The sequence below is a fragment of the Pyrgilauda ruficollis genome, unplaced genomic scaffold (assembly GCF_017590135.1).
Source record: "Pyrgilauda ruficollis isolate IOZ18807 unplaced genomic scaffold, ASM1759013v1 scaffold104, whole genome shotgun sequence".
NCBI classification, from domain to species: Eukaryota; Metazoa; Chordata; class Aves; order Passeriformes; family Passeridae; genus Pyrgilauda; species Pyrgilauda ruficollis.
The window spans coordinates 1,508,351-1,652,529 of NW_024508545.1; positions in this window are offsets into that span (position 1 = coordinate 1,508,351).

Here is a 144,179-nt window from a genome sequence, read left to right on the forward strand (position 1 = left end):
CGTGCAGTTCTTTGGCTAAACAGCAGGATTTTTTCCTGAATAATAATTGGTCACGGCCTTTTCTGCTATGAGTCAAAATTAATAAACTTCTAGATTTGAAATTAACCATCGACAGGACATAATCTGAGCACCATTCTTCATGGCTGTGGTCCTTGGAGAGAGGAAAGTTTGCAAGGAGCACTGCTCCCGTCTCAGGAAAACTGTGGATTTTATTTTATTGCCATTATAACCTCTCCAAACCCATATATAAAATGACAGGCTATGTCTGTGTGTGCATAGAACATGTTATTGGGCTGTAAATGAAATGTGAATTTTAACTATTGAATCATTTGTGGGAAATAAAGCTTACCTCTAACTTTTTTTTTTTTTTTTTTTAAGGAACTTCTAAAGTCAAAGCCACATTCTAATCCTTCACACCCAACTTTAGTGATATTTTTAGGGGAAATTTGCAGGCTGAACACCTGGCCCTTCAGTAGACAAGTTTAAAGGCTTTCTTATGCATTTGAACTCCTCCCTATACACCAACGTTTTAAAGAAAATACAAGAATTTAACTACGTTTCTAATTTATAATTTCAGAGGGTAAGATTATGTGTGAGGGATTAGTGAGCTGTGTAAATTACTATAGCAATTTTTATACAATAGTATAAAAATTACATCATTGGCAAACTCCAGCTCATGCATACAAGTAGATGTAGCTATAATTTTTGTTATTGTTTTTCCAGAAAAAATAATATCTTAAGCTGTATGTATAGAAATTTTAGAAATCTTCCATCTCCAGTGCAGCCCTCATACCTAATGCTACCATAGGGCTTTTTAAACCACATTGTCTTAAATGTCCAAATCAGTAAAAAGCTTTGGAAGCAAGTTTACAAAATAACAACAGCAGAGCAAGAAAATATCAGCAATATTCTCTCTCTTTCTTTCTTTCTTTCTTTCTTTCTTTCTTTCTTTCTTTCTTTCTTTCTTTCTTTCTTTCTTTCTTTCTCTTTCTTTCTTTCTTTCTTTCTTTCTTTCTTTCTTTCTTTCTTTCTTTCTTTCTTTCTTTCTTTTTCTTAAGAGGTAGGATTAGTTGAAATAATGTATGGTCTTGCCCATAGATGTGTTTTTAAATTGTCTTCCATTGTACTACAGGTTCTCATAACCACCCCACCCAAATCAAAACTTGCTTGACTGGTTGGGAAGATTGCTGTGGATTTGAAATGGGCACCATAGTCAGGAAATAGGCACCATGTCTTCAACCCGTGTTAATTGTTTGTTGCAGAACAGGTTGCACTTTTTCCCTTAAATTTCTACTTTTATCCCTAATTTACAAACTGAGATGGAGACATACACATTGCAGATGGCAGTATTGAGTCAGATGTATTTTTGCTGGATGACTTCAAATCCAGATCAAGTGCTTTGTGGGAAGTTATTTGGCCAAGCACAATGGTTTTTCCTTAAACTAGACATCACAAGGCAGCATTTTCTGCCTTTAAGAGGTGCAAAATATCAGATTAGGTAATTTAATCTTACAGATTAAGTCACATAAACCCCTCTTTATATTCCTACATCTCTTGAGATGTAGGTTTCTGGATACAATTTATGAGCACTAATTGATAACTTTGTGATTGTGATCCTTCCTTGTGATCTTTCCTTGTGATCACAAGGAAGAGTGCCTTCCTCTTCACCGATATTCTCAAACTATTGGCTGAAAAAATAGGTTAGATTTCATGCACAAATCCATGGATCTTTTGGATTAATTTTATTATTTTGTGACAGCCTACATGAGGCCTTGCTAAATTCTCTGTTTAATATTTGCAGAGAGCCTCAGGGAATTAGATACACAGCTCACTGAGACGATCTACCTTCATACATTCCTTCCCTTGCAATACTCAAAAGTTTCTTTATTCATAACAAGGTATGGAGGAAAACAAACACCAGCTTATATATCCAAAGGTTGATTCCATTTATTGGGCAAATCAATATGTGTAGAGAAAAAAATTATGGGATTATTTGATTTTATAAGGCAGCTGATTTCTGCGTTCTCACACTGTTGCATGTGCAGTAGTCCTAAATATACATCTGATGTACATAATCAAGGCTGAAGATGAATCCTCCTGGGGTCAGCTGTGCATCAAACACTTTTGTTGTACTTCTTCAGCTTCTCAAGAGATGAGTCACCTGCTGTAGCTTCTCACTTGTTCTTCACCCTTTTCGTCACCCCTTGTTCTAGAAGGCAAAGGAGCTGTTCGAACAAGGAGTCACTTGTAGGAGGCACACTGGAATTAACTTCTTGATCTGTGGAGGGTGTTCACTGGAGCTGGTGAAGGGCTGTTTCAAGTGCAGCAGTCATTGCTCATGCACTCTGATTCTTCAGAAGCTCTGCCCAAGAGCTCTGTGAGCTACCTGTGAGTTACACAGAAACTCAGCTGGGAATGAGGTCTTCTGCTGTGTGAAAAGAATTCAAGAGATGTCTGTGGTTTAACTAAAAATGTTCCTATGAAATGTCAGGCTGTATCATATAGGAGCAATACACATTATTTTTAATCTGCCTGTCTAGCTTTTCCCACAGTAGCTATTCCAATTCCAAAATCATTGTCATACTTTTTTTTTAATTAAAGATTTTTTTTTTTCTTTAACAGAATTCCTACTTGTCTCCCCTGATCAAGGAGATCTCAGAAACAATCAAGTGAAGTGTATTAGAGTTGTGAGGCCCTGGCACAGGTTTCCCAAAGCAGCTGTGGCTGCCCCATCCTTGGCAGTGTCTCAGGCCAGGCTGGACAGAACTTGAAGCAATCTGGGATAGTGAAAGGTGTCCCTGCCTATGGCCAGGGGTTAGAATGTGATGAGCTTTAAGGTCCCTTTCAACCCAACCCATTCTGTAATTCTATAATTCTGTGTGTCTATGGTTCTATGAGTGTGCTTATTTCATGCACAAATGGCAAGGCAAAACCACCAGCAGAAGATTTTTCCCTAAGGCCTTTTTTGTTGAGAATAGCAATTAGGCTAATTCCAGTCATATTTTTTCTGGTTGTGATGAGTAGCATCTGGACACTAAATGTTGCCTTTTTCCCAACCTTGAAAGAAAACCTGGGATACTTTTAGTAAGGAGGTAATATAAAAGAGGATCTTTAATGAAGGCCTCCAGGGGCAGTTATGGCTTCAAAAAAAGATCACATTTCTGTTCCCAGGACAAATGGAAAAAATGTCATCAGGAAGCTGAATGGATTCCCACTATTATCAGATAAAAACTCCCAAAATGCAATTTAAATATCAATACCACCAAATCCAGACCCTTGTCTAAGTTTAGGAACCAATTCTGAAGGAAGGTTGAGCAACTCAATACTTTGCTTCTATTACTGAGTTGATTTTCATACAGTCAAATGATTCTTGGGTTAACTACAGAATCATAAACTTTTTATGGTTGCTTGATGGGTGTCAAGTACATGTTGTTCCATGGCACTTTCACAAAAACTTTGAAACTTGCTGAGCATCGTGTGCCAAAGTCAGGCTCTGCCACAGAGGTCAAGCTGTGGGAAAACAGTGTTCCCACCTCTGGCTACCACGACCCATCACCAGCCCACAGAGCTAACAAGAAGCTAGCAGCCTTCAGAGTGTTGAGCAGATATTTGAAGCTGAAAAACTCACAGAATTTTTGAGGTTTTCTACAATTCTCACTGCAAAGCTTATTAAGAGATGACATTATATATATTTTCTACAGTAATGGGGAGAGCACTGCTACTTTTCTGGGAAAATTTATGCTGAAATTCTTAGCCATGCTAAAAACTTAATGAATTTTTACAGTGTCACTGTTTTCATGATTGCTATAGCATTCATATATCATATCATCACATCCTTCTTGAAAAACAGTTGTTTCCATGGGTGAAGCTCTAAAAAAACTGTATGAAAGTTCTCTGGAAGTCTCTCTATGAAAATGGGCTTGAATAGATGTTCTGACTTGAAGAAAAACTAAAAATGCATAATTAAAACTTGCAAAAGGCTAAAAATCAAGAAATATGAGTAGAATGTACCAGGAGAAATTCTTCAGTGGTATTTTCAGTGCTTAGATAGTGATCAAATTTTAAGGAAAAAATTTATACTGAGAAAGCAAACTGAGATTTAGGAGCAAAAAGTATTTATTTGAAGGAATTCTTCTGGCCTAAAGCAATTCATCCTATACCTTATTTTCCAGAGTTCTGATTTATAACAATATTATCAAAGGCTACAATTTTTGGCTTTGTTTGCCAAACTGAATGAAAATTCTATTAAAAAATATGTTTTCCAGTCTCAGATAATATGGACCTTTATGCCTTCTGAAATTATCCCAAATCCTAGGAAGTCATAGCCATTTTCTAGTTTATTGCTGGACTTGAAAGATTCTTTCTCCATCTAGTCTTGTGAAGGCTTAGCTCAGTTAGGACCTGTTTCCAGATGGGAAGGGTGACACATGGAGTTAAATTGAGATTATTTTGGAATAAATCTGTTGTTATCTTAATGATCCCCAGAGAACATCAGCAGCAAAAACTAGAGAAGAAGCTGACCCTTTCATGACTTGGTGAGAGTGAATTTAAGAAAATCACCTAGAATGTACGCAGATGAGACTAACAGAAAAAACACATCTGGGGAAAGATGGATAGGGAGCAAAAGATGCTGAGCCTGACATGGTAACTTTATATTTGGAGTTCCATTGCTTGATGGAAAACTGATTTTATAGGAGGTCACACTGCACTTATTGTTAATTTAAAGGTGTAAAAGAACCATTGGTTCTTCTTTCAAAATTATCGAAGAATCTGTGTAAAGAATTGGAATTCCCCTTGTTTTAGCACAAGATATGGTTTTCAAGAAAAGGGACAAGGCTGGAAGCAAAAGCCTCTGGAAATGTACCAGAGTCTAAACTGACAAAACATCCATCTGCAAAGCCATCAGCAAGGTCAAAGCACTGCTGATGGGGAAATAAGTGATGTATTGCTGCTCATGTGGTGAGCAGTAGCAGATGTGAGGGCCTTGCAGGTCGTCCTCCTGGGCACTGACAATGCTTGCTGCATGGATACATCATGCTGGGCAATCTCAGTTGTTTGCTTTCTGTCCAGCAGTATAGCTGGAGTATAGACATGGACATGCAGAACACACCCATCCTCTCTCTAAAGGTCTTCAATCCAAACTGCAAGGTTTATTTCTAAATTGTCTCAAAACCAACTGTCATTAGGCAGAAAACAAACTCTTTTGCTTCTGTTCCCTTAAAACACTGTATAATAATACTAAAACCAAATCAGTTTTTCAGTCCAAACTCTGACTCTGCAATGAAAGATATTGTAGGACTAGCTAGGAACATTAATGGTTAAGTCAACTCATGTTCTAGCATTTGCCACACCCCATGGCCTCAAGGTGCAAAATTTGTTGTTGCAGTCTGTAAAAATGATTTATTTTTTCTTTTTTAATTTTATTATCCAAGAATATAATTGTATTCCCCACAATGTACAATAGATATGTTAATGGACACATATAGGTAATAGCCCTTTTCTTCTCCTAATGACTTCAGTTTTCTCTCTTATGTTCCGACTCTCACCAATGAATCAGCTCCCCAGATTTCTCTCATAAACCAGAAAGAATAATCCTGTCCATGAGTATCTCAATGACCAGGCAATATTTCAAAAATATTAATAAAAATTAGGGTCTCTCTTCCAACGAATTTCAGTAGCAATCCATCTCTTCACAATCCTTTTCGCTTTTGAGGAATGCCATAATAATTTTGGGGACCCACTTTTTAATTTTGATCATTGACTACATTATTGGAACGATCTGTTTTGTCCTGTACCAGTGTGAAGACACAACACAGCAGGAGAAGGAACTGATTTTGGGATGGTGATTATGAACAATAAGAGGCTGATGGATGTGTCCACTCTGTGGCTCACTTCCTTGCTAATTTCCATGCATCCCTTATGGAGGCTTCCAGGATGAAGGTTGCCATTGAGTTTTTACTGCTGGCAGCTGCAGCTGAGTTGCAAATTACGTAGCTGAAGTTGGGGCTGTTTTTTCAAGACCTTGGCCACAGAGCAAGGCAGGCCGAGCAAGAGAAAGTCCAAAAATTGATTAAAGGATCTCGGATCTCTTTCTCTGTTCAACCTCTCCCATAGCACCATGAGAAACTTCCCACCACCTTTCCCAGCTTGGGCAGGTGTTTCCTACGGGGAGGTTTTGATGTCAGCAGATGGAAGAACAGCTGAAAGGCAAGAATGGGTGTCCAGAGATATCTCAGTGGAAGAGGAAATGCCCTAAAAGAAAGCAAGTTGTCATCACACTGTGGCTTTTGCCAACTCTTATTAGAACCAGCTGAAAATTTGTCATGCAACCGATTTATTTCTTATTGAAAACACCGATTTATCAAGACTGAATTGTGTGGGCTGGAAGGATGGTTTCATTGGGTGCTTAAGGGTAGAGGCAGAAGATAATATTATCTAATTTTTGACACTGTCTTGACAAGGGAAGACTTTCTCAGGCAAGTTGTAGCAGAGAAATGTTAAAAGGGGATGAAATTAGTGGCGGAGGGGGACACAAATAACAGTGTTACCATAAAGCTGCAAATATAGGTTTGTTTCTCTCCTGGACAGGGAAACCTACTCTCATTTCAGGATGGTTTAAATTGAGCAAAGTGTGAGAACCACTGTATCTTAGAGCCAGAGGAGACCTCCAGAGTCCACAGCTTTGTTCAGTTGTAGTTTTGTGGCTGTGAGTTACTCAATTCATGATAATTACCTGTCTTATGAAAATCAAGTGTGGTTTCATTTGCTCTCAGTTGCCCAGCGGGTAGCAAGAACATGCCACAGCTTTTTGTAAGACCTCAAGGTAATTAACTCTCATAAACACAGGGGAAAGGAAACTGCCTCCACCAAGTACAGTAAAAAGCAGACTTTTGGGTAGTGACTCATTTAGCCACACAAGCCCCAAAAGGTTTTGCCTGTTGGTTTTGTGGCACATTGACTCTGTCCCTTCTGGACAGGAGTTCAACTCACTGCAGGAGGTGAAAACCACGGCAAATACATAGGTCTCAGAGACAAAAGTTTGCAAAGTTGCCTAGGGAAAAAAAAAAAAAAAAAAAGCCTGCATATTGGTTTAGAGACCAAACTACTTAAAACAAATATCCTAATCCAATGGAAATTATATGGTCCAGTCTGAAAAAAACAGATTGTTTCCACTGTGGTTTAAAGAAAGGTCCTTCTTAAGCCTTCTCTTCATGAAAAATGAACTTTTAAAGTGTATTTCATCTTCTAAAGCAAAAACCACAGCCTTCCTTTCACCATTGTTTTTTTTTCATTTGTCTTCTTCTCATCTAACATTGAAATTGAACACAAATGCAGCACGCAGGTTGGTTCTGATCCAAATAGCTTCCCTTTTGGTAGTAGAGAATCTACTTTTTAATCTGTATCACCTTTGGAAATTCTGTACATTTCTGTTTATAGACTCTTTAATTTTGTTAAAACACAGTATTGCATTTAATTCAATGTTTTTGAAGGTCCAAAGAATTTCAGTAGGTGCAGAAGCAGCTTATGACACTTGTCTGTTAGTGCAGACCTTTCAGACTTTTTGTTACTGCAGTGAGAGTCACTGGTCCCACAAAAATTGTTTGCAAGATCTTCTTAAGGCTCCATACATTTTCTGTGTTTCGCTTCTTCTGAAGCAATACTAAAAAAGGAATATTTTCAGTGAGCTGCCTGGGAGGGGCAGAAACACCTGCAGATTTTCCTTAGACCCCACGGATCTCGCATGGAAAAACCTACAAAGTACTGAGCTCTCTGAAATTAGTATAGATTTGTTGGTGGGTTGACTAGATATTGCAGAAAGTATTCCTTGGTGTAGGGAATAATGATAAATCCACAACTTCTTTCGTGCCTCACTCTAATATTACATGAATGGCAGCAGACCTCTCCAGCTGTGGATGATGTGAGCAATTCCTCAAGCAAGCACAGGTTTACATTTCTAAGTGTAAGTCCCTCTGTCCTGATCTCAGTGACTTGCTGTGCCCTGCAGGGTTCTGATGAAGAATGTGAACATCTCCCTCACGAATGGTTGTGCATTGATTTTTATTTTTTTTTAATTTTGCTTTTTCTCAGTTCTGTATAGTTACAGCCATGATGCAGAGCTCATACACAAGCCCCGAATTTCTTCCTTGCACCATTGATGATCTGGCAGCAGTGTACATTTCAGGTTTTTTATTCTCTCTATGACCAAGTGAGGATTTTCTCAAAGGTTTTTTGTCAGTCAGGTGACTAACACCCTCATGGACAAGCTGGTATGGAAGATAGCAGTGTTGCCATGAGACTCTTTAAAAGACTTCTTTAAAACAAACAAAATCAGACTTGCCAACACTTCTTTTGTCCCTTCAGAGGAGATGGATCTTTGATCCCAGAAAATAGCAAAGGAACAGAGATGGTTTCCCATTCTTTTGCTCCTGAAAGTGAAATTCTGAGGTCAGGTCAGAGGGCTGATAATGTCTGAAAAACCTATGAACATTGACTACTCAGGACAGAACTAGCAAGCCCAGAGCAATGCAAAAGGGTTTATTTCTTAAAGCCTTTTAAATGTTATAGTTCATTTATGTTCCAATAGAATTAAATATGTGATAATGTAGTGTTCTTAATTGCAGTCTTCAGAGTAATTCCTGCCCTTTCTAAAGAAGTATCCCTTTGATACAGAAATGATTAATGAAGAATTATAATTTAGAAGAGATAGTCATAGCCTTCAATCCGATGCGCATAACACCAGACCACAAAACCTTGTAACTATATCTGCACCAGGAACTTAATTGAGTTTAAATAATAGTTTAGCTCATTTTCAAGTGACAGAAAGTCTTCTGTACTCTCAGTTAAACTGTTTCAATGGTTAATTATCTTCACAGTTAAAAATGTACTCTGCATTCCTACTCTGAGTTCACAATAGCTTTGTTCAAGACTACCAAATCTCATTAGGCTTTTCTCTCCATAATTAAAAGATTGTCTGTTTTCTAAAATCTCCTCTTAACACAGATATTTGTAGACCATAACCAATTCACGTCTTAGTATACTCCTGGATATAGCGGATAGATTGGACTTCTTAAATTTCTGGTGGTGAGACAGGTTTTCCCTGCTCTGAAGCATGCTTGTAATATTTCTCTGATTGCTTTTGGACTCACACACAGCTTCTTTTAAAGTGTAGAAACCAGCACTAAGATACCATCTTCCTTACCAAGGAACATTTCTTCCCTTCTTTATTTGACAATTACTCTGCTTAGATGTTCAGGACTGTGTTTGCCCTCTTAATGACATCGTTGGGTACTTGGGAACCTACATGCCCACAATCTTTTTTAGCAGGTCAGCTGCTTCTTTTGTGGTGTCCATATAATCTTCTGCTCCAGTCATCTTAGCAAAACATCTCTCATATCTAATATTGACAGAGGGCAGCGTTAGGTTAGATATTGGGAAGGAATTAGTGGCTGTCAGGGTGGGCAGGCCCTGGCACAGGGTGCCCAGAGAAGCTGTGGCTACCCCTGGATCCCTGGAAGTGTCCAAGGCCAGGTTGGATGGGGCTTGGAGTACCCTGGGATAGTGGAAAATGTCCCTACCCTCGGCAGGGGGGTGAAATGAGCTTTAAGGTCCCTTTCAAACAACCCATTCCATTATTTTTTGATGCTCTATTCCTGAGTGCCCATCTTATGCCATTTTATGTGTTCTGAAGAGACTTACAATCAAATATTGCCCGTAGAATTATTGCTCCTTTATGTCAAGGGCTGTGTACCGGAGAAGCCAGTAATTACCTCAGACTTACTGTCCTGAATCAATTCTCAGGCAGCAGCTCCAGCATCTCAGACAGGCACTTGGACACACTTGAGATTCTTCACAGGTGATACTCTGGCATCCCCTGAGGTCTCCTCTCATTCCAGCACTTCCACAAGGAGTGTGCCCACAGAGCCCTCTGAGTGCTGTCATGCCCCACCTGGCTTTCAAAAACTTCCAGTCCACTGCAGACACCCATTGTGAGAAAGCAGCAGGAGGCAAGATCAGTAACATAAGTCACCCTCTGACTTCCTCTTTCACTCCCTGAAGAGATCATTCTTGCCAAGAAAAGTACTTTGTGGGAGCTGGGTGTTTACTGCTCTTTCAAGATCCAATTCTACTTCAGCTGACCCCGTTTACATGCTCCTTCTCATACCCACTTATCTGGCAAATTTCCCAAATTCTGTTGCAGGAGAATAAAGTCATCAGTTCCACTTGACTGTGCAATTGCTGGAAATCTGCAAAAATGCACGCAGCAGTGGACAAAAGAAGGGGTGAGAAGAGAATTGAGGTTCAGAACATTTTATGAAAGGCTTCCCCCACTTAGTGTCACTACTAACTCTACAACCTGAGGCAATTTATTAAGAGTTTGGAAAAGTGGCTCAGAGAGCTGGATGTGGAGATTTCCATTAGAAATAGATGACTACTTTAAAGGTTGCAATTGGATTCTAAAGAACAGGCTAGATGAAAATTGTGAGAGGTGAATAGCTACTGAATAATGTGGGCTGGGGGAGGGGAAGAAAATTGCCACCTACTTGAAATAAATGGCTCTTCTAAAATAATGGGGTTTAAACTTTAAAATTGTTTTGTTCCGTGACATGCAGAAAGATGTATTTATAGTTATTTTCAACTTCTCCAAACAGGCAGCGTTTGCCTGGAAAATAATTTTCCATATAAAAATATGACAATGTAATTATCCTCTCTGGTATTTTCTACCTTTTGATGCTTTATTTATAATAATCTTTCATATTTTTCAGCAGTTTTAGCTATCTATATGAATTCCATCTGTGCTACAAGACAAAGAGGACGTTAATAGGAACTGACTCACTCCTCCCTCTTTCCACTAACTTCTCCTTTAAATTGATGAAATGAATGCTTGCCAGGAATAAAAGAGGGTATGATTGGCTAATATTACTAATGGTAATTCTGTTGATACTGACTTACCTCAAAAGCCGGATTTTCAAGAGTCGTATGTGGAGATGATGGACTGTTTTTTTTCTCTTGCAGGCCATTTTACAGTAGAGATTTAATCCTTTGTGGTACAGGGAACATTTTTTTCTGTACACCCACACTTACCCCATGTACCTGGGTCTCACAGATTTTGGTTGCTTGCAGTGTCAGTAATTTAGGAATTCTCTGAAGCCTGCATTTCTTCTTCAGCCCCACTGGATGCAGGTCAAAATGTCCAGTGACATCAAACATCCTGAAGGCACATTGGTGACCTTGAATCAACACCTTCCAGTCTTGAAATCATAAACCCATGAAATAATTAAGGTTGAAAAATCTTTCTAATGTTGAGTCCAACCGTTAATCTAACACTGCCAGTCCCACCACTAAACCATGTCCCCATGTGCCACATCTACACATTTGTGAACACTTCCAGTGACAATTCCTCTGGACAATACTTGACCAGCTTAAGTACACAGCTTGTCTTCCTGTTTCATGTCCTCCCCCCTCAGGGCTGGTAGAAAATATTGAGATTACTGATTATTTCCAAATATCCTCCCTTGATAAGTAGCATAAATCCTATCTGTTCAGAAGAGGTGTCTCAACAGTAAAATATCCTAATATCCTCATCACTGAGAATATGCAGGTCTGTGTCAAAAGGGCTGAACATGAAATTTTGGGTTGTGGAATGGAAAGACAGGAACGAGTCTCCTGCCTGGTTGGCAGATAATTGCTCAGAAAAGATAAAGGATGGGCTAATGGGACACTATTCAATACCTTTTTTTTTTTCTTTTTTCCACAAATCTAATCAAATTCTTAGTCTTAAAGAAAATTTGTAGTCAGCTTGAAGGCTGAGGACAGGCTGGTGTAATTAGCCATGTCTCACCTATTTGAGTTCCTTGTGATAATGATGCTCAACAGGATCATTTAGTATGTCCCTGTTACACCTCATTTTCAGCACATTTAAGTAATTCCTGATCCTGCTAGTACAGCTGCAGGACCTGTGTTCATTTGAGCACAAATGGAAGAAAGGACATATAAGAGGACATAATCTGGGATGCCTTCCAGACAGCCATAGCCACTAAACCAAAGTGCCAAAATTAGGGGTGCAGCCACCATGGGCTCCTGTTAGTCAATGGTGACAAGGAGCCAGCAGGTGCTTCTGCTCTGATGGTGATTCAGAGATTGGATGGGTTGCTTTCCCTCTTTTTGCCTCTTCAACTCAAAAAAGCAAATTCTGGATAAATATTTTCACATTCCTGTTACTCAAAATAGAAAAGCACCAGAGAGGACAGCTGTTGGCATGAACTTGGAAGAATATACTCATGAAAAATAGGGTTTCTGACTTCCCTCTAGTCCCAGCCTCAACAATTCCTCCAAACAAGTTTATTCCACATATTTTTGTTTTCACCTTTCCTTTCTTTTCATCACTCTAGACTTATCCATCAAACATGAGCCAAAATTTCAGTACAAAAACAAATAAAAATATAATTGGAACCCAGACTTTCTGGTGGATTCGCTATTAAATTAGCTAAATCGATAGGCAGAGAGGGCAAAAATAAGCAAGATTACTCAGAATGATACATCCTGTTGAAGATGGAGAGGGGCAATGAAGACATCATAGCAAGCCAAAATATCACTGATTGGTGACAAAAGAGTCTCATACCTCTGTAAAGCATTCTTGTTTTCCTGAGTTTTATTTTCCTGGAAGGTTTTGCAAGATATAATCCTTCACCCAAAGCATATGAATGTTGCCGTGCAATCATTGTTGCCTTTCTTTTTCCACTCACTTCTTTTACTGAAATAGACAGAACCTGATGAGTGGAAAGCACATTTTTAAAAATTTCTTTTTTTTTTTTTTTTTTCACCCACACTCAGCAGTAAAAGGATGCTGGGGAGGTAATCTGTGTGTCTGAAGTTATAAAAAGCTGAAATATCATTTATAGCAGTACTTGCATCATCTGGAGATTGCAGGAGGAAAAGAATAAAGGTATAGGGCTGCATTGGGTAAAAAAAAAAGAAAAAAATCCTAACTCTACTACCACATGCCCTTCACAACATGCACAGATTTTCTGTGTCTGAGCCAAATAGTCAATCCTCACTTTTCCCACTCACACCCTTAGTCATGATTTTTCATCAAACCCTCTTCTTCTAGCTGATGATACAAGGAGATTGATTGCTGGATGAAATACGAAAGGCACAAATGATGCCAGTAGCCACAATTTTGCAGTTTGCTGTCTGGAAACCCAAACACTTGGCCTGTGTTGCAACTCTTCCTCTGGAGAGAAGTGAGTGAGAATCTTGTTTGGTGCACCAGGCTTAGCTCCCACTGGCCCTGGAAACATGACTCTGTAGTGAAAAGTGGCTGGGAATTTTGTGACTTCAAAAGAAAATTCTAGTTTCTAAAACTGAGTCTGTACATTTTCAAAATTTCTTCAGCCCCCAAATGGATTTTTTGTTGTGAAAGGAAAAACCTGATCAAGACCCTTATACAGGAATTATGTGATCAGCTGGAAGAAAACACTGGTTTCTGGAATATCTCTAATATCTGGAATTCATTTTTGGTTTAAGAATAAAATATTTACTTTAAAGGGAAGGAAGGAAAGCAAAAAAAAAATGGGGCAACTAGGCAGTTTGAAAACTAGGAGTAAACACTGCATCTCTCCAGCTATGAAAGCAGCTGACCTTGATGGGCCTGTTCCCAATCTTTCCTGATCATTTTCCAGAATGAAAAGGTCTGTGGGAAAGCGCTCTCTCCACTGAAAGCAGGGTAACTGGAAAGGAAAGGGATGCTACACCCATCTCCTATCTCCACACAGAACTGCAAAACAGAGATAGATATACCTTCATTTACTGCAGGCACTGCAGAAAACCTCTTGACATTGGTCTTAGCTTTTGGTTGTCTTCTTTAAAAACCTTGGAATGTCCCCATGTGAAAACAGAAAAAAAGGAATTATCGGATTTCTAATGAAGAGGACGTGTTTTTTTCAGTTTGGTCTGTTTGAAAACTGGTGATGCCCCACAAGGTGTTACTGAGCACATCTGAATTTAACCCAAAGTAGAAGTTTCATATCCCCAGAAGCTACATAAGCTCAGAGGGAAAAGTGAGAGGCTGCCTCAGAAGAGATTTCAGACGAGAAGTGGATAATTAGATGGGTAAAAAAGTCTATAATTAGAACAGATAAATGTCCATTAGAAATGTATTCTCTTTAAGGCCCAGAAACCATGAGGAAAAGGGAGGAGGAAAGAAGTGGGTAGGTGTCAAGTTCTGGTTTTGCCATGAAGATTTAACACTAGCAATGAGATATCACTGAGAAACATATCTAAACAGCACTTTACATCAAGGAAGGAACAGAATTGAAAAGACCAGAGGATGAGGATTAATCCAGGGAGTTCAACTCTCCATGGTGATTGAGGATCTTAGATCAAAAAGGGTAATATGTCAGGTCAAGGGAAAGAAAGGCGAGGTAAGTGTGAAAAGTCAACAAGCAGGAAAATAAATTCTGCTGATTTCTGTAGTATGCAATTCACATCCTGATATAAACACATGCTAACAACCTCTGTCCCTTGGAGAATGTTAAGCAGACTCTAAAGAAAAAAATGTATGGTCAGCAGTACTTCAAAGTCCTTACTCAGAAGAACACACTAAATCTGTAGAAGAACAAGAATTTGAATCCACAGCCTTGAACAAAAGTGTGTCAACGTTGTGTAGCACCTCAAAGAAGCACATCTCAGTCAGGCTCGAAGTCAAGCATGAGCTTTTATCAGCATTCAAGGCCAGCTATTAAAAAAATTGTACTTATTGCAGAGCTGCAATGAAAAGGAAAAAAATAAAAAGAAAAAAAAAAAAAAAGAAAAAGGAAAAAAAGCCAGTTAGCTATTACAATTTGGTAACTCCAGAAACTGGTTTGTTGAGAAAAGGATCATTATTCTTAAAATCAATCTTCTCAAAATCATAAATCTTAAAATCATTTGTGGCTCTTGAATATAAATAAAAGTTTACCTGGCTGTGTAAACACCAAACAGTTTTATTCAGAAAAGAATTATTTACTACAAATTCCAGCACAAAGCTGTTGTAGTCAGCCACATAATCTCCCATCCAAGTGCTAAACCAACACCACTCCAGACCCAGTCCTTTCATTTTAAATAGTAAAACCACTGTTGTAGAAAAGAAATCCACTGTTGGGCAATTTGTTCTCTTGCCACATGCATTTCAGCTACAAAATAGCGGCACTCAGACATTAGAAAGACTCCAGAGAAAGTTAATACAGATGATTAGCCCTAAAGGGGCCATAAGATGATGAGAAGCTGAGTGAATTAAATTTATTTCCCTTAGTGTGAATTGGTGAAGTTATGTTGAGGTTTACAACATTTGTGCTCAGAGATCTCACTGCATCTGTGTAATGGGAGGGATGTGGGGGGATTAGTTTGGACAGACAGCAAATTGCAGGAGGGAGGGAGAAGAGGATATATGAGGTCCTTTTATTCCATTTTTCTTTTTCACTGCTAGCTGATTAAGGAAAGCAAGGGCATCTAGGATTCTACATTTGAAAGGCTGCTAGATGACTGCAAGAAACATTAGGCTGCTTGAAAATGTCAGCACTTTACACTTTATGTAGGACTGAGCTGATTGCTATGGTGAAGAGAACATAAGTGATTCAAAGGTGAACCAGAGGTCTCCGTGTTAGAGATCTGAATATCTAGCAGGATGGGGGAAGGGAGCCTGGATCCATAAAATGCTGATTTTTTTCTTATCTCTGAGCAGGGTCTAGAGTGATTTGATATATATTTTAATTTTTGTATGAATTAAGGAGTAACTTGGAAACGAAAACGCCTTTAATTTGGAATCAGATCTGGAAAGGGAGATAACAGAGGCCTGCAGCTTCTTTGGGCAACATTTTTATTTGAGAAAAAAATCTGACTGAAGAGCAAAATGGGTCTTGCTTCCTGAGCAGCAAAGGGAGCTGCAACAAAGCTAACTCAGGGCAACTAACACAGGGTCAAATGCTGATGTAGGACAAGCTATTTTCTTGTCCTGGGCATTAACAGGTTAATAACCATCTTGATGCTTTCCTGTGATTTGTCCTGATATGCTGGAGCACAATAAGCTGTAAATTTTAAGGTTTTTCTCTTGGGTTTAGGTGGGCAGGCTTCATCCTGCTTAAATGCAGTAGTTTCAGACTCTTGACTCAGATTTACTGGGGTTCCATGACAGAGCTTGGCCACTGCAGTGGGAGCCATCCTGCCTGTCTCAGATAAACACCTCAGGACACATTGTGGTGCCTTTTGAAGGTGCTTTTCTTTAATGACCACAAAAAAATAAACAACAAAATTTTAACTCTTGGCATTTGGTGGGGAAAAAAAAATCTCATCTGACCTTTTGGTTAACCTATGGGTAAGAGTACATGCTTTCCTCATGTAGATTTACTAAATGCATATCATCTTTAAAATAATGAGCTCCCAGCTGGGATGCATTATGTGAATTAGTTTTTCAGAAATCATATTATGGTATGTTTTGGGAGGAACTTTAAAGATCATTCTTATTTCCAAACACCTGTAAGAGGAAAGAGAATCTGTATTTGGCTTGTAGTGGGGAGTAGAAAAATAAAAGACAAGGTACACACTCTTTTCACCTGGGATATAGTTAAAAGAAGCCTATGGTCAATTTTTGGCTTCCATTTTGTCTTTCTGGAGTCTATTTTGTTTAACTTCTTAAAAAAAAAATTAAATAAAGCAGGATGTGGAGAATATGCATTAAAAATTTCACTGTGGTTGAGACTATAGACTTGTAGGGCAAGTAACATTATCATAATTTAAGAGTTATAATTATTCTTTTTTTTTTTTTATCAATAGCTGTCTGGACAAAAAACTAAAGGTCTTTGAGGACCTATATGGTGCCTAGATTTCCATCACTCAGAGGGGCAGACAGCTTAATGAAAACTCTAGCATCAGGCAGTGTAAGGGATGGGGAATGTCTGTGTGTTTATCCCAAGGATGGATTGAGCTCCGTGGCCCTCATTGATCACGGTGTGGCTGGGGGGTGTCACCTGCTCTGTTTATGTGCCCAGATGAAAAATAATCCTTGATCAGGACACTGCACTGTGAAATGGCATCCCTGAAAGGAAAACATCTCAGAGGGGAGGAGAGGTCAGGGTTTCCCTGCAAAACAGGATCCTAGACTACGCACATATCCGAGATCCCAGCAGTCAGGTCTCGGAAGGATTCATGGATGAAGGCCTGACGGATGAAGGCCTGGAGAATCCAGCTGGCACAGTCAGCTCCTGGCCAGATGTGCTCATTGAAGCCACTCAGGCTGACTTTCAGGATTGATTTCAGGGAACACGGTGAATCAGTGGCACTGACAGCTCAGCCTGCACCAGACTGTCAGCTCAGCTCCAGCTGACTGTATCCACAGGATGCGTCTTCCCAGTCAGGAGCTGCTCAGCTTCACAGCTCTGAACCAGGCCCTACAGACTCACTACCCTGGGTCATTTTTCCTTCAGGCATTCCTGTGAATTTTTGCCTTAGGGATTTAAGAGGTAACAGAAGATTAAAAGAATAAGAAGAAAAGCCGCTCTGGTTTCTCTCAATGAATATCACTGAGCCTTCCCTCCACAGCAAGTTCCTCCTCATTGGGACATCTAGGCTAGGGCAGGTACATGATAGTGTTGGAAACTCCTCATGTAGGTACTGAGAGTTGCTCAAGACAGGGAAAAAATCTATTGTTTGGGGAATTGAGCCCTGCCAAAGTGCATGGCTAACTCCCAGAGTCTCTGCTGTGTAGCAGGCAAGGGCAGCAGCAAGCACAGGGTAGCACAGCACTCTCATCAAAGAGAGAGATTTTAAAAAGTCTGTTTGAGACAAATTTACTACTCAGATCTCCAGGGCATTAATTGGTTCCACTTTTACTGTTTCCCATCAACTAACCATCTGCAGGCAACACCTTTTAACAACTTGCTGTAATACATTTACTGGACATTTTGTCATTGTAGTATATTTGAGATCTCAGAAAACAGCTGGTAGAAGGCCATAAACAAAGACTTTATTACATATTGTTTATCATCACTTTGGTTTTGGAAGGCTAACCTAGAACATTAATGCACAGCAACATCAAGATGCATCTTTATTGTTGCCAGGAAGGCTAAAGGTTACCTCACTAATAATATGCAAATGGAGCCTTTTACTGCACATAATGAATAATCACTTTAGATTAAAGACAGAAATTTCCTTTAGTAGTGCTTGCAATAAAACCTTTTTGCATGAATTTAATTATTAATTTAAAGAATTATCACTTCACTGAGCCTGAATACATTATTTATTAAATGTAATTGAAGTATTTATTAGGCGAGTAATAAATGATGGACAGCAGCAATGGGTGGTTTCACTGTTTGTAAAATAGCCTCAGCCTGTGATTACAAGCAGGGATGGTAGCCTTCCTGTATTGTTATAACACATAAATTATCTGCAGGAAAACAGATATAATTGCTTGCATTACTTACTGGATTTTCCTTGCTATTTAGTTCTCCTTGGATATAAGAAGAGGGGAGTCAGAATTTTGTTACCATAGACTACATTACGTTGACAGCCTGCACTCTATTTATGCATGATCTTTTTTTTCTAACTCTGGACTCAGTAAAATTTAGGTTGCTAGTGTGCCTGTCCAGCTTTTGACAGTCCCAGCCTACACATAAAGTCAGAGCACTGGTAGCAAGTAATTTACACATCAGAGCCTTCAGATGAGAGCAGCATTGCCTTACACTGACAGCAACAACAGCAGAGCTCCTGAGCAGTTTCAGCTTAAGATGAATTCATTAGAATATAATGAATTTAATAGCAGGAGGATAAACGGGGAGATCAGCAATACCAGCTGTCCTTTCATGTTTCTGGAAGAGCTTAAAATGGTACTGCTGGATAAACTGCTCAAAAACAGTGAGGATGAAGTTGGTCTAAAAGTCTCTAAGCAGCATAATGGGGCTTAGGAAGGCAGGGAAATCTCTCTGTTGGTAACTGCTCCATTGACTCTAAGCCACTCGGACTAGAAGGTCAGGCTGGCAATTTTGATATTAATTGTTATTAAACATATACATTTAAAAAGACAGTTTATTTTCCATCTCATCCAATAACCTACAACCAACTTGTAGAATAAAAAATCGCATAAATTATTTATATATTATTGCATATATATATATATAAAAATATATATAATTGCATAAATATACTTGCATAAATAATAGAACTTATTTTAAGAGGTACTTTTTGCAAAAAAAAAAAAAATATTTTCCTTTCATCCACGCTACCCAAGAAGTTTAAGTTTAATGTGGAAAGGTTTTTCACTGTAATAAAAGACCCAATTTCCATTCTAGTGTTGATGGAAAAACTTTGACTCTGTAATATAGCTATAAAGGGCAGTGTTTGCCATGTGAAAACCACAGTGTGTGTGGTTTGCTCTGCATGTACTCCACCTCCTTGTCCCAAAACATATTTCCAGATCCAGAAACAGATTAAAAGGAGATCTCAGCTGAAATGTAGTTTCTAGATGCACTCCTCTTGCTCTCTCCAGTCTAGGAACAAAACCCTGATCTTGAAGAACTGGGAAGATCACATAAATACTTAAAAACTGGTGGGGTCAACTTGGACCCACGAGTTCTGTCAAGAAATGCCAAGGTTTACTACGAAGAAGTATTTTCCAAATGCATTAAATATTTGAGGTTTTTCCTATATCAAAAAAATTACAGAACAGCAAAAGAGATGGAAAAAGTGTTGCTTTGATGACAAAAGGCCTCCATCCATCTAAGGCACAGACCATTTTCTTATACTCAAAAATACATGAGTTTAAAACAGCACACTTACTCATATTTTAACATATTTTCTTTAACAAATATGAAGTTAAAAATAGGCTGGTATAACACACTACCTAACCAGAGTTTAAGCAATACTTTGAATCACTCCTACATCAATTTGTCTTAGATTAAGTGAAAGCCACATTATGTCTCTATAAAACTTCCCCGAAGTTTTATATCCTGCCCACCTGAATTTTAAGTAAAAATTATAGAATATCCTCAGCTGGAAGTGACCCACAAGGGGTCCAGAAGCTGTCCTGGATAACCTGCAAATAAATATAACCTACAAACTTTGAATTGTACATCAGAGAACAATAGAATTGTTAAGGTTGGAAAAGACCCGTGAGATGATGGAGCCCAGCTGCTAACCCAGCCTTGCCATATTCAATGCCAAACCATGTCCCCAAGTGCCACACCCCATGCTTTTTTGGATACTTCCAGGGGTGGGGATTCTATCACTTCCCTATTCCAATGCTTGACCACCCTTTCAGTGAGGAAGTCTTTCCTAAAATCCATTCCACTGCGGGGATTTAGGAACACCGTCCTCTCCTCTTAACACTGGTAAAGTTTTTCAATAACTTTATAGGAAATGACACACAGAAAACCTGTGTGGGAAGCCATCCAGTCTTGTGAATATGTACATGCCAAGAAGAGAACCACCCTTGGTGGTTCTGTGGTAAGACTGGACGTTTTCCTATCAGTCATCTCCATATTTGCATTCCTGAGGGATTTCCATGGTGTCTGAATTGCTGCCTCCAAGCAAAAAATTGTGGCATCTGTATGGAAACCTGCAGAAAGTCTAAGTAACTGTTTCTGGTGTTGCAGCCTCTGATGTTGCTGTTATTTCTTCTGATGATTCTCAAGTAATAATTAGGGTAATTGTGAATAATTAGAAATGGGGACTGATTTTCACTCCACTGGAGTGGGAGAAAAGGTGAATGAAGATGCAGCAATGGATAGCAACCTTTCTGATTGTCCTTAGACATCAGGTCTTTTTACCTGTTTTCTGATACCCCTGTGAGTAATCCCTACAGTCACTTCTCTGAAACACTCAGCTTTTTTCCTGCTGGAATTTTTCCATGTCACTTTTTTGTTTTTGTTTTAATCTACTAGATTCAGACATCTCATAACAAAAGCTGCTCCAGAGTTAAGTGCCTTTATCTACAAAATCTTGTAAGATATTCTGTGTGAAGATGTTGATCTTCCTTCCCAAGTCCTCTGGAAGTCTGACCAAGTCAGGGGAGTGTGCTGGGTAAACTTTCCCCTCAGTTTTCACTGCAAAACCTCTCAACCTGCTTAATTGATTCTCCCACTTGACTGTGCACTACAAGAGTTTGATGTGTTAAGTTTATACATGTCTATAAAAGTGACAGAGTGGTATACAGGAGACACTTGTGACTTGTGGCCCATTATCATGATTATTAACTTCTCTGAAGCCCTGTAATGAACAATCTGTCATTTACAAGCTTGTACTACATCATGGCTTAATGTGCTGGATACTTCTGCATTGCTAAAAAAGCTAAGTAACAATCCATTAGGCTGCCTGTCCCACCATAAGAGATCTGTACTGCTCCTGGAGGGAGGGATGACAACAATCTCTGAGTTTTCAGGATCTGTTTCTTGTAATAAAGTGTCCTCACACGCTGGAAGTCTTAGCACAGCAGCTGAGGTCCAGTTCACTTTTGTATTTATGTGTGGCAGATGCCTGTCTATCTACGGTCATCCTGTGGCCCACTGTTGTAATTTATTGCCTGGAAAATTCATTTCTGCTTACACACTTGTGTTTTCAGCTGTATGTCCAAGAATTACTTCTGAGAGTTTCTTCAGATGGCTTTGAATGGTATCTTGGACTTTTCCAGTGAGTTGTGGAAAAGTTTAGTACCTGAGCCTAATTACCATTAAATTCTTCCTGTCTTACACTGGCTATCTGTAAGTACTCTTGAAAACATTCATGCTGCATGAAACATCCTACCAAGCCTGGTTTTTACCATTCTGTCTCTATTTTCAGAAGTTTAGCTCATCTGATCATATTGGTGGCTACAAAGTTATTTTTGCTGATTTAAGTTTGTAATTCTTGGCTGGATTTCAGAGACTTTTCATTAGTAGACAAAAATTGCTCAGTGAACACGTTGGGCACTTTAATTATCAGAAGGAAAATCATATGAACAAAAGCATTTTTTAAGGGCACGTCCACAAATAATTTACCAAGGGCTAGAAAATTATTTACAGTCAATAATCTAATTGTTACCAACTTAAACAAATAAATGGATGGTATAATGTAGGTAACATCTTTTATTGATATTTTTATCTCCATCTTTATCAGATGTCACTTTCTGTCAGCAGTAAGCTTAAAATATCTACTTATCATTTCTGAATCTTTTAGCACTGTTTTATATTAACACCTTTCAAAAAATATTGACCTATTCATAATCTTCACTTTTTATAGTCCAATAAATGCTTCTAAAATCATCTGCACTTGCTTTTTCTGGGATATTTATAGGGAAACTTGCACCAATATGTCAAACTCCCTGACAGACTTTTCCTTAAAGCAGACATAACAATGTGGCTTTGTCATTTAAACACATACTCAGTAAATAAGAATTTTGGTTATAAATTTTAACATCAGGCTGCTGTTAATTCTTTAATGCACACTCTAAGTGATTAAACTGCATCAATAATCCCAACCTAAAAAAGGTGTTTCTTTTGTCTTCTGGTTTCATGTCTGGAAAAATAATGATCAGTTGCTTTGGTTAATAAGATAATTTTCTCTTTTGAGGGGATTTTCAAGGACATTTTATGCTATATGCATGCAAATATTTAAACAACGTCCAAATTTTGGGACCACAGGGTGGTCCTAAGGATATATGACACATATTATTAATTTCCAGTATCTACATGTGTGTGTGTAGCTGTGTCTAAATAGCCCAAAAAGAAAATACATTCAAAGGCTACTCAGTAGTTACGAATAAGGCTTTAAAAGTCACAGTTCTTAAATTAAAATGCTAGGCCATGATGCAGAGTCAACAGTAACAGAGGTGAGCAAAAATATCCCCTCACAAAGTACAGTGTCAACAAAATGATTAGCAACCTCCAGTCTCAAAATAAAAAATAATAACAACCTTGATTCATAAAACAAACAGGCCTCCTTTGGCTCCAAAATAAATACCAGCTTGTCAGACTGTTTGACTATATGAAGCACCTGGCACGCTCTTGATACTCTCCAGGTTGTAAATTATAATGAGAAAATTTCACAGACCTGAGCTCAGTGACCCATGTGGTTCTCTTCATCTCTGTGTTCCTGTGATTAACTATTCAAACAAGATCCACAGAACCTGGCCTAACTGATCTGCTTATCTTCAGATGCTCAGGAATACCTCTCCATCTGTTTTCAATGTATCCATCCCTGTGGCACCTGGGGTAATTAAGCATTAAAAGCGCAGGCAGGACTTCTGTTAGCCCGCTTGAGCTATTGCAACCTGAGCCTCACTTCAGAGCCCAGCCTTCAGATCTGCTTAGGGGTGGGCTCCTGCCTTTAATAAAGCTCATGGCTTAGCCCTGTTTTCAAATGCTGAAGCACTTTAAGGTTCTGAAGTTCAGGGGGGATGCTCTCCATCCAGGCAGATCCAAGGAGTCGGGCAGGTCACCAGCGATGCCTGGGGAGGGTCTCTGTGTCAGGAATCTGTGATTTAGGTACCAGTTAGGTGTCCAGACATTCTGTATCCTAAAAGAAATTGAAAGACAGATGTACAAACACCATCAAAATCCCGTGTGTCTAAATTCGTACGAAGATCATTACTTTTATTATTGCAGAAGGCATCTCCAAATTCCAGCTCTCTTTTACAGACTCAACTCTATGCAAAGCAGGTACATGCAGAACCCCTGTACCAAAAGGCTAGGCAGTGCAGGAGGCTGCCACAAGGGAAGCTGTCACTTAAAAAGACCTTTGCACTCTTTTTTTTTTTTTTCCTTTTTTCTTGCTTATAATTCAGAAGAGAGAATTTGTTGGAGAATATTTCTTGTCTATTGAATATAGAGTAATTTTCACCAGCTTTATTAAAGGGGACTTTCCTATTCTACCACCTTATGTTCACATTCCACTGCTTGCCTTCACTTACCACTTTGTCACTGGGACATTTGAAAAGATAAAAAGAAAAGAAAAGAAAAAACAAGAGAGAGTGAGAGGTCCATACAGCTTTCAGGAAGAAAGGACTTAAACAGGCTGAGAATTAGTTTATACATTGATTTGTCTTTTATGTTGTTTAGAAACCCTGAACTGTGAGACAGGATTTTTTTGTCATACATCGTGCACACTCTCACACTGAAGCAGCCTTTATTTGACCTCTTAATCAATCTGTGCCAGTGAAGGAAAAAAGAAGGAGATACAAGATAGCTTATATAAACGCCAAGTTGGCTGTGTTCCTCTGAACCATCTGCACTTCTAGCCATGGTCAGACTAAACGTCTGCTAATGGCCTCCTTCTTCTACGATCCATTTATATGTCCCCCTTTCTCTTTTTTCTTTTTCCTTTTTTTTTTTTTTTAAGTGAAAAACAAATGGCATTATTGGACTTGCTCCGCTTCAATGCAGCTGTGAATTTCAGGCCTAGAAAGGCAGCCAAGGAGAAGTCAGACTGCAAAGCCTTTCTGCTTAGAGAAGCAAGGCCAAAACTGCTGATTTGGCTTCATTATGATACATGATATAATTTTTTTTAATCTATAAATTTTAATATGGTCATTGGAGGACAAATTTCAAGCTGATGCTTTTTCCATTTCTTTTCTTCTTCTACCACCCTTTAGAAGCAAAGAGGTTTGCTGGAAATATTCTGGGTTGTAATTGCTGGATCTTGTAACTTGTTAATCTATCTGCAGATGGGATGAAACCTTAAAACTAAACACATTAGATGTGGCCAGTAAGATGGTGGCCAGGATTGGCTTTTTATTGGAGGAATAGGTTTTGGCCACAATAGAATGTATTCTCAGTAGTGCTTTGGTAATAGGGAAAGGTGTATTTTGTGAGAAACACTAGAGAGGAAGTGGAGACCAGCCAGAAAAACAAGACCCTGAGTCCAGCTGAGTATTGCTATAATATAAATAACAACTAATCATTGTTCCTTAAAGCTGCATGTGAATCTTTAGTGCTTCCTCTTAGAGCCTGGATTTTGTGATGTTAATCTTCCTGTGGCCAAAAGACTTAAATAGTCAAGTGTTGACTCCCTGTCAACAGCAGTGACACACACATCTGTGAGGATACTACCCAGGCTTGCTTTTCCCAGGCTGTGTGAGCGAGGCCCTGCTCTGATCTGGAAATCCCAGAGCTGTCAGTGCAGCACTGGGCCAAGGTCAGCATCTGCAAGAGCCTCCTGAGCCCTTGCCTCCTGAAGGGCTTCTCCTCCTGCACACAACCCACCCCTCTTCTCCCCGTTCTCTATTGCTTTGTCAGGAAAAGGAGGGAACTCAGGGGAAGCAAGTTTAAATTAAACCAGTGCACTGACGTGTCCCATTTCAAATGAAAAATGTACCAAGTAAAAAGGGGATGCTAAGTTCCATCAAAAAGACAGTATGGAAAGGTAAGTTTTCAGAGTTTCTCTGTGTCTCTAGAAACGAATATGTACATGTGGACCACCTCTCCTAAAATTTGCTTAGGACCTGTGACTGATTTAATATGTTAATATACTCACACCTCCATAAATTTCCCTGGTAAAGTTCAGGACTCAGATTTTCAAGGGTACCAACGTTTCACTGAAAACCTGTAATAACTGGGTTTCTATATATTTTGAATAATCTTGACTGTGAGTCTTGAATCAGAGCCCCCAAATCTGTATTTCACAACCTACACAGAGACTCTAATTTTCAAAGGTGTCTAGTACCTAATACCCTTTACTGATATCAGCAGAGGGTGTGATGTGTCCAGAGCACACCACAAGATGTTCTGAACCCTGGCTGCCACTTGTTATGTCAAGGTGACAAAAATCAGCTCTCCTATGTGTTGTACTCCTCCTGATGCCTGATAATTTGAGTGCAAAATCCATTCTCCTCCAACCAAATCTTGAACAGAGGCAATCAGCACAAAGGGCTGTCCTCAGATGAAGTTCGCCCTAAAGTCAATTAACCTTTCAGAAAAGACCTTTTTTTTACCCATCTCCTTTTGCCATGAGACACCTCTGTAAGTTTGTGTGTGTGTGTGTGTGTGTGTGTGCATGACCTTTTGGAGGGTCTGATTTTCTGGGCAAAAAGCCAAATGCTGCACATCCTTCCCAGCCATGGGGTGTTTCAAGCCTGGGTGACGACAGCAGATTAGATCCATCCTTTGTGTCGTGGCAGACCCCAACAGCTTTGGTGGGAGGAGCTTGTGTTTGGAGTTTCTAAAAATCGAAAGTAAAAGCACTGAGGAATGAAGGCGCTGGGTGGAGGCCGCTTTCACCTCTCCACATGCCAAGCCCTGATTAGAGGTGGGCACGAAGGGGTTCCCAGACACCATGGGAATGGGGCTGGTCGGGCCAGAGCTAGCTGTGCCTTTCTGGGGCAGGTGCGCATTCCCCAGCAGACCCCAGCCTGACGTCTATTCATGAGCTGCTCGCCCCACAATCTCACCTCTGAGGCCCCCAAGGCCAGGTCTCAAAACAGCATCCTTCAATTTAAGCCCGAGTTCAACAAAACTAAAACAGTTAAATCTCAGCGGTGTAGGGGCTAAAGTAAATCGCCAATACAGCTTGGAAGTTTGAGATGAGCTGTGCCTCCTCTTCCTCTGTTCTTCTGAAACTGCAGGCACTGATTTATATGTACAGGCAGATTCTACTTGTGAGCAAAATTGAGCGAGCTCACATTGCCAGGAATAACAGCATAACTTTTAATGGAAAGAAGCCATTCGTGACCCAAAGCTCTGAAACAGTTCCACACAATGTGTTGAATACATAAAGTCTCAGGTTTCCTTTGAAAGAAAAATGTTGGGGGTTTTGTTCCAGTCCTACAGGAAAAAAGAAAAAGAAAAAGGGAGAGAGAATTATTTTGCTATGCTTTCTCCTCCCTGTGAAAATCTTCATTGTGGAAGCAGCAGGTATTGGTTAGAAAAAAACACTATGAATAACACAGGAAAGTTAATTCTTGTCAAAAAACAAAATTACAGTTCATAAATAAGTAGTGTCAGTGCAAAAATAATCAAGATCCTCAGCCAATCACTGGCTTCAATCTTTGAAATTGTTAAGTAAAATGGATTATCTATTTTATTTGAAATAATTTATCCAGCAGCCCAGGTTATAGGTCATGCACTCACAGGAAAGCTAACAGCTAAAACCATGAATCTGCTCTTTCATAAAGAAATGTTTGACCAGTTCTCTTACAAAAACATGAGTCTAGGGCTAAAATGATGAGCCCTGTCTGTATGCACTAGATACACTCTGGCCCTGATCATACACTACTGAATTTTAAATAAATATGGCTCAGCCACTTTTTGGAAGAGGTCCTGGGCTGGGCTTTATGTATTTCCTTTCACTTTCTAATATTCTTCTCCAGTGCTTTATCCTATGATATTTGTTATTGCAACAAAGAGGATTAATTTAATATCAATTTTGCATCTGTGTCAATACACGTCTCTCAAAATATAAGAAAAACCCGCTACTTGGACCAAATCCTGAGGAACATATAAATCAGTGTGGGCAGCTCAGAGAATATTGGAGGTGCTACAATATGAAATGTAATGAAGATTAATAAAGGGACAAATGCAGAAAAGAATGCATAAAAAATAAGTGTGTACCATGGCACAAACTGAAGGGAGAATTTGCTGATTTGAAATTGCTTCTTTTTGCCCCCTACAGTGTAATTCATACAGTCTTATAATTACAAACCCCCCACATGAATAAATAAACAGGTGCCATCACTTGAGTGACTTTTGAATCTGTGGGTTTGTAGACAGCTCCTCCATAATGGTTTTTTTTTGAGAAACTTCCCCTAAATACCATCTAAAGCCATAAACGGGCCTCGAATTAGGGTGGTATTTCATGTCAAAACACAAGAAACAAGACAAATATTTTCTCATCTGACCACAGTGAATACTCATGGCACCACAGTGAGGATATAATTCAAACACAGGTATCTGTACAGAGCTTCATGTAAATACACAAAATAGTTGTTCTTTCTTTCACAAATCACTGATCCCATAGTTTAGAATAAAATAAAAGTTATAGGTGTGTAGCCATCTTCTAAAATCATATTCCTTTTTGGTGAAGGGTATAAAAACAACACATTTCAAAGCTTCTGAGCATCTATTTCTATAAACTAGATTGTTTGCTGCTGAATATTATATTAATACTATACTAGTAGTCAAAACTCAAGATAAAAAAATATCAACTTTTCTCTATCGGTAGTTTTTTGGTTTGTTGGATTTTTTACCAAATTTATTTTATTTTCTGAGGAGCAATGTCTTCTTTATAGATTGAAAGCAGGTGAATGGGGAAACAAAAAAAACCAAGGCAATTTAGCACTTCCTCAACCCCAAACTGATGTGTTTTCATCAGTCACCCCCAACTTCTCCAGGTTAGGAATCATGGAATAAATTGTTCCTTGTTTTGCAGCAGCTCCCAGAGACCCAGCTGTACTGACTGTGCTCAGTGCACACTGGAACGTGTTCTTTCCCTCCTGAGCCAAGCTGAGAAGATAATGAGTATGGGGAGAAAATTCTCCATAGGTCATTTATTTAAGAAATTAAACATGAATCTTCCAGACCAGGGTGGACTGGACCCATTAGCCCTGTTTTCACCCCTGTGCTGGAGATGTTTTGAGACCTTACAGAGATGTTTGTGTACTCAGCTTATTACTGAGATCACTAACAAATTTGGCAGAGTCTATTAAGTGTTCAGGTACTATGTTAATTAGCTCAGTCTCAAATCCTCACCAGATGAAAAAGTGCAGCAGAATGACCTTTAAATCCCTTTGCCTTCATTTCAGCATCTTATCAGCATTTCACAGTTCCTTCTTAGTGTGTGACAGTGTAGAGAATTTCATAATTCATTTCGGCTATTGAATCCAAATGTGAAATTACTGGGGGAAGTCTCACAGACACTTCACATGGAGAACTTTCGTATTTCAAGGCTTGAAATGGGTTCGTCCATGGAAACCATTTCTAATGACTCAGATGGTGTCAAACTCACAATGAGAAGAGTGGCTCTGTCCCAGCAGAATATAGTACACAGCGTGGCTAAACCATTCTTGACATTACTCTCTGTAATTTAAGATGAGTCATAGACAGGCTCTTCTTCTGTCAAAATCAGTGTCTGAATCCTTTTCAAATAGTCTTTATGTTCTTTGGAGTGACTCCTCTCCTCCCACAGGGTTTGCTGGCAACTTGGTCAGAGTTTGAAGCGCTTTGAGTAAGGACCCCAGCAGTGCTGTTGCTCACAGGTGTTGGGCAGGGATAGGGTCTATCCTCAGGAGCACTTTTCCGGGAGCAGAGGGGTCAGCAGGAGACACGTCAAGGTTGTGGGAGTAGAACAAGGCAGCGGTGGTAGCTCCTCTTTGGAGTTTTGATCTCTACTTCTCCGTGTAGAGAACAGCTTCATGTTGTCAGCTCTGAAGAGAGTCAAGAGTAGAGCTGTTTCACCAGCACTGCTGCATTTGAGACCTTAACTTGGATTTAAATTTGTAAATGTTGAGCTTTTGATTATATGTCAATGTTTGTAGAGTGTTTGTAGAGTTTGTAGAAGAAAGAGAAGACAAACTTGCTCTTTAAGAGAATTTCTTTAGCTTTCCACTGTGTATTTTTTTTCACATAAGACAAGGCCCATCAACCATTTTAGGTGAATAGTTATCAGTCCAAGAAAAGAGATGTTTAGGAATAGCTGTGAGCAGCAGCAACCTGGAATTTTGCTGATGAAACCTAAAAAAACTTGGTCTGCAGGAGTAGAGTCACCTGGTCTACCCCTCTCTTTGGCGAAATCCCCTGACTTCAACACCTTCCCCCTGATGAAAAGCCCATCCTAATGTAGCACCAAAAAATATCTGAAAGAATAAGGATGTCTAAAACCTCGGGTTACCTGAAAGTCTCGAGTTTTAGATGCCTCACCCTCCTGAATATAATCACTGTCTAGTAGAGCTGAGGGGGAAGATTCAACACTGTTTAGTGTTTCTAGTATAGGGTCAGCCTCAATCAGACAGAGAGAGATGTGGACATTGAAGGGTGCCTTAAAAAGCAAAATACAAGTGGCTTTTTTCAGTTCTGAACAAATTCTTGTGTGGTGCAATATTGCCATTGCAATTAAACTTTGGGGCCTGAAACCTCAGAGTATAAATGCTGTGTATTTCACCTGCTTGTAAATAGTGTTTTCCTTTTCCTGGAACCTGGTTATAGCAATGATAGATAGAGAGAGATACTCCTGTAATTTATATCATAGCTGCCAGCACGATATTTGATCTCTTGTGGTGGGAGACATGGATGCCAGTAATCTAAGAGTTACTTAGATTCCAAATCCTGTAATGTGTCGGCAGAAATCTTATGACTCCATTAAGCTGTTTTAACTGTATGGAAAATAGACATATCAATCATCTTCAGTCAAATATTTAGAACTCACGTGATATTTAAAAGAACAATGATCTTTTAGATATAAAAATAGTATACTCAATCTATTCTGCATTCTCACGGACTTAGAGTTACATGGCAAGCAAAATTGTCCCAGTGATTTAAATCCACAGCAGGGAGCACTAAAATTAACACAGCTCTGGAGGTTAGGTGAAAGTAATCTGCGTGCACAGTGGAGCTGTGGTCTATCCCAGAGCTTTGTGCAGCCTACCAGAAACAAAGATGAAATGAGGGAGTGGTGGGTGATGCAGCAGGAAGAGGAATGATGCTGTGGGTTCTTGTCACTCTCTCCAAGACGGCAGAATTCCATGAGGTTTGAAACCTGTGAGCCGGGCTTCCTTTGCAGTCAGGGAAATCAATGCAATTAGGCAAGAGAATGGGGATAGTCTGCATGGGTGTGCATAGATGATGGTTGTAAATGCATTATTTTGGAACGTATTGGCTGCACTGCTGCCAGAATGGCTGGAACAGAGGAGGAAAACAGCAATGGCCACGTGTCCTGGGGAATTCTAGCTCCAGGGACATCATGGTGCAGGATGGTTCTGCCTTCTGTATGCCTCCACCATTCTGTGCATAAAATCAGGTGTTCAGGGGCAAGGAGAACAGCTAACTGTTTTTCTCTAGTTATGTTTTAGCACTGGTAAAAAAGGAAAAAAAAAAAAAAAAAAAAAAAAAAAAAAAAAAAAAAAAAAAAAACACCCAAAAAAACACAAAAAAAAAAACAGACCACGACCAAGAGCCATAGCAAAGCAATAAGTGCCAGAATGGATCAGACACATGGACTTGTTAGGGAGCATCCAGTCTCCAGCAACAATCTGGGTCAGATGCCTCTAAGGAATGTGAATTAAGTCTGTAGAAGGCAGATGTTGGGTAATTTGTTCTCAGTGAGAATTTCATCCTAAATCATAACAGATACAGATTGGTCTTAACTCTGAAATGTGAAGTCTTGCATTCCTTGATCATTCTGGATATCCTGTTGCTTGAGCAGACCTCACTAATTTCTTGGCCCCAATGACATCTTGTGGTGAGGAGTTGCACAACCTGATGCCAGAATTTCAGCCTTTCCTCGGTTTTGAATTTTTGCTTTTCAATTTATCCGAGGCTTTATGTTTCTAGGGTTGTTGGGGTTTTTTTTTTGTATAAATGTACATAGTTCCTGGTTTATTCTTGGTTTTCATCTTCGTGTGTGTCCCAGAACTAGATACTGAACCTCTTTAATATTGAAAGATTTCACAGGATGGACTAAATGTCTCTACCCATCCGACAAGTAGGATGTGAGGGGCATGAGTTTGACAGAATTCTTTTGCAAGAAACAAAAATTTTGCTTTTCATAGAGTAACTTGTGTTGGAAGGGACTCTCAAGGATCATTGACACTCAACTCCTATGTCATTTATCTGGACTGTGTCATATCTCTAGAGGTGGACAGAGTTTGCTTGTACAGTGATCCCAGACTCTCCTGTTTCATTTTCCATGAAATAACAAAGAATTCAGATGGTTCAAAAGAGGAAATTTATGTTGGGTGTTTCAACATAATGCCCAAAAGCATTTTAAAACTGGGGGTGGGTGGAATGACACAAAACCAAACCCAAAACCAAAATGAAGTGGCATAGCTCGGGAACCCAACTTTCTCCCCCTCTTCCTGGAGACATTTTATTTTGCATGCAAACAGAAATGTAAGGCCAGTCCAAAGACTCAAGTGGAATCTATTTACAGTCTTTGATGACAAAAGAGGTTTTTTGGTATGAGAGATCCAGGCTCTCCTCAGAGGGCACCAGATGCAGCAATGGAAATATCCACTGGATATGAGAAAATCTTTTTCATTCTGTGCATGGAAATACACGGAAGCAGTTGTGCAGTTCTTCCTCAGAGATTTTCAGGACCAGACCCTAATGTGCTGGATCTAACTTTGACACAAAACTTGCTCTGATCAAGAGACTGGATAGGTGACCTTCAGAGGTTCCACTCCAACCTGAACTATTTGTGACATTTATGACACTTACCTGGGATTAAACTATGTGAAATTCATCCAAGGTACAAAATGTAGTTTAGGACTCAGCTATTTAGAGCTCCAGTTTAGGCAATTAACTTCAAAAAACAAACTTCTCAGGGGAAAAATTGTATCAGACAAAAAAAACCCCACTATTTTTATATTCCACAAAAAAAAAAAAAAAAAAAAAAAAAAAAAAAAAAAGCATCCCACAAATACTGTCCAATGTTAATTAAATTCTGTGTTTGAGCTTCAGTCACTGCTCAGTGATGAACCTGCTGCCATGATGCCATGATAGCCTGACAGTTATTTCGATTTATGACTGCAAAGGAATCTAAAGCTGAGGAGAGATCAAATCTCAAAGCTAAGGAGAAGAAAGGAAAAAAAAAAAAAAAAAGAAAACAAACCCACCAACATTGTGTTTTGACTGCAAATTCAAACAGCCAGAATAAGAGTTTTTAGGAGTTTGGTTATTACAGCAATGCTGATCTGAAGCAGTAAAGTAATTCCACAATTATATCTCCTCTACTTTTCATCAGAAAAAGGTGTGATCAAAAACTTCTTCCTGATAAGTATGGGAGAGAAAATGTGGGGGACACAGATTTTCTGCATAAAACCAGTTTGGGAGTCCTGTGAGTTGCCTGATACTGGAAAACATAACATTTTCAAAGACCTTAGATTTGGTACTTGGTGAAGTTGGTACCCATAAAATGCAACCCAGAGTTGCTGTGGGATGTTAGATTTACATACAAAGAACATGTCCACAGGGCAGGGCTGCTTCAAGCCCTCTCAGCAGGCACTGTGGTTCAGTTTATTGGGGCAGACTTGGGCAAGGGTATTCCCAGCATCTCCTTTCTATGCAGCTTTGTATTCTCTGACCATTCCCCTCAGTTTTAGGGTGGTCACTGTTTGGCAAAACATGATGGAATGGGGACCTCTAATCCTGTTGTTCACTGGAAAAACAAGCTCAGGTCACTCTGTCCCTTGGAGATCTGGTGCAGGGCATTGCAGAGAGAAACACTGGTAATGAATGGATAGAGTGATGGCGCAATTACATCTGACACATGTGGTCATAAATCAAACCTGACAGAAGTCCCAGAATTATTTTACAAAGCTCCGTGCAGACTGGAATGTCCAAATCTTTGAGGGAAAACATAAAACCAAAGTCCTGTCACTTCTTGTCTTTAATGAACCTATGATCATATTTTAAATAACTGAGCCATGAGGACTGATGGCAAAGCATTTCCAGATCAAGGGCAGCAAGATATACATTAAAAAGAATGGGTAGACTGAACGGGTTTTTTTCTCTTTTAAAGCTGCAATGTACAGCTATGATCACTGGCAGTATAATGCTGGCACCTGGACTTGTGTCTGTGGTGCCAGCAACAAGAGAAGAGGATGATGATCAGATCTTTCAAATAATATATATATATACATATAAAAGGAAAAAATACTTTCATCTCAGAAAGATGAAAATTATGTTGCTGGTTCTCCATGGAAGGTGTTCAGATTCTGTACTGAACACTGGGAGAATAAAAGTCATAGACAGGAAGGCTGCCTTGAAGTCATATCATAGAACCACAGAATCATTCATGTTGGAAAAAATCTCTAAAAACATTGAGTCCAACCATTCCCCCCCACACCAAGTGCCACATCCACATGGCTTTGAAATCCCTCCAGGGATGGGCACTCCACCACTGCCCTGGGCAGCTGTGCCAGGGCTTGACAGATCTTTTGGTGAAGAATTTTTCCCTAACATCCAATCCAAGCCTCACCTGGGATAACTTGAGGCTTTATGCTGTCCCTGTTCCCTGGGAGCAGAGCCCGACCCCGCCGGCTGTCCCCTCCTGTCAGGAGCTGTGCAGAGCCACAAGGTCCCCCCTGAGCCTCCTTTTCTCCAGGCTCAGCCCCTTCCCAGCTCCCTCAGCCTCTCCTGGGGCTCCAGCCCCTTCCCAGCCCCGTTCCCTGCCCTGGACACGCTCCAGCCCCTCAGTGTCTCTCTTGTCCTGAGGGCCCAGAGCTGTCCCAGCCCTGGAGGTGCCTCAGCAGGGCCAGCACAGGGATGGGCCCTGCCCTGGGCCAGCTGGACACAAAAGGGCTGGGACAGGCCAGGATGCTTTTGGTCCATCCAAGCCATCCAATAAAAGATGGAGATTCTCCTTTACCCTCCTTCTGATATATCTGCAAATATTTTTCTTGTCCTTTATGACAGTGGCCAGAATAAATTGTAGTTGGGCTTTGGTCATTTTAATTTTCTTCCTGTACAACCCAACAACATTTTTGTAGCTCTCCTGAATTGTTTGTCCCTTCTTCCTAAGGTCATTAACTCCCCATTTATTCAGTGATTTCCAGCCAACGCTCTCTGTTCAGCAAGGACAATGTTTTTTCCCCTGCAGGCTCATTTTTTGGCATGTGGGGACAGCCTGTGCCCAATACCCTTAGGATTTTGGGTAGGTTTGCCCTGGCTGCCACGCTGTATCTTGCTTATCCTGCACAGCTGGCAGTGCTCCTGGTCCCCAGTGCTCCCTGAGGGTCCTTTTGTAGGGGAGGGAAGTTTGGACTTTACTGCTCCTGGCTTGGGACCCATCAGCTCCTGTCTCATGAGCTGTGGGCTCCTGGCAGCTCCAGCCCTGAGGATCCCCCACTTTGGGAAGCTCCTCTGTGCATGGCACTGGAGCCTTTCACTGACAATTGTGTGTGCACCAGAGCTGCTCCCTGACTGATCAGGACCTGCTTCCTGGCCTGGCTTCCCCACGGTTTTGGCTGGAAATAGAATAGCCCAGTATGTCCTGTTCTGAGGGCAGGGCTGGGTTAGGTGACCTCCAGAGGTCCCTTCCATGAAATTACTGCAAGATTCCACGATTTCCTCCTAAAGTGTTGTGTAATAGCAAGAAATAGTCATCATACTTGGCCATAATCCAGTTCATGGGGTTTTTTCCTACCGAAGATTGAACTAAAAAAAATGATACAATTTTGCAATTAAAATAAGAATCTTTAATTAAATTGTGTTCTCTTGTTTCTCCTGAGACTACACAACCTTTGAGTTTCCACTGATGGTATTTCACACTGACACACCACAGGGGTTTATTCCTAGAATATTTTTGTTATTCTAGTTCTAAATGTTCCATGAGAAGAAAGGAGTGGCTTTAAAAAGAAATTTTCTGTTTCCTGAAGTTTTAATCTACTAAGATTTCCAAACACTTAGAATAAGAATTGGAAACAGGAGTGTCTAATGGCAAAATTTATAAAATCAATCCAGCATTGAAAAGGGGAATATTAGTAGTCCATAAATTAAAATTATTTCATTGCAATGTATATGCCCTCCCTTCAGCCATTTCACCCATTTTCCGTAGATGACCAGAAAAACTTAATCATCTTCTTGGTTTTAATAACATTTTTGTTGACACAGCAAGGCAGAAGTTTACAAATTTTATCTCTCTGCAGATAAGATATGCAGACCCACCCTGTCACCTTCCTCCAATGAACTGGTCACCTTGCACAGCTGGCAAGAGCTGAATATTTTCACCAGGCTTGCATGTGTAACTGCCTTACAAACTACTCAGGATTTGGTATCAGTCAAAACAAGACTATGCAAAAATTTACCATTTTAGCAGATGGAGTCAGAACAGCTCACTTGCATACAGTAAAAGCCTTAATATTTCCACAGCTGGCAAGTTTCCTGTGGTCTAAATGATTGGAGCTTTTGGGTTTTTGGGAGAGAAGACCTAAATCAGGCTTTAACTCATAAAACATTTTGTGTTTCAAATATCAAGGTGCCTTACAGATTTTTTCCCACTGAAAAGAAGTAGAAGGTTTAAGTAATTTGGAGAGGGAAAATATATCTTTCTTCTGTCCCACATCCTGAAGCAAAAGCAGTGATATGGTAAAAGCTCAGTTTTGGCTTCTGTGACATTTTTTACAATCAGGCTTCTCTTGATTGCTGCTCTACAGCCAGAGATCTCACCTCCAGTCTCCTCTGACCAATATAATTGTGTCAACAGGAGTCTGCAGTACAGAGGAGATCAACTTAGGAATTTTATTGCGCTGCTTCTGTGAAGTCCAGTGTAACAGGAGAGTGTGTTATGAAACCAGGCAATAATATTACACGGCTGTGAGTCACTTAATATATGCTGGTTTTGTCAAGAGCAACAGCCCTTTATCGGAAACAATGCCTGTTGGAAACTTAACTATTTCTGATAGCAGGTTCTCAGACTGGAGGAAGCCAAAATCCTATCATAATGCTATGTAAACTGAAGCCTTATTAGTTCACACACTTCTTGACTGCCAGAAGATTTGGACCAAAAGAGACTTTGTCAGAGCTAAAAGCTGTTCTAGGTTTGCACTGATACCAGAGGATGTCTCAAAGGAAGGGCTGATGTTTCTCCCACTCTGCACGGCTTGGGGTAGGAACTGACATGAAGTTTGTAACAGTGACTTTTGATCACTTGCCCTGGCATTGAAGCAGATAAGGGATGGACAAATCCTGTTCCGAATTAGAAAGAATAAAGCCCTGAAAATTTTCCCCACACCTGTGTTTTAGCCTATCCTTAAACTATAATATTCAGCTTTACTTCAGAATGTGAATTTTGCTACCTCCATGCTAATGTTTTCTTCCCAATGGGATCTTCTTTTGAAGTAGACATACACCAAAAGCTGCCTTGAAATGGATCTGTCACTATCCAAGCCCCTCTATTTTAGTGTGACCTGCTCTTTAGCACAGGGTGGACTGGAAATCTTGGGCTTTGGTACCAACAGTCACCACAATGACGGGGTTATTTTGCCTGCTACAAAGAAAGTCAATGCATGTTTCCCCACCTTCTATGAGTGGTAGAGCAAAGTGCTGTTCAGAGGGCATTTTGTCACTTCTAGCTGTATGCTTAATTATCCAAAAGCAACATCTCAGAGCAAAATTTATTTGTGTTGTCCTTCCATTTCCTGTTTTTTGAAGGCTGCTGCTGTACTGTTGTTATGCTCTGCAAAACTCTCTGCTCATACTGCTCTGCAGAAAAGGTTTATTCCACTGATTCTATGTTCAAGTTTTAAGATTGTTGAAGGCTGGCCATATTCAGGCAAATAAAAGACAGGCTTACACAGATGCTACACTCACAATTTAGGTACAGTAGTTAAGCCTTCTTAAGCGTAGTAACCAGAGAAAAACCCACAGCGATATTTCTGCTTGCTTTATAAAGTCCTGAAGTGTTTAGGCTGATGCAGCAGGTGCTTTACAAGACCTCTGAAAATGGGCAGTCTGGGGGCTTTGTATGGAGAGCAGCTCATGAAAGCTTTGGAAGCATCAGCCACTCCTCTCCATAGCAGTTCATCTGGCTCGATTGCTGGGACTCATATGTGAGGATACAAAATTCCCCATGGACCCAAATCTTGTTTCTTTACTATCCTGGCCATCAGAATCATGGTGATTACTACACAGGGAAGATGGCGCCTTTCATCCCAAATTGCATGGTTGCAAATGGAATGAGCATCCAGATCTGCTGTGTCACATCTGCTTCATGATCAGTAGTCATACTACTTATTTTTCTTTTTTTTTTTTTACCCACTCTTTTCCATCTAACTGGGGAGCATTGAAAGCAAAACCACAAAAATCCAATTGATTTTAAAATTTTTCTTAGCAAAAGGATTCTGAAATAAATAATGAAAAAAAAAAAAAAAAAAAAAGATGAGCTGAATCCTTACCGAGTGTAGTCCCTGCTGAACCAGGACCACCTGCCTTCATCCTAAATTCACTCTGGCCACTCCTGCTTTCACACCACTTCTTGCAAATTAGATATCAGACACCTTCCTGAATTTCCACAGATCTCCTGTTACTTTTTGTTAAAGGAAAAGCCCATTGATGCAGACAGCAGTCCTCCCTTCTGTCTAGATAAAACAGGACAGAATGGTGACCCTTCACACAGCACAGCCCCAGCCTTGACAGGGAGCTGGTGCCCTGTACAATATTTTAACAGACTAACATGGAAGGAAAAAAAAAAAAAGGACAGTTACCCTGTGAAATGAAAGCTCAATGATTTAAAAAGCAGGAGTGTGTGCGTGAGGGAAGGAAGGGGGCTGGGGGAAGGGACGGACAATTTCACTTGTCAGGTCAGGGGTAACAAAAAATTATCCTGATCCAATAGACCATGTGAAAGGATATTGCTGGGGTATGAAAAAATTCTTTTGGGGGGACAAAATGTATTTTTTCTGCCCTTTCTCTAAAGCCCTGTTATTTTTCTGTTCTTTGCTTGCATCTGTTAAATGCTGGAATGTCTGCAGGGACGTTTTTAAAAGCTGCACAATGTCAATTAAATTTGCCGAGCAGTATATCTTTTTGGAGTACGTGTGACCTTTTCTGTTTGTCATTTCCTGGGCATCACACCAAGTGATCCTCTTAGGATGCTGGATTTGTGGAGCAGGCTCACAGCAGCAGGACTGCAGGAACTGCAGGTTTCTGGGACCGCTGCCAACCTCCGGATAATTGCCATCAGCAGGAAAGAGCTAGAAAAGCTTGGCTGAGTCCATCTTTTACAGATAGATTGACCCCTTTCTGCCACTGCAGAATCACAGTCAGAGAGAAACACATATCCAAAAAGAGAGAAAAGGGAGGGGAAGGAGGGGGAGAGAGGAATGATTACAGCAGGAAGGCTACATCTGATCAGAACAAGAGAGATTTGGAGGTTAAGCTCGCTGCTTTGCCTTTGCCAATATTTATAATATCTTCTGTTTTAAGGCAGAAAAATCTGAGAATGAGGCTTAAATGCTGAGCTCTGTTACAATAAAACTGGTGCTTTTGTGAGACCAGAGTCAGAGCACTGAGAGATGGGAGGGAAGGGAAGGGTGGGAATTCAGTACCTTCATGTGATATGTCTGCTGGGAAATAACAATTTGAACATATAAGCAGCAACCAAAAGGCAGACAATGAATGCATGCTGAAAGCCAGTGCAGGTGCTTGGTAAGGGGATGGAGGACAGCAAAAGGAAAGAGGAAGGAGGCTGTGTGCCCACAGCTCAGTAGCTAAGCTGAGGTGTTTCAAAAAACAGCAAGAATGACAATTTCACTTTATGAGGGCTGGGAAAGCAGTACCTTTAATATCCCCACATCCAGCAAGTGGCTGAGTGCAGTAAATGGTGGTGACATGGCCAGGAGATGATTTCAGCAACCAAGTTTTAAGATACACCACCTCCTCCATGTGCTTGTGTCCTTCAGTTTCCTGCAGGGTTCAGATTCCGTGCTGCTGGTAAAGTGACTGCAGCACAGGAGCCCAAAATCTCCATGCGGGAATTTCCAGGTAGATGCTGGGATCCCCACCCTGAGCCAGAGCTGCATCCCCCTGGCATCTCTCAGTTAAGGTGGGATGGGTGATGGTCAATGTCTAGATGAAATACCAAACCTGCCCCAGGCAATCCCAAACTGTGAGATGCAAGTTCTCTTTCCACTTGGGAATGGAAAGAGGTGAGTGGGTTACAGGGGTAAGCAGTTGTCCCTTCCATGCAGTTGTGTGACCTTCTAGATATGAGCACCACAATTCTGTTGCCTCTCTCCTCTCCTGGAGGAAAATCCTTCCATCACTCATGGAACTGCAGCTGTCATGCAGCAAAGAGCAATTCTGAGCCACAAAAAATGTGTAAAAATATGCATGACCTCTGGAAATCAAGATCTTTATGGAAAATAAAGCTTCTGAGACAGAATCTCTCCACCGTGTTTAGGTCAGTGCAGTCTCATATTAGTATTAAGGTGTTTGATGCTAAAGACATAACACCCAAATCCATTCACTAGCATTTCTTCTTTTTTTCTTTCTTCATGATATATCTCTTAGTTGTCAACATAAATAATACTCAGGTTACAGTAATGTCCTGTGGCTCCAAACCGGGGGAACTTCAGTGCACAAGGTGCTGAGCAAACATGTATGGAGGCATAATCCTGTCAAATATTATCCAGGTCATATGATCTGTAGCTATATTCCTCCCTGCAGAGAACACTCAGCTTGGCAAATGCTTGGCCTGTTTCTCTGTGTGACACTGAGTGTCAGTGAGTGACATCTCACAGATGATACTTTATTGGTAGAGCAGGTGCTGGTGGCAAGAACTATATTTAGAGAGCAGAGGTCTAAAAATGGGTCAGTCATTTCCAGATCAGATTTGAGTCTTTCATGAGACCTTTCCCCTCTCCTTTCCCTGCTCACAAACTCTCACCAGAATGAGAAAGCCAAGGGTTGCTTCCCGGACCCCCAGCAGAAGAGCCATGGGATCTGGGATACAGAACCCATATCCTCCCCAGAAAGGGAGATCTGCTCATCAGAGGAGGTTCCAGATCCATCCCCCATTAGAGGCTGATCTTTTTTTTCACAGAAAAGAAGGCAAACCCTGTAACACAGCACTGCAGCAGTTTCTGATTGCACTGCCCCAGGGTTACAGTGGTGAGGAGCAGGTGAGCACACCACCATGAGCCAAGCAACACTGTGCATTTCTGGCCTGTCACACCCTCTGTGCCAGCACTGCATACACAGACCCAGTCCTGAGGAAAATGTGAGACAGCCTCTCCTGCACTGGCAAGAGGAAGCACACGTGTGCAGGACTCTCTTCAGGATAACTGGACTACCCTGGGAGGTTTCTCTCTTTGCTCTTGCCCTTCCACAATTTCTCTCCTAAGCACCCTAAGCTGCAGAAGCAGTTTGCCATGCCAGGGAACAAGGATGTTTCTGAGAGCCAAAGGGGAATTTGGATCTTTCCAAATGATATCCAGCCACCAGCACACCATCTGCAATGTTTGGGATTTGATGACTGACCTTAAAACTGCACTTTTGTATGAAGCTTTTTCCAGCTATTACAGTCCAACACCATGCTCAGAGTTTAAGTATGGGTTTACACAGTAAATATGCTAGACAAGGCAGAAAAGCAGTGGAGGCATTTCAGTTCCTGCCCAGGATGAAAGTTTGAATTCTTTCCTGGGAGAAAGTTCCATTAGATCCACCTGTGGATATGTGCTGGATGCAAGGAAAGGTGATGAGATACTGCTCTGCTGGCCTGAAAAAACAGTGCTTTTTGCCCAAGTTAAATTGAAAAACATTTCCAGACCTCAGCTTGTAATATGCTATTCAATTACACCTTCCACATGCTGCTTAAGTAATCCTAGTCTTAGTGTGGTCCATGGCAAAAATGAGAGAGCAAATTCTAACCTTTTGCCTGAAAACCCATTTGTTCATTCCTCAGAAACCAAACAAGAGGGTTTTCAATGATATATGTTTTTAAGGAATTATATTGTGCTTGCAGGTCCTGTCAGCATCAACAAAGTCATTCCTCCTGTGGGCAACATATAAAAAGGAAAACACCTCTATATTTCATTTTGTTTCCATTTGCCACCTCCATTTACTGCTGAGGCTTGTGAGTGATTTGAATAGTCTCAGTGAAATCAGGAGGACAGCTCATGGGCTTAGAGGGAGGCACGTGGTGGAAGGCTTTACCAAATCACCCTCCAACACCAGATGCTGGAAGACACAGTGTTGGGAGCTGTTGGCAGCTGACCTGAAGAAGTTAAGCTTAGCAGTGAATGGAGCCCCCAGGCTCTGCAGTTCAGCTTCCTTTCCTCTCTTTAGCACAAAATATTTTAAAAGAAACTGAGACCAGCAGCTTTTCCCCAGCCAACAAAAATAAAGACACTTGCAGCACGGCGAAGTGCAGCGTGCCTGCCTTACTCCAGGCTGCTCTGCCAGGGAATCAGAGGGATGGATGGATGGCTGATGAACAGCAATTGAAAGGTGGGCACAGAGGCAATAGCACAGTGGCTGAGGTCCAAGCCCAGAGCAATGAGGCATCCACAAGAACTATTGCAACTGTCAACAGTGGAGAAATGTAATTCGTTGTTTGCAAATGCAGCCTAGCTCCTTAAAATAAAATAAAGAAAAGCAAATACCTCAGCTCTGTTAGCTACCTGGCCAGTGAGGGCTGCCCATGAGCCAGATATATAATGCTGATATAAACCCCACAGCTCAGGCAAGGTCTACTGGATGGGTTTGATCAAGGACTAGTGCATCTTTAGGAATGTGAGTCAACTGGAAACAGATGTTTTCATTCTGTGGTGCTGTATGAGCAAAAGTCCCCTCTGTCCGTCTTCCCTCTGTCCCCTCCAATCCTTGGATATATTATTAACACTTTTTTTCATCTCATTTTATTTGTGTATCTTAAAGTATTCCTGCTGTAGACTCCTAAATTGTGGGGAGAAGTAAGAGAGGGAATGCCAGCAGATCAGAACAACAAAAAGCCAAGCTGCTTACAAACTTGCACATCAACTAACTCATCTCAAAAAACTTCCTTCATCAGTGGAAATCCCAACCTCACCCACTAAAGCCCTTTCAAACGGAATGCAATTGGCACTGTATTTTGTTTGTGTTAACAAATTTAGGCTATTCCAGGCCAAGAAAGTGGGAAAAAAAGCCCTCAGAGCCCTTTGGAGAAGGCGACCCTTTTGGAATTCCCTTAATGTTGTAAAGGGGGACTCAGGAAACAGAGACTCAGTTTAGAGACACTTGGGAAACACTCTGCTGCAGCAGGTCACTCTGTCAGACAGTCCACATCTGAGACAATGAAAAGTAATGCAAGGATTATTTTATTTTTAATATTATTTATGAGAAAAATACACCCATCTCCACCACCTCTACAATTCTCTGTCGTGTTCCCGCCTGCAGAACCATCCAGACAAGCACCACCAAACAACCCCACAGCCCTTCCTGCTCTGGTCCTCCTCCTGGGCTGGGTGTCAAACACAACACTCCCCCAAAACAGTGTCTGCTGACACATCCAGTCTATCCAAAATGCTGCTTGGGAGGACCCAGTGATTCTGCTTTAGTGCCCTTTTTTGCATCTAATTCCCCATAATCTCTGGCAGAGATCCACCAGTACTATCAATCTGCCTACACAGCAGCCTCTGGTATTCAGGATGACTATTCATTCAACCTTTATTTCACCCAAATTCCTCCTAGAGCTCATGCTGTCACTATCTGTCTCACCAAAATAAGACAATTAAGGATCATGTTATTGTTTTTACTATCCTACTCGTCCTTTCCACCTTCCTGCCTTTTCTTAAGTTTTCTCATACTCTCAAGTCTAAAATTAGAAAGCTTTGGATTCCTTATAAATAGAAAAAATAAGACTAAAACCATATTTGTAGTCCCAGAGCTGGGGTTCCCAGTGTCAGGAGTCACTTTGCAAGAGCTACACAAGTAGATACATCTCCCTTTTCAATACTGGCTCCCTTTGTGCTGGTTGTCCCAGGTTTTGGCTCAAAATATGTGTATGAGTGTGAGCAGAGCATCACCCATGGACTTGGATTCTGTATATTTCTAGGCAGAGGTGAATGGATGCCCAGGATTATGGGGTGCTGTGGTAGGTTGTATCTATTGTTTTTTTCTTTTTATAAGTTATGGTGGTGCAAGAGTTGTTCCTGGACTAGGACAAAAAAAAAAAAAAAAACCAAAAAAAAAAAACCCAAAAAAATAAAAAAAAACCAAAAAAAAAAACCAAACACTTCTTATTTGCATTTTTCCCAGTTGAAGGGAAATCTAGGAAATAGGAGAGGATGTGCTATCCCTGAGTAGCCCAGGCCATATTCATCTTCATTCTGGGTGAGGTCTGAAATGCAGGAGGGATGTGAAATGGCCAGAAAGAAGGAAGTAAGCACTAAAAAAAAGGTGAGGTTAACACAGAAATCAGGTTTCAGATGTGAAAAATTGGAAAAGACATGGATGATTAATTATATCACATCCTTCTATTATTATATCTATCCTCCTATTATCTCCATCCTTCTTCTCATGTTACCAGAGGAGTCTGATGGAGTTCTGATGCCAACATCAGAATATTGTCACAGCTCTGTACACACCACAGTTGCCAATAACTCTGAAAATCTTGAGAAGAGACCTGTGGGTACTCTGAAAACTTTTGGAGAGTTTGCATCAAGCTTCAAGTTTACAAGAAAACCAGGAAAAAAAAGCAAGTCATCTGTAATTTTACAGCATAAGTGTCACACATGAAATCTCCTATTGTCTCATCTGTTTTGGGGTCTCTTTCTATTTTGGGGTCTCTTTCTATTTTGGGGTCTCTATTCTCTTTTAAATAAGGCAATAACAAATGTGTTACTATTTTATTTCTTGTTTTCAATGGAATTTGGCTGACAGAGGACTGAGTTAATTTACAGAATACTGGAATATTTCTTTCTTACTCATCCTAGGCTAAGCATGAAGATCTCAACCTTCTTATTCTCAGCTGCCCAGTACATCCTTTTCTAACAGAATAAATGAGCAAACAAAAAACCTGCCTGTCCTCTCTCTCCCCTCCAAATTTATCTTCAAGTTAGGAGAGGCAAATAAGGACCTACTGCAAAAGTTGGAAATAAATTATAGCCAGAATGGCAAAAGCAAAATATTTCTCCCCTAAACATGTTGCTTTTTGCTCTGTATGTCTTGGCAGCCTAACTCTCTGAAAACACCCACCTGAATTCTCTGTGCTCAACAGAGCAGCCCAAGGATAAACCCTCCAGTAAATCCTATGTGACTGAAGATATAGGAGCCTGCCTGTGAGTAAAAACATTTTAAATGTGATTGCTATACCTGTAAGTAACCAAAGAGCCCTTTTGGAGCAAATAATTTCCTTGGAAGCATCTGAGTCCAATCATCTAAGCCTGGGAGCCCAAATTTATGTAATACCACTGCTTTGCTCTCCTCATTGTCCATCCCCTGCCTCAAAAGAAAAGAGTTTACCCTGTCCATCTATCATTTAAATGGTAATGAGCTAAATGAATTCCAGCTCACTTCTGAGCTCCAGAGTAAGCTTGGGTTTATTTATTCGTATAAAGGCACAAGAACCCATTTGACATTGCTGAACATGTCCCAGATTTATGGAAAATAAAACTGTACTAATCTCGTGCGTTTATTAGCTTTTCTGTCAGATGCCTCCATGAGTATTCAGAGATGTGAATTTGCCCTGCAGTTCTGTTCTGACTGGAACAGCATCTCCCGAAATGTAAATGTTATCTTAAGGTCATATGCTGATGAAAACCCCTGTTTTGCCAAAGTCTAATTTCTTGGTCACTTGACAAAGCAGCTGCTGTTCAGTTATATGGCACAAAGAACACTATTAAAGATGGATAAGTTACGTGTTTGATTTGGCATACATTATACAGCTTCTAAAGATAAAAAAAAAATTACAATGCATGATTATTTTTCCAGATTTAGCTGAGTAAATAAAAGATCTCTCACAAATATGTGTACAGGAATGATATTTCTAAGTGAATTTGTTCATCTACACATTATGTAGCCTTTTGAGGGCTTCTGTGACTACATTTTAAAGGATCAACACAAATATCCTAATGTGTGATATAATTTATTTGACAAATCATCAATGGTTATTGAGACAAATTCCTGATTTGAAGGAGAATACAGAGATTAGACAGTTGTAAATGTTATGTGACAGCAAGCTCTGCAGCTGATGTACATCAAGGAAAATAAAAATTGCAAGGTTTAGGTAATCAACAGCTGGTGTCAGCTGGTACCGTACCACATCAGTGCCTCCAAGGTTGGTAAAGATTTTTTTTAACCATCTGGCAGTTATCTAGCATTGGTCAATGTCAGAAGGACAATACTGGAGGCTTCTGCTCCTGCTTTGGCAAACCAGCACAAACGCTCACTTGTGCGAGCAGGGAACATGCAGTGTGGGTCAAGAAAGACAATTTTTAGGAGATGGGGCTGTCATTCCTGCCCTTTTAGTGTGTGAGAAAGGGCTGACTGGGAAATCATACAACAGGGATGTAAGGTCTGGGTTACAAAGCTCCATGTCCCGGAAGAGCTGGAGCATTCGAGCCGCAGCAGGGTTTGGTCTCCAGGTTTGAGCTCTGAGGAGTCAGTCCTGGGAGCAGAGATGTGTCTGGGAGTTCAGTGTCTGGTGCTGGGTGGAGAAGAAATGTTGCCTGCACAATGTTTGACCTTCATCTCACAAGGAAAAATGTCAAATATTCTCAGAAAAATATCAACAGTGTTTTCTCTTACCAAAAAATTGCTTTAGTGCCGGAATACGTGGTCCTTTGCAACAAAGAATTTTAAAAATCCCTGGAGACTGGGATTTTTCTGGTCTCTTCTGTTTTCTTTTCCTCCCTTTTTAATGATGAAGTTCTGAGAGGTTCCACGTGACAAAGATAATTTAGCATTTCAAATAAGACTTTATTTTGCAGGACATCCAGCATTCGTTTAAACATTAACTCTCTCACACCTAAGGAGATAGGAAAGTTATTCCAGTGAGAAATGAGCATGAGCAATAATGAAGCACTCACTTTCAGATAGGAAAATAACTCAGCAAAAATAAGATTAATCAATATTCAGGTCAAAAAAATAATATGTTTTTTCTAAAAACTTATCTAGTAGGCTGGCAGGGGATATCTCTCTCCTGATTACTGACAACTTTGATAGGTCACCTCACAAGCTTTAGTTTCCAGAGGAAGATCTGGGATCAGAAAAGCCTTCTGGGTATAATTTAAAGTGTAAGGGAAGCATCCTGGGTTTAGTGATTGCACCATTCATTTCAGGGATATGTGATACTCCCAGTCAGCTGCAGATGAGGAGGGATTCCACTGCTTTGAAACCAATGAAATTTTTTTGCTAGGGATTGGGTGGGGCTTTATCATTCCCTGGTGCAGCAGGTCTTTGTCTCAGTACAGTCCTCCACCATAATGAGAACATACTGTACTTTGTGTCTCTCTTACAAAATTTAATCAAGTGCTGAGGTTTCCTGGTCTTTAAATTTGCTTCTTCAAATTAGCTAAGACACCTCCCCATGACACATAATTCTTGCGAAACTTGTTAGCTCTGCTTAACATAGGTAAATAAATAAATAAATAAATAAGCAGGCTAGCATTCATTACTGAACCCGAGTAACAGCCCAGCAAAAAAATTCAGCAATAAAACCTCCACATCGTAAACCATCAATATTTGCAGTAAACCATGAGCTGAGAGAACGCTTGGTAAAATAACTTCCACTCCTGAAATGCCATATCCTGATTGGCAAAAAACAAGATACCAGCTGAGCCAAAAGGGAATCCCAGTGTACCTGCACAGAACCTTGTCCTTGTTTAAGGTAATTTCTCTGTGGACAGAGCACATTCTGGAGCTACAAGAAAAGGAGAGATCTTCAAAGGAGCCTGGTAAACCAGTGATGTTTATGTGCACCTGCTCCATGTACAAAGGCTTTATGTGGTCCCAAAACATCCACTTAACATCCAGCTGACATCTAGGTGTAAAAAGTGAATGATAAAGCACTGCTCATCCTGACTGTTCAGACATCATAGCTCTGCCCCTCCTTTATTTACTCCCAGTTCTGTTGCCATTTCTGTGTAGGGCTCTGCTCTTCCTCATCCCTAGGGTGTGAGGACTTTAGGGCTGAAGGGATCATCTTGCTTAGAGCACCCATGTCACAGGTTATTAAGTTTCACTCAACTGTTTCTGAGAGTGATTCCAGTAATTGATGTCCTGTGAAAATTCTCCTCCAAGAGAGAGAGATTCAGCCTTGATTTAAAGGAAGGGTGAAATAGAGACCATGCTGTTTTCCCTAGCAGTTTGTTCTGGCTTGTAATCTTCCTCATTCTAAATCACACTGGTCCTTCTCTGTCTTATGAAAGAACCCTCTTCTAGATGGGTTCTTCTCTCCACACAAATATTTCCCCAGTAGTCAAATTACCTCTCCATCTTCTCCTTGTCCATTTGAGTCTGAAAGATGTCTCATCCTTCTGCCCTTGTGCTTTTCTGAGATTTCTCCTTTTTTTAATTATACTTTGTTTTTGCATTCTTAATTCATGTGGAATTACCATTTGAATCACACTGCATTTGCACACAAATGTAGGGCTGCAATAACATTCTATTGAAGGGGGAATATGCATATAAGAAAGAGCCATGACTTTTATCATTAAAAGGCCTGAAGAACAGTATTTACAATGTTCATAGAGAACTTAGAACATGTAAACATTACAGATCTATCGATATAGAGGTATATTTGCTATGCAGGCTAATGGCCATAGGAGTAGGAAATTTTTTTTCCTGTATTGGTAGGGGCTGTGCCTGCAGGTAAGTTTAGCTGACTGAAGCCAGCAGGACAAAAAGAGGTGGACAAAATTCAGAAGCTGAATGTGTCAAAAACACGGAATTAATCAGGTCTTGCATAAGCATGCACAGTGGGATAACCAATGAGATAGCTAGACTTCTTTGACTTACCTAGATACAGAATAATGTTCAGCTCTTAATGGAGTCCTCCTGTCCTGAACTACTGGTCAGAGAGAGGTTCCTGTCTGCTCCTAGATTTTTGCTGACAATTTGGGCTTTGGATCACAGGTAAAAGCTCCAAACAGGCTCAGCATCACCTACAGCAGTGAACGATTCTTTGTGCACTGCATCATCTGCATCTTCCAAGCAATATCATTATACTCATCCATTTAGGAATTTGACACGTCATATTTATATCATGTTCCTAGCTCACTGACTGTATCATTTAGTCAAGATTTTAATTAAAATACTTCCACAATGCATTGCTGCGAAGGCATAATTACTGTGCCTTGAGCTCCCTAATTCTCATTTCCCAGTTTTTTCCAGGACACAACAGGCATTACACAACAGAGCAGTACTCCTGATGGGGGCTGGAAGGTGCCCCTCAGACCAAGGTCAGCCACTTCTGCTGGGACATTCCTTCTGCCATCACACCAATCACCTCTCTCCATTCAGAGGTCTCCACATGCCCTGGAAAAATTAGGAATGCTGAGAGTCCCAGTAAGGCATGGAGCTCAGGTTGAGTTACTCACCCACCATGACCTGTCCCATACAGGCATCCCTCGCATTTCTTGCCTGCAGGAATGTTGTCCCTTTCCCATGTATGAAATTTCATAACTGTTTGATAGTAACAGAATCTCCATTCTGCATTCCTGCATGGACTGCACTGCCTTTGGCTCTGTTAAAACATGTTTTGCTCAAATAAGTTGAACTTCACCAGTGATTTCCCTTCCATGGACCCTGCAGTTATTTATACTTCTACCAATCTTCATTGGCTGCAAATTCTATCAGCAGTGACTTTAAATCTAATCCTGGATTACTAATGAAAACATCCCCTAGCCCCAAGCACAGGTATGGTTCTATGGACACACTGCTCGGAATGTCCCTGGTTGATGATGATTTGTCTGAATTTTCAGACCTGCTCTTTATCCTTTTGTTTATATCACCCTACGAGGCTTTTCCCCCTCCTCACCTTCCAATGTCTTTTCCTTTGCAAACTAAAAAAATGATATTCAGAAATGTCCTTTACTACATCAGCTTGCTGGCAGCTCTGTTAGGAGCAGTGGGTTCTTATTCATGGGAAAGCACATGATTATGTTCAGCCACAAGTAAATTGAAAGGTGGAGGCCACTTCCTATGTTCTGACATAAATACACACAAATATATAAGTTAGTTCATAAAAACTTGTCAGTTCCTTTTACATGTTCTGGACCTATATTGCAGATAGGTTTGGGGTTTATGTTTGTTTTAATATTTGTACTGTTCTTAAACAAATGGATTGGTTCCTTCTATGTGTTTTGCTTTAGTGGTGTGGTGTTAAACGTATTCAAAATGTTTCAGTCAAGTAAAGATTTTACTTTGTTCAAAAAAAAACCCCAAACCACAGAACTATAGAAACAGCTAAGCACTGCAGCCATTCCCCAAATAGGGTGTTAGGATTTGGCTATAAACCTAAGCTTTTAATATGGTTTGGGTTTATGCAGTAGGTCATGGTGGTTAATGCTTAGTGAGCTGAAACAAGAATGGAAGAAAATTATAATGGAAAAGCTTGGTTTGAAAAAAATAACTCTTCATAGATGACTACAAGGGGCATGATTGGACTCGTGGTGTGTACCACATATTTTGGCTAAGCTGGAATGCTTTGAAAGCCTTTCAGTTGATACAAGCATGATCATCTGAGCAGGACTTTTTAGCTCAAAACGCTCCTAATGTTGAACTCTTGGCATGAGGTGGTGACAGCTGCAGAAGGCAGAGGGGGAGAAGGCAGCAGCACTGTGCATTTGTTATGGAGAGCAGCGGCACAGGGGAGGCAGAATTGCCTAAATCAGTATTGTGTGACTTGTGGGGGGATCATGACAGCATGACCCAGCTCAGAGCACGAGCCCTCAGCACTGCCACCCCTCAGTGTGCACACAGACATCTACACGCTGCCAGATTCCAGCACTTCACAGGCTCACACCTTATCCAGAGCTGGCAGGGACCCTCACGTTTATTACCCTGTCCACAACCAGAGTTATATCTGCACCACGCCAGCACCTCAGCTTCATGAACTTAAAGCCCAAAAGCCCAGGGAATTTGGTGGTGAGTGCAAATTCATTAACCCCAGGGCTGTAACTAGCCGAGATGCCAGTGAAGGTTCCAGAGGCAGTTTGTTTTCTCTCTATACCAACACCCCCAGAGCCCACACATAGGTAGCTTCTAGGAAATAATGCACCAGGTTTTACTTGTTCACAGAGGGCATTTGGCCTTATCAGTCCTCCTCCAGGCAGCCTATCAAAGCCTTCTCTCAAATCTCTCTCTAGAAATAAATGTCTTACAGACAACCCCAGCAGCCCGATTATGGGAGAGAACCCAAACCACCCTCGCTGTGTGAAATGCAGAGGAGGAAAAGATGTGGCCCATATGGTGATAAGCATGCCTAGACACCAATCTGGGGCAGTCCATGAGCCCACCTGTCATCACATCACACCTCTCTGTACCTCTGAATAACCCAATGCTCCTGTGTAGTGGCCGGGGGGCAACTGGTTCCCAAATACTGCCTTGAGTTTTACCCTGGCTCCACGGGGCTCTCCAGAAGGTCCACCAGTGGGAAATAGGCTGCATGGCAACAATGGCACCAGCCCCACCAGGTGGCTCAAGGGTTGGGTTCAGCTGGGGTGAACACCAGCCAGCTCTCACTCTAACTGGTGAGTTGGGAAAGGCTGGAAAGAAGAGCCTTGTGAACACAATGCATAAAATGTGACAAAACTAACAAATGTAAAATACCATTTTAGTTACTTTCAGATCAAACTGGCTACCAAAGAAATAATATTTTCGTATTCCAATGACATCTCCATGCAAAGACTTTTCCTCAGACTGCTTTCTGAAGGGAGGAGGACCTCAGGGGAAAATACCTGAGAAAGTGGAAGAATTACTTCTGACTCCACCCTCTGCCCTGGCAGTTTTGTGTTAAATTCCCTCCTAGCACACCAGAACTGGTTTTAAAAGATTTCTCAAACAAATAAAACAATAAAGACATTATTTTTAACATCAGTACTTGCTCATCACAGCTCATTCAAAGGTGACTTTTGTCTGATTCTTGGACCACCTAACAGGGAGGTGCAAGATTTTGAATAATAACCTTAGTTAATGATCTAATACCTAATGGACTAGACCTGAGATAACACCACTGGACCTGACTTTTTTTGTGGTATGGATTCACATTTAGTCCCACAAGTGTCTGGGCTCTTTTTTTTTTTTTCCTTTTTTTTTTTTTTTTTTTTACAAGCCTTTACATGGCACAAGTATGGGCTGATTTCCCTTCTCTGGTTTGTCATGAGGCCTCCCTCCATTTAACAGATCACCTGCACAGCTGTTATTAAAAAGCAACACCAACACCCTCACCAGTGCTGACAACACAGCTCTCACATCCTTCAGATCCTCTTTCCACCTTCCTTCCCTTATTTGCTCTGACAGCATTTGACTGTGTCAAAAGCCCAAGTTTAGCGACACAATCTCCCTTCCCATTTAATATTTTAGTACAAGAACAGCTTTGCTTTTATAAAGACGTGGTTTAGTCCTCAAGTCATCGAGGAATATTGCTGGCATCTCAAGTGCAGCATCCCATCCAAGCCAGCAGCAGCTTGTTGGAGAGGCTGTTAGCCCATCACATGTTCCTTGATGTTCTGGACTCACACTCTCAGGGGAACCCATTAGCATTCACGCTCTCAGGCAGTCCTCTCCTCCCTTGTTAATAATTACCCAGGGAGGGGGTAATTAAAATAGGTTCTGAGGCTATGAAGAACCTCTGTCTGCCTTCACTACTTGCAGAGCCAAATGAGAACTTTAATGTACATTTGGAGACAACTCCTGAAGGGTTTTGCACCTTTGTCATGTTCTTGTTGTCATTAAGCACGATCTAATCCTCCATTTCAATTCATTAACCTGAACAGAGACAAATTTTGAAATGTGACTGCAACACAGAAGCAGTAAAATTTCCCTAGATACCTGATGAACTTCTATCGTTATGAAATGGATAATTTCATGGGGATGAACAAAAGTGTGGAAACTAGGGACTGGTTAGCACAGGTTTCCTGTGGAATTCCATCCAAACTGCTGAATCTCTGCATCTTTATTTTGTCACAGAAAATGAAAGAGGTGAAAAGGCTCCTTTCATCCAGCCACCAGTCAGAGAGACCTTGAGTGGAGAGGTGTTCTGTGCCCAGTGCATTTGTGCTTTGCTGCAAACACCCAACCGCAGCGCGGGGACAGCCGCCTTTCCAGCCGAGCCCTGTTGGCTGAGCCCGGCAGGGAAGCAGGTGGGCTAATGAGCTGCGTGAGATGATTTCAGCACCACTCCCCAGTGGTGGCCTGAGAGCTACCACGGCTCTGCTCACCCCTGCTGGTGGCCCTTTGGCACTCCTGGCAAACAAGGCAGCAGTCAGGGTTAGCAGCGCACCAGCCTCGCTGCAAAAACCGCGTGGGAAGTCCCACGACTCTTTAGGAAGAGCTGATTCAAATTCAAGCTCCAGCACCTTCACAGCCTGTCCTAAATCTGAACTGAGATGACTTAAACAATCCCTTAAAATATTCCAGAGATTGGAAAACTTAGGCCTGTCTCTCTTAAAAGCTGTCATTCAATTTGACCTAGGGGAAGGAAATAAAAAAATAAAAGAGCAGATGAAGCAACTGAAAATAAATATGCTTCCCATCTTTCAAAATTTGATCTTTTTTTAACTAAACCCTATATTATTCCTGTACTGTATATTTTATTGTGGTTAGTTTCAAAGCTGTTGGAAATCACAGATCAGTCCCTCAACCACGATGTCTTTATTATGCATACATAAATCATGCATGGAAGGACCCTGACAGTTGACGATGACGTAAACTCTCAGGAAGCAAAGCCCCCTAAGCCATGTAAAAAATGTATGTCATGGTAAAAAAGAAGCATGTCATCTTTATTTCCTTTTTATGGATATTTTCGTCTTGTCATTATCAAGGAAGATTTTTTTTTCCCCTGTACTTCTGTCTAAATGTAGTTAACTCAGAGGTAATTTGCAATGGTATTTCAATGACACAAATGGAGAGCCCTTCCCCACATCTGCCTGCATCTTCAAGGATGAGCGTGTTGTAATTATACAGCTCCTGTTTCACTAACAGCTCTGCTGTACCCAGTATGGTTCAAAAGTATTACCATGGTAAAAGTGAAATACAGAAGTTCATTGAATTGTCAGGAGCTTTTGGGTGCTATAGGACTCATGTAAATTGTACTAGATTTGGGTTTTTTTGAAGCCGTGGGTCCACTGTAAGATTCAATCAGGTTGTTGTGGGGCTTTTTTGAGCAGGGGAAAAAATACCCCACAAAAAAAAAAACAAAAAAAAAAACAAAAAAAATCTCTATTGCCATGTAGCTGAAAAGCAGAATAAAGTGCTAAGAGGAAATACTCAGCTAAGAGAAGAAAAAGAAAAGAAAGAAAGAAAGAAAGAAAGAAAGAAAGAAAGAAAGAAAGAAAGAAAGAAAGAAAGAAAATATTTGCAGTTACAGTTAACATTTTCTGTTTCTGAAAGGTGTGTTTTTCTTTTCACTTGATTCTTTTTTTATAGGGATGCAGTTCAGTGAATTTGCTTCTTTAATAAAAAATATTTTTTAAGAAAAGTTTTGGGACAGTCATAAGTAGCAAATTGTGGCAGATAAATAAAATCTTTTGGTCAGAAAGTAAAAAATAACCTTCCAAATATAAAATTGGAGAAAGTACCTAATGGAGCACTGAATGACTGTCTGTACATTGGGCTAAGGACAAAATTTTAAAAAAATATTGACAGACCCAAAAAATTTATTTTTCCAACTATGCACATTCATACACTGAGCTTTCAAAAGCAGCATGCTTTAGACAGACTGGTGAGCTCACATGTCAACACCTGAAGAGCAGTGATCACCTAATAGCTACCCACCCCTGCTGCTATATTTACTAAATAAAAAATAAAAATATTTATTCTTTATTTAGGTGTTGTCCTGTGTGTTGGCACTGCCTGGTGAAAAGGTGCCTCCTAACTCAGTGAGAAGAAATTGCACCTTTTCCCACATCAGCTTTGAGCGGATCTTCTCATGCATCCTCCTCTGTTCACATCCACCTTCTATGCCCATCTTACTGCTGTAGGGTGTCTCCCATCTATTGAACAACTAATTTCATTTAGAGGCAGGATAAGACAGGCACCTACATACAAACCAAGGGGGAAATCCTTAAGGCTGGATATCAGGAAAAGGCTCCTCACCCTGAAGGTAGGGGCGCACTGAACAGGCTCTCCAGGGAATGCTCACATCCCCGAGGCCACCAGAACTCCAGAAGAGTTTGGAAAATGCTCTAAGGCACAGGGTGGGATTTTTGGGGTTTCTGTGCAGGGTCAGGAGCTGGACTCAATGATCCTTGTGGATCCCTTCCAGTTTGGGGTGTTGTGTGATAACTCCTTTGTTTCCTCTCAGCTGTTGGTGACATCATTGATATCTCCTCTTGCCTTCTCCTCATTGCTCCAGCATGCAGTGGTCTTGATGGGGGGGCTCCATCATGCCCAAACAGCCAAAATTCAGCCCAAACATCAGGCAGTGTAAGGCCACCATTCACAGAATCGCAGAGTCATTAAGGCTGTGTCATTAAGGAAAAGGACTCCAAGATTGTAGAGTCCAAACTTTAACCCAGCTCCACTGTGTCCACCACTAATAACCTCATTCCTCTACTGCTGATTTAGTCCCTCTTTCTCTACAACAGCTCAGCACTAGAGAGTTTTTCTCAAAGGAATCCCACCCGCTGAGTCTGGGTCCATTGGGTATTCCTCTTTTTGGGATGCCACTGTAAAGAACCAAGAGCGGCGAGCGAACACTGTGCTGTTTCCTCAGAGAACCACACAGAGACAGGAGCAGCAGATATATAATTCTGTCTGTGGGGGGAAATTCAGAACCAGCTGAGATGTTTGCTGCTGCTTTTATCCTCTTGCCCATGCAAATTTGTGGGGTTCAGAACTGAATGGAAATGTGTTAAAAGGAAATCTGAAGGCGGGATCTGTTTCACACACTAGTCCTGCTCCTTTCCTTTGGAAAGACACCTGTGGATACATTTTCATTAATAATTTCACCCTATCTCTTCTCTGATGGAAATTTACAAGCAAGAAACAGGAAAAATGCCAAATCAAATGTTGCAGGCAGACTGGTGAGATAATTAGCATATGATGCATAAGGAAGAAGAATCCCAAGAAGTAAAGCTAGATGTGCATGTCCCTATTTGTGACAGCCTTTGGGGGAAGCTTCAATTCACTGAGGATCAGCCGTGTTTGCATTTTGCTCTTTCCTCCCCTGACTTGGTGAATCTCTCCCAGGAATGCCCTTTTGCCTTGGGCTTTTGAACTGATGAAGTACCTGCAGGAAAGAAAAAGAACTTTAAAATAGATAAGCTGCTTATCTCTTTAGCTGACTTGAATTTGCTGCTGTGTGGAGGAGGATGCTATCAAAATCAGAAGTTCAGAAGTTAGAAATGCTGGAAAAGTTTCTAGATATGCATCACCAGCACAGAACTGTCCCTGCGTGTTATTCTGTATATTCCTTCTAAATCACTGCTAGAGATAAGATTAATCCAGGTACATTAAATTTGCGTTTTTCAAAAGTTATCCATGGTGGTGTTTAGCCAAGGAAACAGGACTTGTGTGATCATACTTTGTGCTTGTCCATCTACCTGACATTCATTTTCAATAAGCTGTAAACCCAAGGATCAACTTCAACTGATGGGCAGAGGCCTCAAAGATATTAAATTCCTGAGTTTTTAATGAAAACCAGAAGCTTATCTACTCAGTTTTAACTACAACCTGGCCTTCCTCCATGAAATTACTGGTCACTGATCAACACGAATTTCTGAGAGCCACAAGTCCTGCTTCCTCCTAATTGAGACTCAGGGGAAGGATTAGAGTGCCCACAAGGACAGGAATTAGGGACAAATCCAGATGAAAAAACACTTTTTAATACTTCAGTTCATCCAGACACTTTTCTTTTTTCTTTTTTTTTCCCTGAGACATTTGATTCAAGAAGTTGAATATTAAAGAAAAAGTTCCCATTGGCTTCTGGGGGAGTTTCTGGGATCTGGTCAGGGCTGGGGAAAGACTTATGAAAACAGCAGCCATTCATTAAAAAAGAATTTTGAGATGCTCATGCTGACATTGTGATTTGGTTTATTGTACAAATAAATGGTTATTTGAACAAAAAAGCCGTCTTTTGACTTCAACAGGAAAAGAAATACTATATTTAGAGCAAAAAAGCTAGATATCAGCTTACTCTCACAGACAAATTTAAACAGCAAATATTGCATTTTAATGATGCTTACTTTAAATGGGGTCTTTGACTTGGTGTCTTTTTGTGGTTTTCTATGGTTTTAAAAACTAAAATCTGTTTTAGAAGACAAAATACCACTTACTGTGATTTGAATAGAGATGAGATCCAACACTAACCTGTTGCTTTCCAACACTGACTAAACTGTTTGTATGAACAGTAACACAATATCTACCTAAATCTTCCTCTTCTGCTTGGCCATTTTTAGTGGTTTTCTTTTAAAATTCCAATTTCTTCTACCCTTGATAGCGGATCCAGTTCCTCTCTTACACTGCTGGAAGCGAAATGAACCAACCTCACTCAGTGTGGCCATGAATCTTGAATTCTTTCCTACACCACTTTACAGACCAGTGGTTACAGCAGTTTCCTGAGGCCAGAAACAGGGATTTGACACCCTCATGGAGGGAAAAGGGTGAGTGTGGATATCCCCTGTGTGCATGAGTTCTGTTGTTTGAATGAAGGGTCTCCCTTCTGGTGTGGTAAAAAAAAAAATGGCAAAAGTCAAAAAAAAAAAAAAACCAGGCTTGGAGGTAATTTGAGAAAACCTATTGGCTCATGCCTCTCAGGGGAGAAAAACCAAAGTCATTGTTGATTTCTGGAAATTTATTGGGAGCGAGAAAAAGGTTCAGGCATCTGGAAAAATTAACCATAAAAACCTGAGGTGCCCTTGAAACATAACTGCCTGTGGGGCTAAATAACAGCTGAATCAGCACCACAATTCTGGATTTGGGGCCTTAAAAAGCCCTGCTTGGAGCACCTCTCCTTTTCCCAGGCTCTAGGCTCTCTGCTCTGTGACAGGAGGAGCTGCATCTGCGTGGAGCTCCTGGGTTATGAACTCCAGCCCCTGGGCAGGCTGCATGCCACATCCTTGTGCCAAAACATTTTGAAAGGAGACAGCTTGAGTTCCTATACAGCCTTCCCGGTCTATTTTAGCTCATAACTGTCTTTGGTGCTCCAAGGGCTGGATCTCATCTGCTCTGTAGCCAGGCTTGGAGAGCTGGAAAAGAGGAGGATCTGAAGAGACCTTACAGCTCCTTTCAGTGCCTAAAGGGGCTCCAGGAGAGCTGGAGAGGGACTTTGGACAAGGGCCTAGAGTAACAAGACAAAGGAGAGTGGCATTAAGTTGAAGGAGTGTAGATTTGTTAGATATTAGGAGTTCTTGGCTGTGAGGATGCTGAGGTCCAGAGAAGCTGTGACTGCCCCGTCCCTGGAAGTGTCCAAGGCCAGGTTGGACAGGGATTGGAGGAACCTGGGATAGTGGAAGGTGTCATGGGATAAGATTGGAAATGGATGATCTTGAACATCCTTTCCAGTCCAAACCATTCTAGGATTCTATGATCCTATAATTCTCATAGTTCTGGACTGTGGTTTACATGGGGAGCGTTTATTTCTGGCTATGATTTATGAGTTTTAAGGTCAGAGGAGACCAATAGTCTGACCCACTTCACAGTGCAGACCACACGCTTCACCCAGGGACTCTGGCATCTGGCTCCATTACCAGGCCTGTGGGTCTGCAGGATATTTTTTGTTTGGGAAAGGTGTCAGGGTGACAGCACTGTCTATTGAAAATCTCTGCTCAGCTAGTCAGGAGCCACAATACAGTGGAGAAAGTTATCTCCCAGCTCTACCCACTGTCCCAGTTAGCTCCAATAATAACATTTGGTTGCTGTCTTAATACATCTCTAAAAAGAAAGATGCTTTTGTCACCCCTCATTAATCATCTCAGTCATAAATTTCTCATCTAGTATTTATTTTAGTTTTCCATTTTTTGTGCCCTTTGTGTCATGCTGGAGGCTATTGCATGCACAAAGTCAGGGTCTAAAATAGTATCAACGTTGCTTCTTTCATGCCAACTGCACTCTGCTTCAATTTTCTTATATTGAAATTTTGGAAATATTAGGATACCTTAAAATAGGGTTCACCTTTTGAGGCAGTTAATTTTTCAATGTGCTCTCAGTCTTTTTCTTTCCTCTTTCTACAGTGTATATGCCCCACTTCTCTCCTAAAATATTTTCCTGTGTTTTCCCTGTGTTTGAATTTTGTCCTTAAGAAATCCTACTCAGTGGAGGGACTTGGCTTTGGGCAGGAGGAATGATTGGGACACGTCAGTTCTGACCTGGTGCTGCGCTGTTCTGATGGTGCCCAAAGCCGGAGCGCCCCAGTGAGTTCATGACTGCAGCACACCACCCTAACCAGCACATCACAGAAGGGGCAGCCCTGAAAACAACACAGGTGACTCTGGGCATGGCCACAGAGCAAAGGAGCTGCAATTGCAGCTCATGGAATGCACCCACTGCTTCAAACCAGCTCCTTTGAGCAGTAGCACAGCACAGAGCAAGATCAGCCTTTGCCCAAAATACTGGGTGAATATCTGAGGTTTCCAGCCTCAATCCCATTAGTCTCACACAGGGTACCATCCTACTTTACAGCAGTGCAGACTGTTTGAAAGATTTTACATGTCTTTCAAACCTGTGAGGGCTCTCTGTTTATTTTTTAACAATGGCACGTTCCAAACAAAACCTTTGGGTTTGAGGAAGCACCCATGTTTCTGCTTTGAACTTTGCTGATCCTTCAGAAAGGCTTCCTGCCTGCAGCTGATGTTCTTCTTTCTTTTCTGTGGAAAACATGTGACTTAGTAAAGGCAACCAAAATGCACAGACAAAAACCTATGGGTCTTAAAAGTACAATCTTCATTAGATTTTCAGTCCATTCAGGCTCCTGAAAGCAGAAACAGAAAGCACAGGTCCTGTGTATTTTATACTGGGGGAATGGCTTCACACTGACAGATGGCAGAGTAGGATGAGATTTTTAAGACTAAATTCTTGGTTGTGAGGGTGATGAGGCCCTGGCACAGGTTGCCCAGAGCACCTGTGGCTGCCCCACCCCTGGAAGTGCCCCAGGCCAGGTTGGATGGGGCTTGGGGCACCCTGGGATAGTGGAAGGTGTCCCTGCCCATGGCAGGGGGTGTGGAACCAGGTGATCTTTAAAATCCCTTCCAACTCAAGCCATTCAGTGAGGTGCTCCTCTCCCATCTTTAGGCTTTCTGCAAAAGAACAGTTTGCTCTTTGTGTGCTCAGTGCTGTTCCATAAATCCTCTGCTACAGGAAACCATGACAGGATGTGCCCAAAAAGGCCCTGCCCACTTCCATACATCCACTGGGAACTGTGACCAGGGGACCAAGAAAGAGACTGTTGAAATTTATCTACTTGAGAAGCACCAAAAGAAAATCATCAAAAGCAAGAGCTTTGTCCTCTTACCTTCCTCCCCAACCCAGCTGCCAAGCTTTGCAGGTAGCTCAGGGCCTGTAAACAGCTTTTACTTGGAAAAGGCTTCCATTCAGGTACAATTAGTGAAAGTGGACTTTGGAAGAAAGACATAAACCACAGTCTCACCCCAAGCTGGATATTTTCCACGAGCTGGCTTCACCCAGCCTGAGGCAATGATTATGGCTCTGAACACGCACACAAAAAAACCCAAACCCAAACCAAACCAAACCAAACCAAACCAAACCAAACCAAACCAAACCTTGGACTGTCTCCATGTACAAGTCCATGGCACCCCTCAGGGGCTTTTTGGGTGCTTAGCCCATAAATCAAACATTGTACACCCATATTACAAGCCAGGCAGCAGTGAGCATCCTCCTGCCAGGACGAGGAGAATCCTGTAGGTGGGAAGAACTTTTTGCAGCAAGTTCACCTGGCAGTTAGATACTGAGTAAAATATTGGCCAGCGAGTTACATCCACTTGCTGCTTATCGAGTTCTTTATGTTGTTTTTTTTTTTTTTTTCATGGAGCATCCTTTATGTCAGTGGTGTTTTGTAAGCCTGGGGAGGCTCACAGTGAGCAGAAAAAGGGAGGGAAAGAAGAAAAAAACAGAAGAGAGAAAGAAAATGACGAAAGAAAGCAGAATTTCTCCATATAGACCAATGAAGCAGGGGGGAAAAAAAAACAACAACAACAACAACAACAAAAAGGGCAACAAAAAAAAACCCCAGGAGGCTGCAAAAACTTTGAGGAAAAACCAAAAGAAGTGAAACAGAAAAAAAAAAAAAAAAAAAAAAAAAAAAAAAAGAAAAAAAAAAGAAAAAAAAAGAAAAAGAAAAAAAAGACAAACACAGCTGGGTGGGGGATTTTAATAATTTAATAGCAAAAAATGTGCAAACAAAGCAATGTAAAGGCTGTGATGTTATTTGAGTATATAATGGCAGCAGCTGTTGGAAGGAGTCAGGTCCTCACCTGCAGTGAGCACACACAGCCCCTCCAGAGCAGCACAGCCCACACCCCCAGGAGCCAGCTCAGTTACAGAACTGGCACAGGACACACACAGGATTATCAGCTCGAGCAGGTGAGGTATTTTTCAAATCCAAGGTGGTATTTCTGCCTAGTTGAGCACCAGTCAAAACAGCTCCAAGAAAAAAATATGCATTACCTGAGAAAGTATTCTAGTAGAGGGAAGAGTTGATCCTGGATGGATTGAGGCTGTGTGTAAACAGCAAATCCCTGCCTTTGCTCACGCTGGGGACAGCAACAAGGTGGGCTTGAGTTTGGCAAAATGAGGGAAAACTGGAAGTCCAGAGCTTTACATTCCATAAAAATGTTGATTATAATTTTTTTTTTAAATTTAAAGTAAGTGATCTGGCTTGGATACATATGGCTCTACTTGCCTGTCCTCCTTTTTTTATAAATGAATTTACATCTCAGGGGTAAAAGGTCTTTTCAGCACTAATAACACACAAACACACATGTGCATTAGTGGATGTCACTTTTTAAAACAAGCTCCTCTTTCCTTAAATCATCTGTCTCTTCTTGTATCCTTCAGAAATAGCTTAGCTGGGAAAATAGATGCAGCTTTTAATGTGGAAGCAGAATTTTTTATGAGATTTCCTCTACATTTTTAGACAAATTTTTCCACATAGACTCTGAAACAGAAATATTTCCTGATATCACCATTAAAAACAAGAACACTCTGCATAATATTTAGATATTCTAAGGCAATGTATCTGCCCTTTCTCCATCAACTTTTGACTTTTCAGTGCCAATCTGATAGCATTTATTGAAATGAATGCCTAGGGTTCCAGGACAGAACTGTCATTTCAGACTCAGCAAATTCAGAAACCTTGGTTGAACTGGAGACATGTCACTGAAGTTTTGAAAATGGTTTGGTTTTGGGTTTTTTTGGCTGGACGAGGAGAGTTACAGGGCTGAGACACTGCCAATTTAACAAGGATTTGGGAAGCCATGTGGGGCTTTTGCTGTCACATAATCAAGACAACATGAGCTGCATCAGACAATGTTAAATGAGGAGTGAAAGGCAGGCTGTCCTTAGACTCCCTTCCCCACAATCATTCTGAAATGTGAAACAGAAAAATTCCCCTTATTTCCTAAACCAATCCAGCTACGAACCCTGCAAATATAAGCTGCATATTGCAAGCTATCAGCCCAATTTCAATTTTAAATTTGCACCCCAGTACAAACATAATCTAGGTCCATGTTAACTGCTGGTGACTAACACTACCCCTGTCTCTCAAGCCTGATTTAATGGATATTGAGCAGAGCTCTTACAAAATACAAGACAGTTTGCTATGCTAAGCCATTACAGCTTTGTTGAAGGCAGCACCTCTCCAGCTTCAGTGGGTCCATCTTGGCACAAGGAGCTTACAGGCACTGCCAAAATACAGGACACCTCTGCCCTTTCTTAAAGCAAAAGCCAACATGTTTGGAGGACTGCCACTCATTTAGCTAGAGTCCCCAGTTGCATCTTTAATTGCAATTTATGGAATGCATTTATTGCTGTGGGGTAGGGAAAATAAGCTTCCACAGTCGGTCTGCAGAGCAGTATCTCTCTCCACAATCTGTAACTCTCAAGTGTCTCCAGAGAAGAATATAACAGTCCGTCCTGTTCTAACACACAAACAAAAGCTTAAAGGGCTCCACTCTCAGCTGTGCATGAGAACTGAAAAGGAAACTACTGTTCCTGGAGCATATAGAGGGTTTCAGCCACTATTCCAGCATTTTAATCGTGAAAGTTATTTTCCTGGGGGCAGGGGGAGGAGCTTGAGGAGCACTCCAACACATCTGCTGTGATGGGGTTTGTGCCCAGCCGACCTCCCAAGCTAAGCCTGGATGAATTTAGCAGGTAGGTAGATGTCAGATGCTGGCACTGGTGATTCAGCTGCTGGATCTCTCCCATCTGACTCAGTACTGAACCCATGGCCACATGCCACAGGAGAGACCACCTCTCAGCACAGCAGAAAGCCCACACTACTAAATTGTCAGTCTTTAAAGGTTTTCTGGGCATTTTATGCATCATCAGAGGAGTTTATACATGTCATTACAAAGTTAAGCCTGGGTCAACATGCACTTTATCTGGACTGCACTGAAAATTAAGAGGATTATGATGGTTCCCAATAGAAAGCAGAGACCTGAACCCAGGGCAAGAAACTCAGTTCAGATTGTACACAAATTATGAGTAGTATGGACAGGAAAAATTATTTAAGATGGGGTTTTTTTGTTACTCTTGTCTACTTCTTTGGATACAAGGAGTGGCTGAGGTCACTTGGCTTGTTCAGCTGGGACAAAAGGAAACTGAGCTCAGACCTCACTGGGGTCTGCAACTTCTTCTCAAGAGACACCAGAGGGACAAGCACTGATCTCTGCTCTCATTGATCAGGAACAGGCTGGAGGGAATGGTCAAATTGTGTAATTGTGTCAGGGGAGGTTTAGGTTGGATATTGGGAAAGGGTTCTTCCCCAAGAGGGTGGTTGGGCACTGAACAGGTTCTCAGGGACTGGTCACAGCACCAAGCCTGGCCGAGTTTAAGATTTGTACAGCACACTCAGGCACGTGGTGGGATCCTTGAGGGTCGTCCTGGCCCAGTGGTTGGACTCAATAGTCCTGGAGAATCCCTTCCAACTCAGGATATTCTGTGATCAGGAGTGAGTCCTGGCTCCATGACACTGGCCATGGCTTTGTAAAGTGCAGCCCAGGGCAAACACCAACCTCTGCTCCACACACTCATGCATTTCTGGTTTGCTTCAAACCAGCCTTCTTGTAGCCAAGTAATTTATTTTAATTTCATAAAATCACATGTCCAAGGAAACAACAACAAAAAAAAAATTACCAAAGCAACCTAAAACTTGAAGAGATGATATTCACTCTGATTTTCCAGCCCCACCATGGTTTTTATGCCTTACCACAATTCAGATTCTGAGTCAGCAGGCTTCAAACCCGCTCAAAACCTTCTGGTAAATAGTGATATTCTTGGTGAAGATTCATCAGCAAAAGAGTGAGGAAAATCCTGTGCCACCCTCTTAGCTTTTGCATTTCTGGGTTATTTCTATTTTAGCTGCTCTCAGCACTTAGCAGTGCTTTTATTGCTGGGGTCATGCAGTCAGTACTGAGGCATGGAATGATTGCCATGGTACATGGCAGCCTGGTCATGCATTAAAGCTGGTTGTTAATCAAGCTCCTAACAAGACCGTGGGCTCTGTTCTCTCCAGCAGGCCAAACACCCACCAAAACATGGCAATGTCAAACAAAGACTGTGTCTCAAGTGTCAAATCTCCCATTTACACTGCAATATTTATGAGCTGTGCTCTAAAAGACAGCACTCCAGAGTGCAGTTTCCTTAAAATTTACCTGCTATATGTTTTTCTGTGAAGATGATGCTCAAGGTGTGGGAAAATAATGAGCTTCAAACGTCTGTTTCTTGCAGAAATATAATTTCATTTTTTTCCTAGGATCTGTCTGCACAGATTTTAGGGGAAAATTCAGTTGATAGGAATAGATGTGATTTTACCATGATTACAGATCAATCTGTAGCAGTCCCACTCTGCAACAAGATGACAAAACAAGACCCAGAGGGATAGCTTGCCCTCGTGCACACATAGGACTGGGACCCTACACCTGAGGCAGGAAAGATTCCCAGCTAAGATCCTAACTCAGGCTCCTCATTTGATTGGAATTTCAGAGGCGTTTACAACAGATTCGGTGCCTCAGGATTAGCTATGGCCTAATATGACCCAATGGTCTCCCAGACCCAAGCAAGATCCTGTACTTCTCTGAATTAAAACATATTTCAAATCTGGGACTGCTCGTGAAAGGGAGCTTCAGTCTGTCTGTACTCACCAGGATAGGGACACACCATGAGACTCTCTGTGGAGACTTCTTCTCTAGGAGTAAAATGTTTTTCTCACTCTTTAATTCTCCTTTTCATTTCACTTCTGCTCCTTCATCCTGTGAATAGTACTTGGGCTAGGCAAGGAACTAATTCTTTAGTGTGGCTGGAAAAGCAATAAACACAAACTGAAGTAGAAGAGCAATAAACAAAGTTATGCTTTACAAAACACTCTAACAAAACAGAGAAATCCCCCCAAAAATGCACTTTGAGCTGGACTCTGTTTTCAGACAGGACTCCCAGAAAATCACAAACAAAAACTACAAGAAAGCCAAACAAAAAAGCCAAAACCAAAAGCCAAACTCACAGAACAGAATCAGCATCTGTTCCTGGTCCCTTTCCTCCCAGCAGTCTGCTCAGGAGTGGTCTGAGTGTGGCAATCTTCCTTCCCCAGGGACCTGCAGGTGTTGACCTGGAGACATCTTTCAGATCCATTCTGAGAGACAGGAGAGGGAGGAGTGAAAAGCTTTTGCCCATCTGGGACAGGATTTTTGCCGACAGCTCCACAGCACGCAGTGGTTCAAAGTTCAAGTAAGGCAAGACAGGTTAAATGTACTGCAGTCCTTATTAAAATGTTCCCAGAAAAAAGACTTTCTGAGGTAACTAGAGCATGCACTTCTTCAGCCTGTGGCTGAAACCAGATGAAATTATTATGCTGCTGAAAAGACTTTCAGCAGCAGAGAAACACTGCTTGCTGGATGTTGTATTTCCCTTTCAGGTTCAAGACTCTACAATCGTCTGACCAACTTCTTTATGTGTTTGGGTTGTTTTTTTTTTTTTTATCTCCTCAATTTTCTTTCTAACACTGCCTTCTGTTATGAACAAAAAAAAATTTTTTCAGAGTTACATTTGGAAGTGGTGACATAGGATTGCAATAGAAAAAAAAAAGTCATGCCTGGACTGGAAAAAGACATTTACAGGGACATGAAGATAAAGATGAATCTGTGCCACATGCCAGCTCCAGGAAAACAGAGAGAAAGAGCAGAGTTAAAAAAGACGTAGAGCTCTTCTTCAGCTGTGGTCCCTCATCTCTTTAGGAATGCATTCTTGACAAATGGATGCTTTCTCTGTCTTTGTTTATCTTTTTAACTGGATTTGTATATGTGACAGCATCCATAATTTGCAAGAGGTCACTATTTGTGAAGGTATTAACATGCCTTACCCAACAAACACTGTCCTGCTTCTTTCTAAGTTAATCCAAGGTAAATGGCATTAATTTTCTGGGGAAAGAAAACCCACATTTACATATGCAGGCACCCTGCTTTTCACAGTTTTCTTAAGGCTTAAGACAGAGATATTGCAGAAGATGAAGGACAAAGTCCAAATTTTACTACACGTGTTTATCCATCTCTAACTCTTACAGTTAAACCAATAATGTTCCATGACAAGTTAATAAAACATACTAGTAGTATGTCAAGGCACAGTTCAGATTTTGTGGATTAGCAGTCTGGTGGCCTACAAAGACTGCCCTTCTCCAGAGCATCTTCAGCTGTCAAAGCCTTCACTAGTTTGGTGATGAAGCCTTCACAGCCCTTGGCTGAATTTTGAGCTGTTTGGAAGGAGCCAGCTGGTCCCACAGGTTGTATAGCTATGTTAATACCTCAGCCAAGACTGATCCTGTTTGCTTTGCCTTTGACCAGTGCAGTAGCATTTCATTATTTTTATCTAACCATCACGTGGCATGGGCTCAGACTCACAGTATCACACCTCAAATCCCACTAGAATGGACTCATTCTGCCCAGCCTTAGACATCAGTAATACAAATACATCTGAGCTTGTTCTCTAGAAGTAGCACTTTCTGGGTCATGATTCATCTGATCTGCAGAAGGCACCTAAAGCAGGTCAGCTGAATTCTGCTTTACGAGCCTTACATGTACTGTCAATAAAGGGAGTTGGGAGCTACAGAGCTGCCCACGCCTTGGGTACAAGGATTTGTTGTAAATGACTGCAGCAGATGATCACCTTTGACTCACCTCAACTGGGGTAACTCACCCAAACCATTGCACTGAGCCTGTGCTGTGTTCTCCTCTCTAATGACCAGTGGTAACACCCAGGAAAGGGCCGGAGCTGAGTCAGGGGGTTTAGTTTGGATATCAGGGAAAGGTTCCTCCCCAAAGGGTGCTGGCACTGCCCAGGCTCCTCAGGGAATGGGCATGGCCCCAAGGCTGCCAGAGCTCCAGGAGATTGTGGAAAATGCTCTCAGGGATGCACAGAGTGGGATTGCTGGGGGTCTGTGCAGGGCCAGGGGCTGGACATTCATGGTCATGGTGCTTCCCATCCAACTCAGGATACTCTGGGAGTACCTCTGTAAGTGGAGAGATGTTTCAAGTCTCAGCAAAAGGGCACTGGCACAGGCATTATGAGCACAACTCACCTTCAGGGTGCTCCCAGGCCATTATAGCTTGAAGGTGAGTTTGATTCCTCTGACCAGTGCAAGGTGAAGACTAAAACGAGCATCACTTTACACTCCAAAGAGTTGTCAGAGAGCAGCAGCTGTCTTTTAAGACCAGTGTAGACTAGACCAGCAAACTGAGCATTCACCAGAGATGAAGGTGTGAAACTGTGGCTAAACAACACCCTCCTGTTCCTCTTGATTTCATCTAAAAATCATGCACAGTTAACACTTCTAAAAATCACAGCTCAGACTGCTACATATCAAGCGTTCTAAATCAGGATGTCATTTCCTCATACAGTAATTTTGTTTTGAATTTTTTAAGAAGTTTAGATAAGTTTGAAGATGAGATTTCATTGCCACTTTTTTAAATGACCTTAGAAATATAGGCTTGTTGACCACACAAGACAGTTCACAACTGCTAGGGCTAAACAGTGATAATAATATGAGTGTTATCTTGCTAGCTCTGTTTGCACTGAAGCACTTTTAGGAAATAGGCAAATAACAGTTATGGTTTCAAAGTTGGAGATGCTCAACTTCCATTGGCTGTTCCAAAGAGAGAACGACTTCAAATACTAAAATACTCATTCATCAGGAATTCTTTCACCTCTGGGAGGAGCCAACTCATGCCAACTCTTCCATATATCTTCAGGGTGCAGAGCCAAGGTACCATATCACCACTGCTTCTTGAGAAACTGAGGTCTACCCCCCAAAAAACCCACATGATCTGGAGGAAAACCATGCAATTTGACAAGTCCAGGCATATGCTATTTGCAAAGGAGTTTAAAATCAAGTCTGTTTACAATTTTTAGATAGTTATTACAGCAAATTTTCCAAACTGGATCTGGTATCCCATCTTAGTTGTTTTTTTCCTCTTTTTTCAGTGCTCCCTCATACTGTGTTCTTGCCAGCTGACATTTCTCAAAAGCTATTCTTCATGCTGGATTCAGCACTCCCTCTGTGACCAAAGAGTGCTTGGAGATGTTCATCTGTCTTTCAACAATGTTGTCAACATTCAATATCTCCCCTGATCTTTTGTTGTGCCTTATACTGATTTAACCTTTCTCTCAGGAAAAAAAAAAAAAAAAAAAAAAAAAAAAAAAAAAAAAAAAAAAAAAAAAAAAAAAAAAAAAAAAAAAAAAAAAAAAAAAAAACTAGGGAGGGAGCTTTGTTGGTAATGCTATCTGAAGTGATTTTTTAAAATTCTCCTAATAGGATTCCATCTAAACTGCATTCCCTTTCAAAGAGAGGGATAAAAATGTATTTTCTTGATTGCAGGGTAAAGTCTTCAGCAAAGTTTTGCAATTTCAGGTTGCGGGGATGCAATGCCCTTTTTGACAAGCCCGTAGCCATGACCTAATTATTGCCTGCAGTAGCACTGTACCCCCTCTCACACTCACGATCAGAAAAGCCACCACTTCTGAGAACAGCATGAAAAAGCCAACAGGGCAGCTGAGGGGATGCCCAAGGTTGTGTAATAACCAGCTCGAGGATTTCATCTGTGTGACCACACTCAAGGTGGGTACAGGGGGGGAGCTTTTGTCAACCAGTCAAGCATCCTCCTAAATTATTGCTAAATACAGGTAGCTACAAAACAGCCTGGCAGAGATGTCTATTGAGTGGACTGGCAGGCTGCCAAGCATTTTGTGAACAATATCACCAGCTGAAACTTTCAGGAAAAGCTGCCAGTTACCTGCAAGTAGATTTCAATAATGATTATCAGATTTCCTTCTTTTTCTTAATTCTTCTTCAGTTTAAGCATCCAGGCTGCTGGGTTTTCCCTTCAGTGGTACAAAATAAGTGGTTAGAAACTCCACTGACACACCATGTCACATTGAATCAACATCACCATGTAATCATGGGATTATACAGTCTGAGAGAAAAACCTGGTGAGGCCAGTGAGGAACTTTGGAAGTGTTTTTCTGTGCAGAACTCAGCTGAACTAATTGCAGAGGGAAAGGAACAGTCATCTTCAAGCAGTCAGATTTCAGCTGCTTTCAAGACGTGGTTTTTCTGTCAAGGTCTCCAAAAAGGTTATGTAAACTTTACTTAGTGAATTCTTATCATCAGAGGAATTTTTGGAGCAAAATGTTTTGTCATCAACAAACGTTAGCTTTGATAGAAATTAAATTGTTCAGAGAAGCACATATGGTTTAAATTCTTTTCTCTGAAGGAGTTCCAATCAATGTGACAGCTACAGAAATGGAGGCTCCTTCCAAGTACCTAAAACCATGGGCTTTGAAATGCTGAGAAGTCCCCCATTTTAACCTAAGAGAGAATTAATCGGCTGTTTTGAGGATAGATCTCTCCTATTTCCCACGAACTTTCACAAAGATCTCAGTTTGGAATGTAATGGCATTTTTTTTTTAATATCAGTTTCTTAGCCCATGAAAAAAAAATGCTTCCCACGCAACTCAGTTTTATCATCCCAAAAGACCCAATTCCCCCATGCAAAAGAAAGACATTTTAGTCATGGGAGGTTTTTACACAGTTCAGAGGAAGTGACAAAAATAGAAGCTGCAACAAAAATGCCCTCTATGCTCTGTCTGTCTGTCCGTCTGCTGTGTAATCTGAAAAGCTAAAGGGAATGAGAGATCCTGTTTCAGTAGCAGGTTCCAGTCTCCAACATCTGGAAAAATCTGGAGCAAAACAATTAATTTCGCCTTTTCCAGTAAAAGGTTTAAAATGGGAGTTGATCTTCAGCTGGCACAAATCAGTTCTGCTGCATTAACCCCACCAGACCTAGACTAATCTCTGCTGCTGAGGGACATCAGAACCACCCCAATACCTCACGATGAATTATAATCCTTAGGATTTAGGAAAGGTTTTTTGGTTGGCCCCATATTATGCATGCATTCTCCACTCAGCATACATCCAGCAAAGAGCAGGAAAAGGACTAACAAAGGTAGAGCAAGTCCCAGGTGTGGGCTACAGGGTCCCAGCTGGGAAATTCAGCACGGCCCTCCCAAGCTGCCGCTCCAGCAAGGTTGCATGTGTGCTTTGTTTGGTCCAATTCCCAGCTGACTGCTGCAAATTGTCCATCAACACAGCCTCTCTCAGGGTGCCTGTTCATCACTGAGAAATCCTCCTTCTTGCGTTTGAACTCCACGTGGTTCCCACGAGCGGTTTCTAGGCCATGAGGTAGCTTGTTTCCAGCTAGGCTGGCTTTGTGCAGAGCTGTGGAGACAGGCAGAAGTTCTCTTTTCCTCTCACAGACATCTCCATGATAGCATACAAATAAAAATCATGTGATTGACTCCTTTCTTAATCTGCATAGTTCTTTTTTTTTTTTTTTCCCCACCATACAGGATCACATTGAAGCTTATTATAGAGAGATGATCTCTGTGAGAAACAACATTTTCCAGCCATAATATCTTTGAAACAGGCTGTTCTTTGCTGGGCTTGGCCCATTCTCTTCTAGACTTTTAGTAAACAGAAAATGTATATTACACCCTGTCAATCCCCCTCAGTTTATGCAGAACTGTCCAAGTCAGCACAATCTTGCACATCATATTTTTGGGAAGAGCCATCTGTCATAAACAAAACGTGGCCATGTGTGGCTCACTACCATGCACTACAACGTGGAATCCCAGAGCAGAATTCCCAATGTGCTTCCACCACCACGTTCTGAGGTGAGCAAGTGGGGTAGCAGAAGGGGCAGCTGCTCTCCAGCCAGGAGTTCCAGGTAGCTGGATTCTCCTTTGCCTGTAGCTTGCTATGATTTTTCACATCTATGTGCAGAATGCAATCTTGCTGACTTGACTTTTTTTTTCTTTTTTTTTTTTTTTTTTTTTTTTTTTGAAACAGATCTTTTTTTCATAGAAGTTTATCTCAGTGAGTTCTCCCATGGAGCCAGCCTGGCCCAGCTGGGGCTGTTCCCCTGCACAAGAGAAGGCTCCAGGGACACCTCAGAGCCCCTGCCAGGGCCTCCAGGGGCTCCAGGAGAGCTGCACAGGGACTGGGGACAAGGCCTGCAGGGACAGCACACAGGCAATGGCTGCCACTGCCACAGGGCAGGCACAGATTTTGGGATCTTGGGCAGGAATTGCTGGCTGGGAGGGTGGGCAGGCCCTGGCCCAGGGTGCCCAGAGCAGCTGTGGCTGTCCCTGGATCCCTGGCAGTGCCCATGGAAAGGGTTTGGAACAATCTGGGATGGTGGAAGGTGTCCCTGCCCATGGCATGGGGATGGAGCTGGATGATTTTTAAGACCCCTTCCACCCCAACCCTTCTGTGATTCTGTGATAGCAACTGCATTTCCAGAACCAGTGATGAGGATACACATGAGGAAGGAAGGGGCTATCTCAGATTGTATCTGAGAGTCTGGACTTAGTGTGCACAAATTTGACTGCAGTTGGCTTTATCTGTAGAAGCTTCAATCTGCAAATACCTATGATTGAGTTGGTACTGCAAGTGCCCAGAAATTCAAGCTTATGTGAGGGCTGAGAAGATGATAAAATTATGTTTGTATATTGAACTAGAGTAGAAAATTGAAAAAAATTAAAGAGAGGTTTTCAGGGAACAGAAATTTTGAAAATCTCATGAAGAATTATTGATGTACTAGTTTGGAAAAGTAGAAATGCTTCATTGCAATTTTGAAAAGCACTGTTATGAAATATTGAATATAATACACTATATTAAACTACATAATGAATTCAGTAATTGCTATATGTCAAGACAAAACAGTATGGTAAATTCAAAAACGCATTTTTTCTTTTCTCAAAACAAATAATTTCTACGTTAGTGACACAAATAAGAAAATCAAAGCAATTTGCTGAGACATTTTTCCCATAAAAAATGTCATTGAAATAGTTGTGTTCCTACAAAATATTCCAGCTTCAATCAGCCTTCATTTTAAACATAAAATTGTTCTATCAAAAATGTTTTCACTGGATATAATCCACATATATCACAGGCTATGAAGTTTACGTTTCTATTTGATTTTGCTTTTGTTTGATGTTCTGAGACAGGTTAGTGAAAGAAGTTTGTATTAGCAAGCTGTGGTAAAGCCACAAGACACATTTTTGAGCAGTGTAAATACACAGGGCGATACCAGCAGAGTAATTGGCTTTGTGCTTTGAATTACTGCCATATAAAATGCATCTTCAATACATCTGATATAGATAAAATGCATAATTTTAAAATGATGATGTTTGGCATTCCACAGGGCCCACTCGGTATTAAATGCGAAGAATCAACAATTCTTGGTTAAGCACATTCTTATTTAGTGTATGAAAAACCTCAGCAAAAGCCCTGAGATAACTCCAGAACTGGAGGCAGCTGTGTGCTGAAATATCCCACTGAATCATGGCCACACACTTTGGGAAGACAAAAATCACAGCCCTTAAGGGGTTGACCCAAATCTTATTGAAGTCAGTGAAAGTTTTCTGTTTAGTTCAGAGGTCTTTGGATGGGACCCAAAGAAGACAAGTAATGCATGAGGCAGGCAGGGGGGGAAGCTGATATGCATTGTACTTGTTTATTTTATCCTCAGGGATATCTACAGCTGAGATACAATCAGATACAGATACAATCTCCCCATATTTCTTCACTTCTAACAATATTTGTTGCTTATTTCTCGCAATCTTTGCTGCAGAGGAGCACTGTTGACTATTGGGAATTTAGCCATTCCATAGAACATATCTGTCAAGCACCAGCAGGTTAAATAATGCTGACAGTAACTTAAATCAGCCTTGAGGGAGAGAGGCATGGATTCAAGCAGCAAAGTAAACCAGGATCTGAACTCTGGGTTCAAAGCTGCGCGAACACAGGATGGGTTTATCACACGAAAAAGGGCACAGGGTTTAAGGCAGTCGTTGCTGAGACAGAGTAACTCTCTAGCCACATGAAAAGTAAAATTTAGTTTGGAACTCAGTCCCTCACACTGAGATCTGGTAAGTAACAAAGTCATCTCTCAAGGGAAGTGGCTGGAGCCTTGCTGTTTCGAGACATTAAATGCTTGACCAGATAGATCCTCAGAAAGTATGTTGGAGGGAACAATTCTACACTTACAAAGAGAAACTGATTTCCTAACAGACCTCTTCTAACTCTTATCTCTATGATTTAGTGATAAACCTGTTCCCAACCTTATCAGGAGCACAGGGGAAGGCAGTAGTTCCACTGTTATCTGTAAGGACTAATTAGATTATTATTTTCTTTTTAGTAATTTTTTTACTGCATAGAATTTACTGCATAGATTTTTTTACTGCATAGAATACTGCATGAGAAAAAAATAGATTACAATTTTAAAATATTTTGGACAATTTTTAGTTAGGCACTTATTTCCCTGGCACAATACTCTGTATCCTGTAAGAGGATGCCTTGATCATTTTTAATCAGCTGGAAGCTTTGACCATGTACTGTTTTAACAAGCAGACATTCTGCATGTGAATATGTATGTTTAAAATTGTCAGGGAGGTTTATGGGAAAGTAAGAGAGAAGCACATGTTCCATTTTGAAACTTAATAATTGATTAGAAAGATAAGTTTTCTTAAGTACAGGAACTCAGAGCTCTGAGTGGTAATATAAAATTTACATGTATCTGTCTCATTTTCCAGCCAAAACTGGTCCTGTATTTAACTTACCAAGTTTTCCTTAGAGAATAAAAATGATCACATCAAATTTCTTTTCCACAACCAGTTTCTGGTAACAGTTACGTCATGTGTTTCTTCTGGGCACTAAAGGACAACATGTAGAGGAGAAATTCATGCAATTATGATTGATTGTATGGTGAGTCATTTATGGTTTTGAAGGCAGCTCATTTGAATATATTTACTGAAAGCAAATGACATTGTGAATTTTAATGCAGTGTAGAGGAGCCCAGAGCTTTGGATGAACGCCTGTCATTGTTAAAAATTCAATGAGAGAAAGGAAATAAATGAGTAGCCAAGACCAATATGACCTTTACAAGTATTCAAAAGGAAAAGGATGCAAAAAGTCTGGCTGCAAAAATGCCCTTGCAACTGGCATATAGCAAATGCTTATGTCTGCCAACTAATAAATTAAGTAGAGCTCTGCATCAGTGGTTTTTTGCACCAAGTTACTTATATTGATGTCAGATTAGGACATTAGAATAAATCCTGGGGGATTTTTTTAAGGTCCCCCAGCTGCCAGCCTCTTCAGACTGTGGATATCCAAGCAGCACTGCTGGGACATGTCCTGGCTTTAGGGCAGGGAATATTTTGGCTAGTTTGGCCTGGTTCATGGCAGTCAGGAGCAAGCAGAGAGGAGCAGGATGGCTGCCTACACCCCACTGTACCCCTGTGGTCAGCACACCTCAAAGTTTCTGTGAAATAGAATGGCTTTTCCCATGGGCAGATAGTGGCAGGACAAGGGAGAATGGCATGACACTGAAAAAAGCCTGGGTTAGATGGGATGCTGGGGAGGAATTATCCCTTGTGAGGGTGGTGAGGCCCTGGCACAGCATTCCCAGAGAAGCTGTGTCTGCCCCTGGATCACTGGAAGTGTCCAAGGTCAAGCTGGACAGGGCTTGGAGCCACCTGGGATAGTGGAAGGTGCCTCTGACTGTCACAGGGGGTTGGATCTGGATGATTTTTAAGGTCCCTTCCAGGATGCTGTCATGAATATATTGGACTCACCCACCTCCAGGTCTATGAGAGGGAGTTCAAATCACCTAAGCACAAAAGCACCCTCCCTGTGAAAATAGTCTCAACAAGATTTTCTAGTTTTTTCTTGGTTTTTTATTAAGTTTCAACACGTCAGCCACTGAATAAAAAAGGGAAAAGGGAAAAGCACAACTCAAATTATGTTAATCTTATCATGTGATATAATTAGTGTCACTAACATACATGCATGGGAATTAGGAAGAGATTTTTTATGTTTCATTTTTCATGTGTTAAACTCCTAAATGCAATTTTTGGGAATGATGTCTTCTAAATTTCTTTTGGAGACAGGATAGGAGGGTAATGAATGGCTGGGCTTACACCGCTGTCCCACCTTTACAAAAAGCATCATTCAGAAGGGCACCTGCTCCCCCCAGATGATCACATCAGAAAACTTGGTCACACTGAGCAACACCAGAATGCTTGACATTTCTGTATTGCATTTTGTGGCTGAGGATTGATCAATATTGGAGTAAGATAAATTACCTCCTTTGTAAGTTCCTTGTACAATCCTCTGTTTCTTATTGTTTATGTGTCTCCAATTCTAAAACATTACCATGCTCAGTCAGAGGATGACAAGATGTTGGTTTCAACTTTGTCAGCAGATAACCAGGTAATACTGAGTAGCCCTTTATATTAAGGCTCAATAATCTTTGGATGCTGTGCTGTGCTTTGATATGAAGGATTAACTGCTTTTAAATCATTCTGGGGGTTCTCAACTTCCTTGGGGACATTATTATACTCTACAGGTTAAAAACACTATTGCTAAACCAGGAAGGATTTCACACAGATGAGGAGTTTCTTTTCAGCAAGCTGCTACTTATGCTTTTCATACTCCCTTCCAGTTCTTTAGCCATTGACATCAACACACATTATTATATAATCACCATCAAAACATTTTCCTTCATGCCTGTGGCCCTGAATGCAACATATAACACAACACCACTCAGAGGTCCCAAACAAGCCAGCGTGGCAGCCAAAAACAATTGTGCTTTATCAACTCGGTGATAATTAATCCTGCTGAAAGGCCAGTGTAATTAGCAGGCTGCTCAGCCCAGGCCAGGGCCCAGCTGTGCTCCAGGACCGAGTGCTGGCTCTGCAGGGTGAGATGTACCCCACAGTGGGAGCAAGCTGGATCTGCTCGGCACGTGTGAGCCCTGGACACTCATGCCTCGGATGGTTTGAACTATTCCCTTCCCAGGAAGGAAATCCTTCTGCTTCCTGTTCTTGGAAAGTATTTTATCAGGGACTTTGTCCAGCTGTAGACTTCCATTAAGTTATCCTCTCAGGACCAGCAGAGAGGAATCTTCCCTTATCCTCCACTTGGGCTGGAAAGGATCTTAAAATCATTCATTCCACCTCCTGCCATGGGCAGGGACACCTTCCACTATCCCAGGCTGCCCGTGCTTCCTCTGCACTGGCTCTAACAGCACAAGTGTTTTTGTGTTTCATGGAAAACTTGACTCATTCTGGCAGTGGAAGGCCAAATATGAAACCCCTTACTCCCTAAAACAACATTAATTGCCTGTGATTGTCCAACTAATTTAATTCCCGTAACCAATTTCCATACCACCCTAATGGGCCAGTTTAATTTTTTTTTTTTTTTTTTTTTTTTGAGGGTGGGTGGGGTTTGTAAAAAATGGCAGGAAGTAGTTAGCAGTATAAAATCCCAAACTGTCAAAACAGAAATGCTGACAGCATTTGAAAGTTAGAATTCAATGAATCAACAGTCATTGATTTTTGGTGCACAGTGGGATTCATCTCCCCTCTTTTAGCTATCTACAATTTATAGTCTCTCTTAAGCTTTCTTCTAGGTTTCCTGAGTGGAGAGAAGGCAGAGAGAGACAGAAGCACCTCCAGGAAATTATTCATCTACTCCTAAGATAGATGTTTGTAATATGTGGGATGAATCACAGTTGAAAGGTGATTATCTTTCTTTTCTGGCGTAAAAAGGACTAGATGACCTGCTGAAACCTGCTGAAGTGCATGGTCCCACCATCAGGGACTTCAGTTTTGTTTTCTAGCTAAATCCTGAAAAAAAAAAAAAAAAAAAAGAAGTTGGATTGCAAAAACTGGCTAAAGGACCAATTGTGGATTAATTCTCATTTCTGCTATAACTCTCAATCAGACAGTGGTTTTGGTAGAAGCACATACAGGCCAACAGGGACTGGTTTTGAAAAATACCCTTCATAATGGCCTAACTTCAGGGAACAAACCTTCACTGCAGCCTCTGTGGGTTGCTGAGTGTTTAGTGTGTTGTTGGGGTATTTTTAAAAGCAACTGTCTGCCTAGATGCCTAAACACACACTTAGAGATGTAACTTTGCCACCTTTTTTCAGAGACATTGACCAACCATATGAGGTCTGCAGAGAAAATTGACATAACATCATCTCTGTTCACTCCAGGGGTAATGGCAGGGAGAGAAAAATGTCCATCTCTGGAGCAACAGTAGATGCCAAACTGGAAAGCATCCAGCTCAGTGGCATGCAAGAAATATAATACATTATTTCAATGCAAGCATTTGGGTTTATTTGGGGAATCAATTAACAATAAGTGCATACATCCATTTACAAAATGGTAGTGTACCAGACACATACACACACAAGTTGTAATTGAAAACTGAAATAACACCAGAAGGAATAATCATTAAAGCAAAACAAAAAACATCTCCAAAAAGCCAAGAATAATATTTAATAAAATAAAATAATTCATCCATCTGCAGTTACATCCTTAGGGGGAGGCCACAGACTAACAAGCAAACAAATCTAGATAGAAATGAAAATAGTGTTGTGAAAGCAGTGGGAGAAACAGGGGAGAGATTTCTTTGCAGATTAGCTGCTTATGAACCAAAAGTATTTCAATTTGATCACTTGCTTGTAGATATGTTTATCAGAGGATGGGGAATTCCGTCATATGTTCCTACCATCCTGAAGAATAATTATTCTTTTCCTCTTCAGACATTTCACTCTATTAGCTGGCACAGCCATAGAATTCAGTATCTCCCATCCAAGACACCAGCTGAGGTCTCAAGAGCCTATTTTCTTTCCTTAAACTGTAGAAATCCCACAAGCTAACCAGGCTGTGGTTTCCTTCATCTTTGCTGTGAATTTGTACCACCTGAGGCACCTAAAAACCCAGGCATCCAAAAACTCAGGCATCCAAAAACCCAGAGGTCACTTAATAGCACCTACTGGACACCACCAGGGAAAATGGATGCCCTATGAACCTTGAGATGTATTTGTCCCTAATTCAGTTCCCTAAACATTAATTTGCATGCTGGAATTTATAGTCTTTAATTCTAGATTTTCAAGTAAAATTAAAAAAAAAAAATCAAAACAAGGAAAAACCAATTCTATCTTCTGTACATCTGGACAAGTGCTACAAAGAGAAATGGACCTCGGTGGAAGGAGTCTCAGGAGACCCTGTAAAAAAGTCTCAGGGGGCCCTGCAATTAAGGCACTGATTTAATAGGAGATGTTTACTGACTATGCACAACTGCACTTCCATCAGATGCCTGCAGGTACAATGGCCCTGCAAAACAGCTCGTGCACTGCTTTTGTTTGGATCTCGCTGCTTTTCCCAGGAATCCCATTCACAGAAATTAAACTTCTGTTCTTATTGAAATTTATGTAACCTGCAGGAGATATGAATTTTTTTCCGTATCATATGAGTCAGAAATGCAAAAGATTTGCTAAGATATAGGAAGAGTTGTGCTGGATACAATTAGCTATGCTTTTAATCCAGATTCTTCCTCCAAGAGTTCCTCAGAGGAAGACACAAGAATTCCCTCTGAGCAATTATGGACTAATTTTGCTATATAAACCTGTCAGCAGTAATGATTGTATACCCTGTAGTATGAGAGTTTATGTTATATTCTGCTTCCATTATGCATCTATCCTCTGTGAGATAACTCAGAGTATTCCCAACTATATTTTCCTCCTGCAAAATTGCATGCCCAGTAATACTTTACAGTAGTGGGTTCCAGAGATCAATTAAGCAGTGTAGGAGGGAAAAAATAGTTTACAATAATGAAAAATGTTTCTCCCCACTGCCCAGTATCTGACTCACCACGTCCTTACCAGGCTTTGGCTGTGGTCTCTGGTCTAACTCTTGAGCTGCATGTCTGAACTTAAACTCACCTTTGTGCCTCACAGGTAACTCTGCCATCTCCAAACCTCACCTCCCTCCTTTCCTACTGCCCACTGCCTTCTTATAAGACACATCCAATTACTTCATCTTTTGCCAAAACCTCCTTGAGCCTTGTCCCATTAGAAGCCAAGCACTTGCAGTTTGGTGGCCTTCCAAGACAGGTGAGGAATCACAGAATCACAGAATCACAGACTAATGAGGTTGGAAGAGATCTCTATGATCATCGAGTCCAACCTATGCCCTAGTGCCTCAACTGGACTATAGCACCAAGTGCCATGTCCAGTCATTTTTTAAACACATCCAGAGATAGAGATTCTGCCACCTCCCTGGGAAGATCATTCCAGAACTTTATTATTCTTTTGGTGAAAATTTTTTTCCTAATATCCAAACTATGCCTTCCCTGATGCAGCTTGAGACTGTGTCCTCTGGTTCTGTCGGTGCTGCCCGGTGGAAGAGACCGACCCCACCTGACTGCAACCTCCCTTCAGGAAGCTGTAGAGAGCAATAAGGTCACCTCTGAGCCTCCTCTTGTCCAGGCTAAACAACCCCAGTTCCTTCAAACCTTCCTCACAGGGCTTGTGTTCCAAGCCCCTCACCAGCCTTGTTGCCTCCTCTGGACCCACTCAAGCATCTCAACATCCTTCCAAAACTGAGGGGCCCAGAACTGGAGGATGAGTGAGGGATGCCCTGAGGCAGGCTGTCCGTGTCACCCCTTGGCAAACATGCAAAGGGTTCAAATAGAATAAAGGATTGTGGTTTTCCTTTACAAAACCAAGGGACACAGAGCTTCAAATATTTCCCCTGTTTTAACCAACTCAGAATCACAAAATCGTTGAACGCTCTGGGTTGGAAGTAAAGTCCATCCCCCTCCAAATCCTCTGCCTTCAGAAGGGACAACTTCCACTATCCCAGGCTGCTCCAAGCCTCATCCAATCTGGTCTTAAGCACTTCCAGGGATGGGGCAGTCACAGCTTTTCTGAGCAACCTGAGTTATTTGGCCACTAACTAGCTCCTGAAAGGAGAGTTTTTCTGCTGCTGAAATAGAATATGTCAGATATTGCATAGCCCCGCCTTGCTTCCCATTGCAATTAATCTCTGCTGACTGATGGTTTAATTCTAGGTGTTGATCATTTTAATTCCTCATTCCCTCCTTCTCTCAGATGTCTCTGTGATTTTTCTGTCTCTCCAGTCATGTATCCCTCCATTCTGGCGAGCAGTTGCAATCCTGATGGCTCCTCTGATTTCTGAGTGTTCCAATTCCTCTCCTATTTTTGAAAGGCTAAAGAGGGAAGGGAAAAAAGGAGGTGAAAAGTCAAGCTATAGGATGTGGCACTGACTCCTGGCCCAGATTTGGCCCAGTTAATCCCCATGCAGGCAGAGAAGTTCTTTTAGTAATCTTTGGTAAAAAATACAGGGAATGGGAAAGCTTAGGGTCTGGGACACTGCTTGACCAGGTCAGTGTAGGCATGGCAGGGAGAAAAGCCATGCTGAGGAGAGATGCAGGCAGCATGGTATGTGGGGAACAGCTCAAAAACAAGTAGTGAAAACTTGGCTCTATCTTCGATAATACTGAGGAAAGATAGAGGTGGTTCACAAGCTAAAGGCTAATCTGCTAAAAGAAATTTTGGACAGCACCTGGAAAACCCCACAGCCTTGCCTTGCCTTGCCTTGCCTTGCCAATGGCCAAAGTACCTCAGCCCTTTCTGAAGTGATGGTCACTGCCTGGTCATCACCACCTACACCCTTTGCACTTGCTCCTGGTGGAAATTCATCTATTCATTTCTGTCTCATAGCAGAATTTTCAGTACAGGAAATACATTCACTTAACAGTCCAGGACTATGGTTTACTTTCAGTTTTTTTATTTGTTTCCTTGTTTTCCAGTTTGAAAATCAGAGGCAAGCTGCCTTTCCTCTAGCCCTTTCTGTGTATGGCACCACCTTGCAGAGAATTTATTATTCTCCTCTAAAGCCAAACGTGATTAATCTTGCAGCATCTAGATGAGCACAGTTCATGCATCTGCAGCTGACCCAGACTCCTTATGGAGTCTTTACCATCAAGAGTGAGTGATAGCTACACTTAGTGCAAAGTCCTTTAAATGTACCTTAGGTATCTATTTTAAGACATGGATAGTATGTTTAAAGTGCTTTTGTCTCTGCTAACAGTAAAGAGAATTCATGGTGAGAAGCTCCTCCACAGAAATTCGTTTTTAGTCAGATGACTGCCACCAAGGGTGGACAACCTACATTTTGTATGACTGAGCCCTGCCAAGTTTCTGTGACTCACAATTTTCCATCGCACTAATAGCATCCTCTAACTTCATGTGGCCAGCAGATTTAATCACTGTATTCCTGCTTTGTGTACATACTAAATCAGTTCGGTGAGCTGAGAGATTCCAGCCGTAGCTTCCCTCCATGGGAACACGCAGCCTCTCACTGAGACCCTCTTGCAGTTTCCCATGCAGCAGGTTTATCGGTTACCTGTTGGTTCCTCCATTTCCTCTTCAATGAATGAATCACTATGTGGCAGCAAGCAAAATTTTTGCCTGTGGCTGAGGCTTTTATTTTTTAAGAACTTTATCCTGAGAGAAGAGGATAACAACTCTCTGTCCCTCCAGGTAGCTACAACACTCATTCTCTGCAGAGCTGTTTCATATTAACATTATGTGTGTTTAACAGATGCCTTCTGATATCAATCCCTACATTTGTTTTATCTCCTACATTTTCTTCTGTTGCACGATTCTTGGCTGTGTTTCACTGCACTGCAAAGCGTGCTCAGATCACTGCAAACAAAAAGGGCATCCTCAGGAGTGGTGGTTGCACCTCGAGATGATCAGGGCTGAAGCACATACCACTGAGGCCACCTGGTGTACAGAGCAGGGCTGCAGTCCATGTGCCTGCTCCTGCTGCATAGCCCAGCACGGAACATTACACAAAAACAAAATTACAAAAAGAAGGAAAAAAACCCCCGTGTGTTTAGTAAGAGACTGCTCTTACTCAAATGCAGTGCTGAGGCTGCCTGTCCTTGTTCCATGTGGAGCTGCTCCAAGGAGCCTGAAAAATGAGAGTTTACTGGCGTTGGAGGGAGCAGACCTCTGAAACACAAAGGGCACCACAGTGGAGAAAGCTCATTTAGTGAAAGGGGTTGGCTCTGCAACACTACCAGCACCAGCAGGAGCGAGCAGAGACAGGGTCAGCCTTGTTCTTCTCCTTGTGTCCCTCATCTCCTTATTTGAGGCATGAGGAAAGCATCCCTTCAGCACAGGGTCCTTGAATGGATTCCACTTCCCAGCATAGCTGGATAGATTTGAGTGCTGCCTCCTTTTATTTTTTTTTTTTCCTTTTTTTCCTACCCATCTCGAAAAGTAGTTTGTCTCACTGCTCGGGTGTGACAACAGAGAGGAAAAATTGTGCCATGAAATTAGAATTTGGAGTGACCGCATGTCGTTTGAGCTTGAAAGAGTTTCATTGCCCTTGGGCTTATATGCATCTTACAGACATTTGTAACTGAATTTTGGGAGTCAGAACCATCTGCCTCTTCAGAGAGACGTGGCTTATGGGCCTCTCAGTGCCTCTCTTGCCTCTGAGTAGTGAAACTCAGGGTCGTGTCCTGAGTGACTGAACATTAGAGTTGTTACTGTAGTGTGGCTGCCACCCAAATGTTCCTGTGGCCATCACATCAGAGCACCTCTGCATGGGCCAGGTCATTGTTGGGTAAGAAATTGAAATAAGTTATCACCTTGAGAGCTGGAGCTCACTGGGAGCCAGCAGCTTTGTCCATGTGCAGAAGGTCCAGCATTGACACCTCCTCTCTGTGTGGGTGAGAGAGTCCTCTGTGAACCAGCCTGGGGTGTTCTCCAGACTCCCTTTGGGGTTGTTCCACCAGAAACCTCGTGGGTTTTATTTATATATTAAATTATATCTATTTTAAAAATTATATTTATATGTTAAAGTATATTGAAGTATCTCTCTTGCTTTAAGACTTTAATTCTCTTCTGAGAAACAAAATGTCATAGAGGTGGTCAAAGGAGAGGAAATGGGCATCAAATACACTATATTCTCCCTGAATGGAGAAAAAATTAGCATAATCAAGTTACAAATTATTTGAAATTTTAGCAGAGCCCTTAGAGAAGTCAGCCTGAGTAGAAACTTCATGGGAAAACCCTGCAGTCTCCACGAATGTGAAGCAGATTATTTTTGCTAAATCAAAGACAGAGTGCTGTATATTTCACCCATCTGCTGCAGTCTGGCTTGTACAAAAAATCCTGCCCATACATCTTCCATATGTTAGGAGGCAATTTGGGTGTCTGGAAGTTAGTCATAGAGATAAGAAAGATGCAGTGTCATCTCCAACCAGGGCAAGACTGCTCCCTGAAATACATTCCACAGTAGAGACAGAAATTTTTTTTTTTTTCTGTTTTTTTCTGTTCAGTGGCCTAAAAGAAATCCAAGAGAAAATCCTGGGCAGGTCTGCTAGAAAGTATGTTCAGGATTTCCAGCTAGGCAAAAGAAAGAATAATAACAAACTTAATTTGGGGTCAACTTGAAGGAATTTGTTCACTCCAAAAATAAACCTCTTCTTGTGTCCTGAAACTATTTTGAGATATTTTTTTATTTCATATTTTTTTCCTGTTCACTGCAGTCAATTTTTAAATTAAAAAAAAAAAAAAACACATTTTGAAACAAAAGTCAAAATATTTCATAAAAAAATACTGACAGAGATTGCTTTGGCATTTCCTGTGTTGAAGTATTTAATGTGTAAGAGCATTCAGTGTGAATGTTTTTAAAAACAGTGTCTTTTTTGGATGAAATAATTTCTTGAAATGGACACAGATTCATAAACTGTTTGGAGTCTCCCTCAGAACTCCATATTTCTATTTCCACGTAATGTTAATTGGAGAATACAACAAAGTCCACCATTTGCAATGCAAGTGCTGCATCAAAAATCTTGTTAAGGATTACATTTCACCTGAATATTTCTCCAGCTTAATCTTCTCATTCCCTAGGAATATCTTTCCCAATTTTCCAACAGAGACTCTGCTACCACAGCTGCTTTCAAGCACCCAAAATCCTTCTAGCACAAAAGGAACGGCTCTTCAAGGGCCAGGCACTCAGCAAGTAGAAAACTGATCAGCACCTTTTGTTCCTCATGACCAGGTGCTAAAAAATATTTGAACAAGCAAAAAGAGCATCTCCTGGGAAGCCCACATGAATGAATTCGGGGTACCACTATAACCTGAGCCCCAGCCTGAGCTAGATCTGGAGGTAAAGCTGAGCTGCTCTTGCAGCGACAGCCAGGGCAGGTGTGTTTGTGGGCACAGCTGAGCTGTGGGTGTCTGCCACATTGTGGGACATTTACTGTGGAAAAGCAAAAAGCAGCCTTGCCCAAGGCAAATTAACCACGATAACATAGCTACTGTTAAAGGGATTTACCCTATTGAACTCATTGCAGGAAGCAGAAATCAAACTTACAGAATTTAAATAGAGAAGAAACCAGTTAGACAGTCCAGGCAATTTTCTTGTTCTTGTGAGAGTTTTCATCAGAATATTCATTAAAGTTCTGTTTTGCCTGGCTTAATATCTTTTTTTTTTTTTTTCAGGGATTTCAAATTATTCCATATCCCCATAAGTCTTTCTCTGAGAAAGTCTTTCCTGTAAAGTCTGTCCAAATTTCACTTTTTCTCTGTCTTGATTGAATTATCTTGCTGCTAGTTTTACCCTGGGTATCATGCCAAGTAATTGTTGTTCTCTTTCAGTGTTAACATCTCTTGAAGTTTGGCTTTTCCTAACTCCTCTTAATTGCCTCTTCCATTGTATACATGTAAATATGATTATTTTAATTCTCCCTATAAATCCATGCCTACAGCCTTCTGATCAGAAGAGGGAAACTAAAATTAAGCAATTTTGCTCCTCAACAACTTGCTGGCAATACAGAGATGCTCACCAAATGCAGTTTTCCATCTGCAGATGAATCATATATAGAGACAGACTGTGCAGGTCAGAGCTGCAATGATTTATTTTGGCATACTCACCTATCTTTACATGTCTATAAAAATTAGGTGGCTAATCTACATTAGTCATCTGGCTGTTTTCAGAAGACAATACTGGGACAGATGTATCCTCTTCTAAGTACTTTTTCAGCTTAACAGACAAGTTTCTCTCACATGGGGTGCCCTTTACCTGCTGAAAAGTGCTTTGTTCCAAATGAAAACTGACCACATTTCCGTCTTTATTTCCAGTTTTATAGGTCAGGTTCTTCTCTTGGTAATGTTGTTAAAAGTTGTTCCATGGTGTCAAAATAGAACTTGGGCTCACTCAGATTCAGCTTATAGCTTTTTGTATCTCAAAGGGGTTTTATTTACACTTACGTACGTAAGAACTAAATCTAGCATATATTTTATAGATTAAACTTTGAATTCATTAAGAATCACTTTATATTGATAATTCATTTAAGTATTCAGTTTATTTCTCTTAGTAAGCCCATAACACTGCTGTGTCTACAGTGTACAAATCTGAACTTTAATTAAAAGCTGTATTCAGAGGGCTAAAGGGGAAGCTTTTACTTCTTCCTTACAGCTCCATAATCCCCACTTTCAGAGTCCAAGATTTTAAATTATAGTCACTGTTTTCTTATCTTCCCTTCTCAACAAAATATTTGAATGGCACCTGATTTTCAGAATATACTTGTGTCCTTTCTGCTGCAAATCAGGCTGCTCTTCTGAAAGGTGAAACAAAAGTCCTCCTGTTTGGCATCACTTGGCATATGCCGTGGACTTACTCAAACTTTGGCTCAGTTTAAGACCCCTGAACCACTAATGCTTTCTTTACCAGAGCTCCTGTGACATTATGTCATGTTGTGAGACAGGTGATCTTCCAACCAGGCAAAGACACACTTGAATTGCAGAGCCCTGAAAAGCAGACAGACAGGCAGACTTCTCCGGGGACTGAGGCAAAGAAAACCTGGAGGGCCCTCACTAAACAGAAAATTATTTCAAAACTGAGATTTGTCATCATTACTTTAAACAATTTCCCTTAACCTACTCCAGGTGTTGCCATTAATTCATCTGTAAATGATGGAGCCTGGAGGAAAGGAGACTCAGAGGTGACCTTATCACTCCCTACATCTCCTGAAAGGTGGTTGTAGCCAGGTGGGGTCGGTCTCTTTCTCCAGGCAGCACTGACAGAACCAGAGGACACAGTCTCAAGCTGTGCCAAGGGAAATATAGGTTGGATATTAGGAGGAAGTTTTTTACAGAAAGGGTGAAAAAGTTCTAGAATGGTCTGCCCGGGGAGGTGGTGGAGTCACCATCCCTAAAAATCCCAGAATCTTTTAAAGCTGCATTAAATGTTACCCCAAAGTGTAGACAGGAGGTTTTTTTTTAACTCATTCTGTTCTCCTGGGGCTCTTGAGTTGCTGGCTGGCAGGACCAGTGACACAGCAGAGCAGACACTTCTCCTGCGACAGGCTCCTGCCCAAGGAGATACCAGCAGATGTGCAAGTATTATCACAGGATTATACATAGGAATTGTCCGATCAGCCGGCTTTAACCCAATAATTACATTTATCCATTCAGGCAATATTTCAGAGCAGAAACCCTCCAGAAGGCCAGTAGCACAACAGTGCTTCAGCAAAGCTGCTGTGCAGTGAGACCACTGAGGTTTGATTCCTTTCCTGTCTGCTTAGATAAAGACAAGACTTTGGCAGCTCAAACTGTTTTTGTTTGTCTGGGAAAGAAACTGAGACACTCATAGGATGTGTCAAGGTGCATTTATCTTAATAATGAGTCCTTTTAAAACTCATTAGCACTCATTCTCTTCTATTCTCTGTCCTAAGGGCAGTCCAGCTCCCTTTGATTTCAGAGGGAGAGCAGTTTCCCTGGGCTCCTGCAGCTAATTCAGATGATCCATCCCATCACAGGACCACTGAAGAAGGCATGATGGAGAGGCAGTGGACCTAAGCATTCATTTTTTTGAGGGCAAAACTTAAAATTTCCAAAGTTTGCCTTCCCAGAGCATTTTGTCTAAGTGTATAAAGCACCTGCTGACCTCGTGGATTTATTCCTTATTAGTTAGTGCTTCAAGGTCAAGCTGGTCAGGGCTTGCATGTTCCCCACTGACACACCTTTCTCCCTCTTATCACTGATCTCTTGTGGCACCAGGCATTATTCAGAAAATCTGGTAGTGCTGGAAATTGGCCTGAGGAACTTCACAACTCCCGGAGAAGTCATCAGAAGTGTGAGTGATCCCCCCAGGTCGCCCTTGACTTTGCTAAAGCAGTTTTGGGTAGTTAGATTTAAGGATGCATTGGCTCCAGCTGCATCTGATCCTTAGTGTCTCCTACCTTGTGGAGAAGTACAGAGCTCAGAGGTTTTTGTTTCACAGGGGTGTTGTGAAATTGTTTGGGCTGAGTTAAATTGAGCTGTTAAGCTGATTTGAGCTGGGCCGAGTTGAGTGCGCTGTTTTGTTTTCCTCCTTGCCTGTCACTGAATCCCAATCCAAATTTGTCTTGGAACACCTGAAACGTGGGGCTTTCTGCAGCAGAGAATTTTACAGCTTTCAGAGGTAGCTCAGCAAGGGTCAACAAACAAACCACCAGGACAGAGCCCTGATGTCCTGAGTCCACTTTCTTGTGCTCTCTCAGAATTTGTCTCGAAGCCAACACACTGAAGCAAGCAAACCCTGCAGCAAAGGTGCATTTGGTGGACTCAGGGCAAAGGTGCTAGAACATCCTCGTCTTGATTAGGACACCCAAAAAATTCTCCTGTCTTCAGCCTGCTAAAAGGTGATCCAAACTCATTCGCACTTTTGGAATAGTTAGCTCAGGTTTTTGATGGAGTTAATTGTTTTAGGTTCCTAAGTAATGATTGCCCTGTAATGCTTGGTTCTCAGCTGGTGCAACCTTTAGGAGTAGGTCCCTACAGCCCTCTCTAATGCTACAGCTACACAATACCAAGCTCATAACCAGTAAAAATTAATAAATATAGAGCTTGGGCCTAGAAGGGAGCATAATAATTACCTGCTTTGACTCCCTTTGTAACAGTAGCACGGCAACCTCTATTTGAGTTATTATTTTCCTCTAAATCTGTTTGGGGATGAGGAAGGCACTGTAGCTTCATATAGGGCATTCCTGCCCTTGTGGTTACAAATTTGACCTTTTTTTAATTCCTGACCTAAATTTGTCTAATCTGTTTCTGATCAGGTGACTTTTAGAGTGAAATAAATTGATTATTAACAGGTGACTCTTCCAGTCATCTCTTAAACTTCTCCTAAGTGACTGGATACTCTTTAATCCACCAACACAAAAATAGAAAATAATTCCCAAATATTATAATTCTATGTTGCCACTGCCTTGATTTTCCTGAGATTGTATAAGTTCTTGCACATTCTAAAGAGAAAACCAAAGTAAAACTTAAATACATATTAAGAAGAAATGCAAACAGCCCAAACTCTCAGAATGCTTTCCATTAGCATTTAAACAGCGCCTGGAAATGAGCACATTTATTTGCATCACAGGTTTCTTTTATCAGTTCTGTCGTATAGGCATCACTAGCTCTGATTTCCTAAATTAAGGCAAATACTGGACAATTTGTATAGTGTTAGAGAAGGACCAAATCTGATGATCTGTCTGATTCCTAGATGTTGGGTAAGTGTGCATAAGGCATTTTGTAAAGAGTGGTAGATGTGTATCATAACTGGGCACTTTTAGCTCCCTAACCACACAACAGTTTATAAAAGCGCTGGCAGCCTTTAATAAATCTCTGTATCTGCAGCAAAGTCTCTGAACTCTCCTGCCACCACACCCCAACTGAGGCATAGGAATGGATTTGGACACAGGCCTTTTCCTCCGCATCATTAAATGGGAATGTTCTTAGTCGGTGTTTTATTTTGTTTATTTATTTTGGAGAAAAATAGATCGCAGCATTCAGTTCAAGGAAAAAAATACAAGTCCATCCTGCAAAGTCAGAGAGCAAGTACTGGAGATTGATACTGATGTTCTCCAAGTGCTGGAATTCATTTTGCAGAGTTTGTCACTTTTCTAATTGAAAAAGCTGTCTCTGCAACATTTAGCAACTAAAAATACCAAGTGATGAAGCACAAGGAGTGGGGAAAAAAAAGGAAAAAAAAAAAAAGCCAAGCACTCAGCAGCAGACATCTGCCACCCTGATTTGCAGGCCATACAGCAAGGACACTGAGAAATGGAGCACCGAGGTGTTCCCATCAGCACATCCCCAGGGTGATGCTTCCTGGAGTGGGGCACACGTGTTCTCAGCAAAGAAAAACAAGGAAAATCTTATAATCAACAATTGGCTGTAGCTGTGTGAACAAAGATTTGCTTAGCACAATGCTTAATATTAATTCTGCATCCAAATGACAGGCAGCTATGTACAAAACAGTAGGTCTTAAATAAAGACAGGTTCAGCCTCAAAAATTAAATTATGCCTATTTGGCCCTTCCTTCCAGCAACACATCTTATTTTTTGGTAAAATTTGTGGGTTAAAAAAAAAAAAAAAAAAAAAATTGTGAATCAGGTTCTCAACTCACTTTTGCATAACAACAAAAAAAAATCACTTTTCAGACCCTCACAAGTCACCCTGAAACTAGCTGAAGTCACAAAGCAGAATTAGTGATGTTTTTTTTCCACTACTGGAATTCGTGTCTTGCATTTTCGGTGCAGTTAATTGTTTTGGGGTTTTTTTTAATGCACTCTTTGTGTGTGTGTGTGTCTGCGAAATGAGTCTTCTGAATGAAGGCTTCTGCACCAGGGTTTCTCTCAATGACTTTAATCAAAGTCTAATTGAATTACCACATGGATGTGAACATGAGCTGCCCAAATTTATAGGCTAAGGATCTGTTAGCTTCTCAGGGCTCTTTTTGAAACCAATTACTATTATGACAAATTTGAAAATCCATTCAATTCATTCTGATGTGGTATTGCCAAAAATATCTGAAATTTGATATTTCTTATGAAACAGAATCCTTGCCTTCTGGTGAAATTGGTAGTCAAGAAACAAGCAAGATTCTCATTTCTCTCACTGAGAAAATTCAATGACTTAGCAATGAAAATGATATTTAAAGGATCTTAAAAGTTCAGCTGCTGCCAAAAATATTCCAGCATATAAAAGCAAAAAAAATTGAATTTTCTTCTGTCTGATGTGATTGCCTAGTATACTTTGAAAAGATAATGGAAATTATTCCTGAATCCATAAATTATTTTTATGACACCCTGATTTTAGCTGTGTCAAGTGGGGGGTTATTATAAACTACTTGAACTCTTTTTGTAATGGGCATGAAGAAGGACTTGTGCAGAGGAGGCACGGAGATGCTGCCAGGGCTGGAGCCCCTCTGCTCTGGAGCCAGCCTGGCCCAGCTGGGGCTGTTCCCTGCACAAGAGAAGGCTCCAGGGACACCTCAGAGCCCCTGCCAGGGCCTCCAGGGGCTCCAGGAGAGCTGCACAGGGACTGGGGACAAGGCCTGCAGGGACAGCACACAGGCAGTGGCTGCCACTGCCACAGGGCAGGCACAGATTTTGGGATCTTGGGCAGGAATTGCTGGCTGGCAGGGTGGGCAGACCCTGGCACAGAGAAACTGGTGTCCCTGGGAGTGTCCAAGGCCAGGCTGGATGGGGCTTGGAGCAACCTGAGATAGTGGAAGGTGTCCCTGCCCATGGCAGGGTGTGGAATGAGATGCACTTTAAGATCCCTCCCAACAGAAATCCTCCTGTGATGGCTGTTTGTGACTCTCCAGAGAAGCACACAGAGGTTGAGGGATAGTTGTCCAAAATGAATACAATTAACCTGATGACGCTTCTCTATCACCTATAAAAGGAGTCAAGCCACTGAACAAACATCAAAACATCTACATATTACATGGCTAAGCTGAGGCCACAGAAATCCTCCTTGTTGGATCCCCAGCTGTTCTTACCAGGTTTTGTAAGCTGGCACAGTATTTCAATGGGTTCCAGAGTGAGAACTGTGACTGTGATGCTTCACCAGTATCAACACCAAAGCACAAACAGCTTTACTGATGAGAAGAGCTTGGCAGTGTTTCTGTAAACAGACACTTGAATACATGGGAGAAGCAAAGGAAACTGAAATCTAAAAGGAGCTCTGATCTGTCTTCCAATATTAATGACCTAAGACTTGATGATCACAAAATTTTCAGATTAATTTGTAATAGATAGCAAACACAAAGACATCATAAACAGAAAAAGGCATAAGTCTCTGACTGCAGATAGTTATGAGATGAGAGCATTGTGTCTGATGAAAATGTAATGTAGCTTAAATATATTGATGTCGTTTTTCTGCCCAGCAAGGGGAACAGCACTGGTACTCAGGAAAACTTCAGTTCTGCAAGAATTTAGGAAAATGCATTATACCCATAAGGATCACTAAACTTTTACTTGTGGCCCAGCCAAAACCACTGAGTTCAAGAACGTAGAACATCTTTTTCTCCATCATCTCTGCCCTCATCTTCCCCATTTTCTCCCAAAGACAACTCAGTGTCATCTCACACACAAAAACCTAATTTTTCCAAGAAGTTTGAGAGGCTGAGAAGCCCCTGTAGGGTTATGAATCATAAAGATATAAAAGCACTAAAATATAAAAGCCCTTTTCACCTCTGTTGACTCTTATCCCAACTCAAACATGGCCTCTTCTCATTACTTTAAATAAGAGTAATAAGACCTCCTTTCTCTTCAGATATCTAAATTTTGACCAAAAGGCCCAACTTTTTCTCAAAACTGTAAGAATACCCAAAGTGCTCTCTTCACTTTCTCTTTTCCTGCCTTTCTGCATTTTATGTCTCTCTAACTTGACCCAAGTGACTTGCACGATTCCATTTGTACACTCCCTGCCCCCCAGCTCATGCCATGGGATGCTTCTTTCAACACAGCAGCCTGGCTCCATTTTTCCCAGGAGCCATAGAAGGTCCTGTTTGGCCTCCAAAGTCCTGGATGGACCATGGATCTGACTCAGTGGGAGTGTGCTTTGGGATGGTCTGTACAGAGCAAGATAGCACCTGCCACAGAAACATTTTGCCTTTCCACCACCAGGGTTCAATTCAGGGGACAAATTCGGTCTAAATACACAACTATTATTTCTGCATTTACTTTCACTTCCTTCAAGAGATAATTTCCAACAGTATATATCAGCCACTGCTCATTATTTGCTGATGAGAAATACGGGGAATGGTTGAGAAAAAGAACACAATAATAACAAAAAATGGAAAGTAGGAAACAAGCCAGGATAGAAATTTGCAGGCCTGGGACTTTGGCCACAAAAATAATATTTTCCTTTCGTCCTCCTTGTCATTACTAATATTTTCTTAACTTATTCCCTCTGCTACACTCACTAAAATAAGGCAATAGCAGAAAATTTGATGCAAACAGAGCAACATATCCCTCAAAAAACAACCTGACTGATGGATTGGCAAGGGTAGGGTCAGCACAGGGCTGGATCCATGGTCCTGTTTGCCTCTCCCAGCATGAGTTCCCAGCTGCAAACAAGCCAGCACTGCTCTGGTCCAGGGTTTGCTCCAAAGCTGTGCCGGGAGCAGCGCAGCTTGGCTGGTCACTCGCTCCTGTGATCTGCAGCCAGCACCATCCCTTGCCTGAGGATCCAGGCTGGAAAACAGAATAGGAGTTGTCACACTGGATCAGTGGAAGCTCCAGTGAGCCAGCCCTTGGCTTTTGAAAACTGGGATGGAGTTGTCTGCACACGGAAGAGGCTTTCCAGTCACAGGTAGTTGTGGGCTGGCTTTTGCCCAGCAAAACAGTAGTTTAACATCCTGTCTAAGAGAGAAAACATCCCAGATTACCCAGATCACCTGGCTAGGGCTGTACTATCACTTTGAATTCATGGAGATTGTGTCCAAATTGAGAGCATGCCCTTCAATCCAGCTGCAAAGATTCCTACCACACATATGAAGCTCCAACCTCTGCTGTCTGCTGGGGAGAGCAAATAACATTGGACACAATGCACATTGCTGTCAGTCTTGACTTCAGTTTGTTCTTCTGATGGCCATGAGCTGTGCATTACTGAACAGCCCTGTTGTACTTTTTGGTGTGTTTTTCCAACCTCTTGGCGACAATGGCAGCTTGAATTTCATAGGTTAATCATGGACTAGGTGTAACAAATCCCTCGCATGCATTTGAAATTCTGCTCTCTTTGGGTTGCATCACCCTTCTGCTGTTAGCCTGAACAATAAAAAGCTAATCCTAAGCTTTGAAAAGAAGTCACAATAAAACCAGAAGACCATAGACTTTCTTAAACCTCATAGAAGTCTCAGGCTCCAGTTTTAGCTCACTTTAAGGTAGGAAAAAGTATCTTCTCCTCTCTAGTGTATCTAATTCAGGTAGAGATACCATCACAGAATTTGTTGATAGCCATCACAGAATTTGTTGGTATTATTTTTCAGTGTGGACATCAGGTTCCTCCTGAAGTTCCTGATGGTACCCCAGCAATCTGAATGTCCCTGCTGTTTCTGGAAATCAATTACATCATCCTTAAAATATGTGACAGAAAACAGCATCACGAAACCTGCAGATCTGACAGCACTGCCAGTGCTGCACAGAGCCCCAAATGCTAACAGTGGCCATGGCTTTGAAATACTGCTGATTCCTTCATTTCCCATCTCCCCCTGTCCCAGTGGTGTCATTTGGAAATACATTACAGCTGAAAGACTTTGGGATGTTTTAATTACATGTGACTAAAACTTGCTGTTGCTAGAATTAGTGCGCCTATGCCTACGATTTATAGGTCTCTGCTTCGACACTAGTGGGGTCATAAATAACACGAAATGGGCCCTTTAGTATCAGAAATTCAGCACTCCTCTCTGAGCCTTGATACACTCAGAGACTGTCGTAGGGTTTGTGCAGAGCTTGGTGTGAAATACAGTGCAGCAGCACAGGGTGGGGGAGAGGAGCAAGATAATAAATAATTCATCTGTAGAGTGTGAGCATTGGCCCTTTGGGAAAGGGCATCACAGTTGTTTCACTGGGGTGGGAGGACTTGCTGCACTTGTGGGTTGGTGTGGGTGCTTAATGGGGTGTTATTTCTGTAGAGCATGGACTCAGACCTATCTGTCAGAGAATCAAGGGGCAAAAAGAGCAAGGTAAAAAAAGTATTTTTCACCTCCTGTTTCGAATGTGAGGATGTATTCCAGGTGAGGAAGCATGCATGTGGTACAGAGTCATGCAAGGTAATGGAGAAGTGTCTCCTGGGTTCTCTGTCTGACTTGCACCTCTTTGGCAAAGGACCTGGGGAAAAAACAGTGAAAGTTTATTCTGCAAATCACTGAAGTCTGGGAAAAATTTCACATGATGAGTGGTCTTCCTTGATGGAGTATCCACAGCTTCTGTAGTGGCAGGAAGGAGAAAAAACCTTACCTAGCTCAGGGTAGAGATGCATGAGCTGTGTCCCAGGCATGGTTTTACCTCTGTAGACTCGTGGTTTGCTGGGATTGCTGTCAGGAAAATGCTTTCAGATTTTGCAACTACCAGAACTAGAGAAAGGCAAAGTTTTAACACAATATGACTAACACTGGCAAAGTACACTTTAGAAAAAAAGTATGTGAATTTTGCCTTCTTTCTGCTTTTGGACAAGATGAGAAACACTTTATATTCTGACTCTTGCTGTTCTCTCATTTGCTAAGTAGTTTCTGTATGTGGAAGTCTTTATGTGGTTCCTAAGAAACTCACTTTAGCAATTTAGTGCCTGGAATTCAAACTTTAAATGGCCACTTTTATCTTGACACACAGCTTTTCCCAAGGCTTTGTTTCTCTTCACCAGTGACCATGAGCTTCAGAACAAGGTGTGAGAACCTAAGTAATGAATCCAGCATTTTATTTCACTCTTTGTAATATTCTCTGTTATTTTCTAGAATAGTTGGTACATTTGCTGATTACAAAAGGAAAGAAAAAAAATATTTCTATTCAAACAACAATGAAGTGTTGTTGGAAAAGACACTCATGAATTTTCCGCTTGCAAGAGGGAATAATAATTGAGCTAATATGTGTGAACAAGTGACTGGAAAAGAGCTGGTTTTGCCACAAACTTGTCCCAGAGCAGACAAAACTTTGAGGCACAGGGCTAATTTAGAGAGGGACATCCAAGAAGATTTAGCCTTTTGTACTACTTTTTTTAAAAGCATGAATTTTAAAGAAAAATTACAAAGCCAAAAAAAAAAAAAAACAAAAAAAAAAAAAAAAAAAAAAAAAAAAAAAAAAAAAACAAAAAAAAAAAAAAAAAAACCCAGGGTTGGATGCCAATTGCACCACTGAATCCAGTGTCACCTGATTGTTTTACTGACCCTTGAAAATTTCAGACTGTGTCCCACATCTTTTTCCACAGTTTCTTTTTGGTACTCCTGTGTGTAATTCCCCTATTATCAAGATTACAAACTCTGTCAAGAAGGGACCTTTGGGACTATCCATCTATCTGAATAATTTTGTCATCTACAATCCAGTCCTGCTTGTAGCTTGCACCAGCTGTATTTATTTAAGATTACCTTTTATAAACTCTTTAATAAAAACCCACAGCAGTGTCAAAGAGTAGTTTTGCACTGTAAAAATGATCCCTGGTGGGATTATAATTTATATTTTAAAATTGAAACCCATTGTCTGAGTCATAAATTTTTTGATTATGAAAATCTGTGCAGGTTTTGTGATTGCAGATGTTATTCTTGACTGCACTTTTTGCTCCCTTTTAAATCTCAAAATACTGTATTTTAAAAAAAGAAAAAAAGTAATTATAGGAACAGAGAAATGTTCAAAGGTGTCTTAACACCTACAGATAGTAGTTTACTGAGTTTGTTAAAATAAAAGGAAAGGGAGAGAGAAAAGCTAAACTAAAAGTGGTCTTAGATAAACTCAACAAGGTCATTAGAAACCTGGACTGATTTCCCAACTCAGCCACATACCCCTTCTGTTACCTGAGATAATTCACAGTGCTGCTGGTGAAGGCAGCAGTTAAAAAGTTTTTGCATACATTCTCAGGGTCCACAGGCTCTAACAGAACTTAAACAAGCACTCTCCCACTTCCTGAGATATAAGCTGCTTCCTGAGGCAGGAAGTATCTTAGCTCCTTATCTCAACCAGGAATGTAATAACATCGGTTCCTCTTATTCTTTATTTTTCTTATTTCTCTGTATTGTAAAGCCCTTGGCAAAGGCCATTTCTTAGACACAGTTGCACAACACCCAACATACTGGGACCTGTAATATCAGTAATATATTCAGGATAATTTAGAATTTCTTGGAGAGACATGGCAAAGAGAGGGATGTGAGGATTGGATATTAAAAAGTAATATGTTGGCAAGATCAGTGCAGAGGGAGATTCCTGCTGAGATGGGAACAGGGGGGAAACAGACAAGAAAAGAAACCTGTGTCAGGTGAAGGCAGTAGAGAGAAAATGAGGGAGGCGGAAGGAAGGAAGGAAGGAAGGAAGGAAGGAAGGAAGGAAGGAAGGAAGGAAGGAAGGAAGGAAGGAAGGAAGGAAGGAAGGAAGGAAGGGAGGGTGTTTCACAGAGGAATAATAAACATAGGCATAGACAACCTTTTAAAGCACAACAATCGGGAATTTAACAGCACCTATTTCAAAAATGGAAAAAAAACACAGATTCTGCAGCATTCTTTTTGCTCGTGATGAACTTGTGTAACTCTCTTGCTAGGGCAATGTGCCACATTAAGTTCTGTTCATGAAAATCAGCTTCCAGCCACATCTTCCATAGTGCTACCAGCCTCATGCCCGTTATCTCCACCACTCTTCTTTCTACCTCCATCCCAGTTACTATTCTGCAGATTTTTCTGGAGCCTTAGACTCAGCCATAACCCCTCTGGCAATAACAGGGGATGGCATCAGAGTGCATGAGAAGACCATGATCCAGAGAGAGTAATATGCAAAAGTACAGCCCAACTGACTTTACAGATAGTTTTTACATTAATAGAGACATAGCACTAGGCAAAAATGTCCAACCTCCCAGCATCTTCTCAGTATCATTCCATAAGGCAGAATCAAAACTTGGGCAGGGCCTCAAAAGGGATTTTGCTGCTTTCAAGGTCACAAGAAAGACACAATCCAAAGGCTATGAAAGGTTTCTAAATTTAAAACAGACCCACTTACCATGGTAGGCAATTGAAACTGTTTATCCACTTTGAACAGATAGAATTACCTAATCCTTCTATGATTAGAGGCTAGTGAAGTTAAGTTAATTCTGTTTCTGCAGCCGCTGCTGCCTTTGATGGAAGCAGCTCATCTCGGGGAATGGCCTGCTGGTGTGATGGCGAAACAAATAGTTTTGTCCTTTAGAGCTGAGGAAAAAAAATTTGCTATTGATTTTGGCTTAAGAGTGGTAAGTGCTTTCTGTACGATTCTCATCATGGCTTGAGAGCTGTTATTTTGGGCATTAGCCTCACATACCTTGATGTGGAAGGCTGCTGCAACACAGGGCCCTGCAGAAATCTTCTGAGGGGATCCTTAGGCCTCGCCTGGTTTTGGTTTTCCAGCTGGGAAAAGAGGGCTGAGTATATGAAACATCGTCTCTACATTGTTCAATATGCTTGACAACCTGCACATATTGATTATTTTGGGAGAAAGGTCAAAAAAACAGAGGACCCCTGATGTTTTTGTACCTAAGCCTGGGAGTGGTTTATCAAGAAAGACCAAAAAAACTATTGTCTAAACTCCCTTTTAAAACCAACAGCCTTTCAGGTCTTTCAGGCTGGTTACAAAGGGTAAGAGCTCCTTTTTAAAGCTGTGTGGAGTTGAAAAGGACAGAGGCAGCGAGCCTGGCAAAGCTCTGCAGCCTGGCAAGGCTTGTACAGCAGTGCTGAAATGAGCAGATCTGTGGGGCATGATCAGAAGTGCAGACAGGGGAGGCAGAAAAGCAGCACAGGAATTACTGTGATGGTACAGCACACTTTGAAGATCAGCCTCATAAAAGCCAGGCTTTAATACGGTTCTTCCACTCAGGTAGATGCCCTGCACTTGGCAGCAAGAGTGCTTGAGCCAATAATAAATCTCCACCCCTTGAGGCCATCTAAGACACAAAATTTGCTGGGTTTTTTTTCCATGTCAGCCTTCTGCATAACCAGAACAAAACCATTTAGCTTGCCACTTTTAGCTGAGTGTAAAATAAAAGATTCCCCTTGTAGTTATTAGTTATATTGAATATGAGCTACAGGGAAATCCTCTGTTGTGAAGAGCAGCTCTATATAAGGCTAGTATGGAAAATCCTGAGACCGAATCTGAAAACTAGAAGTAGAGGAAATGAAAAACATTTTTTTTCCAAAAAACAAAAAAGAAAAAGGAAGAAAAAACTCCTGAATTGTAGGCTTTAAAAAAATTCACTTGCTTGTTTCCAAGAAAACCCAAAAGGAAAACTATCTCAGGATGACATTTCAAACCAAAAATGATCATATATAAAAATATGGGGGACTTCTACTGGGAAGAAAAAAAATGGCAGTTTAGGTTGTACTGTAACACAATATTTCACCTTGTTTTGAAATGAACACGTAAAATGGTTTTGTTCTGTTGAATTTCTCACCAGCAAAGTTTTGTGTATGCATGGATGTAGAGGTGACCTTCTCTTGCCAAAAATTAAGTTTGACAAAACTGTATTTCTTGGCAGGAGTTCTTTCCTCCTGAAATTTCAATAAGCCTTAACTTCAAGAAATAGATATGTTTAAACAGAAGGGAGATGAGAAAACCAAGAGATTCTGGGCTAGACACTGGGATAGCTGAGGTGCTGGGTCAGCTGGAGAGCAGAGTAAAAAAATCCATCATCAGAGAGGCTCACTGCTGAAAAGAGTCATTGATGAATTGTGCATCAGTATCTTCAGCTATGAACCTTGGTCATGTGTGAATGCCTGGGTGTGGGAGGGTTGTGAATGAAGAATTGTTCATGGAGGAATGTTTTTGAGAATTTTTACCCCAGAGCACATACAGGCACAGTTATAACAAATCTTCATAACAAAAGGTTATTATTGCTTTCCCCGTGCCCAGATACAAGTGCTTTCCCACCTACCAAGACAAATACCATGGTAAGAAAATAACTTTCTTTTCTCTAGAAAGTGGCAAGTGCTGCCTACAGGGCTGCTCTGGCCAGAGACTTCCACCTACGGTGAGACAGGATTGCTGCAGCTGCATTGTCAGGCTGAGAATGTCACATGGAGGCACAGGGCTCACCATACAATCCAACAAATAGTCAATTGAGAGCCTTTCCACCACACTTGGCTCCAAATCAGGCATCCAGCCACGGCCAGTGCTGGCTGAGCCTGTCAGAGATGTCACACCAGTTTATAACTTGAGGAGCCACTTTAGCATCAAACATCAAACTGTTCCTGCTGCCTACTCCTAGGCACCAGTCCTTGGAGCACTGAAGAAGCTTCTGGTGGAATCTACCACTTTTTCCTATTGGTGAAACTTATCTTGAGGTGTAGGTGGTCTCAAATGTAAAAGTCATCCTTGCTGGTCACCCTACTCACTGGAAGCACTCCAAAGGACAGTACTTCTAATTTTAAATCTGATGATTCAGAAGCTCACGCCAATGACTCTGGGAAAAAATGAATCAAAGATGAACAGCTCAGATGGAGACAACCACCTTTTAGATTTGTTTGTGCACTGAAAGACGTATTTTGTACCCAACAGGTTACATTCTGTTATGAAGATCTCACATTTGGTAAAGGAAAAATCAGCATCTTATTGCTATACAATATACTGAGGATCACTAAAAACTTCAGGAAATTAAGAGGACAACAAGAAATGCCTTGTCAGAGTGAAGATAATGCCTTTAGGTTGGTCTGTGTGTGTATTTGGTGTAAAAAGTGCTCAAAATTCTGGTGACTTTATAGGCAGAATTTTACTCCCCCTGCACTTCAGGAGGCTGAGAGTGACACTTGCAGCCCCATGGTTTGCTCTTGTTCAGGGGAGCAAGTGCCAGTGCTGGGGTATTGCATGGTCTAATGAGAGCAGGAGAAATATAATCAAGATTGTTCCACAGGTGTCTCTGTCCTTGAAGGAGATATTTCTGTGAGGTGCATCAGGCAATCACAGTGCAATGCCTGTGCGCTGAGCTGGCAGGAGAGGAGTCACCCACTTCTGGGGCTGATGAGTGTTCAAGCTCCCTTTTGACTTTGTAATAGGAACAAGATGAGCACATGGAAGAGGGGAAGACCTTGCTTGCAGCAGGGGAATTGAAGTAGAGGGAGACTCACTGTTGACTTTTCTACAGTATCTAACCCTGCTACAGCCTACTTCAAAATCATCCCCTCTCTTTTGCTTGTCATGTTCTAAAATAAACAATACAATCATAGATTCAAAGCATCTCAAGCTGTATGGGAGCCATAAGGTCATCAAGTACAACTCCTTGCAGGACTATCAAAACAGAAACACATTTCTAAGACCATCTTCCAGATATTCTTTGAACTCTGACAGGCTTGATCCCTATGTGGTTGATGGATTTTGATTAACTTTATAGCATGATATCCTTTTCTTAAGCTGCTTTAAGTACCACACTGAGGAAACTTAAGAGAATTCATATTTCCTAATTTTTCAATTTTCAGTTTTGTCTGCACCCAGTAATTTCTACATGGACAGGGTTTGCCATATGCTCACCAGGTTTACAAAGTTTACGACTTCTTTTTTTATTATCTTCTTTTTTTTTTTTTTTTTTTTTTTGAGTGGGGGTGTGAAATAGGCATTTAGAAGTCTAAATTTCACCTACCTTTCTCTTAATGGTAGTTCTGACACTTAAGCTATATATTTTTTTACTAAGGCATTTCATTCAGCTAGCAAAGTATTCGGATATGTATTCATCAGGAGCAATCACAGGGACTGCTTACACAAATATTACATCTGCCTCACACTGAAAGCATCTTGAGGCATAATGTTTCTTGTTACTGGGAGGCCTGAGCCCTGGAATCCAGACCACAGAAAATTGTTAGTGAGTTACTTCCCAGAAAAGAACTGCAGCTTAAACACATCTCTAGTAAGACTTTAATGTATTTGTAGAAAGCAGTTATGAGATAAACACTCATGAGACATGCAGTGGTTATCAACAGATGATCTCTAGGATGTGTGGGAACTACACCCGAGGGGATGGCAAGAGAAAAGCTGACCAAGGGGAAGAAAACCTGTAGTCAGAACTTTGCAAAATTGCAATCCACATCTTCACTGAGAAAGAAAAAAAAACAGAAAAACAAAACTTAAATAGTAAGGTAGAAAAAATTGAAGATCACTGGCTCAAGAATGACTATTTGCTTTAATAGAAACCCAGAATGGTTTGGGTTGGAAGGGACCTTAAAGACCATCTCGTTCCAGCCTGCCATGGGCAGGAACACCTTCCACTAGGCTTCTTTTTTTAAGACTGCTAAAACACTTGCTCTGCTGGTTAGGATGTTATTATTCACTCTGAGGTTATAAGTGATGTCTTCTGCTGGTCTTCTTTCACTAAACTGTGTCTCAGCCAAGAATCATAAGGTTGTGCAAGTAAAAAGGGAGAAAACTGCTATGGAGCTATATAAACACCTATTTAAAAATGAAATTGTTGAAATAACAAAAATACAGTACTGAGTTCAGTTCTAGCAGTGTGTACATATCTCTGCTGGTATCAGTGAAACTGGGGCTATTAACACCAGCAGAACATGTGATCCATAGCTATAAGTTCTGGTCACACCAGAACAGTTCCGGGAGGCAAATGTTTTATTTGGTACAAGAATATGTGGTATCTAATTACATGTCCAATTCAAAATATGAGATAGCCTTATCCATGTTATGCACGCTTATAAGGCATCCACAAAGTATTCAACTATATAATTCACAAAAAAAAAAATTATCAAACAAACAGGTGCCCAATAGTACTCAACAACAACCCAACAGATTAATTTGTTAAGATTGTATTTCTTTGCAACTTTCTTGACCTTTACAGTAAAGCCTAATTCCAATTAGTTCAGTTATAAAGTCCATAACTCTTGTAGGTACTGCAGTGTGCAACACATTATCATTTTACAATGTTCTCCCTGATTTGCAGCACAAAACATGCACTCCTTATGGGAATTTGTTGGCAGGCATTTAGGGCAGCTGGAAGTGATCATGAAGTGCAATTACTGTCTGTGCATATCCACATCTGGAAAACAGTTCTTTGCAGATTTTAAAATAGCCCTAATGAAGAATGGAACCTTGTACTTGAATCGATGGAAAGGGTGAAGGGGTCTCAACGCCAAATTTGTAAGGGAGCTAGAATAAAAAGAACACACTGTAGAGAAATAGAAAATAATTAACGGAAAATTAATTATTGTCAGAAATGTTTGCCATCATTCTTCATGGAAGGAAGAAATATCATCCATGGGCAGGGGTGAAGGGAAGTTCTCCATTACATAAAATATCTAACGTTAGTGTGTAACATTTGATGGTGATGACACCGGCTGGAGGATGTTAGGTGATATTATCTCTAACACGTAATCTCACCATGTCTCGTGGACAGGAAAACACCAGTTGGTGTGAGACATGCAGAGAGGTTTGCTTGAGAAAAGTCTAGAGGCAAAATGGAGATAACCCAAGAAATACCAGCATTATCTTTAAGAGGTTAACTTGGTGGGTTCCTTGTGATGACACTGACTGAACCACGTGCTGGGTACAGCGCTCTTCTTGCTTTGGACAATCTCCTCAAGTAAAGTGAGCAGTATTTATTACTACATCCCTGTGATCTTGGCCACCTTTGCCACATTTGTAGTGGATTCAGGATGGCAGTGAGCTGAGGATGGTTGCTTTGTGACATGCTGCAGGTACCTCTTAGTGAACTTGCTCAAGAACCCTTTCCTGGAAATGTCCCCAGTTCAGCCACACTTTGCCCTAGTGTTCTCCCAATATTGAGATCTTTCAACTCAAGCTCAAAGCCATGGATGCTGCTGCTCCTCAGCACCTCCAAAAATTGTCCAAATATAACATAAAGAATGTAAACAGAACACACAGTAATTAAGACACACTTAAAAGCATTCCAAAATCTCTTTAAAATTGCTTCAATTTTTCATCATGGGTTATGCAACTGCAAAAACTTTCTCTTTCACTCCTCTCTAAAAAATGTGATTCCTTTTTCTCCTTTATGCAATCAATACTCAGGTTTTAATCTTTCCCCATGTGTGCTTTGGGATAAAGATAGAATCAGCCTCTTCTCACAGGTGATTAAGGACTGAGGGAAATGGCCTCCAGCTACAACAGGGGCGGTTCAGATTGGACATAAGGCAGAATTTCTTCACTGAAAGGGTTGTCAGGCATTGGAAGGGGATGCCCAGGCAGATGGTGGAGTCACCACCCCTGGAGGTGCCCAAGAAATGACTGGACGTGGCACTCAGTGCTCTGGTCTGGTTGACAAGGTGGGGATCAGTCAAAGGCTGGACTTGAAGATTTCAGAAGTCTTTTCCAGCCTCAGTGACCTCCTCTGATCTGTTGGACACAGATCTCAGAGCAGCATGCTCTTCCCACAGTCTTGCATGCAAGAAACCATCCCACCTGCTGAAATCTGCCATAAACATTCTCTGCCTTCCTCCTTCCCCACATTTAGTTATTGATGCTGCCAAATAGCTTCTGCTTTCTGTCCTGCAGGGAGGTGCAGACTTTTGCTGGAGTCTAAGATGTGCAATTTGCAATATTTATTTTGACCCATTCCAGTTGAAATAATCTTTAAAGGATGCATGTGGGCACTTCAGGCTCCTCCCTTTTATTTTTTTCTCAGATCACCTGTCTAAATCACTGAGTTTCATTAATTCCCACAGAAGGTGAGTCAGGTCCTACATGAGCATGTCTACATTTAAAATATTAATTATTTTTAACAGGCCTAAGCTAAATTACAAAAGTAGCTAACACAAATATAAACAGATCTCTGCCAACATAAAAGATGATAATGAGACAGGTTTTTGCAACCCAGCTAAGATGTTTTCTTTATTTTTTTCTTTTTCTTGAGTGAGGAAAAAAAAAAAAAAAAAAAAAAAAAAACTGAAACAACAAAAGCTTTAAGAGAGGTAGCAAAAACAGTGAAGGCTAGCAAGGCCAGAACAGCTGAGGTGGGAATAGTGGATTTCTGCTATGTTGAACTAACCCTGCTACCTGCACAGGAGCATCCATGCAGGATGCTCTGTTACCTCTCTCACAGGCACACACCATGGCTGGCTGACACGCTGCCCAGAGCAAGGAATGACCCTAGATTTCCTCACTGGCCGCAACCTCCAGCTGCCTTTTCTGCACAGTGGAGCAAAAAGAAAAAGTATAAGCTGTTTCTCCAGCAAGTCGTGAATTTATTCATCGCCTCAGTGCTCCCCAGGCATGGGCAGGACCTTGCCTGTAAAGCAGAGCACGTTTTGGCAGCACTCAGGGGTGGGTGTTCCTGCCAGAGCGGCTCTCCGAATACTCTTTGTACAGCCAGATTTCATCAGAACAAAGCCAACACTAATGCAAGGCTAGGTCTCTCTAATGGTGTTTTATTATGAGTAAACATTGGGCTAAGCACAGCTGTATTAAGTGGATTTTGAATTCTTTAGTTGTAAAGAACCCTTGGGAGCATCTGTCCCTACATTAACATCATGGCGAGTATGGGTTTTCACCCAGTAATTCCTGCAGCAAGCCAATAATTTTTGTTAGAAACTGGAAGATCTCAGGAATGGCTTTGAGGGCTTTGCAATGCTCCTGAACCTATCTCTTGTCCTGGGAATCTCTGCCTCATTATCACCCACCTGACTTCCTTCATGATGCACACACAGGGAACTCTCACCCTTTCTGGGGGACCCAGGAGGGAGAGCAACTAAAATGTCTATTTTATTGTTTTAAATATCTGTTTTATTGTCTGTTGTTTTCAAATGTCTATTTTAGTTACTTTAGTTTCTTCATGGCCTGCCTGTTGTGGATAAAAGCTGCTCTCAGGTACATTTCAGACAAAGGAGCATTATTGTTAATATTACTAGTAGTAGTATTACTATTTATCAAAGTAAGATATTAATAGAACAATAGATGCATAAATAAAAACCAAAATCCTTGCAGGATTCAAAATACAAAAAAAAAAAAAAAAAGAAAAGAAAAAATCCTAAGCAAAGTAGTAATGTCAAGTGTTTTACAGATTCATTTCCTCTTCGAGTATCTTTGCACTGGTGTGTCCAGGGCAGGGAACGGAGCTGGGAAGGGGCTGAGCCTGGAGAAAAGGAGGCTCAGGGGGGACCTTGTGGCTCTGCACAGCTCCTGACAGGAGGGGACAGCCGGGGGGGTCGGGCTCTGCTCCCAGGGAACAGGGACAGGAGGAGGGAAATGGTCTCCAGCTGCATCAGGGGAAGATTATATTAAATATTCTGAAAAAAATTCTATCCAGAAAGGGCTGCCCAGCCCTGGCAGAGGCCTCCTGGGTCAGTCCACATCCTTGGAAGGATTTAAAAGATGTATGTATGGATGTGGCTCTTGGGGACAAGGGTAAGTGGTAAACAAGGTGGAGGTGCTGGGCTAACAGTGATCTTAGAGGGCTTTTCCAGCCTTAACAATTCTATTATTAGAAAACTGATGTTTCATGAAGAATAATTTTTAATTAACACTAGTTTCTCTCCCACATAGAGCTTTTAAAAATTTATTTTATACTAGAGGCACTAATAAATGACAAATATTTTTTACTACAGGAAAATTGTCATTAAGGTCTCAGGGGTGTATTTTGCTGCCTGCCATCCCATTCTCACCTGGAAGCTGGACTCACCAGCAAGACTAAGCCTCCCTTAACACTTCACTGTCTGAGATTTCCCAAATGTTCAACTTCCCTTCAATAAGAAGAGAAATCATGATATATTACAGAAGGTTTAGCAGTAGATTCCAATCTCCCTGAGTCACAATATTCAAAGTATTTTGGGGGCTGAATTCATTTAAAATTATATGTTAGGTGGAAAATCGTAATAAAACTGATATCCTGTCTCTGTGCCCCCACCCCCAAAAATTATTCAGGAAGAAATTTCTGCCCAGAGTTATTTTTCCCACTTCTCAGAAGGAAAGAAAAGCATAAGGAAAGTAGATGCATTTTCCAATAGATACATACTAAGCCTGTGACAAGGTATAAACTCAACATCAACACATCATTCCTAGCACTACACAGATTTCTCTCTGCTGGAAGCAGGAGTACAATTACACATAAGCCTCCAGACAGCTGGCCTGCAGTAGGACTTTTTCAACACTTTGAATTTGAGATGGATGAGAAAAAGAAAAAGCAGCTATGCCACAAACCTGGTGGGAGAAGTTTTGCCTATGGGAGATGATGAATATTCAAATCACAGCTTGCATGAAATGCCATAGCACCTTAGTCAAACAGAGTTTGAAACAAAATTGCTCCTCAGCCATGTTGGGTCTGGTCCATGGTTCAAAATGTTTCAGTTCAAAACAACAAAAATAAAAAGTATATAAAAATTTATTTTTTCCTATTTAAAAGAAAACACTTAAGCAAATAATATTTCTTTTCTCAAATCCCTCTCTTTTCCAAAGCCAGCATTCAGTGCAATTTGCATTCTCTGTCTTTTCGTTCCAAAGATCTTCAGGCATACACAGGTTAAAAAAGGTTTGCCCGACGGAATCCCTCATGTCTTTGATCCTAGATAATTGTCTCACACGTGCTCATCCTGTCCTCTCCCGTCCCATAGTTTATCCTTCCACTGACAGAGAAAGACTCACGCTAACAAAGACAGCCTGACAAATGTTTGGGGATAAATTCATTTACTGTATCAAATACTTTGCCTGCTTGTACAGAAGGTGTAAACAGTAATAAATTGGCAGTCATGAAATTAATGATGACTGTAAATTGCTGAGGTACTTAACTTCTTCTGCCAAGCGTCTCCTGAACAATAAATAAGAGGAAAATGTATTTGGAGATAAGGAAGACCTCATAAATATAGTAAATTAAATTATGGAGCTCAGGGAAGTCTGGAACAAATATATCAGTAGGTCCATGTGATAAGCAGTCACTGATAAGAGATGTACTCCCAGTTTTTGTGGGGCTCCCCAGTTCACAGTTCAACATTATTTCTTACATTATTTCTTATTTCTCACAGATCAGAGCTGGGTGGGAAACACAGTGAAAGTATCCAAACACCTAAAGAAAAACAACATTGTGTATTACCCTGTTCTAGGTGCTTGGCAGGGATCTAGTGTGATGTATGAACAGCTCAGGGGTAGCAATCAAAGGGGGTTCATTCAGTGTCAGAGATAAAAGCTGCCCTGCAGGGGCTGAATCCCTTCTAGTGGTAAGAGTAATAGCCAGCCCTCTGCAATTCCGAAGGCACCTCGGGAATTGGGAGGAAGGTCCCTGCTAGTACCCACATCCAGCAAATGGGGAAAATAAGACCCTAAGTCCCATTTCCATTTCAACAAATTTCCAGTTGCCAAACCCGTGAGCTAGGGCTGGGTTCTCCTAAGGAAAGGAGAAAGAATGACAGCCTTAATTATAATTTGTCTCCTGTATCATCCCATTTTCACTCCAACAGCAGAAAAACCTTTTTTCAGTGGAAAAGGTGGGGACCCCAGAAATGACTACTGCCGCCTTGGAGTCCTTTCACCCTTGTCCCTGCATCTGTCACCCCCAAGGACCAAATCCTGCTCTGCCTCATTGTGGAAGGAGAGCTGGACACAGGCAGGTCTGACAGCCTGGGGAAAGCAGACCCTTGTGGAAAGCAACTCATTTTCCTGAAGCCTTGAGTTTCTTTTTTTTTTTTCCTTCCATGAAGGGATGGAAGAGTGATGTCAAGGGACATTGGATCCTACCCTTCAAGTGTGGTGAATCAGCCAAGGGGTCCAGCCAAAGCTGCACAACTTTCCCCAAAAGCTGCCCCTTCCTAATTGTGCTTCCCAAGTCATTTGCTTACACTGTCTCTGGCTGTCTTCTCCCCACCTGCCACTCAATCAGAGGGAAATGTCAAATGTCTCTGCCATCAGCCATGCCAGGCATGCTATAAAAAGCAGCTGTCTTCCTGACAAACTGTGCTCTCTGAAAGTCCTGTCTTCAACTTTTCTGTCATTTGCAGTCTTCCTTTAATTTTATTTTTAACACTCTGTCGGTCTGTCTTGCTAGGATCACTCTGTAGCAAGGGCATCCCAGAGGAGCACATTCCTCTCCACTACACCCTGCAGGAGCAAAGACACTTGGGAATACCACAATCCCAGTGCTCCCGGGGATAAACTGAGCAGTGCAGTCATCCCATGGCATGTTTAAACCCTCCTGGGAGGGAGATGCTCGCAGGGGGACTCTGCAGTGACAGGTCCCATCACCACCACACTCCATTCACTCCAGGCATGGCCCAAGGCTTGGGCACTCACACCACAAACAGGCAGCACAAGTCAGAGCAAGTTTGGGCGTGCCCAAAGTGACTTTGGGGGCCACCTTTAAGGAGAGCTGAACAGGGTTTACCCGAGCAGATCATCTAACCTGGTACCAGCACTGCAGCCCTCTCCTGCATGTGGGCATATTCCTCATTTGATGCTGAGGCTGGTGGGCAGGCAAACAGTAGGATTGAAAAACTAAGAGCAACAAAAAGCTGTTGACTTTCTGTGAGAAAATTGCATATTCTGTGTTCTTGTCCAGAGAAGTAGCATTGTGGGGATTTATAATACACCCGCCTATTTCCAAAATTACTTGGTTGAAAAAGGACTTCTTTATGGGAAAAGCCTAGTGTTCCTCCTTCTTTTCCCACTGTAAGAGGCTTCCAGCTGGAAATACTTAGAATTTCATCTCCTTCAGTGTAAAAGGACACAGCCAGATCTCACCCTGCCTACTAAACACCCCCAGCCTGAATACTGACAATGCACAAGCTCCCCCAGTTCCAGGTCTTTCTGGAATTAACACTCTCCAACCTGCCTCCTGGTGAACCATTAGGAGCTCAGGTAGGAAGGAAAAATGGGGGTTTGTGGCTGAGTTACTTCAGGATCTCAGCAGGATTCCTCACTTCTCTTCCTGTAATCACCCAGCCCCATTTTTATACACACACAATCATCACCATTGAGTCCACTTCTGTCTCCTGCAAGACACCACGGCCAGCAACAGTGAATTTTTCAGCAAACATGGCATTTTACCCTCCCTTGTAAAACTTGCTTGCCTTGAACTTACTTTTTGATTCTGAAAAGGGACCTTTTCAGAGAAAATGACAACTACCTTGTTTATTTGACCACTCATCTGTGTTGCTGAGCAGGAAAGGTATTTTTAGCCTGGCTGTCAGCCTCACAAATAGTCCAGAATTCAGATTTTTTTTTCTCCTGTCTCACTCGTTGCCACCAATAAAAATTTTGCAACCAGAAGTTCTCTCTCAGAGTGAAGTGTTAGCCACGAGAGAATCCAGCCCTTATTCCCAGGGACATGTCAGCTCTGCAAAACAAAGAAATCCTGACTTTGTTTGCACAAAGGAAGATATGACTGAAATACAAAACCATGTATATAACAGACAGAAGAAATAGGGCTTGCAGCAAAAAAGGCATTGCTTTTAATTCTTCGGATACAGGATTAACTCTGTCAAATTTTCAGTGTTTATACATGTAGCAAAAGTATTGCAATTTCAGGGTGGACCCAAATGAAAATACTTGATGATGGAATTTATTTTAAACTCTGTTGAGGCAAGTCCATGCATGGGCAACATGCTCTCAGAGGATTTCTTTCTGACATGGCTTATTAAAAGTACATGTGGAGTCAAGACAATTTAGTATATGCTGAGAGTTTGGTGTGCCAGACAGTTGATTTCAGCTGTGCCTTTGCCATGTGCCTTCATCTGCACTCTGTTCCTCTGTTAACTCATGCGATCACTTGCTGAGCCTTCATTACAAATTAAATTGACTCAGGTAATAATAGGCATCCCAACGTGGAGGCAAAATTAATCTCATTCACAACTGAGTCCCTGCCCAAAAGCCTGAAAAAGCTCGGTTCAGCAAAGTCTGTGAACAGATGCTTAAATTCATCCCTATTAAACACAACACATTAGTGCTTTCCTAAAGATTTTACAGATTTGGGACTCCTGCCTGATTTGTAAGTGGTGAGTGGCTTTGATTTCTGTGTGCCAAAGGAGTTGGAAAGAAATGTAATTTTTATATTGAGAGTGTTTCCACCAACAAAAGATGAGTGGTTCTAAGTAGGTCCCTTTTTTCTGTGTATTTAAATTAGATTAAATAAGATTATGGTATTATTAGCATCATTAGGGTTATTATTAGGAAATTATTATTCACAGCACTTTTACTGTCATATTCTACAATAAGGACAGTGCATCTATTAAAATGATTGAACATCAATACATAAGCTCCTAATAATCCAATGGTATCAATGAGTTCATCTTTTAGATTCAATTGCAAAAGTCGTCGTTTGCTGGTGATTATCCAATTGTTCATTAGAAGAGATTCTCTGAGACTCAGCAGCTCTCTAATGATGATGCATAGTCACTACATTTCAGTCAACCTATTCTTGGTGCAGCCACTGGATAGCGTTTAGCTGTTGCTATTTCATTGTTATAATTGCCATGTAGCAATGACAGCATGACCCAGGCTGTCACATCAGAGGTTTGTCTTGTTACACAATTTTAAGCCACACCAGAGAGATGTGGCTAGTGCTCAAACTGTGATTTTTTGGGGCATTTTGTGTCTGCTGCATGAAGATGAGATGTGCATTGTTGGAGGAATGCATTGCTTATTCTTCTGACTTAGGGCTGAACAGTCAGCCTATATATCAGAACATAACCATGTAATATATATATATATACATAGTATAAATATATACTCTATATACTGTATAGAATATAGTAACAATATATATCAGAAGAGAAGCAGTAGGTCTGCATGTGTTTGCTGTCTTTGAACTATTTGTTGGAAAATCTTAAATTTGCATTTCCCTTTTGATAGGGAGGTGTAGTCTGAAGGTGATTGTAGCCATCATGGGAAAAGTCTTATATGTAAATATCTGATATTGAGTGTGCACTTAATCTTTGACATCCTGGACTCTGAAAATAGGATTTCACCTTCTTTTTGCCTCTTGACTCCTTCTGTTTTCAAGCAGCACATCACAGGAGATTATCTCTTTCAGGACAGGGATCAACAGGGAAAAGAAAGACGTGAAATGTGCTGACTTCATTGGGACAATTTGAATTTGAGAGGAGGGTGGTCTTTTAGAATTACTCAGCAACATTCTCATGCTGAAATCAGTGGCAAGAATTCCTTGGACTTCAGCAGGCATGGAACTATTCAAAAATAACTGTCAGTTCACCAGAATATTTCAAAAGTAAGTGGGAATCAATTTTCAGTTATTTCAGTCTTGGTACTCCAGCAGCAATTTACACTGACTAAACTTTTGTACCTTTGCAAAACTGTAAGCATTCAGATTTTGTGCCTGCGTGCATCCATTTCATGTACTCACTTTGTCCCTTGCTACCCAGGCAGTGACAAGCTGCAATAGCAGCCTTGTTCCACACATCCAGACATTCCAGCTTCAGACAGTATATATCTGAAATTGCCCATGGGATCAGACATGAGGAATCTCTCTTTTTTTTTCAATTTAGCAGCCTCCATTATGCTAACTCAGTGTGAATGCACTAGAGATCCTTAGAAATCACTCTGGTTTTTTCCTGCATAAAACTAGTCAGAAATCCAGACTAGTAAAGCTCCAGTAAAGGTGGTTTCCATAGTTGAAGAAGGATGGTGATTTTGCACCTGCATCAAAGATTAGGCTCAGCTCCTATGTTCAAATTGCAGTTGTTATACACATTCAGACTGTTATACCACTTTGAGCAATGTCTGTTGGCCAAAGCCCCCTGTCATCAGCTCAGTTTTGGCTAGAATTTAGATGCAGAGGTCAGGTTGGCAAGGACATTCCTAGGAGAAGGATTTCAGTACATATTTCATATGGAACACTTGCCTGAACACGGATGGTTTTAAACATTGCCAAATTCTTTGCTCAATAGGTGTTAGCTAAGTGAGAATAAGTGCAGATAGACAAGGTTAGTTGTGGACCTAAGGGACAAAGAAAGATACAACTTTCTCATTCTTAAAACCTCTGAGCTGCTTCAGAACCATTCCTTAAGATTACTTTTTTCCCATTGATCCTGCAGGAGTGTTTATGGCTTATTTACGACTTAAGCCATAAAATACACCCCAGTTCATACTCTCCAGCCACAGACTGATGATGTCCATCCATTTATTGCCCATTCTGTCTTTGCAAAGAAATAAGTAATCCAATTTTGGAGGGAAGTGAGACATCTCTTTAGTCTCCATGCATGGCAGTGTGTGGCAGACAGGGATCATCATGAGGATGTCTCTGTGTTGCCATTTGCAGGCAGCCCCATCACCACTTTCAATGCTCTCCCTGGAATTGGCAGCACCCCCTTTGGGCCTGGCCAAAAGATATCCCCAGTACGGAGGAGTTTCTAAAAGAAACACCAGTGGCACCTGCCATTCAGAGAGAGCAGGATGAGCAGCCTCCTCTGCTGTGGCTGGACAATGCATACCTGCACAGATCTTTTTCCTCTACTCCCAACTCCTTCTTTGGTTCAGCCATGGGCAGGCAAAAAGCTCTGGTGACTTTCTTAGGGCCTCTGCTGTCTCCCAGGGGTTGTGGAGAGGGGGAACTTCTGCACTGAGGTGCCAGTCCCAGTGCAATTCTCCTTAAGAAGCTGCCATTTCTCTATCTGGAAGCATGATTAAACTCTCTGTGACTTTATGATTTGTGCATGAAAGAGTGGTTTGCATCAGAAAGCTCGACTCTGACTTAACACATGAGAAAGTGATTAGGGAGACAGGGGAAGCCAAATGTCTCAAGAATAAAGATGAAAAACTGTGAGATCTGTCTAATTCCAGGAGCAACACCATTTAGTTATTAATTTATGCCAGTAGTTACAAAAATAGTAACTATGCACCTCAGCCCACAGTAGTTCTCTAAAACTGGCTGCAAAAAGCCACATCAGTGGCATCAAAATTGTTGCATGTGTCTGGAAGAAAAACCCTACAAGGAATGCAAGACACATCACAAGAAAACCTCTACTCACCCATGTGCATGTCCTAGGGGATGCATGTAGAGCTATTTGTGTTGATAAGGGTGATTCTGCCTTGCTGGGACAATATTCTGGAAAACAGGAAAAGATCCAAGCCACTGGCTGCACAAGACCACAGTTATCTTCAGGACTGATGTCGAGGCTGACTCAACATCATCTTAGAGAAGTGATAATGGCTTGCCATGGCTCATCTGCTCCCCACTGGGAAGAAACAGTTGTCAGTGAGAAACGACCAAGGGAAATGCTTGAATGCTGAGCACGCCACTGCAGAATGAGGTGACACCTATGTAGGAACAGATTTATGTAGTCGAAGATCCTGGATTCCCATCACTAGGCTGTCAGGCAAGCAAAGACCAATGCCAAGAATAGAGGATAACTAAGATCTGTGTCCAAGCTATGAAGCTGAACCCAGTCCAAGATGCCCTACGGCTGTTTTAACTAACTAGGAAAACTTAAACATTCCCCCACAGTCAGACTCAATCTTTTGCACTCATGATACCTCAACAGTTCGTCTTGCCGTGATAAAGGTTGTCAAGAAAAAAATCTGTGGTATCTGCAAGGAAGTTTTTGAGCCAGTCAGCAATCATTTGTATCCATGCCTTCAAACTCAGGAAGAATGTGGGGTGGGAATATGTTGTTATATGCACATTCCAGCTGCAAAATATTAAAATCTTCTGCAAACATCATGACCTAACTCACAATTTTGGCATCTACCACTCTCACAGGGATCATCTGCTTATGACACATTCCTTACTTCATTTAAGAGACATGTTTTCAAACAATTGTCATGTGCAATTTCCTCTGCACCTGATATTTTTCTTACAGGGATGAGACAACTGCAGCAGCTTGGGGGGGTGGGACTCTGACCCCTTGTGTGCCACTCTCACACAGTGCACATCCTTGAGCAGAGACAATTCCTACACCAGCAGCTGTGAGGAGAGCAGGGCTGAGAACATTTGTAGACTTGGATACTGCCTTAAGGGGCATCTTTAGCCATTTCTGACTGGCTTCTGATAGTGCTGGTGTTCATTATTTTTCTTCTCTATTAGACAGAATGGCGATGCAAAAAGCAAAAAACTGGGGAGGACTGGGAAGACCATGGTCATGTACAGAACTTTTTCTATCCACCATATTATTAAAGGAGGCTAGTCCAGGATGATTGCCGCAAAATTTATCAGAGGGCTGGAGCACATCTCTTAGGAAGACAGGTTGAGAGAGTTTGGCTTGCTCAGCCTGAAGTAAAGGATATCTTAAGGAGCTCCAGGAGAGCTGCACAGGGACTGAGGACAAGGACCTGGAGAGACAGCACACAGGGAATGGCCTCCACTGCCAGAGGGCAGGGAGAGATTTTGGGATCTTGGGAAGGAATTGCTGGCTGGCAGGGTGGGCAGGCCCTGGCACAGGGTGCCCAGAGCAGCTGTGGCTGCCCCTGGATCCCTGGCAGTGCCCAAGGCCAGGCTGGATGGGGCTTGGAGCACCCTGGGATAGAGGAAGGTGTCCTGGCCCATGGCAGAGACATTGGAAAAAGATTGTCCTTAAGCTCCCTTCCAACCCCAGCCATTCTATGATTCTATGCTGAGCTACTGGGGTCATTCCCCATGAACCACCCTTGCACGGTTTCACCTGGAGGTGTCTAGCTCCTTCCTAGGAGCTACAAAATTTCTGTCAGAATAACCTTAGATAGGCTGAGCCAATCCATTGTAGACACCAAAATGAGAAAGCCATTTCTTCAGTAAACTGAGAAAAAAATTCTTCCCAACAAAAAAAAAAAAAAAATAAACCACCAAAAAACTCCACCAAATTCCATCTTACATATGCACAAACAGCCTTGTTTATGCTAACAAGTCTAGTTTCATGCATCTCCCAGTCAAAAGTGATGTATATATAACAGCTATCACATGTAGCAATTAGAAGCACCCTGACATCCTGTTCTTTCTGCTCCTTCCCCCTCTCCAGTATTCAAAATACTTCAGCTCCTAAAAACACTCACCCTCATATCCCATTCCCCTTCATGCCAGCACCAACCAAGTTGCCCTCTTCCTTACCTTCTTTAAGTGTTCAAAGGTAATTTTGAAGAACACCTCATTTAGCTTTCATTTTACTGAGATTCAGCCTGCCCATAAATCAGAGCTGAAGGGGAATTGGAGAGGGTCTCAGCTAATCAAAGCTCCAATCTCTAAAATGTTTAAATATAAATCAAAATAGTTGAAGGCTCTCCAAAGCTTCAATTTTCTTTGAAAGCCTTAGTTCTTATTTTCCCTGTGCTTAGCTCTCAATTTCGTCCTCATACCTTGAAGGTATTTTCTAAGTATTTTTTAGTCATTTTCTCCAAGACATTGAGCTGCCTGGTTCAAGAATTATATTAAATTTTGACCTGTGAGTGAGTTGCTATGCTCCCAGGTAGGACTGCTTTGTCCAAATTAAGGTTTTAGGGTTCAGCTCCTAAATTGAAGTTTACTAATGACTTTAAGGCTAAAAATGTTCCTAGGATTTACTGAAAACATGACTTTGATCATCCATTCCATATTGCAGTCAGAACTACATGCTCCATATGTCAGAAATGATAAAATGTTTCTGCCTCCCTCTTTTGCATCAGAAGTCTGGAAGTCTGCTAAATTAATCTGCTTACCTATCTTTATCACATCTTATAGTTCTGGAACGGAGTATGGGTTAGGAAAGTTAAGAATATAAGCTTATTTCTCTCTCTTCCTCTGTCCTCCCTTCCTGTGTTAGTTATTGAGAGAAAGAAAAAAATATTACACATTGTAAAAGATATTTTAATCCTTGGGTTTAATCATTCAAGCATGTGAGTTTACCAAAAGAGCTCTCACTCAAAGGCTGATCCTTTCATTCTTCCCGATGTGTGGGGTATCAGCATGTCACATCAGTGTGTTTCATTTTGCTAAAATAACCAATCTTTCAGAAAACTCTATTATTAGAAGAAAGAATGGGAAATGTGGGACATAGGAATATTTGAACACTTTTCTGGGTGTCTGGTGCACATGCATAAACATCCACAGAGGAATGAGCTTCTGTGCAAAACTGCAATAACTGTTTACAGAAGGTGTACACATATTTTGGTATTTACAAATGTATTTTGTAGATACACAAAGGTTATGCAGTTATGCAAATCAGGATTTAACAATATGTCTTGAAACATACAATTTTGATGCTTCTCCCACCTAGGACAGCTCTTCAGTTATTGGGTGACCTCTTCAGATCTCCTTTAGAGATGCCTGAGTTAGGGCAGATGAACTTCAATAAAAAAACTGAGATATGTGCAAAGGTTGGTAGATTGTTGAGCAAAATTTTCCGCACAACACACATTTTTGCTTATTTTAATGGCTAAACAGATTTTTTTAGATTAAACAGAATTTTTGAACCAGAGTGGTTTCAGCTGCTTCACACAACAAGAAATTATGGGGGATTTTAATCATAGAGAGAGTGCACTTTCTGTCAACAAAATATCTGATAGATCTTCACCTGTGTGCAAGTCTGACTGCTAACTCTGGTTTGCTCTCATATTAAACATGTAATCAGAATGAAAGTCCAGGACACCATGCAACTGAAGGGGCTAGGGACCCCTGAAAGAAACAAACCTTGTGTGGGAAAGGAAAAGGGAAAGGAGAAGCAGGGGGAAAAGGGGGAAAGAGAGAAAATATTTCAGTCCCATATCTACTAACATAATAGAATGGAAAATGTAAGATCCTGGGGCTGATGGAGATCATCTTTATCTTTAGATGATGCTCATTACAAAGCTCTCTTTTATTTGGCCTGACCTCATAGGTAACTCTCACTTTTCTCTTTCTACAGAAGGAAAGCTGCAAAATGTTTAATTTTGCAGCAGCTGTCTTCATTCTGTTTGGGAACAGCCTCACAGCAATAATCAAAAACCTGTTTCCTGGAAAATGAAGTGTTTTGCAACACATTCTCTTGGGCTTTTTCTTTATTGTCATCCAACACAAAACTAGAAAAATCAAAACAGGGAATAATCAAATAAATTAGCAAAGACTTCTTAGAATCTTTCTTTGGTACCCTTCTGAAACAAAACCTCACTAATATTAAGTTAGTTTTGCAAAGTCACCACTTGAGCAAAAACACTTCCACAGGTGAGGCATCATTCAGCCAGACTTTTCTGAACAGGTTGAAATGCAAAGGAGAAAGAAAATGCATTTTCTAAACAGTTGGCACAAAATATGTACACAGACAATGTGTACATAAGCAAAAGAGTGTTCCTTGAAAACATGGTATGAAACAGTTGTCCACATTTACAATAATTAGGTACACAGAAAAGCAATATAAAGGAAAAAAAAATATTGCCAAAAAAAAAAAAAAAAAAAAGGAGGACTTTAAAATGTTACCCTCACCCACATTAAAATTTCCAAGGCTGCATTCTGCATTCAGTCTGGAAGGGAGGACATCTTCCTATGCACACAGGACTTTAGGTCATGGGATGTCCACTGTGGCAAAAGGAAGGCAAGGGGAGAAACTCAACTTTTGGCATGACACCCAGCGAGTTTCTGAGCAGAGAGATGTGAATCAGGACCTGAGGTATAGGGAACTGTGCTTGATGACTCTGTTCCTTCTGCTCCAGTTTTCCCCAGGGCTGCAGAAAGCTGTGCCCATCCTAAACCAAACCAGCAGGGAGCCATTTGAAATCCCTTTGGAAAACCAAGTGCTGAGGGAAAGGCAGAAAAAATGTTGTGTTTTTATTCAATAAGGAGGAAAAGTCATTTCTTTCATGTTGTGAGCCTGGCTGACAGCTAACCAGACTGCAGGTGTCACTTGTCAGTGTGCAAATATTGTAATACATTAGGAATATAAATATTACTAATGAATGACAGGTATCAAAACTGCAATTTTCTCAGGACTTTGTAGGATCTAGGTAAACCACAAATCAGACATGGATGTGCTGACAGACAGACAATACAGACCATTGTATTGTACTTACACAAGGACCTGTGGCATGGGAATATATGAATTTTTAATGGCAAATGTTATTCTTTATGGTCAGCTCTTTCAGCAGCATAATTTATCAAGACTGACATCAACCAGATACAGTAAGGATTGATGTTAAAGTGAGGGGGGGAGGGGCACATCTAATATTTACAAATGGCACAGCTTTTAAAATGCCACTACTTAGAATCAAGTGCAATTACAGTGTATTTAAATGAGTATTAAAGTATTTGTATTGCCAGTTTGCAAATTCAGCATCTTGAGAAGCCCAAATGGATTTTCATGTAATTATTGTCATTAACTCAAAGAAGTAAATGCTCAGCAAAGAGTCTGCTCTAAAAAAAAAAAAAAGCAAGTGCATCAATGTGTAATTAAATGGCATCTTCATGCTTAATTCCTCACATGATCTTCTAAAATATACACCTCATAACTGCTGAGTACCTTGGTGACATAGCCCAAGCTTCCTTTCTGCATAGCATTAGCATCAGGGTAAGATATATTTGGGGTCTCAGAAGTTTCTCTTAGGAAGGTGACATTGAGAAATTTTCTTTCCCTGAAGCCTATTTATCTGCTTTTCATGCTAAAGAGATCCTTGCCTGCCATTTTCTACAAGTACTAGGAACAAAATCTTTGCCTAACATTCTTACTCTCATGACTGCTATGCCATCCCTACTAGAAATCAGAGTTATTGCATGTTCCACACCAAATCTGAATCAAAATGGCTCATAAAATGGTTATATGGTTATAAAATCATAGAATGACAGAACAGTTTGGAAGAGAACTTAAATCTCATCCAGTTTCACCCCCTGCAATGGTCAGAGACACCTTCCACTGTCCCAGGGTGCTCCAAGCCCCATCCAGCCTGGCCTTGGGCACTTCCAGGGATCCAGGGGCAGCCACAGCTGCTCTGGGCACCCTGTGCCAGGGCCTGCCCACCCTCACAGGGAAGAGTTTCTTTATATGAGAAATTAAATTCTTAAATGAGGTAATCCAGTTCTTCACTTCTTGTAAATATGACTATGCTTTGGCAAGGTGAGTTTTAGAAGTGGATAAATAGTAGAGACCAGGAATAGCTGGAATTCCAGGCTGAAAAGTGGTGATTCTGTGTTTGATACCATCAACACGTGGCCTCAGTGAGCCCTTCAGTCTCCATGATCCATTAACAAAATGGGCACAGGAGCCCTTATGTTTGTAGAATGTTCTCATCATCCTTCAGTGACAGTTGATATGAAAGCTCAAATCACTGATCAGTTCCAGGATTAGCATGTGGTACTTTATACAAGAAAACCTTCAACCTACCACTTAGGGATCTTGAATGACATGAATGAATGACATAGGACTGTCCTTAAGGCTAGCTGGCTTTTACAACAAGATAATTTAGAAGGATACAGGGAGAGCAGGGGGTTTTGGCATTGGCTGAAATACAAAATGCAAGGAAACAAAAGAAAACAAAGATTATATTAGCCTAGCTTAAATGAGGATGCAATTATAGGCAGGAAAGTCTATCAGGAATCTGGTCTCTGTACAACAAACCTCTGCCTCGAGGCAGACATTGAATAGTTACTGGTAGCAAACAATGTGACATTCAGAGTGCTCAACAGCCCTGAGAGCTGGACTTGGGTGAACCTGATGAAGTTCAGCAAGGTTCTGCACCTGTTTTGGGGCAATCCAAAACACAAACACAGGCTGGACAGAGAATGGATTGAGGGAATCTTGGAGATGAAGGACTTGGGAGTGTTGATGGATGAGAAGCTCAATATGATCCATCAATGTGCACTGGCAGTCTATAAACCACATGAGAAAGGGAGATGGAGAAGGGCTTTGGAAAGTGCATGGAGTGGTGGTACAAGGGGAAATGACAATAGGAAACCCTGTCAGGGGACAGGATTAGATTGGTATTATGATATTAGGAAAAAATTCTTCCCTGAGAGGGTGGTGAGGCCATGGCACAGGTTGCCCAGAGAAGCTGTGACTGTCCCATCCCTGGAAATGTCCAAGAGCAGGTAGGATGGAGCTGGGAGGCAGCTGGTCTGGTGAAAGGTGTCCCTGCCCACAGCAGAGAGCTTGGAACTGAATTATCTTTAAAGACCCCTTCCCCTTTTAAGATCCCTACCAGCCCAAACCATTCTGTTACTCTATCATTTTATGATTCATCTCTCTTTTAGAGAATGCCAATATTTTCTCAATATAAAAATATTCATTTATTCTTGTTAAGTAATGGTGACTTTAGAAAATAGATTGAGCAAGGAGCTGCTTTCACCAGGCTCAGATGCTTTTCCTCACAATCTCAGTGCTTGCCCCATTGTCTCACAAGGAATATTTATGTCTCCTGATTGTCCCAAGTAGGTCCTTCTTCCACCTAGATGTAGTACCTCCTCTCAAACTGATCCATGAACTACATTTCAACTGCTACAAGAGCAATTTCTAACTTAGAAATCTCAGTGTCTAGCACAGGGCTTTGCTTTATAAACATTCCTTTGTTAATGAAATTGGAAAAGTGCAGAGGAGGAATTTTCCATGAGTAATTCCTCATGCAAGCACTACTTATAAGTCCCTTCTCTCAAATTCTCTTTGACAGCTCCTTGGGAAATAATAATAATAATAATAATAATAATAATAATAATAATAATAATAATAGTAGTAGTAGTAGTAGTAGTAGTAAATCTTAGCCTTATTTCTATATCAACAGAGTGAACATCTGCAGGTTAAGACACTGGAATGCAAATTTCTGGGTCTTCATCCAACATGATGCTCTCTGCTACCTTTTGGCTGGAGCAAACCCACACAGATAGAGAACAAGACCCAGGCTGGTGGTCAGCTACTGGAGACCACCACTTTCACAGGACACCCAAGAAAACTCTGGTGCCACTAGCCAAAGGGAAACACCACTTTGTGGTGTCTGTATATTTCCCAAACCCTTAAAAAGCCTTTTTTCTTTCCTTACTACCATCCATAAGCTGATTCCACCTGCTGTCTCTTACAGACAGATTGCCATTTGAGGGAAAGGGAGCTGGAACTTCATGATGTGTTTCTACAGCACCCTGTGAAATGGTGATGGGATCTCCAGGGATTTCTGAAGTACAGATAATTAATCTGACAGACTGCTCCATGGAGAGGCTGTCAATCAAGAGCCAGCTATTCACATCCCCTCTGTCAGGCTCCCATCACTCCATGGAGCTGTTGCCAGGTCTTCAGCAGCTAGAGCAGAGGGGAAACAGCCACGGCCAGCTGGTGCAGCCTGGGCCAGCTCCCTGCACAGGCTAAAGAGGCAGCTCCCCAGGGCAGCTTATTGCTGCAGGAGGGCAGGAGGAAAATGAGAGTCAGGAAGTAAAAGCTGATATGTCCCTGCAGATTGTGCACCTTTGAGCATTTCAGTCTCAGGTGACAATCCACATTTAGTTCCTGCTTGCATCTCCCACAATTCCCAGAGCTTTTCCACCCCAACTCGTGCCCAACTCTCCTACCCTGCCTTCATCTCTCTCGTGACATGAGTGGCCTGAGACAAACACTCATCCAGATTTAGAGGAGCTTAGGGATAGATGAAACTGATCCTCTGATTTTAGATTCAGAGCCTGAAGCCATTGAGGACATAGAGTGAAGCAACAGAGCTGTGGGTACCTACAGCTCTCCCTGCTGCCGTGAGCTGCCCCACAGAATTGTTGTGTAAAATCGATCATGGACCACAAAAACAGGCAGTGTGTGAAAAGAAATAAAATAAGAAGTTAATGAAAGGTTGAGTGCACGGACAGCACTAGAAAATATGGGTGAAGTAGTCCGAGGAGTAGCCCTGTGCACAACTGTCTCCATCAAAAAAACTGTGCTGATTGAACCAGCAATGTTCAAACTGGATAATGAAAAACTGTGAATCATGCAAAAAGCCCAGTGCTCATTTCCCTGCCCTGTGGTTGTAACACAACGGCTTTCCAAGAGATAAATATTCCTATCATGATGAGTGATCTTTGGGTCTGCAGCTACGTCCCTCCCTTGAAAAAGGAAGTGATGGAGTACTGTTAGCACTGCCTTGTGCCCCTTTGATTTCAGCACTGTAAATATTTCCCTTGTCACTGGTACTGGCCACAACAAGGACTGGTTAAAAAAAAAAAACCCTCTCTGAAAATCAAGAGCCGAAATTATATAGAGTGGGTTTGGGCTTTGCAGTCCACCCAGGACACACAGAGCTTTGAGGTCCCGCTCCTAGGAGGAGTGTTTAGAGTAAAAACACTGATGTTTCTATCACTTCTTAGTCTTGAATTAATGAAGAAAGACAAGAAGAGAAAAATAAGTCTAACTAGGCTTTGAGTGGGACATTGTCTTGAGATGATAAATTCAAAGTTTTATTATAGAATCACAGGATGTTTTGGGATAGAGGGGACTTAAAGATCATCCCATCCCACTCCCTGCCATGGGCAGGGACACCTTCCACTATCCCAGGGTGCTCCAAGCCCCATCCAGCCTGGCCTTGGACACTTCCAGGGACTGGACATGTAAAGTTTTTCACCATTCCTTCAGGTAAGAAAGAGGACACGTGAGTGAGAAAATGAGCTTGCATCATTTATGTTTCTTTCTTATATAAAGATATAAAACTTATGGATTTTTAAAAATATCTTTTTATTTTTATTATGTCTAGTCTAAAGCACTGTCTGATGACAGAAACTCAACTAAAATATAAAATAAGAAAAAGTAAAGTATCTGAAAGGGAAACTTTTGTTGAGTGTTTATACAACACCAGTGCTTAACCTTTGGTCTTCAGAAAACCTGTCTTAAAATTTAAATACTGGCACTTGAATTGATTCACACGATCTTTAAAAAACAGCTCAAAGATTATTCACTGAAAGTCTCAGCAAGGACAAGCAGAGAAATACTAGAACTGAAAATGTGAAAGCCTATTGTTGAGGTTCTGTTTGTCAAAAGGATGCACAACAAGAATTTAGAAAACTTGTAAGAGGAAGAAGGACAATGCTGAAAAACCCTCATAGGTTACCTCTATACACTGCTTCTCCTATATGTCATAAATAACTCAGAGGAGAGAAGCCAAGTTGCATCCCTTTCTATCTTATCCCTTTCTAAGACAGAAAAGACTGTAAAGATTTCCATAAATAGCCATTTTCTGAATTAAAAGCTGCCTGTGGAGAATGATTCTGCCCTGCTTTCCAAAGAAAACAAGGACTTACATGATCCAATTTATGTGTGTATCATCTCATCTCTTCGTGTCCCCCTGACAACTTTTGAACCTGTTTCAACAAAATTTGTTAGAATTGTACATGTTTCATGAAAATTTACTGCCTGGGGGAAGACAGGGACTTGATTAGTTGCATCAGACAGAACAAGAGAGGCTCCAGTTATCCTTTATCAAAATCTGGAGAATCTGTGTTGGGTGGAGACATTATTCATATCACAGCTATGGGAAAATCTCAAACTGGCACCCTAGTTCAGCCAGAAAGTTCAAACCTGAGACACACATCTACAAGAAACATGGTTTTGTTAATTCTGCTGCTTATGGAACAGCTTGCTCCCACTAACATATTTAGTTGAAGATATTAGCAAAGATGACAGTTCTTCCATTAAAACTGTAGTTTCCAAAAGTCATCAGCTTTTGACAGCAAGAGAAACAAAAAAAAAAAAAAAAAACCTTTTAAAGTCTTTTTAGATGTCTTTAAAAGGTGACTCTTCTAGACCATCTACGCAAACAAATTCCTAACACAAGCATGTGTCTGCTTCATTGTGCTGAAATATGAGTGGTGAGAATTTGGGCCAGCAATCCACAGCTCCTCTGAGGGCAGGCTGGGTGTGTTGTACACAAAGAAAGGCACCAAGGGGTTTGTGTTCACTCTGAGAGATCCTTTGAAGGCACAACAGAAAGGAACTACTTTCTGTTCACCACCTGGGGATGGAGCTGCCAGACCATCACAGTGGTCCCAGCAACTGCGCCCTTTATCCCATGGGCCCTGGGATAAAAATGTTCTCAAACATTTTTTGCATCCAGACAAGTTGTTGGTGTGTTGCCCTATAAATACATTCACATTTTATTTACTGATCTCCCATAAAGCCTTTGGCACTGTCCTCCACAACATCTTTCTCTCTAAATTGAGATTAACTTGACGGGAGAACTATTAGAGGGATTAGGAACTGGTAGGATGGTTGCATCCAGAGGGTTGTGGTCAATGGCTGGAGAACTGAGATTGTTCAGTCTGGAGAATAGGCACCTTCAAAGTGACCTAATTGAGCCCTTCAGTACCTGCAGGGAGCTGACAAAAAAAGATGCAGAGAGACTATTACTGTCTGGAGAGACAGGACAAGGGGGAATGACTTCCCACTTCCCAGAGGGCAGGATTAGATGGGGTGTTGGGAAGAAATTCTTCCCTGTGAGGGTGGTGAGGCCCTGCCACAAGTTGCCCAGAGGAGCTGTGGCTGCTCCATCCCTGGACGTGTCCAAGGCCAGGCTGGACAGGGCTTGGAGCAACCTGGGATAGCAGAAGTTGTCCCTGCCCATGACAGAGAAGTTTAGAAGTGGATGGTCTTTAAGGTCCATCCAATCCAAGCTATTCTGTAATGTTATTGTCCTGTTGTCACTCTTGTTCCATGGCTCTCCAGCATTTCAGACTTCTGTATCTCTTTGCTTTAGGCAGACGTGGCCAGGAGCCATCCCCAGTTACCAACACACTGCAGGCTGACCCAGACAGGCTCAACTCTGCAAGAGGACAAGATCATCCCACGTTTTCCTGGTGAGTTCAGGCTCCTGAGTGTGTGTGGGTGTGTCTTCCTGCTCATGGAAGTTTCTCATCTGAGTATGCTGTTGACCGCTCTGCTACGTCAGACCCTTTCATTCAGGCCAGAAACTCATTTAATTGACAGGGAAGGCAGATTCTTCGCAGCTGTCTTTCAAAGTGGTTTCTCAGCTGTTCAGGGAAGCAGAACCAACCATACTCCCTCACTGGAGGACACACTGGCAGGCAGCACACCAGGTGGAGGATCCTTGTCACATGTTTGCAGCACCATGAACACATCCAGGCTATAGCAAGGCTCTCAGTCCACACCGTAGTTCTGACAACCTCAAAGTTTGCTTTCAGGATGTTGTAAGGAGCAATTACTACTCCAAATTAAAACATATTTAGTTCATTGCAGGATATAGGGGAAATGGGGTGGTAAAAGAGCTATGCCATAGCTAAAAAGCCACCACTTCTCACTACAATTATTACTCAGAGAGGGGAGAGTTGTGTGCACACACTGCCTGTAGTAGCCAAGCTTCTGCTTGGGACTCTCCTTAGAATCACAGAATGGTTTGGACTGGGACATCTGCCACTGTCCCAGGTTGCTCCAAGCCCCATCTAACCTGGACTTGGACACTTCCAGAGATCTAGGGACAGCCACAGCTGCTCTGGACACCCTGTAGTTGGTTTTCAAGGCTCAAGTGCACATTGATGGTTCAGGTTGAGCTTCTCTTGACATGGCTGAATCTCTAAAAAGCAAAGTGGGGCATGAGCATCGAGGTTATTCCCTTCAGCATGGACTCCATGAGGGCGTCACCCACAGCTTTTCAGGAGAAATGGCTTCACCTTTACAGTCAGTCCCTGAGGGCTGCATGTGGCCCCACTCAGTGGGTCTGGCAGTGAGAGATCCACTTGTAATGGTCACATCTGAATTGTGGATTTTTTTTAGGAAAGGCCATGACTAGGGATGAATATAAATAGTATAACACAGTAGCCCATCCCCCTCCCTCTCTATCAAATAACAAATTATCAACTCAAGAAGAGTCAAGAAGATTCTATTTAAATTACAAGCTGCAAATATTGGCTTATTTTGAGCTAGTTGGTATGAATTAACAATCACATTAAAATTTCTTATTTTTTGGAAATACATTGCATCTGCCTTTGCGTGATAGCAGCCAAGAAAATTTTGTTCACATTTTCCAAGGTGATTCACTTCCTGGCTTCTAACAAACCTGGTAAATGTCAGGTGCCAAAAATTTCTTCAGCAAGATTTTTGAGCTAGAATGAAAGTTCCATTCCAAAGACTAACTTTAATAATTGTTCATGCTACTGCTTTTCTATTTTTGGGTCTTCTTAAGAAGACCTCACAAGAAATAGATTATTTGGTTGCTATTTTCAGTACATTTTCAGACTGCTGGGGAAATGTCAGATGCAGTTTTGATTTTGAAGGTCATTTAGGGACATGAACCTCACAGTTGTTTTGAGATGTCCTGGTTTTTCCTATTCATTCCTTCCAACACAGCAGCACAGAGGCAACAGTTGCAATGTTTTTGGTGTCTTTTTAACCCTTCTGAAAGCAATTTCACCAAAGGCCCACATTTTTGGCATATGCCAGCTACTTTAGTCCTGAAACAAATTTGCAAATTGGAAGTCCAAGCAGCAGGGTGCATAAAAAACATCTGATGTCTTTTGTAGGACTGGTGGGCCTGAGAGGAAAAACCCTCTAAGTGTGGCAATAGAGCAGAGACAACCAAAGCAGGTGAATTGTGGTCTGCAGGTGAATAAAGGTCACCTCACTCTAGAGAAAGGAGCAGCTTTGCCATTTCACTTCCCAGTAAGAGCTGCAGAGCTCTGTGGGCTCTCTTTACAGATTCCATTGCCATGTGCACTTGGCTTATTAATTAAAACATATTCTTTACTGTTTTCAATACATTAAATTGAATGTGTCTAATGAATATCCAGCTGCACTCTTCTTTCTTTATACATAACAATTTAGAATCATAAATTGCACTCATTTCAACCCAGGAACATTTTTCCCATTATATGGCTGCTGGTGATAATGTATCAGACAGCAATAATGATGCTTGATTTTCATAAGCTGCACTAAATGGTAAGTGCTCAGAGCTACATGTTTTGATTAGCAGACTAAGCAAACCATGACATGAGAATCCTTATTTACACTGACTACCGAGGATTTTTCCACAAGGTGAGGACAGTTTAAGTGCATCTGACCTGCCTTAACTGAGTTCTAGATCATCTCAAACTGGACATCTGTGACACATAAAGCTCTTGAGTGATTGTCTTATCTAAGCTAGATATGCAAAATCATATGCTAGAATTGATTCTGTGCAAGATTTACCAGGAAAAATAAAGTCTATTTTCATGCTGTATGTGTAGAAGTTGAATCAGATGCAGAATACACTCTGGAGAGACCTGTAGACAAGAGAAAAGGTATTTTGTCCCAGATGTAGGTTTCTATGCCCCCCATTCCTTTTCCATCTCTCTCCTCCACCATCCTCTGCAGCAGCCTGGCGTCCCTCATGCCCTCCCTTCACCACGCAGCCACACTTCTTTCACTTCACAAGTGCAATCCCTTCCTGGCACACTAAAAAAAAAGCAAACACACCCATGTACGCCTTCCCTCGCACGCTCTCCGTTGTTCCTTCAGCTCCATCTATCGACATCCTGGAAAAGGAGCGGTCGGGGCAGCAGCTCCCTTCCCCTCTGCCCCGCACAAAGGGGACACACGGCCCTGGTTTAGCAGGGCCAGGGCACGGCTGGCCTCTGTGGGCTCAGGACAGCTGGCCAGACAAGCTGCACCTTTAGCTGGATGTTAATCCTTTGGGCTGTGACAGAGAGCTGTGCTTTAGTTAAGAAAGCAGGATGCAAGCCAGCCGAAATGAGGAATTGTTGATAGCATCGTTACCAGACTGCTTGGTTTGAAGGGTGTCCCAAAGCCTATAGGAGGCAACCAGTGTAAACTATAGAGAGGTGAAGAAATTAAGATGAAAGAATGTGTAGCCACATGAAATCTGAGCTCTTACTTGGCTCAAATTTACTGCTAGTGTTTGACCTTCATTACCAAGTACTTTTTCACTTCAAGTGTCTCAGCATCTTTCACAGCTTTCCTATGCTCGTGTTTGAAGGGGTTTGTCAGATCACCCCCATCTAGCCTGGAATGGCACACTCCCAAATAATTGATGGCAAGTAAGGTGACAATGGTGAGATTTCCTCTTCCAGCAGAGTTACATTGCTCCATTACTCCAGTCCATGCTGGGGAAGTCACCTCTGGCTCCCTGGTCAGGCAGATGTGGTGGTGGCAGTGGGTGACTTCAGGAGGTTGCTCTGAAACACTGAAATGAATGATACTTCTAAATAACTTCTTGGTCCCTGGTTGGAAGCAAAATGTGAAGTTTTAGATATCCTTTTGAAACAAGGACTGGGAAACTTTTCTCCAGTGGTACATTTGGTTTAAATTTGGTTTGGTAAGTAGTCCAAACTACTGGATGTGCCTCTAAAAACATTACTGGAGAGGACTCTGAGTGCTGATTGTATTCAGAAACACACTCACAGCTCTGCAGGTCTCCAAGCATTATCTGAACTATCCTGGACTACAGAGTGATGCTGGAAGTCACAGAGAAATGGGCATTCCATCATCTCTTGTAGGAACACCTTGACAACAGACACTGCATGTCCTGGCACTTGTGGCTCCAGAAACTCGAGATGGAAGTGGAAGGGGAGGGAGAGATTAGAGGTATTTTGTTTCCTCCATCATAATGAAAGATTTTGTCAGATGCACCCAGCACATTCAGAGACTGAGCAACACATCCATCATGGAGTTCTGAAGGGCAACATTACAGCTTTTATCTTCTCCCCTACATATCTGAAGTTCATAAAGTAATTTGGCAAACCTTTCTGGAGATAACCTGTCACCTGGAAGGTTTACAGCATCGCTTCTGCTCTGCACTAACTAAAGAAGGAAAGGAAGTGTACAAATCCATCCCTCTGAACTCAGCTGGGCTGAGGAGAGGTAGCACAGGGAACGAGCTTGGCTTGCAGCTTGCTGTATCTGATATGAGGTATGAGAACTGATGGGATGTGATCCAACTCAAGGCTCTGCAACAGCAGAGGCAAAAATTGCATACAGACATTTTGGGAATGAGACACAAAGCTGAGAGAGAAAGTCTTGTGGTAGGTACCCTGGAGAACTGGATTTGCAACTCCTCCTGCTGCCACAAAAAATTGGTACTGTTCTTATGAGAGCCTGATATCTCCTGGGAGGGGTTATAATCCCAGACACCCCAGTCTCTCCCCAGCAGCAGTGTCAGCAGCCAGAGTCTGGCCAAAACCAAACAGACAGGTACCAATATCACACAGCCATCTGATCACTTGTTACCATGCCCACAGAGAATGTTGCTTCCAGCCATCTATTTGCTTTATATCTGAGTCCATGGTGCCTGCAGCTTGGAACAGTTGTATCTCGGCTCACCACTTCCCTGCCCTGAATCGCTCCTTGGGCATGTAGCTGTAAGGAGCCACACTTTATGTCAAGGTGCTGCAGTCAACAGAGACACATCCCCACTGTGTGCATTTGGACAGAGATTTTTACTCACTCTTGCAGAATTTTTTTTTTTCTTTTTTTTGTTTAGATCAAGCAGAGAAGCTGTTCCAATGAAAAGGCTGGTGTGAGTAGGAAAAGAGGCAGGATATGCTCATTCTGCTGGAGGAAGCATAGGCTGAGGACACACAATGTCTTCTATCTAGGAGAGATGTCCCAGGAGAGAGCAGCGCTCTTGGGCCCTGCACTCAGGCTATAAGAATCACAGAGTCATCATAGAATGGTTTGGATTGGAAAGTACCTTACAGCTGATCCAATTCCACCCCCTGCCATGGACAGGGACACCTTCCACTATCCCAGGTTGCTGTAAGCCTGTCCATCCTGGCCTTGAACACTTCCAGGGACAGGACAGTCACAGCTTCTCTGGGTACTCTGTGCCAGGGCCTCACCATCTTCACAGCCAAGAAATCCTTCCCAATATCGCACCTAACCCAGCCTTTTGTCAGGGTGAAGCCATTCCCCCTTGTCCAGGCCCTTATCCAAAGTCCACTTCCACGCTCCTGTGGTTCCCTTAAGTACCTGAATGCTGCAGTAAGGTCGCCCTGGAGCCTTCTCTTCTCCAGGTTGAACAATAAGATATGGCTGTGGCCACATGGACAGCCTGCCAAGGCAAGACTTGGATGCCTGAAGGCAGAAATACCAGATAAGCCTTGTCCTTTTAAACAGGTACAGGGTCCTGGGGCACTCTTCAAGGCAAAAACCCCACAACCCATGTGTTTGGTTGAAGTCCAAACCAAACTACCTCTTTAAACAAGTCATGAGGCTGTGGACTTGTTCTGCAGCTCCACGATATTTCTGCGTTTCTTCACACACATTTAAGCAACCATTGCATAATCCCCACAGCTGCACATTTCCACTGTAAATTTACTGTCTGGTTCACTACCCCCTCCTTACACACACATACACACTCACACACACACACATGCACATATAACTGTGCTCAGTCTGCGCCAAGGCTGCAAAACCAACTCATAAACCACCTAAAATTAAAACAGAAAATTTTATTCTCAACCATCAAGTTTCTGAAGAGTGACAGACTTGGTTCACATACAACACAGGGGCAGAAATGGTTCAGATTTTCATGTAGAAATAAGTTTATGGGGGTTTTGGGTTTGCTTTGGTAGTGGGGAACACAGCAAATATTCCAGGAAGTTTCTATCAGAAAGTTATGCAAAACAACAACAATCATCTCACCAGCTTCCAAACCTTATCCTTCCCCTTCCCCCATCATCTCAAAGTTATTATCTGTTAACCACATTTTTAAACTGTAACAAAGAAAACAGAATAAAATCAATAGCTCTCTTTGCAGCTAAGAGGACAGAAATATTCAGCTTCCCGGTGGGAAAACTGGTTCTTTCTTTCTTCCTTTCCTTCTAATTTTAAACTTCACTTAAGGTTCAGTGATTGAACAAAAGCAGACAAAAAATATTGCAGTTATCTGACGTACAGAAGTGTAACATGAAGTCTGCTCATTATGGATAATATTTATGGCAGATCATAACGTTAAATTACAACTCAGCCGCCTCAGCCAGAAATTTGTAACACCACACATGTGCTTCTAATTAAGGGCTTTTGAAGTTACCCTGGATATTTATTTTCAAGGGATTTAGTGCACTGAACGATTAAAGTTTGCTCTTGTTAGGAGTTCTGCAATTGAAAAAAAAATTAAGAGAGATTGCAACTGGACCTCAAACTAATATATACATTCATTTTTGCATGAGTGTATGCATGTACATCTGTTTATCTATTGCCATAAAAAAAATAAAAACGTGTATGTTAACATAGATAAAAAAATATATTAAAAGAGGGAGACAAAGGGCCCTTTGTTTCAAATGTGGTCCGAGTCCAAAATTTGTGACCGTAATTTTGTTTATAGGAAATCCTTTATAATGCTAGTTTAGTGTTTCCATATGGAATTCTCACAGGACTCTTTTCTCCCTCCCCCTCAACCCCCCCCCATGTCCCTCTTTTATTTGGATAAGGCAAGAGAAAAGTGAATGTACATTCCAAAGATGCATAGTCATTCCGGATCAAATTCAATGGATTCTGGCAAGAGTTGAAAAACACAGATGCAGTGTTTTAGGTCTCCTGCTGTGCAGCCTCCAGCCATGAGTGTCTGGTTGAAGCACTTTGTAAAATCATGAAAACCCTATTAAATTCATGAAATATGATATACTGCATTTTCGAGCTAACTTTCCATTGAACTGTCCATGAAGATGGAATTTGGCTGGCTTGCTTATGGTGTTCACACACACACACACACACACACACACAACACACTCAGGCATCCCTGTGTGCCCACCAAGATACAGCCTGGAGCTGCTGCAGTCCTTTATCCTCTGCTTCTCCAGCTGAATCTTCCTCTCCAAACCAGCAGAGCCTGGATCAAAGCTCAGGGGCTCCCACCAAGCCTGTTCTGCCTTTGCACCACACGACTCACACAATGACCCCCAACAATTAAAGAAGTCCTGATGTTTAGGCAGAGGGAAGCGAGCGTCCAACACAGCTGCCCCTCTTCCAACTTAAAACAAAACCCCTTGCTAGGAAACTGAAAGCAGCCTGATATTCTTACTTCATTTCCTATTGGGTTTCACATAATAAAATCATCATATGTTTAGGATTGGGTTTCCTTTCTCCTCTTCTAAATGAAAAAGTGAGAGCAGTCCCCTGAGGAGAAAGGTCTTGCTGTTAAAATTGTCCTCGAGACAGGGGCAGTTGCGGCCCCTTGCATGTCTGTCAGAGTGAGAAAAATATGTATTTTAGTAAAGCCGGCCTACCCCTGCTTATTTATTTCTAGGCACCCACGTGGCTGAAAGTTGTAATAATTTTAATAAGATGTGGCTGTACCTGAGCTCACCATGCAGCCACGTGAGGTTTTCCTTACCTCCGCGTGAGGCAGACGGAGCTCTCCCATAAAATACGTTGTACTTCCAACTGTGTCTTTTATTCAAGGATCTGTAGGTACTTTAGAAACACTGAGATTCATAAATGTTCAGGCCAGACAGGACATTTGAGCATTCAGCCCATGTAATACTGACTGTAAACTGCATCCTGTAGCTGCTGTATTGAGCGCAGCAATGTTGACTTCCAGTTTTGAGATGAAGACTTCAAGAGAAGAGGGATCCACTGCTTTCCCTGGTAGTTTGCTCCAACAGCTAATCAGTGCCTCTGTTAAAAACATTACCATGCAATAAATAAGCTGTGAGGTTTAGGAGGATTTAAGTTGTATGTCTGTGGTTAAGATTATCTACAGGAGTCTTAACTCCAAAGCTTTTAAGCAAAAATAGTGATAATGTGCATCTTTTTCTGTCCATGGTCTCCACCAAGTTCTGCTCCACCAAACCCACAGATAGTTTTTAAGATTTTGTGTTGAAATGGTGATGATATTTGAATATCTCTTCATAATTTTGGTACAAGGTTTCCCATTTTTGTGTAGATTTGCTGTCAGTAGATGATAGAAAGATGTAGGTTCATGCTTGTTAATTAGGTTCACATTTTCTGATGAACAGTGTTACTGCAAGCAGGAAATCAATTCAAGACTAGAAATTGCTTTGCAAGTCAAATATCCAGAAATTTGTCCGTATAACTTTAAAATTCCAGATCCCTTTGGAATGGAAATAAAGGCTTAAATTTCAGGACCACAGTGCAAGTTTGACACATTTGCTGGCCTCAGATATGCCAAAACAGAGACAACAGGATGTCTGCTATTTCCCATTCCAAATAAGAAGGGAAAAGGAATGCCTAAAGTCCCTTAAGTACCCTTTTTTTTTTTTTGGTATAAATAGTTTTGAACTTGGGTTTGTTTCAACATTGTTTTTTGCATAAGGGTTAGATGTGAATTCTCTTAGGTTTTGATTAGATGATTTACCTTGTGTAGGTGCCTGTATATCTCTATTTACTAAAAAGGGAAGTCCAGAGTAACTTATCTGGACCTTCATGTCTTTTTAGACATTTGTTTTGGGTGAGAATCCCTTCTTTTTTCCTTACAAAAACACATTGAAATAAAGACATTTGCCCAAGTCTTGCTACAGCAGTAATTGTCTAACAACAAAAACAAAAATGGGTGTATTAGAGATACGACTTTTTTGTTGATGAGGTTAGACTGTGGTATAATTTTATATCACGTACCAGCTAAGCTATTTTACATGTCTTTAAATGTCATTGATATTATGATTCATAATACAGTGCTCTGTGGTCTTCCAATTTCTTTTAAAAACTGAATCATACATTTGCAGCCACTAAAGAAACATTAATTAGCAAGGTTTGTGTTAACAGACATCTTGAGAGAATTAATGTGCAAAAATTAGATAACCAAGTGCATGCCATTAAGGCTTAAAGTGCTACTCCTGCTGTGTCATGTGAACATTTTATGTGGAAAAACACCTGTATTCTCCATCATGCAACAAAATAATGGGGAACTTAATAAGCTTTACTAATTCGATATATAAAGTGGCAGCTACAGGAAGCGTGTATTTATTGGCAAGGAAGATTGTTTAAAAGAAGCAGACAGAAATGGCCTGGCAATGTTTTACTGGATATCCAGCGAGCAAGCTGAGTGAAAATATAATTTGGTATGCTCTTGTCATTGTCCTAGCCTCCACAGTCCAGCCCCAGCCCTTGCTGGTTACAGCCATCACCACAGGGTACACAGCCCTTTTGACAGGGACACATCTCTTGCAGGGCTACCTTTGGTGGCAGTGACCAGTGTCCATGCCTTGAGTCCCTGTTACTCCAAAGCCCCCTGACACGGGAGGGAACACAAACTAGAGGTGACAAAAGGATGCCATGCCTGGTGCCTGCATTTCCATCTCTGATCAAGATGTCACATCCTGCCTCACAGTGCCAGAGCTCCCAAATTCCCCAGTCATGTGAGCCAGCTCAGATCAGAGCCTCATGAGCATGGATTTACAGGTTGTTTCCAGAGATGTTGTGGAGGTGAGGAACATAATCCATAGAACTCACAAAGGTCTTTAACCCTGTTATTCTTTACTTGCACAACAGAGCATACAAAATGTCATGGGCCTGTTGGAGCGAGTCTGGAGGAGGGTGACAAAGATTCTCCAAGGGCTGGAGCCCCTCTGCTCTGGGGCCAGCCTGGCACAGCTCGGGCTGTTCCCTGTACAAGAGAAGGCTCCAGGGACACCTCAGAGCCCCTGCCAGGGACTCAAGGGACTCTAGAAGAGCTGCACAGGGACTGGGGACAAGAGCCTGGAGTGACAGGAAAACTGTAGACTCCGCATTCCTGGAGATGTTCAAGGTCAGGCTGGTTGGAGTTCTGAGTAACCTGGTCTAGAGGAAGATGTCCCTGCCCAAGGCAGGGGTAGAACTACATGGTCTCCAAGGTCCCTTCCAATCCAAACCATTCTGTGACTCCAGGGTTCAAAAATAAACAGAAAGCCCCCCCAGAAAGAGCAGATTACACACACTTCTGTAACTAAAGTCTGTCCTCGTTCCCGCATGATTTGAATTTTTTCAAAGACTCTTTTTGGAACCAAGATGCTACTTACTTCTGGAAAGGCTATATCTTGGTTTTGCATTCATGCAGTGTACTGCAGTCCACTCAGCTCTATGACCAACACAGAAAATTTTACCACCATGCAAATAACAGTACCTGATAGAACATTATCATTAGGATTGGTGGCAATAGCCAGTGGCTCCATAAATTCTCATTTCTATGCCCACAGCTGTTCATCACTTCAAATCCCATTTAAAAGGCTTTTGGATCACAAATTCTCTTCCCCCTCTCCAACAGCAATAAGACTGTGTAAAGAGAAACATTTTGCTTATTGCTTAAATGCAGCTAAATGCTTTGTCTACCACACAAGGCACCAGATCCCAAATCCTTCCCTGCTGCCCAAGGCAAAACTCCAGCAAGAGAGTTCAAAACAACCATATCATTAGCAGCAACCATATCCCTACTATACATTGGAGGGGTGTTCACCATGGATTAAAAGGGATGGCATAGTTCAACAGTTATTTCCTAAAATTCCCATTTAGAAAATTTATAAGATAAAATGCTAGGCTTTTTTTTTAAATGCAATTCCCCATCCACTTGCAAATCCCAGTAAACAAAACAAAACACAAAAAAAAAATTTAAAAAAAAAACACCACAAAGGAAAAAACCTACTTTAAATTAATTTGAACTCTCTTTCTGGTGTTCTATTTTTAGATATAAAACTTATGTTAGCTGTTCTAATAACCTTATATGCTTCAGTATTATTCACATTATTCTTACTATTTGTATTGGGTTCCTTTTGGAAGCCTTAATAGTATATCCCACTAGGCCACATCTTCTCAGTCCAAAAAGATGGCTCTGCTCCAAGATAGTCTGGGTTAGAAACATGGAACAAAGGAAAAGTTTGATACAGACAAACATGTAAAAAACACGAGCACAACACAAGGTCAACCTGGTCAGCTGAGCAGGCAGGAGCTCAGCACACCAGAGCCTGACTGCTACCAAATGTTATTGCTCACACCACTGGGCTGATTTCATTCAGTTCACTTATTCCTAACAAGGCAATTATTCTCACCACCATGGCTCCAATTTCCCAGTGAGTCTTGAAGAAGACTGGGAGAGCAAGAGAAAGTAGGAAGGAACTGATTAACATCAAATTCTTCAAAGCTCTAGAACAGACTTTACATGGAAATACCCAGGGAGAAACACAGTTTGTTCTTAGATGCAGAAAGGGTTTGTCTATGGGGTTATAAACTGGATTTATGGATGGCAACCAGGAGGAGGACATGGTAGCTCAGGACTTGTTGTGTATATATAGCATAGATTGTAGGTTTAGATCCAAAGGAAAAAAAATTCATAGACATACATTTCAGAACAGCAAAATTATAGGAAGAAAATAAAAGCTATTGAAAACAAAATCTATACACACAAAAAAAAAAAAAAATTTTACAGAGAATAAAGGCCACACATTACTAAAAAGTACCAGTTAATTTTATCACAGAATCGTCACAGAGGTTGGAAGAGACATTCAAGACCAGATAGTCCCACCATCAACCAACACCACCATAATCAACCCCTAAAATCCAGACACCCCTTGAACAGTTCTAGAGATGGTGACTCCACACCTCCTTGGGTAACTCACTCCACTGCCCAGCCATTCTCGCAGTGAATTTTTTTTTCTAATATGGATCTGACTTCCTTTGGCAGGACTTAAAGCCATTTCCTCTCATTCTTCCAGTTTGGACATGGTAGCTGAGGCTGACCCTTACCTCACTCTATCCTCGTGCCAGGGAATTGTAGAGAGTGAGAAGGTGTCCCCTGAGCCTCCTTGTCTCCAGACTAAATATCTCCAGCTGCCGCAGCTGCTTCTCATGAGACATTTTTTCTAGACCCCCTCACCCACAAGATTATGACGAGTAATTGTGCTTGTATTGCAGATATACAAATTAAACTCCTATTTTCTATCTCCAGCTCCTGGGACAAGTTCAAGGCCAGGTTCTTGAGGCTTGGAGCAACCTGGGATAGTGGAAGGTGTCCCTGCCCATGGCAGGGGGTGGAATGAGATGATCTTTACGGTCCCTTCCAACCCAAACCATCATGTGATCTGTGATTCTGCAACAGACACACTTTTGTTTGGTGCTTTGAAAGATTCCCAGTAAGAGCAAGCTACACCTACAGGTACCACATCATGTTTGGGAATATGTACCAGTTAAGATCCACAGTGATGATCAGTGTTTGCTTAGCCCCCGAAAATGCTATGAGGCAGAGACCCTCACATAGAAGCCCCTGAAGTCAAGAGAGAGTGTTCAAAATTACTTCAGTAGGGTTTGCACATAGCTCACAAGGATTTGATTTCTAGGGCTGTTGATCTGTTTTCTTCCATGAGTACTAATTCTGCTTACATATCTTTCAATATAGTTCAGCTACCTCTTGGATAATTTCAAATCTGCCAAGTCAGATAGATGTGCTGCATGCCCTGGTCCATAAAAATGAAAGGTCAGCTATTAATTGGCCTTGCCTTCAGCTTAGTGACTTTGGAAACGTCTCTCTTGCAGCCACAACATTTAATTTATTGAGAGATATATTTGGATCTATTTATTCCAAGAATGAAATTGTCTAGTTTGCTGCCATTTATTTTATAAAAGAGATAATAAAAATGTAATGAGTATGGAGATTCAAAAGTGGAAATGACACAAAGAAAGCAATAATCATTAAAATAAAAATATAAACAAGTCTATAAACCAAACCCTCAAGACATTTGCCATGTATAATGTAACTTTTATACCTCTTACTCCATAATGCATAACTTTACAAGAAAATTAATTTAATGCTTTTGCTAACCTTACTCAACCCCAATCAAGTAATAGGTAGCAAGAAAAACAATTATATGCACACACAGTAAGCTTTCATTTAGTTCAAGTGGTGATTCAAGTATTTCAATAGCATAATAAAGACCTGAAATCTATTTAACCAATGGCAATACCCTGAAAATCAGATTTTCACAAGAGGCTCCTTGGATATTTAAATCCACATAAACTTCAACGTCAGGGCTGTTGTGGGATACTTATCTGCTCCAACCTCTATAAATTTCATCAGGTACTTAAGCCATGATACAGAAATAAACTCTATACACAGGAGGGACAGGGTTCATGGCCAAAACATTTGGTCAATAACAATGGAGAGGATCTTGGGTTCCATTCTGAGAGGGCAGGTGGACAGGACTGACACTCATCAGCCCACCCCTGGTAGGATCACACATAGAAAAGGGTTTAGCCATGGCAGCTCACACCACAAGCCCAAACCATTCCCAGAAGTGTTCAATGCCAGGTTGGACAGGGCTAGGACTAACCTGGACTAGTAGAAGGTATTTCTGCCCATGGCAGGAGGTGGAATGAGATGGTCTTCGAGGTCCTTTTCAGCCCAAACCATTCTGTGATCCTGTGATCAGAGCTAAGGCCCACTTGGGCTGGCAAATCGTCACCTTGCCATCCACGCATGACACCTCCTGTGGTGCTGGAAAGGGTTGTCAGAGAAGAGGCAAAGGGCTGAAAAGCTTTATAAACCCTTACCTCCCTCCCTGAGGTCCTGCCCCAAGCTCCCAGCAGCGTGATTCCCATTTCACTGCAGAGGGAAAGGCTGAATCGTAGAGGTATTGAAGTGGTAGGTTAAAATTGGGGCATTTAGTCCTTACATCTACTCAGAGATAATTGGCTTAATTTTCCCTGTTGTGAGGCCTTCCTGCCTCCTGCTGCCTTCAAAAGACATCAGACTGCACACACACAGATTAGAAAATAGCACTGACTGTTAAAATGTTTGATTACAGATATTTCCATAATCACAAGCAAACATGTCAGACTTAAATGATCCTACTCTTAGGCTCCCCACCTGTAAAACACGAAACAAGGCACTTCATGCACTTTTCCAAAGCAAGGGCAGGGTTATTTCTAGAGCTGACTGAGGCCTTTGGCAATGGAAGAACCATGCTCAGAAAGTGTAGGGATAAGTAAGTATATGCTGCATAAAATATTTTAACAGGCTTTCAGGAGCAGGAAGAGTTTCCCTGTACTAATAAATCCCTGAAGGTTTTGCTGCCCTTGAGGTCAGTGACATGGCTGAGATATCCATGGTCATATAAAGATTGCAATTGTGGATAGCCAAAGGCAAGATCTACAAACCAGTCATTATCACAATTCATATCAATCACTTTTAAAATTGATGAAAAGCCAAAAGCTTCAGCTCAGTAGGTGGCCTGTTCCAGAGGCCGATCCAGAGAGGACAACAGAACAATCCATGTGTCCCCTGACTTCAGCAGGGCTTGAACAGGGACTTCATGTCTTTGAGTCACAAATGCTGGAGCTTTGGACAGATCCTGATGGGCAACCAACCCCACTGGGGACAGAGAATTCAGGCACTCATATTACTGCAGAAAAGCAAGAACTTAATGCAGGTCTGATAAAACAATGATGTTTCCTTCAGCCACCCTCATTTTCAGCTCTATCAACAAGCACAACATTCTTCCATGTATGGCTGGAAGTTTAGAAGTATTTTCTGATCAAGCTGCATCCCAGGACAGCAGCAGCCAGGAGCCAGCTGCCAGCAGAGGTGGAGCAGCTCATTGTGCCTGGGACAGGAGTCAGGGAGAGGCAGCTGCCAGGATGGACCATATTTTGGCAGGCTGAATGCAGCCCACAGGTTGCTTGTCTTCTGCCTCCTGCATGTCCATTCTCCAGTGAGTCAAAATTGCCTTGCACCAAGTCAAGGAACAAGGCAGGAGCTTCAGTGCCCAAGGTCCCCTCACACCTTCACAAGTATCTGGCTGTGAATGACTGCTGAACTTCAAAATTAATTCCCTTTTCCAGATTCTCAGCTACTTAAACTTTTACAACTTAAAATACTTATCTGTCCCATTACCTCAACCAGCTTGTTGATATGTCAGTTGAGGAACATGTTGGCAAACTGGATGCAAATGTTTCTGCTTCTTTCCCTACCACGTCCAAACCACACAGTTACACCATCCTGAACTCACATAAACTCCCAACCGTGTTTATTTCAGAGCTACAAAGCTGATTTGACTGTTTAAATTGATACAAGGAAATAGAAACAAATCACTTTACAGCCTCCAAGTTGGCTTCTGCTGCCCAAACATCCTTTTTTCTCCCTCAGGCTTCATTCTCCTCCAAATGGGTTTGAGCACAAGTCATGTAGATGAGTTATTCATATCACATGTATTTTAGGGTTTTTTACCGTCAGATTTTTTTTTTTCATTTCAATTTCAAATATCTGTTTTTCCTTAATCATTCATGTTCTTATTAAGGACCTTGCCAATGTCCATTTAAAGCAAATGATGACTTCTTGAATGGGTCAGACCATCCAGAAAGCTATGACTTTTTTCCTCCAGTAAAATCTATAATGAGAACTGTGTGCATAACTCTTTTTTTTTTTTTTTTTTTTGTTTAATGCTTGAACTGAAAAACTAAGAAAAAAAATTAGTAAAGAATGAGTCTTAAAACTGTTTCATTTTTCTCAAAGGAATGACAACAAGCACAAAAACACAATAAATGTTTTATTGCAGTACTTTTCTCCTTTGAAAAATTATCATTGAATTTAGCTAAACTAGGCTTTAATACATGCAGACTGTAACTCTTTTATTTTCCCTTTCTGCATTTGATCTTTTTTTATTTTCTTCTGACAAAGTACTCTGCTAAACACAGCTGTTACTTCTGGATGTGGAGTGACCTGAAACTGCTTTTTTAGCAATAAAAGGCATACTTCTCTCTAAAATTATTCTTTTATATCTAAAGACAGAAAGAGATCTAACCTTTTCCTCTCTTATAGAGCAAAACTAAGTATTTACTCATGGTGGGGCATGGGAATCAGCCATGGGATTTGACTTGTGCTGCAGCCATGGAAAACCACCATGGCACAGAAGTGACATATCTAGTGTTAAGGGCAAAATTATTTAAAGTGAGTATCTTCAGTGACTATGTCACCACAGCATTTCAGGTCTTCCTGGAAACACAGGAAATCCCACAGCAGCCTTGTGGAGAGGTATTTTGGTCCACAGCAAGGAGCCTGAGGTGCACCCTGAGTCTAACCTCACCTCAGATGAGGTTCAAACTAAAGGATTTAAAGCAAGTGGAAGCAGCCCTTGGCTCTTCCCTTCGCATCTGAAAAGCTTCAGCCAAACCCTTGGCTTTCCAAATCAACTTTTCATGACCTCCAAACTAATCCCAACCTTTGCACTGGACTCAGTACAACTGGCAAATTTATATTGTAAGCCTCATTAAGCCTCCTTCGGTCTCATAAATCCTATATTACCCAAGAACTGGCTATGCAGAAAGCACTCAGGGTCACACAAGACTAAGAGTGTGGCATTTAAATAACTCACACTAGTTAGATGTTTCCTCCACATAACTGGAAGCCTTCATTGAAACAAAATGTTGCATTTTGAGCATTACAATAGAACCCGGCTCTAAACCTAACCTTGGCTGCAGATAAGGCATATCCCTCAGGGTGAAAATTTACTGTGAGTAAAACAAGCTGATGCAAACTCTGTATTTTTCTTCACCACTGTGCCAAAGTTCAGCAGCAAGGTTCTGCAATGCATCTTTCAAATCCTGCAAAAATAACTCATACTAATAATATGGAGAATTAAAAAGGCATAAAGCACATCAAGAGGCTAGAGCTTAAAGTTTTCAGAGTGAAATCTCCATCACAGGACTTGCAAACTTGAAAATAACTGTAGCTCTGTAGTCACCAGTTTCACAGAGGTTGTCCCTCATCTAAGGGCAGGAATACATACGAAGAAAAGATTCAGAATAAGGCAGCCAAATCTACTGAGAGCAGCATACATCTTTTCTCTATGGTGTGAACAAAATTCAACCCTAATCATCACTCTGCAGTAAATCATTTCATATTCATAATCCCACCTGAACAATATCTTCTTACATGCTCTAAACAAAAAGTAGCAATACTTTTTTTTAAAAGTCCTAACTGTACAAATCATGAACATATCTGGCCTGAACCGATTTTACAACTCTGACATTTTTTTTAATTTAAAAATATCTTCAACTAATAAATTTAAATTTTAAATTCCTAATACCTACCTCCATGTTCTTCCAAATCACTTCTGCACCTGCAACTGACTGCCAGCCTCAGGCAGTGTACTTTGCTCAGCCTAAAGGTGATCCCCAAATTTGTTCACCTACCCAGCTGTGAGAGTGAACCCAGTGTTATTCTCACACACAAGGTGAAATTGGGAGTACCTTACTCAGAAACACCAATACCACATTTCCACCTCTTTTCCACTTGAAGAATTAGGTGTTAATTGCAGAAATTTGCTATGACTTTGTCTCCAATTCCCCATTTCAAAGAGTCCAATCTGTCCCTATATCCCACTCCCTCCTTTCCTCTCCTCTGATCAAGAGCAAACCTTGACCTCCTCCTGGATCTCCAAGCTCAATTTTAACACATCTCCAAGCCTTGTCTGGGGAATTCACAGCACTCACACTTACAAATGATACACAGAAGGAGGTCTGGCAAAAAATTCTTTCTTTTTTGTTCGCCTTCCCTTTCCTCACGAACATGGACATTTCACCTAAAATATATGATTTCATAGATTTTAGTCTCATTTATCCCCTATGCAATGGGCACTAATTCCCATTTCCAATGCTAGATGTGGACTGGGCATCCACTGGCCCCAGTTGCCACCACAGCCAAGAGAAACTGGTAAAAAATGCCCTCTGTAAAAAATAAAATAAATCAATACACTGGGATGTGCTGTGGTGTTCACAAATCTTAACCCTGAGACTGTTTCTAAATCCACAACTCAGTCAGTCTCCAGAAGACAGAAGGCAGATTTTGGTCTGAGTTGAAGTTCTTTATGAGAAACATGTTTGGAAAGAGGAGATACCACCACCTGCATCTGTGGTCAAGGCTGAACCCTAGACAACACTTGACACAACTCTAGACAGCCTCAGAATGAGCCAGCAATGTCCCTACCGACCTTACAGCTACAGGGCACATTTACATGTGACATTAGCTTCTAAAATATAATATTAGCTTCTAAAAAAAAATTAAAGTAAAATTAAACATGTTGAAAGATGTAAATTTAAAAGATATATATATATATATATAGCCATTTAAATTTTTTTCTTGTTAAAAACTTCTGTAAAGGAACAGGGTTGCTCTGTACACTCCTTCAAAATCCTCCACAAAAGGAAGAGGAAGAGAAAATTTGCTCCATCCTGCAGTAAACAAGTCCCCACTTGCAAACAACACTAGAAGCATTTTTATGTACAACAAGAAGAATCCAGAGCAGCTCCACTGAGACTGATGGATATGACCCTTCTCTCACTTATATAAGTGATGTTTTATTAACCAGAGAGGAATAAAACTTGAGATGACAGCCAGACTCTATCACATAAGTTTTTATCTGCAGCCCTCACTCCTCTCCATCTCTCCCATCTTAGGTCTAATGAAAAGACCATTAACATTAGGGGAATCCTTGTACTGCATTTCCAAAAGACATAAGGCCATTTCTCCAGTGCAAAAATGCCAATCCCATGGCACAGGAGCAGGTAAGCTGCAACAGGGTTGTGGAGACAATGCCCCAAATTAGAGAATCCTTGAAAATATTGATTTACAAGAGACCTTAAAAGTCTTTTAGTTCCAATCCCCCTGCCATGGACAGGGTCACCTTCACCAAACCAGGTTGCTCCAAGCCCTGCCCAACCTGCTCCTGAGTATTCTGCAACACGCCACACTTTACCATTTTATTCCAGTAACTCTGGAGCCAGCAGCTTGGGAAATTTGTCCTGTCGTTTACAATCTTTGAAGTGCAAACTTCAGGCGCACACAGAACAGAGAGAAGAAGAGATGTCTGTGTTTTCAGGTGAGCAAAGCTGCAGACTTCAAAGGTTCCACACTAGTCTGTGAAGCCTCTTAAAGATTGTCACCTGAGTTTATCAAAAGCTGGCAGAAAATGCATCCATACATCCAGATAAACACATTCTTTGATCTGAGTGATAAAAACAACTGTTTTTCTTCATGTAAACTCCTTTTTTGTAAATGTTTATGAACTGTGGGAAATTATGTCTCTGCCAGAATTTAAAATAAAGTGA